This window comes from Bufo bufo, chromosome 2 (assembly GCF_905171765.1).
Source record: "Bufo bufo chromosome 2, aBufBuf1.1, whole genome shotgun sequence".
Taxonomy (NCBI): domain Eukaryota; kingdom Metazoa; phylum Chordata; class Amphibia; order Anura; family Bufonidae; genus Bufo; species Bufo bufo.
Window position 1 is genome coordinate 323,061,234 of NC_053390.1, and position 132,768 is coordinate 323,194,001.

General features: G+C 44.9%; 1 protein-coding gene across 8 annotated transcripts; it reads left to right on the forward strand.

The window, feature by feature from the left end:
- The first annotated feature begins 3,528 nt into the window (after nucleotides 1-3,528).
- On the forward strand, nucleotides 3,529-85,058 carry CDC14B (cell division cycle 14B). 8 transcript variants are annotated; one of them, XM_040416972.1, is made up of 15 exons: nucleotides 3,529-3,820; nucleotides 52,720-52,810; nucleotides 54,883-54,958; nucleotides 59,468-59,560; nucleotides 60,300-60,376; nucleotides 62,041-62,107; nucleotides 63,119-63,181; nucleotides 63,302-63,389; nucleotides 66,617-66,847; nucleotides 67,601-67,739; nucleotides 69,762-69,924; nucleotides 72,678-72,778; nucleotides 81,132-81,239; nucleotides 82,903-82,962; nucleotides 83,301-85,056. In XM_040416972.1, the coding sequence occupies exons 1-15, from the start codon at nucleotides 3,673-3,675 to the stop codon at nucleotides 83,335-83,337; spliced, it is 1,542 nt and encodes a 513-aa protein (XP_040272906.1). In that variant the 5' UTR covers nucleotides 3,529-3,672; the 3' UTR covers nucleotides 83,338-85,056. The 8 variants fall into 8 exon arrangements, with proteins under 8 accessions (XP_040272906.1, XP_040272908.1, XP_040272907.1 ...); XM_040416976.1 differs by lacking the exon at nucleotides 3,529-3,820 and adding an exon at nucleotides 42,979-43,332; XM_040416974.1 differs by lacking the exons at nucleotides 81,132-81,239; nucleotides 82,903-82,962 and adding an exon at nucleotides 78,523-78,664 and having other exon boundaries at nucleotides 83,301-85,058.
- Nucleotides 85,059-132,768: the final 47,710 nt, after the last annotated feature.

A 132,768-nucleotide genomic window follows, 5' to 3' on the forward strand; every position in this document is an offset into this window, starting at 1 on the left:
TGTTTAGACCGCAGAGACTGCTCCTCAGAAACGACGTGTTCACAGTACCATTATTTCCTGGAACTCTTTCCCGAGTTCACCTTGTACAGCATTGCCAGATCGTGTGAAAGAGGCCTCAGGCTGGCTGAGGGACTGGGAGGATCATCTAGGACCATGTGTGACTGCTGTCCATACTACTGACTGTAAATAGCAGACTAAGGCCCCTTTCACACGGGCGAGTATTCCGCGCGGATGCGATGCGTGAGGTGAACACATTGCACCCGCTCTGAATCCTGACCCATTCACTTCAATGGGGCTGTGCACATGAGCGGTGATTTTCATGCATCACTTGTGCGTTGCGTGAAAATCGCAGCATGTTCTATATTTTGCGTTTTTCATACAACGCAGGCCCCATAGAAGTGAATGGTGATGCGTGAAAATCGCAAGCATCCGCAAGCAAGTGCAGACGCGGTGCGATTATCACGCATGGTTGCTAGGAGATGATAGAAATGAGCATTAAATAAATTTACTGTATTATTTTCCCTTATAACATGGTTATAAAAGAAAATAGCATTCTTAATACAGAATGCATAGTTCGCGCAGCCGGCATGGTCTTCTTTCAGGACCTTTGATGATGAAATCTCACTCACCATGTGGTGAGCATGGTGACGTCAGCGCAGGTCCAGATAGAAGAGCCTATCTTCATTCAGTAGGACCTGCGCTGATGTCACCAGGTTCACCACGTGGTGAGCGCGATTATGTCAAAGGTCCTTTTGCAGGTCCTGAAAGAAGAAGAAAGACGATGCCGGCTGCGCGAACAAGTGGATGAGGTGAGTTCATTTTTATTTATTTTTTTAACCCCTCAAGGCACATTTTACTAAGCATTCTGTACTGAGAATGCTATTATTTTCCTTTATAACCATGTTATAAGAGAAAATAATAAAATCTACAGAACCCCAAACCCGAACTTCAGTGAAGAAGTCCGGGTTCGGGTCTGGGTACCCCATTCAGTTTTTTTTATCGCGCGCGCGGGTTTCCCGCAATGCACACGCAACGCTTTCAGAGCAAATCCGGGACGCCTGTGTAAGAGGCCTAAGGCCTCATGCACACAACCGTTGTTCTAGTCCACATCTGAGCTGCAGTTTTGGCGGCTCAGATGCGGAACCATTCACTTCAACGCATCCGTTGCTCCGTTCCGTGGCCCCGCAAAAAAAAATAACATGTCCTATTCTTGTCCGTTTTGCAGACAAGAATAGGCAGCTATATTAATGGCTGTCCTTGCCGTTCCACAAATTGTGGAACGCACACGGACGCTCTCAGTGTTTTGCGGATCCGCAATTTGCAGACCGCAAAACACACACCGGTCGTGTGCATGTAGCCTAAGGGGAGATTTATCAAGATTGGTGCTTTCTATGCTTGATATCTGCACTGCTGTAGGATGTGCCTAATTTTATTACGAGGTGCCGGCCTGATCATAAATTAGGTGCATCCACCTGCAGGAGATGTGGGCCACAACACCAAGCCAGCCCTACCTTCAGCATGCTGCCTGGACTTTCTATGATAATGACCCCTATAGTTCCCCCAGTAGTATGTACCCAGCCGGTGGCAGTTACTGGAACAATTCCCTGTAGGGTTTTTGGCCAGTCTGTCTCTGGATTTCGGTCTTTTCTTGCACCTGGTGTAAATGACGATAGATTTGTATCTGCTGATGACTGCGCCCCTTTTCCACTCTTGTCATGCTCCCTTTTGGAAAAGTGGTGGGTGCAGAGTAAAAAGAGGCACATGGGACATTTTTTTCAGTAGGTCACTTTTCTGGCGCAAAGGAGATGATAAATCCCCCTTAAAGAGGACCTTTCACCGATTCTTACCCCATGAACTAACTATACAGACATGTGGAGCGGCGCCCGGGGATCTCACTGCACTTACTATTATCCCCGGGCGCCGCTCCGTTCTCCTGCTATGCCCTCCGGTATCTCCGTTCCCTAAGTTATGGTAGGCGGAGTCTGCCCTAGCGCTGGCCAATCGCATTGCAGAGCTCACAGCCTGGGAGAAAATAACCTCCCAGGCTGTGAGCTCTGCGCTGCGATTGGCCAGCGCTAGGGCAGACTCCGCCTACCATAACTTAGGGACTGGTATCTCCGCCTACTATAACTTAGTGAGCGGAGATACCGGAGGGCATAGCGGCAGAACGGAGCGGCGCCCGGGGATAATAGTAAGTGCAGTGAGATCCCCGGGCGCCGCTCTACATATCTGTATAGTTAGTTCATAGGGTAAGAATCGGTGAAAGGTCCTCTTTAAGGCTACTTTCACACTAGCGGTTTTCTTTTCCGGCACTGAGTTCCATCCTAGGGGCTCAATACCGGAAAAGAACTGATCAGTTTTATCCCCATGCATTCTGAATGGAGAGCAATCTGTTCAGGATGCATCAGGGTGTCTTCAGTTCAGTCATTTTGACTTTTCAGGACGGAGATAATACCGCAGTATGCTACGGTTTTATCTCCTGCCAAAAAACTGAACACTTGCCTGAATGCCAGAGCCGGCATTTTTTTCCATAGGAATGTATTAGTGCCGGATCCGGCATTCAAAATACCGCAATGCAGGACCCGTCCTTCCGGTCTGCGCAAACAGAAAAAAAAAGGTTAAAAAAAATAAATGCCGGATCCGTTTTTTCCGGATGACACCGGAAAGACGGATCTGGCATTTCAATGCATTTGTAAGACGGATCCTGATCCGTGTGACAAATGCCATCAGTTGGCATACGTTTTGCCGGATCCGTCAGGCAGTTCCGACGACGGAACTGCCTGCCGGATTCCTCTGCCGCAAGTGTGAAAGTAGTTATCAACTAATTGAGTCGCTTAATGAGAAACACTTTGATATTGTACAGTGCACAATACAGTTCTGTTCTGCAAGCTGGATGGTGTGCTAAAATGCACACGTTCCTGCAAGTAAGGACTCATGCACACGGCCATTCCGTGCAGCGGGCCGGACCCATTCAACTTGAATGGGTCCGTGTTCTGTCCACACCGCAAAAAAATATGACGTCATATTTATTGGCTGTGCGGAACAACGGAAAGAAACACCATGGAAGCACTCCGTAGTGCTTCTGGTGTTCCGTATCGCCGGAACTGCGGACCCATTCAAGTGAAAGGGTCCGCATCCGAGGGGTACACGGCCGGTGGCCGTGCATTGCAGACCCGCCGTCTGCGGGCCACCCAACAGCCGTGTGCATGGGGCCTAATACCGCTAGTGGGCCCCCAACATCAATTCCACTGGTGGGCCCTAGGCACACCAGTCCGACCCTGGAGGTATGTAATACATTTTAGCAGACGCCACGATTGTTATTCCCACTGATAAGCAATGAGATAAAGTCTTTAGAAGTGGAGTAAAGGGAGCACACATGGAGGATGACACACACAACAAAGTGACCACGCTGCCTGTGACGTCACCGCGCGGCATCCAATCAGCGCGCAGCGTGTCAACCGTCTCTCCTCCTGCCCTGGCCCGCCCCTTACCGTCACAGGGGCGTGTCTGTGTGCGCGGTCCACCGGCCGCTTCCATGTACAGCAACCTCAGCAAAATAACAGGCCAGCGAGGGGAGGAGGCAGAGCGGAGCTGCTGAGGCCAGTCACCCGGGAGGGGAGCAGTCAGTGCCTACTGGCTGCCCACTATGTGCCAGCTGTGCAGCCCGGTGCCATGAAGAGGAGAACCGATAAGAGCTCAGGCGGAACCAGGAGGAGGAACCTGGGCTGGCGGAAGAAAGCCAGAGATGAGCTGTGGGAAGAAGATGAAGCCATGGAGGATGGGGAGTACATGGACGATGACATCTTCATCAATGTGACAGGTAAGAGGGTGGCCCTGTCTGCTGTGGTGGGGGCAGATGAAATGGCCTCAGTGACCAATCACAGTGCAGCTTTCAGCTTCTAGAGGTGCCGTGAAAACTAAGAGCCCTAATCTGATTGGTTGCCATTAACAGCCGTGTGACCATAGACTGTAAGATAACATTAAAGGACTTGTCTATGTTTCTACAAAACTACACAAGGTGGTCTCAGCGATGCCCCACGGAGACCACTGATTGGCTGCAAAGGACATCATCACAGCGGCCAGGTCCAGGCTGATGGGGATTACTGGAGCGGCGGTGCTGGATCTTACAGGTGAGTAATGCGGCTTCATTGCCCTGTTTCTAGGGGGATCTGGTGGATTGCCCAGTCACTGGCGGGGGTCGAGAGGTTTGGCCTCATGACTTTTAGCCATACATTGCTGATAGGTTTCCAGCAGAAGAATCATGTGATGAGCAGGGTCTGAGGGGGTTTGCGAAGAACATGCCCAACATTTTACATCTTGTACCACCAGCTCAGTGGTTAAGTCTCCTGACCATGGCTGCCACTTATGGCCAGAGCAAGAGCTGAAGAGTCACAACAACACCTCATCTGTGTTGGTCCAATGTTCAGATGTGCCCACATTGCTAAGAAAAATGTGTCCCTAAGAGCAACACGGGCATTGCCAATATACCTGGAGGCTCTGCTGTCTCTGCACTATGGTTGACAGGACCAGGCAGTCAAAACGTCATCACACCTGGCCCTGTCAAAGTGCAGAGAGAGCAGAGCCTCCAGGCGTAACGGCAACGCCCCTTCATTTCTCTCAGCAATGCGGGCACATATAAACATGGGACCAACACAGATGCCTTCAGCTGCCAAGCACATATGTAACAGGTCAGCCAGTGTCATAGGTACAAATCTGCTGACAGATGCATTATAAAGTGTAACTGCAGTTTTCGGTTTAATAGTCCTCTATCCGAGTGTTACCAATGAGTCTGTCTTTAGCCTTCAGCGTTTGTAAGAAGTCAGATAGCCAGAGTGATTGGCAGTGATATTTAGGCCACATGGCCATAGCAGGGGCCCAGTGTCACGATCAGTGTGGGGGAAAAACTCCAGGGGAACAGTAACTCGGCCTGCAGAATAGGGAAGGAACAGGTCACCTCCTAAACATCCCTAATCCGGGCCGTAACTACCTATCAATATGAATAGACCTTGAAGGTAGGAATATTTATATGCTGGATATCGCTATCATGCCCTGGAATGAGATTAGGACCAGAGACAACCCATTCCTCCCCAGATGGAGAAATGGAAGTCTCTGTCTCAGGCCCAGATCCAAACAACAGGGAATATAACAAACACAAAACAATAAGAAAAGACAAAGACTTATCTGAAAGTAGAAAACTGGCAACTCCAGAAGCATCACAGAGTACAACCGACCAACTAGTTAGAAGGCGGGAAGCAAATCTATAAACCGCACCTCCAAGAGTGAGAAGCCGCTACTTATGGGAAAGGTAGTTTACCAACAAGCAACACCTGAAGCAAGGGGTGTGGCATTCACCTGATGTACTGGTACTTAAGGACACAGGGCGCACCTTGGCTAAATGCGAGGGGGTCCCGTGACCCCCCTGTGTTGGCGATCGCAACAAACCGCAGGTCAATTCAGACCTGCGGTTTGCGGCTTTTCAGGTTGCGTGCTGCGGTGCCATCGGGTCCCCGTGGTGCTGTAGGGTGGACCCGATGGCATGGAAGGCAGCGCAATGCCTTCCTGTGACGTGCCTGTGAGATCCAGCCCCCTGGATCTCACAGGCAGGAAGCTATATGAGTAATACAGACAGTATTACTTATACAGCCAATGCATTCCAATACAGAAGTATTGGAATGCATTGTAAAGGGGATTAGACCCCCAAAAGTTCAAGTCCCAAAGTGGGACAAAAAATAAAGTGAAAAAAAAAAGTTGAAAAAATAAAGTTTCCCCCCAAAAAAATTACAAGTTTAACGTAAAAATAAACAAAAACGTCATTTTCCCCAAATAAAGTTAAAAAAATTGGTAAAAAATAAGTAGACATATTAGGTATCGCCGTGTCCGTATCGACCGGCTCTATAAACATATTACATGACCTAACCCCTCTGATGAACACCGTAAAAAATAAAAACTGTGCTAAATAAACCATTTTTTTGTCACCTTACATCACAAAAAGTACAACAGCAAGCGATCAAAAATAGTACCAATCTAACCGTCACCTCATCCCGCAAAAAATGAGCCCCTACCTGAGACAATCGCCCAAAAAATAAAAAAAACTATGGCTCAGAATATGGAGACACTAAGCTGTTATTGTGTAAAACTTACATAAATAAAAAATAAAAGTATACATATTAGGTATCGCCGCATCCGTATTGACCGGCTCTATAAAAATATCACATGACCTAACCCTTTAGATGAACACCGTAAAAGAATAAAAATAAAAACCGTGTAAAAAAAGCAATTTTTTGTCATCTTACATCACAAAAAGTGTAATAGCAAGCGATCAAAAAGTCACATGCACCCCAAAATAGCGCCAATCAAACCATCATCTCATCCCGCAAAAAATGAGACCCTACCTAAGATAATCGGCCAAAAACTGAAAAAACTATGGCTCTCAGACTATGGAGACACTAAAACATGATTTTTTTTTGTTTCAAAAATGAAATCATTGTGTAAAACTTACATAAATAAAAAAATTGTATACATATTAGGTATCGCCGCGTCCGTGACAACCTGTTCTATAAAAATACCACATGTTCCCACCTCATGTGATATGAAGTAATATTACGTGTGAAACATTCAATTTTCTGTATGTTATATTGAAATTTCTTTAAAAATTCTAATAAAAAAATTATTTTGTTCTAAAAATATCACATGATCTAACCTGTCAGATGAATGTTGTAAATAACAAAAAAAACTGTCCCAAAACAGCTATTTCTTGTTATCTTGCCTCACAAAAAGTGTAATATAGAGCAACCAAAAATCATATGTACCCTAAACTAGTACCAACAATACTGCCACCCTATCCCGTAGTTTCTAAAATGGGGTCACTTTTTTGGAGTTTCCACTGTTACAGGGGGGGATCTGTGGCTGGCACTGTTATATATGTGCCATTCACAGACCACCCAGCCCATAACAGTGCCATCCACAGATGTTCCCCATAAAACTGTCATCCACAGATCCCCTTCCCCGCCGCTCCAGTGCTGCAGTATACAAATATAAAATGTCTCATTCAATTAAAAGTGATTACAACCCAGGCAGGCAGGCCGGGCGGCAGGGAGTTATGTTGCTGCCGCCCGCCCGGCCTGACTGCCTGCATTCTACAGAAGCTGTTAGGATGTACGGTAATATTAGGAGTAGGGGGGCATGTGTAATCACTTTTTTAATTGAATAAGACATTTTATATTTGTATAGTGCAGCACTGGAGCGGCGGGGTCGGACTACAGGGACTGCACCGCCCCGCCGCAATTGCCAGCCCCAGCTCCTCCTCCCAGTCCCTCCCCGCTCTTGCATACATCGCAGCCTGCGATGTAAAAATGTCAGCATTCGCCCCATAAGACGCAGGGGCATTTTTCCCCCATTTTGGGGGGGGGGGGGGAGTGCGTCTTATGGGGCGAAAAATACGGCATTATAGAAGTAGAGAAATTGGTATTTTTTAATAAATAAAAATGATTTTTTTTTACTCCATTTTACCAGTGTCATGAAGTACAATGTGACGAAAAAACTGTCTCTGAATGGTCTGGATAAGTCAAAGCGTTTTAAAGTTATCACCACATAAAGTGACACTGGTCAGATTTGCAAAAAATGGCCTGGTCCTGAAGGTGAAAATGAGCCCGGTCCCTAAGGGGTTAAGAAAATTAAAGGGAATCTATCAGTTCCCTAAATTAGCATAATCAGTGTATAGTGCAAGTGATGCCGAGTCCGATTATGTCATTTTTATTCTCATACTTGCATCCTGACGCTGTGCTCCAATAAACCAGCAGTAAAATGTACTGAGAGGACTCAGGGAGGAGTCCTTTCAATTCCTTTCATTGCTGGTTTATTGGAGCACAGCGTCAGGATGCAAGTATGAGAATAAAAATGACATAATCGGACTCAGCATCACTTGCACTATACACCGCTTACTCTGGTTTGGGGGGTGTTTCGTCTAAGGCTACTTTCACACTAGCGTTTTTCTTTTCCGGCGCTGAGTTCCGTCCTAGGGGAAAGAACTGATCAGTTTTATCCCCATGCATTCTGAATGGAGAGCAATCCGTTCAGGATGCATCAGGATGTCTTCAGTTCAGTCTTTTTGACTGATCAGGCTTTTCAGAAAACCGTAGCATGTTGTATTTTTACCTCCGCCAAAAATCCTGAACACTTTGACCAAATGCCGGATCCGGTCTTTTTCCCATTGACTTGCATTAACGCCGGATCCGGTGCCGTGTGTTCCGTCAAACCGGATCCGGCTTTTGCATGTTAAACCCGAAATATTTGAAAAAAAAGTTAAAGTACATAAATGGCGGATCCGTTTTTTCCAATGCATTTTTTCATTGTGATCAAAATCCTGATCAGGATTCAAATGTAATCAGTTTTCACACGTTTTTCCGGATCCGGCGGGCAGTTCCGGTGTCGGAATTGAACACCGGATTTAAACAACGCTAGTGTGAAAGTAGCCTAAGGCTACTTTCACATTAGCATTTTTCTTTTCCGTCCTAGGGGCTCTATACCGGAAAATAACTGATCAGGCATATCCCCATGCATTCTGAATAGAGAGTAATCCGTTCAGGATGCATCAGGATGTCTTCAGTTCAGTCATTTTGACTTATCAGGCAAAAGAGAAAACCGTAGTTTTATCTCCGGCGAAAAAAAACTGAAGACTTGCCTGACCTTTAAAAATTAGAAAAAAATAAATACCGGATCTGTTTTGCCTGATGACACCGGAAAAACGGATCCAGTATTGCAATGCATTTTTTTCTGACTGATCGGGCATTTTTCAGACTGATCAGGATCCCCAAATGGTTCTCAGATCAGACCCCCAATGTTAATCAAACCCCAGCTCAGACTCCCAATCAGACTTCAGATCAGACCCCCAGTCAAATCCTCACTGTTAGGCCGAATGCACACGGCCGTGTTCCGCGGCCGTGAACGGTCCGCGGTATGCCGGCCTGGATTCCTGCTGAAAGCAGGAGCGCACGGTGTCATTGGTTTCTATGACGCCGTGCGCTTCATGCCGCCGCTGCACTACAGTAATACACTCGTATGATCTATACGAGTGTATTACTGCAGTGCAGCGGCGGCATGAAGCGCACGGCATCATAGCAACCAATGACACCGTGCGCTCCTGCTGTCAGCAGAAATCCAGGCCGGCATACCGCGGAACACGGCCGTGTGCATTCGGCCTTAATCAGACCTCCAATCTGCCCCCTAGTTTTAATTGGACTCCAAATCGGACGACAGATTAGACCCCCAGTCAGACCTCAGATCAGACCCCTGATCAGACCCTCAATGTTAATAAGAACCCCAATCAGACCTCAGCTCAGATCCCCAATGAGACCACAGATCAGACCCCCAGTCAGACCTCAGATAAGACTCCCAATGTTTATTAGACCCCAGCTCAGATCTCCATGTTAATCAGACCTCAAATGAGACGAAAAAAAATATCAACTCGCCTCTCCTGTTCTGGACACCACCGCCACTCCTGAGATCCAGCGGTCTTCCTGCTGCGCTGTGACCTGACGTCACACAGTGTGAGGTCAAACCACGCCTACGTCCTCACGCTGTGCACAGGTCTCAGCACAGCTTGCGTCGCTGGCTGGAAAAGACCAGGAAGGGGGGGAGTATAGATCCAGCGCAGCAAGGGCTGCATTCACCGCTCCCTGGTCCTACTGTACTAATGAGCATTTCCATAATGGAAGTGCTCTTTAGTATTCACCCTATAAGATGCACTGCCATTTTCCCCCACTTTGGGGGCGAAAAATAAAGTTATCGTATAAGAACACATAAATGCTAACATAGCCCCCATGTATTAGATGTTCCCATACCATCACAGTATTTACTGTAGACATATTCACTTATTGCTGGTCAGTAGTGATGAACAACATAACAAGGAGCAAAGCATGGCAGCACAATAGGGGAGATTTATTATCTCCCAGCACCACTTTTCTGGCTTAAAAAAATTGCGAACCTCATGTTTGCGACTTTTAAAACGCCAAGTAGCATTTTTGATGCAAGTGGTGTTTCTGCACTGCCCTTGACACTTTCCGAAAAGGTGGCGGGAACATGAGATTAGCCTTAGGCTACTTTCACACTAGCGTTCGGGGTTCCGCTTGTGAGCTCCGTTTGAAGGGGCTCACAAGCGGCCCCAAACGCATCCGTACTGCCCTAATGCATTCTGAGTGGATGCGGATCCGCTCAGAATGCATCAGTCTGGCAGCATTCAGCCTCCCCTCAGCAAGCGGACACCCGAACGCTGCTTGCAGCATTCGGGTGTCCGCCTGGCCGTGCGGAGGCAAACGGATCCGTCCAGACTTACAATGTAAGTCAATGGGGACGGATCCGTTTGAATTTGACACTATATGGCTCAATTTTCAAACGGATCCGTCCCCCATTGACTTTCAATGTAAAGTCTGGACGGATCCGTCTGAAGCTACTTTCACACTTAGAATTTTTTCTACAATATAATGCAGACGGATCCGTTCTGAACGGATCCCAAGTCTGCATTATATGAGCGGATCCGTCTGGGCAGACCCCAGACAGATCCGCTCTGAACGCTAGTGTGAAAGTAGCCTTATCTGTACTATTCTAACAGCTCATAAACACCAGCATAGCTGAATTCCTATCAGTTTCATGATTTTCAATATACTTTATTTATTGAATTTGGATTTTTTTAATGAAAAAACTGACCCTGAATTTGACTTTTGGCAGTGAGCTGCCTATCTTCACTGTTCAGCACAGTTCTCAATAGTAGGAGGGAAGGGATGCAAATGAGCTCCTAATGTTCAGCTCTTAAAATAAGCCTTGAGACTTGACTTGGATATTAAATAAGCCAGCACCTCATCTGCAGACAGCTCTTTCGGGGTGATTGCCCCTCATCAGTGCAGAGCAGAGTGTACTGGCTTAACTGGGTGAGAGGCCTGTGTCCGGGTCAGGGAGGAACTAGCTTTCCTTAGTTAAGCCAGTACTCTCTGCTCTGCACTGATGAGGGGCAATCACCCCGAAACAGCTGTCTGCAGATGAGGTGCTGGCTTATTTAATATCCAAGTCAAGTCTCAAGGCTTATTTTAAGAGCTGAACATTGACTTATAGGATAGCTGCCTTACATCTAGTGGCATTAGAGGCAGAGCTTGTTAAGAGCTCATTTGCATCCCTTCCCTCCCAGAATTCCAGAGGAGCATGTATGGCCTATAAGTCTCCTCACACTGATTAAGGTGCTCTCTCCCTAAGGAGAGTTAGTTCTCAATAGTAAAAATGTTCCTCACTCACTATGCTGACCTGCCCTCACTGCCTCTCTCATATATTCCATAAAGCTGACCCCATAAATACTATATATAACAAAAAAAGCTGTTTAAATGAATGTGTATGAGCTGTCAAGAGTTCAGAGATAAGGGCTCGTCAGAGCAGATCCCTGACTGATTCACGGTGAAGCAGAAAGCAACAGTCTACAGATGTACAGAAACTGAAAGGAAAAACGGTTGAATCTTTTTTTTATAAAGACCAAATGAAAAACAGATTTTTGGCCCAAAATAAGTATAATACAATGATTAAAAACAGATTACCCCAGAGGTGTCCAGAACTTTTAACCCCTTAGTGACCAGCCTGTTTTGGGCCTTACTGACCAAGCGTTTTCTTCCTTTTTTTACATCGTTGTGTTCCAAAAGCTATAACCTTTTTATTTTTCCGTCTACCTTATTTTTCGCCCTATAAGACGCACCTAGGTTTTTGAGGAGGAAAATAAGAAAAAAAAATTTTTTAACCAAAAGGTGTGCTTTTGGTGGGTTTTGAATTAATAGTGGCCTGCGCATGACACTATTATGGGGGATCTGTGGATGACGCACTGTCATGTGGGGGACCTGTGGATGGCACTGTTATGGGGGATCTGTGGATGGCACTGTTATGGGGCATCTGTGGATGGGACTGCTATGGGGTGGGGGATCTGTGGATGGCACTGTTATGGGGTGGGGGATCTGTGGATGGCACTGTTATGGGGGGGATCTGTGGATGACACTGCTATATGTCATCCACAGATCCCCCTCATAACAGTGTCCCCCAATACACCGGCCCTCTGCTCACCGCGGTATTTATAAGCATTAATCCTTATCCTGTTAATAAGTTTAACTAAAGCTGCGCTCTCCCCTTTTCCCCTGTATCAGTACAGCACTTACGAACAAGCTTCCATAGCAGGCAGAGCGGACGGCAGCAGTAATGTCACTCATTGACGTCGCGCGCCTGCTCCACCTGCTTCATTCATAAAGTGGGAGGAGCAGGCACTCAACGTCAGTGAGTGACGTTACTGCTGTCGTCCGCTCTGCCTGCTATGGAAGCGTGTTTGTAAGTGCTGTACGGATACAGGGGAACAGGGGAGAGCGCAGCGTTAGTTAAAGTTAATAACAGGATAAGGATTAATGTTTATAAATACTGCGGTGAGCGGCGGGGCCCGGTGTAAGAGTACAGTGACTGCACCGGGCCCCACCCCTAGTTCCGGACTCCAGCCCCTCCTCTCTCCTGGCTCATGTATCGCAGACTGCGATGTAAAATGAAAGCATTCGCCCCATAAGACGCAGGGGCATTTCCCCCCCCCCCCTCTTTTGGGGGGAAAAAAGTGCGTCTTATGGGAGGGAGATGGGAAAAACAGCAATACTGCCACTGCGTTTTTTTATGTTATAAATTTTACAGCGTTAATTTTTCGGTATAAATAAGATAATATCTTTATTCGCGGGGTCAGTACAATTAAAGTGATATCAAATACATATAGTTTTTTTTACGTTTTACAGCTTTTTTGCAATAAAACCCCTTTTTTTTTTTTAAAGAAAAAAATGTTTTTGCATTGCCACTTCCCAAGACCCATAACTTTTTTATTTCTCTTTCTATGGAGTTGTGTCAGGGCGTGATTTTTGAGGGAAGACTTGTATTTTTCATTGGTATCATTTTGGAGTAAAAGGCGCTTTTTGATTGCTTGTTATTAAGTTTTTTCTGTGGCAACTAAGAATAAATTAGCAATTCTGTCTTTTAAAAAAAAAAAATTTGCAATTTTTTTCATTGAAAAGCGTATTTTCAATGGGAAAAAAAGCGCAATTTTTTTTATTCAATAAATGATATTATTATTATTTATTTTATTTTTTTTGCTTTTTTACCATTTAATAGTCCCACAAGGGGACTATAACAGACAGCTTTTTGATTGCTTTTAAAATGCAATGCACTATCCCTATAGTGCATTGGATTTCAATGGCAATGCTATTCTGACATTGACCAGCAGGCTGCGCCAGAGAGGCGCAGCCTGCTGGAAATTACTCAAGGCTGGTCTGGGGCCTACATCAGACCCCAGCAGCCTTCACACACATCGGCACCCCACGATTGTGTAAGCCGTGTACCGGGGTGGGCTCCCCAGGATACAGTGAAGTCATGAACGAGGAAAGCAACCCTAACACCAGCTTTTGCCAAAACAGAATTTTACTTAAATGTGGCAATAAGCACAACCACACATGCTGAGAACATACAATAAATTTACATACACCCAGCCCGAAGGCTGAGACCCTTGTGCTGCACAGCACGGCGCCCTCCGATGGATGGAGGAAAGTGGAGTAATTTACCTACTGGCGGGCACAACTAAACTGCCACACCTTACCTATTACCCTAAAAACAAGAATCACTGTATGGGTGTGTGGTAAGGGTTAGCCTGCGGTGCAGCACAACAGCTTACAATCTTACCAAGTTCTACAGTATTCCCCCTCCCATAACTGGTCCTGTAGCACGTGCCTGAGTATTCCTCTTGAGCAAAAAAACGCCAGTCTGGATTGAGTTTGTGAGAATTTTATCAGCTCTCCAATGTGTAATGTCACTTTAAGTTATGGAGTCCTTGAAATGAATAGTAGTAACACTTGTGGTCTGACACAAACAGAAACCCTAACTAACTAACTACAGGCCTGGTCTCAGTCTCTAGGCTCCAAAACTATGATGAGGTTCGTGCACGATCTTACCGACCCGGGTCTGCTTTGGATCTGCTGGTGACTCTGAACAGAACAAATGTCTCTCTAACAAGCATGCGGTACCTCAGGTTATGTTGCTTTGTTCCTCTGCTCTCATCAGCGTTCCTGGCAGCAATCCTCCTTCCTCTGGACAGGATCAGGGTCTTGGACACAATCAGCTTCGCTTAGCTGCAGCTCTGGTCACTGAGGGATGCTCTCACACCTGGATGTTGTCAGATTCTCTGCTCACAAAGTTCCTTAGTTTCACCTCCCTTTAAGATGGCCGCTCTCTCCTTCTCTTCTCTCTAGACTCTACTTAAACCCCACCTCTCTCATGAATATGGAGATATATTTGCAGTCTGTAGCTGTGTTTAGGAAACAGCGGGATCTTGTGGCCAAACAGCAGAATGTCCAGAACAGTCAATTAACTCTACACAAACAGTGTTAAAGGGGTATTCCCATCTTGCTACTTCATCCTCAATTGCTGCCAGCTATGCTGTTCACTTTCTGGTTTCCTGCAGCTAAGGCTGGGCGGGCTTAGGCAGTTTGAGTGAAGGGCGGCCACGCCCCCTTATGACCTCACACTGAGAACTCAGTCCTTGCCTGCTAGTTCATGTGAAGAGTTTGACTCATCAGTCTGGCAGCCTGCAGTGTCTGTGAGGCCCCTCCCCCTGCTGGGGAATCATCAGAGAGCCATGTGAAGTGAGCTCAGTGTACAGTAACACGTGGCTGTTCTGCACAGTTTTACACACAAAATCTCTGTCTGATCTTTTACAAACCCATTCTGTGCATCAAAAACTATAATTCCGAGACTTCCGGTTCCGGCGCGCACATGTAAGGACGTGCGGTGGAGGTGCTCCGTACACCCTGCTATATATCGGGGGTTTGCTGTGACCGGAGACGGGACTGTGGCCACCTACCTTGTACCGGGTGGCTCATGGACAGATACCTGGTCCGCAGCGGCCCCCCACTGACGACCTCTTCACTCCCGCAGCTAGATTCAGTGCTGACGCGATCCGGCAAGATGGCGGAGGGTAAGCGGAGAGCAACCCGCTCCTCTTCACAGCCCCCCCTACCCCACGAGGCAGAAGAATCATCTAATGGGGAAATGCCACCGCAATCGCAGCAGTCGCTGCAGCTTCAGGATCTGGAGCTCCCTAGCAAGGAAATTGCATTGGCGGTGGCGCAAATACTAGCCCCGGATATTAAGGCCACGTTGGAGTCCACTATTGCTGAGACTATGAAACAGTTGCAGCTGGACATTGCGCAAAACTCTTCCCATATCAGGGAATTAGAGCAGAGGACAGGGACCCTGGAGGACGAACTTTGCAAAACTCAGTCTCAGGTAAGAGACATAGTCCGTATTAACCAGACCCTGCAAGATAAAGTGGAAGACCTGGAGAATCGCTCCCGCAGGAGCAATATTCGGATAGTGGGTCTACCTGAAGATATACCAGCACATCATTTGGCGCGTTTCTGCTCCTCTGAGCTCCCACAAGCGCTGGGATTTGAGTCGCCGCTTACTGTAGAGAGGGCCCACAGAATTGGCCCCCCCAGAGAACCACGCGTTGATAACCAGCCATCCAGACCGAGACCGGTCATTGTTAAATTTCTCAACTATGCCGACAAGGAGGCCGTCCTGGGGAAATACAGACGTCTGATTCAACCTCTCAGAGTTAAAGGGGCTAAGCTCCTTTTATTTGGAGATTATTCTATGGAAGTAGCTAAGAGAAGGAGAGCGTTTTCCCAGATATGCACACAGCTGGTCCAGAGGAAAATCCGCTTTGCCCTCATTTATCCGGCTGTATTGCGTGTATTTAAACAAAATGGAGGAACCGACACCTACTTAACGCCGAGGGATGCAACAGAGGCCTTAGAAGACGGTGACTTCTCGGACGGCACGAGGCCCAGATCATCACCCAGGGGTCGTACTTCACCCAGGGGAAGACGCTCTGGGGATCAATTATCACAGAGACCTGGTGACATGTCTCAGAATAGGCCCGGCGAAGCCTTTAGCCAGAGATCCCGATCAGACTGGGATTGATATCTGCTGTGACAAACAGCTATGGTGGAAAGATGAATATGCATAATTTGTGAGTTATTAACCTGATAGTGTCGGGACTATATTCTTTTTCACATGCCGCTACCTTCAAGATGGTCGTTTAGATGTATATCTTCAAGTGAAAGCAGAAGGGAGGAGGGAGAGAAGAACAGAGTGGAGGGTCTTGTGGGTTATTCATCTACGGGTTGTGGAGTTATATATAAAATGTATTTTCATAGAAGGGAATCTGGCGGGACAGAGTCCGAATGTACTCGCCAGTTCAGTGCGAAAAAAGTGAAGTCTAAAGTGCCCTATGGCGGATTTATGCGGGTTGTACTCACTCAAGGGTTTTCTGTTAATGTTGTTATTTACAGGTTGGGGGAAATGTTTTTTGCCATTTTTACGGTCATGCTCCAAGGATGTTCTACACTGTCTTTATTTAGCTTAAGCGGCTGGGGGAGGCCTCCACCAGGTGTTACCCTTTACAAACCCTTTATTAGGAACAAATTATGAAAATAGTCACCTGGAACGTAAAGGGCCTCAAGGCCCCGCAGAAAAGAATGATGGTTCTCAAACACCTTAAGAAATTGAAAGCGGATATTGCATTACTGCAGGAAACGCACCTGGGGGAGGCTGATCTATGGCGCATGAAACGTCTTTGGGTAGGACATGTCATGGGATCCCCATCATGTGGTAGGAAAGCGGGGGTGATAATTCTTATACACAAGCGAGTAAGCCATAATGTTATCGTTACTGAATGTGATGGAGAGGGCAGGATTATACATCTTAAACTGTCCACAGACGCAGGTCCTATAGACCTATTCAATGTATATGGACCTAACACTGGTCAGGCCCCCTTTTTTAAGGCCTTGGAAAGACAAATTTTACAGGAGGTAGGAAATCAGATTTTAGTTATGGGAGATCTAAACGCAGTCCATAATCTAGAGGAAGATAGGAAACAGACGCAGTCTCCGCTCCAAGGTATGCAACCTATCAGGGGTGGAAGATATTCTTTAGAACCTTTTATTAAATCCACAGGTCTGATAGATATTTGGAGATTCCTGAACCCAGTAGAAAGGGAATTTACCCATTTTTCGCATGTTCACCGGTCGTGGTCCAGGATTGATTATGCCTTGACCTCGCCACAACTTTCGAAAAAAGTCCTTCAGGCTGAGATCACAGACATGGTGATATCTGACCACGCCCCGGTATGCATCACTATTACAGAAAGCACCCCCAGAGGCACTGATAGAGTTTGGCGTTTGCCTAGCTACCTTATGTCTGATGAGGATTTTTTAGATAGATTGAAAGGATGGTGGTGGGAATTCCTGGACAACAATTCAGGCCATCGGGATAATCCTTGCCTCCTGTGGGACACGGCTAAAGCAGTCATTCGCGGAAATATCATTTCATATACAGCAGCGAAAAAAAGGAAAATATGGCTAGGGCTCCAGCATGCCACAGATGAGGTCCGCTCTGCTTACACTTCATACTTAGCGAGTCCAACCGACATAAATAGGACTAAGTGGGTGACAGCAAAACACAATTACGACTACAATCTAGAGCAGCAAGTCAAGCTTCATATGGATTACCACTCGGCCAAGCTGTTTAAATATGGCAACAAGGCAGGTAGAATGCTAGCTAATTTAATTAACACACAACGCTATAACCCTGCCATTAAATCAATTTTAGATGAAAAAGGGAAAAAGCTCACTAATCCGAAAGACATAATTGAATGTTTTAGAAAATATTATGAAGCACTCTATTCCCAAGACGAGTTTGACCAGACACGAGCGGAGGAACTTCTAGCTAATACCTCTCTCCCCAAACTTTCAGAGGATATGCTAAATAGCCTTAATAAGCCAATTACAGTAGAGGAGGTCCAGGGTACCATTAAATCACTTGGTAATGGGAAAGCCCCGGGTCCGGATGGATTCCCGGCGGAGTTCTTCAAGGCCCTAGCGGCAGAAGTCTCACCAGTTCTACAGGAGCTTTTTGATTCATGTCTACATGGGGGGGACATTATGTCTACAGGTAAGCTGGCCCATATCAAATTGATTCCTAAACCAGGTAAAGATATTGCTCAGATGGGATCTTACCGTCCAATATCGCTAATTAACCAGGACCTTAAAATCATGACCAAGCTAATGACCAATAGACTAGCGGATCTCATGCCATCCCTGATAGGACCACACCAGGTCGGGTTCACAAAGGGGAGAGCAGCAGTCACCAATATCAGAACAGTCTTAACGATACAAGATCACCTTTTTTATAATCAGAGTCCAGATGGCTGCCCTGCTCTGCTGTCTGTGGACGCGGAAAAAGCTTTCGACAATGTTAATTGGAATTGGCTTGGGAAAACACTGGAGGCCTTTGGCTTTACAGGACCTTTCCGGACGTTCCTAGATAAATTGTATGCAGGTCCAATGGCCCAGGTCCATTTACCTGTTTTTTTGTCGACGCCTTTCCGCCTCCATAGAGGCACGAGGCAGGGTTGTCCCCTGTCCCCGCTCCTCTTTAACCTAGCCCTGGAACCTTTAGTTAGATTCCTGATACATTCTGATGTGTATCAAGGGATAAAGGTGGGAACTAAAGAAACTAAACTTATATGTTTCGCAGATGACATACTTATTTTCCTAAACTCTCCAGAAACAGATCTTAATAAAGTGTTAGATTCCCTACAATATTTTGGGGAGGTGACAGGCTATCGAGTAAACGTGAGTAAAAGTCAATTGTTATATTTAAAGGGGTTTACCAGAGATCGCACTGCACCAATTATGCTCCAGGAGGTGGAGGTAGTCCCCCAGTATTTGACCTATTTGGGGATTAAAATAGGTAGAAGTGCGCTGTCCCTTTATAAATTAAACTATAGTCCACTAATCAAAAAAATAGAGGAAGAACTTGAAAAGTGGATGAATTTGCCATTGTCTTTATTCGGGAGAGCCCATCTAGTGAAGATGGTCAGCTTTGCTAGATTACTTTATCCTATGCAAACAATTCCTCTCCTGATAACACATACAGATGTTGCCAGGATCCAAAGGGCTTTCTCACGCTTTTTATGGCGAGGCAGGAGGCCGAGGATCGCATATGCAAAGTTATGTCTTTTGAAGTGGGAGGGGGGCATACAGATGCCAAATATTAGGAATTATAACCTAGCCTCCATCTGGAGACATATTAAAGATTGGTTATCTGGTTCCTCAAACTTTTCTAATACCCCCTTGGAGAAGGAATTAGCCGCTCCATGGGAATTGAGTGCTATTCTACACACCAGAATCCGAGACATTCCTCTGGCTTTGAGGAAATATACGCTTCTGAAAGACACTTTGGCTACGTGGAGAGGGATTCGTAAACTTTACCGATTACCAATGTATCTATCCCCATACATGCCACTATGGACCCTCCCAGCCTTCCCAGCAGGGAGACAATCAGTAATGTTTACACTCTGGAAAGAGAAGGGAATTACTACCCTGAAACAGTTGCTTAACCCTATGGGAAGTGAGTTATTGTCGTGGCAGAATATCAGGTCCCAGTTCAGGTTGCCTCCCTCGCACTTTCTCTCATATAGCCAAGTGAATTCTTATTGCCGGTCTCAGGCACTAGACATGGGTGACCAGGAAAGGAGAATCTGGTTTGATGCTCTAATGGGAACTCAGAATAAGTCTCTTTCAGATCTATATCGGAAAATTCAAAATACCCATTCGATTCCTATAGAAGCAAAAGTTTTTCAGAAATGGGAAGTTGAGCTGGAAGAAGATGGTTTGACCCCAAAGTTAAGGGAAGGCTTGGAACGTGTGAGGCAGGCGACAGGAAATGAGACATGGAGGGAAATGCATTTCAGGATTTTGCACAAGGCAACATATGCGTTTGACTTGTCTTATAGGGATGCTCCAGCACACTACCTTAGATGGTGCCCAAAATGTCAACTCCAGAAGGCCAATCTGTTACATGGGTTGTGGAACTGCCCGTCTTTAACTCCCCTGTGGAGGGGTGCGCTAGAACTCATGAAACAGATTTGGGGTGTGGAAGTACAATTGAATCCGCTGCATTGTATTTTTCATTATATACCTTGGGACACTAAGGGGGAAATAACTCACTCCACACATGTCAAAGGTATTCATCTGTTTTTATTAGCAGTAAAAAAAACTATATTGAGACATTGGATATTTCCCACCATTCCAACTTTAGATGAAACAGTGGGCATCATGAATCGTATTCTTTATATGGATAGGCTGGAGGCTGAGAACAATAAAGATAAGTCCACAAAACCCTTTTTCAGCAAGTGGAGGAAATTTATCAGCCATGTTCTAACTCCAATGGAAATTCAGGAGGTTATGAAACCCTTTCGCCACACTAAATGGTATCTGGAAGAACAGATAAAGGGGACGCTAGGTGTACTGGAGATAGATACCCCGTGATGGTAGCTCTCGATAATTAGAGGTGTAGTCATGATTCTTTCAAGATATAGATATAGAGGCCTGCAAGCGAAAGTGAGGCAGATATCTTTGATGGAGAGTTCTTGTACTTGACCGAAAGTTGGGGCACATAGTTGGGATGATTAAAGTTTATGGGAGGGGGGAGGGGGGTGGGAGAAAATGAAAAATTGGAAGATATTGTTACCTTATGCAATATATGACACTATTGTACGTGTATCTGGAAATGACATATGTATCGCTAAGTGTCCTTCTTACCATATTTGTCTGCTGTCAATTAATGTTTTCCTAAATAAAAATATTTTGAAAAAAAAAAACTATAATTCCATATTATACATTAGCTCAAAAGCTTGACCAACCCCCACCCACCAGCACTGATGCAGATTTGTTTCCATTACAGCTGTACTCCAGTTGTGTATAAACCTTACACTATGTATCTTTATAGATGCATATACAGCTCAGCTACATGTGTCTTATCCAGTCCCCTAACATCACTTTGGCTGAATGGCTTCCTATACAGCCCTGCTACATCTTTATTCTAGTCCCCCACTAGCACGATGTCTGAAAAGCTTGATATTCAGCTCTGCTACATCTGTTTCTCTCTTCCACCAGCATTGATGCTGACCCGCCACATATACAGCTCTGCTCCATCTGTATATTCCCTTCCCCATTAGAACAGCAGCGTATTCAGCTCTGCTACATCAGTTTCTCTCTTCCACCAGCATTGATGCTGACCCGCCACATATACAGCTCTGCTACATCTGTTTCTCTCTTCCACCAACATTGATGCTGACCCGCCACATATACAGCTCTGCTACATCTGTCTATTCCCTTCCCCATTAGAACTATGGATGAACAGCAGCATATTCAGCTCTGCTACATCCATCAGCCCCCCCATATGCCTCCATCAGCCCCCCATATGCCTCCATCAGCCCCCCAAGTGCCTCCATCAGCCCCCCCAAGTGCCTCCATCAGCCCCCAATCATTGGTGGAATTGGTGGTGCACATAGAAATAATACTCACCCACCGCTTATGTCCTCCGACGCTGTCCGCACTGTCTTTTCCCTGCACGAACTGTTCGGTCGGCCGCGCATGCGCAGAACTATATTAGACGCGGCTCAAAAGAATATGGATCCGCGCATTGCAAGGGAAACCACTGCGCAAGCGCGGCCCATGGATGCGAGCGGTGGCCGTATACATGGGCAGCGAAAATAAACAATGGATATTGACAATTCTATTTGAAAGAGAACAGTTTGATTTTTTTTTTTAATCATATATATTTAGAAAAAAGTTCACTGGGGGATAAATAATTTAATCAAATATGATTAAGAAGATGGGAATACCCCTTTAAGACAAGGAGAGCTGTTTCCCCATCTCACAATTGCATTTGCAGGGTGCCGATGGGAGACAGAGGGAGTCCGCTCCCTCTGTCAGCACTTTACATGCGGCGGCGCCATTGCCCGCAGCATGTAAAGCGTTAAACAGCCAGGATCGGCACTCCTGCTGGTCCAGGCAGTAAGAGCAGGGCCGCTGCTCTCATGTGAGGACCCGTGCAGCGCTTAGACTGGGCCGCCATAAAAAAGCGTTTTTAAACAGTAGGCACCCAGGACTAATGTCTGCGACCGGCAGTAACGCCGATCGCGGACTTTTAACCCTTTTTTTAACCCTGGCATCTGAGGGAGCATCGGGGGAGCCAGATGCATTGTGCGGCAGCTTCTGTCCTCTTGAATGAACAGAGGCTGCCTGTGACAGGGCTCCATAGGAACATAGGGGGTTATTTACAAACTTTTTGGCATATATGTGTCGCAGATTGTGGTTCAAAGGTTACTTACAACTTTTTCCCCTTTTCCGCTGCTCACGCCAGGTCTAAAAAAAAGGGGCGTGGCATGGGCGGGGAAAAGGGTGGCCCAGCAGGCCTGTCTCATTTATCATTTTCTACACCTGTTTTAGGCGTAGAAAATGGTCTAAATCTACTCCAGCAAGGGAGCTGGCGCGTAGATTTAGCCAAGTGTATAGTCCGCCTAAGTTATGTAGAGGCCGGCCCCTGTACATAACTTAGGCGGATGAACCGCTAGCACAGGAGGGACGAAGACTGGCACCTAAATCTCCGGTCTTCATAAATGTCCCCCATAGTGTATTTCTCATATACTCTAATGCTAATACATTGGAGTGTATGAGAGAAGCAATCGTGCTTGTTATAGTTCCCAATGGGAACTATAAAAAAAAGTGTGTGGGGGGAAAAAAAAAGGTTTTTAAAAATTTTAAAAAATATAAAAATTCTAATCACCCCCTTTTCAATAAAATGTAAATAAAAATGTAAACAATAAAAAAAATACCCACCACGGCATGCGAAAACTCCATAATATTAAAAATGGCCGATTCGCAGTTTTTTTGGTTGCTTCACCTCCCACTAAATTATTTTTTTTAAAAGTGATCAAAAAGTCTTACAGAACCCAAAATGATAGCAGTAGAAACAGGTCCATTTTACCTTATAGGGAAAGCTGTAAAAAGAATACCCATAAAATAATTCCAATTTTAACCCGTTTGGAACTTTCTTTCCAGCTCCCCAGTACATGGTATTCAATACTAAATGGTGGAATTAGAAAGGCAGGGTGTGTAAAATGGAAAAACCTTCAGGGGCTGAAAGGGTTAGATGAGTAATGTAAAAAAAAAAAAAAAAAAAAAAAAAAAAAAAAAAAAGGCTGCAGCACTAGGGTTCTCACATATCCTAACAAAAAAAAAATACCCACCAATTTAAGCCACACCCAAAAGGGGTGTGGTCATGGGGCTCCCAGTATTAATAATGCCCCCAGAAATATTAATGCCTCCATTAGTGCCCCCAGAATTAGTAATGCCCTTATTAGTGCCCCCAGAATTAATAATGCACCCATTAATGACCCCCAGTAATATTAATGCTACAAATAATGCCCCGCAGAATTAATAATTTCCCCATCAGAACCCCCAGTATTAATATGAAAACCGACCAAAAGGAGTGGGTCAATAAAGTACAAAAACACTTATAATACTGAGGTAGTCAAAAAATAACATCATTTTATTAGAAAATCACAACAAGACATGATTGACACAAATCACAAAAGACATTTAATGCAGGTCACAATACATAAACGTATTAAAAACCAAGAGGACCGATGGTGGACTGCTGGTATATATTAATAAAGTGCAAGTGCAGTAATCCTGATTGGTCATCAGTACAAAGGTGTATTACACCTAACCACTATGGCTCCAAACTACATATACGACCCATATGCATATATTGTACAACAGATACCAAAGTTTGGGGGTGAAAATACACACCACAAAGGCTAACTGAGGCAATAAGATAACTAAAAATATAATAGGCACATAGAAAATACTGACCAACCAACTTTAGTATACCACACAGGAACACCACCGGTCCGCTCCCCAACGCACGTTTCGCGTTTAGCTTATTCAAAGGGTACTGGATAATGTGGTGAGGATGGTCTCTTAAATAGGTGGAACAGCTATGCCATATTTGCTGATAGGTTAACTTGCTAGTGTCATTGGCTAGCCTGTCATCCATCTGTTTTAACCCACCTGGATTGTATCAAGTGGTGAGTGCTCGTTATATGGCGCCCGACACTCTGCCATGGACGCCGCGCTCAAAGCCACGCCCAGCCAGTCCGGAGGAGGAGAGTCACGCAATTACTGCGTGACGATCGTCATCCAGGAGCGGAGGGCGGAGCCCCAGCCTGGCGCATGCGCAGACCACCATATTAGGTGAGGGCATCTGGATCGGCCGCTGTTCTGATTGTATACCACGGGATTGTATTACCAATACCCGAACTCAATACAATTAAAACACAGATTGACATCTTATATATATATATATATATATATATATATATGTAATAACACCATTAAGCATGTTTCAAATGCAATTTTAGATGTGTGGATGCAGCACCTACAGAACATAAATAAAACACACTAGAAAGTTGTTATGGGGAGAAGGACGCACAAAAAGCAAGAGTAACATTTTACTTGTCCTATCTAAGGTACAATAATATATTTTGATATTTTTGGAGGGGAGGCACCAATATAATGCATGAGTGCATAACGTGATTACGCTATGTACACACCATGTAACATATATTGGAATGAGGGGAATTGGGTCAGCACAACCTGTATGTGGTGCACATCACTATGGCGAAATACATATACAAGTGAAAAATACAAATGTGATAGCACTCTACATCCAGCAATTTGCCTCCATGCTGGATGAGGCATTGGTGTACATTTTGGCCAAAGCGTAGTAAGCCACTCACCACGTCAAGGTCGCCTCTATTTGAGTGGTCTCTAACACTAGTTCCTACCTGTTCATGGGCCATGACAGCCACACATTCCCTGGATTTTGTGTGGCTGTCATGGCCCATGAACAGGTAGGAACTAGAGTTAGGGACCACTCAAATAGAGGCGACCTTGACGTGGTGAGTGGCTTACTACGCTTTGGCCAAAATGTACACCAATGCCTCATCCAGCATGGAGGCAAATTGCTGGATGTAGAGTGCTATCACATTTGTATATATTGGAATGACCATTGTCTATGTGGTAATGCCAAATGATTTAGTGTCTGTTAGTTACTATATCAGTTGTCCCCAGAAAAAAGAGGGGAGCTAAAATCAAAAAGAGAATTGTTGTAGCGTGCGCAAGAGAATATATATATTAATAGCCCCCCCCCCCCCTAGTAATATTAATGCTACAAATAATGGCCCCCAGAATTAATAATTTCCCCATCAGAACCCCCAGTATTAATAGTGACCCCCCCCCAGTAATATTAATGCTACAAATAATGCCCCGCAGAATTAATAATTTCCCCATCAGAACCCCCCAGTATTAATAGTGCCCCCCCCCCAGTGATATTAATGCTCCCTTCTCTGCTTGTGCAAAAAAGGAAAAAGAACTCGCCTCATCCATTTGCTTGCACCGCTGTGAACACTTGCTGCTGACTGGAAGCTCAGAACAGGACCTGCACTCCATCGTGATGACGTATCACAGGTCCTGCTGTTTCCAGTCAGCGCTGTGAAATGTCATCACAATGGAGCGCAGGTCCTGACCTCGGTGCCATTAAATGGATGAGGGTAGGTTTTTTTTTTTTGTTTTTTTTTTTACTTAATACAAATGTATGTGTGTGTGTGTGTGGGGGGGGGGGGAGCGCAGGAGTTAAAGGCTGTACTAATGAGTTCTCCACAATGGTAGTAACAGTCCATACCGGCTTGGCCGCACTTGTAAGAGAGTGCACACCAGAAGTACACAGTTTAAAAAGGCCACTGTGCCGTGTGGCAACCCCAGTATGTTCCTACATGGCAGACGTTTAAGGAGGTCGCCCACAAAAACCAAATCGAAATAAAACAACGTAGGCAAAGTGCCTTCGGTTAATCTGGCTGATGGTCATTTTATTTTTATTTTTTTTAGATTAATCGCCCAGCCCTAAGTCATGCCTTCTGCTTATTAGCTCTGTATTACTTCTGGATGGCCAGGTGCCCTGCCTAGCTGTGGTGCAGTCTGATTGTGCCCAGGGGTCTGCATATCCTGTATAGGATGGGGCACAACTGTTAGTTTTCTGTTTCTCTGGTAGTGGAGATTTAAAGGGATTATCCCACCTTCTGTTTTGCGTGCCGTGGCTGCTCTCTCCTCTTGGCAAACTGCTCAGTCAGGGGGCGTTGACCTTCCTATTGCGTGACAGCCGAATCAGCGCTCTGCTGACATAATCCCCCTGCCGCATGTTATGTGTGTGCGTGCTCACGTCTGAGCCGGGAGTGGCAGAGGCGCACGATACAGAGAGACCGCGCATGCTCTGACTTTACAGCTGAAGAAATGACGGGATGAACGGGGTTGACCGTGCATACGCAGTCATGCGAGAGGAATAAACATACGAAGGGAGGCAAGAGATTGACCACGCATGCGCGATCCCGTGAAGCTGGCCACCCAGCCTACAAGAAAACAGAGGAGGACACCGCGCAAGCACGGCCACCGCGGCAGTGGCCGTAAACCATTGCCAGCCACATGTACACAACTCAGAGGAAGAAATGCAAATAGAGAGGAAAGGAGGAGGAATCGATTAAAACATGTATTTAGTAAGTTGCATGTGGTGGGATAAACAACACAACAATTGAAACGACATTACATGGGATAACCCCTTTAAGGCCTCATTCACATTTATTTGTGTTTGACGTCCATGGAAAGCCATCCGCGTTTCATCCAGACTTCAGTGGGCGTGTTTGGTCCACATCACAGACCAACATGGGGCATGTCTTCGTGATTTTTCCATCAACCCACGATCACTGGAAAAACCACTGCTGTGCGAACAAAGACATTAAAATCAATGGTTACATGTGCTGTCTGATTCACTCAAGTGTGAACGAGGCTTATAGCAGGCTGTCATTACACATGTGAGGGAGAAATGACAGATCTGCAGGCTACACCGTGCCCAGTGTGCCACTAAGTAGCACTGCACAACCCCTTTAACTAAAAAAAAGTCAAAGACTTACCACAGGGGTCCCCCAAGATCACAATGACAAAGAGCCCCCTCAGAAATCTCCATGATGGATATATAAAATGTGCAGGAAATGGCACAGACTCTTGAGAACTGTAATGAATGGCATCAAGGAGCGGTAACAGAAGCCAACGTACAACAAAATGTACCCTAGTATGGGTAATGACAGCGGCATCAACCAGCGTCCAGACAGGACCAGGTGGTTGTCTATACACTTACATGTTTAGTGGCACACTGGGCACGGTGTAGTCTGCAGTGCCTGGCAGATCTGTGATTCAGGTTAGATTGCCGTGTTGGCATCTTGCGATAAATAAAAAGGATTTTGGGTTGCATTTTGGGCACTCGGTCTCTGAAAGGTTCACCATCACTGCCCTAGGGGACAAGAGGTTTGAACCAAGTACACCCAAGGAAGTGAACAGTGATAAATGGTAATAAAATGCGGCTATTCTCACTCCGCTGTCGTAGGATCTGTTCTAAACCTTCAGATTTGACAGAGAAAATGACACCACGTTAGGACCCATGGCGGATGACTAAGGCCTCTTTCACACGAACTATACAAATTGCATCCGGATGCGTTCAGTGAAACTCGCAACATTTTGCAAACAAGTTCAGTCAGTCTTGTCTGCGATTGCATTCAGTTGCTCGTTTTTTTTCCGCGCGGGTGCAATACGTTTTGATGCGTTTTTTACGCGCACGATAAAAAACTGAAGGTTTGCAAACAACATATCCTAACAACCATTAGTGAAAAACGTATTGCTTCCGGATGCAATGCGTTTTTTTACTAATGCCCCGATAGTTCGCTTCTATCGGGCCAGGGCTGCGTGAAAAACGCAGAATATAGAACATGCGGTGATTTTCACGCAATGCAGAACTGATGCGTGAAATGAATGGGTCAGGATAGAGTGCGGGTGCTATGCGTTCACATCACGCATCGCACCCGCGCGGAATACTTACTCGTGTGAAAGGGGCCTATTACATTTTGCATTACATTCTGCTCGACCAAACATACAGGAGAATATAGCACTACATACCTCTTACATCCAGTAACCTCTCCGATATAGATGTTCTCTTTCTATATGGACCAGACCACCATGATGCCTTCCATCATTCATGTCTTATCTCTGCACTTCCATCATCCTCATCACCTTCTCAACGCCCCATCCTGCCACCCCCAATACTGTGCCTGCTGTGTACTGCAGAAACAAATGAAAATAAGAAGACCACACAGATGACAGATACCCCTTTTCGATAATTATGCGCACACAGTACCCTCAAAATAATTGTGCCCCAGTAAGAATTGACCCAGATCAGCAGGCACCACCTCCTAACATAGAACAGCATTGGGGAAGGAGAGGGCTCCCTAGATCTCACAGGATTGTAAAAAGCATCCCCAAGCCCCGCCGACCACTGATTGTGTCACAGTGTAAGATGGGAAGGGGGGATTTAGTAAGACTGGTGTTTGTCTACAGTGCCAGAACCATGGACTCTAGCATCATGTCACATCAGAGTGATCTACCTTGTTAAAATTCAGACGTTGACCTCGATCTCAAGGTGGAGCATGCAGAAGATGTTGGCTTATGTTCTACCCCATTCAGCAATGTAATACAGCATCAGGAGCGCACATGCAGATCTGCCACAGCGCCACCTGCTGGTTACCAAGTGTCATTCTTTGAGAATCAGGAATAAACAATAAAATAATAGAGAGATGGGTGTAAGCGATTTCTGTGGAGGGGTGTAACATTTGTCACTTTTATTAGCAGTGTAATTTGGAGGCAAACACAAAAAGGTGAGATGAGAATACCCCGACATAGACCATTACTATTCGTGCTCACAGGGCTACTCTGGAGGTGCATGTGGACACTGTATACATCACTCCAGCGTTACATTGAATGTCATGTCTAGAGTTATTCTCACCTAGAAACACTGGGGGAGACTTATCAAACTGGTGGAAAGTAGAACTGGTTTAGTTGCCCATAGCAACCAATCAGGATCCACCTTTTATTTTTCACAGCTCCTTTGGAAAATGAAAGGTGGAATCTGATTGGTTGCTGTGGGCAACTAAACCAGTTCTACTTTCCACCAGTTTGATAAATCTCCCCCATTGTGTTTTTTGGTAGCCTCTGCGCGCACACATGGTTGGAATTTGCTTTGCCTAGCTTTGATCTGGCTAAAGGGGTTGTCCGGGTTCAGCTCTAAACCTGGACATACCCACATTTTCACCCAGGCAGGCCCTCTGAGCTTCCCCCTAGCAGAGAGCCTGGTGACGTCACCAGCAATGATGGGGGAACTTTAGCACTGCTCTAACCTTTTTACAGGATAGGGCAGCGCTAAATCCCCGCCCATTAGTGCCGGTGACATCACCAGGCTCACTGCGAGGCGCCTAGCTTTATCCATGGAGAGCCCGGTACGTCACTGGATCTTCAGAAAAAGCCTTTGGGCAAGGGAGAGCATTGGAGTATGAAATGTCAGAGGGGCTGTCTGGGTGAAAAAAGGGGTATGTCTGAACCGGGACAACCCCTTAATTCATGGAACAGATTTGAGTATTGGCTCATTTCTAGTTACAGCCTTTGTTGCCACTAGGTGGAGCCATTCCCCTGAAGACACTGGCATGGTGTCAATCTGCAGTCATGGATTTCCCTTTTTTAGAACGCTGACAGTCCGGAGACATTATCAATTTGGAAATTAGAATTGCTTAGAAGAAAATGTATCAGTTTGGAAATTTGTATAATTACTGAGAAGAAAATTCCATGTTATAACAGTGCTGAAGCCTGGGAACACACACTCACACAATGCTCAGTCCTCATGTGAATGAATATATTAGCCGTATCATCTCATATAAAGAAACACCCATGCAAAAAAAAATAATTAAGTATTCGACCGATTAATCAAACAGTTAATTGAGTACTCTAATAAGAAAAAACAAATTAAGAGAACGTTTTCTATAAAAACTCATCAGCCCCCCATGCCATCAGTCCCCTCCGCCCCTGCCAACAGTTCTCAGCACCATCAGTCACCCCCCCCCTATCAGTTCCTCCCCCATGCCACCAGCTCCCCCACTGCCATGAACTACCTCATGTCATCAGCTCCCCCCACTGCCATGAACTCCCCCATGTCATCAGCTCCCCCCACTGCCATGAACTACCTCATGTCATCAGCTCCCCCCACTGCCATGAACTCCCCCATGTCATCAGCTCCCCCCACTGCTATGAACTACCTCATGTCATCAGCTCCCCTCACTGCCATGAACTACCTCATGTCATCAGCTTCCCCCACTGCCATGAACTCCCCCATGTCATCAGCTCCCCCCACTGCCATGAACTCCCCCATGTCATCAGCTCCCCCCACTGCTATGAACTACCTCATGTCATCAGCTCCCCTCACTGCCATGAACTCCCCCATGCCATCAGCTCCCCCCACTGCTATGAACTCCCCCATGCCATCAGCTCCCCCCACTGCTATGAACTCCCCCATGTCATCAGCTCCCCCCACTGCCATGAACTCCCCCATGTCATCAGCTCCCCCCACTGCCATGAACTACCTCATGTCATCAGCTTCCCCCACTGCCATGAACTACCTCATGTCATCAGCTTCCCCCACTGCCATGAACTCCCCCATGTCCTCAGCTCCCCCCACTGCCATGAACTACCTCATGTCATCAGCTCCCCCCACTGCCATGAACTCCCCCATGTCATCAGCTCCCCCCACTGCCATGAACTACCTCATGTCATCAGCTCCCCCCACTGCCATGAACTACCTCATGTCATCAGCTCACCCCACTGCTATGAACTACCTCATGTCATCAGCTCCCCCCCCCTGCCATGAACTACCTCATGTCATCAGCTCCCCCCACTGCCATGAACTCCCCCATGTCATCAGCTCCCCCCACTGCTATGAACTCCCCCATGTCATCAGCTCCCCCCACTGCCATGAACTACCTCATGTCATCAGCTCCCCCCACTGCCATGAACTCCCCCATGTCATCAGCTCCCCCCACTGCCATGAACTACCTCATGTCATCAGCTCCCCCCACTGCCATGAACTACCTCATGTCATCAGCTCACCCCACTGCTATGAACTACCTGAACTCCCCCATGCCATCAGCTCCCCCACTGCCATGAACTCCCCCATGCCATCAGCTCCCCCCACTGCCATGAACTCCCCCCACTGCCATGAACTCCCCCATGCCATCAGCTCCCCCCACTGCCACGAACATCCCCATGCTATCAGCTCCCCCTCCAAGCCATCAGTGCCCAACCGCAGCGCCAGTGAAATCAAATACTTACCTTTCCTGCTAGGTAAAAAATTAGCATCAAGGCTGTCCTGAAATAAAGACTGCTGCAGCCGTCCACTTGACATATCCTTGAGCGGCATGTGACCATGGACGGGACGTCATCACTTCCAGTCCAACACTTCCTGGTGGTCAGTCATTTTTTTTTGGGTGGGTTGGACAACCTCTTGTACACAGTAAACTAGTGTGGGTGCAGTAGAGGAAGCTGAAAGACGTGTATGGGCACATACCACCTTATGGATGGGACAGCCGCCTGGACAGGACTGAGGACTGGCTGAATAAAGGGGCACAACTTCAAAAATGAATGTACTTGCATCTTTAAAACACGTTCACATTAGCTATAAAATGGTCGACGCCTTTAATAATTGTCCATCCATCATCAGTCATGCTGAACTTTGGAGATTTCTGATGCGGGGGGAAGTGAATCTACTAAATATCGCACCTTCCAATGCTAGCATGTGACATTTCACCCTTTTTTATAGGGTGTGACAGGTTTGATGGCATGCTGCATATTGTACATACTGTATAAGTCAGGCATGTACCCATTTGTCAGAAGGAAGGAATGATATCTGAATGATGTATACATATGGCAGAGATGTACAGATGTTTGTTCAATTATATATTAGAGTAATGGGGATCTATTTCCCCCATGCTTTTCCCTGGTCTAGGATCCACTTCTAGTTTTGGCGCAGAAAAGAAATGCAATAAACTTTTCTTTATGGAAATTGTGAAAGGACCTACAGTAACTTATCTATAAAAATGAATTTTTTTTTTTTACTGCTGTACCTCTCGGTAGCAAGTAAAGCAGTATCTGTGTTTTTTCAGCATATCCGTATGTAGAGATTGTAGGTAACAGAGATATAATGGTAACTGTGTCTGCAAATGATGCAAGACTGACGTCCACCATAATCCAAACTTCTCACTCCCATCTCCAAGACTTCTCCCGAGCTGCACCAGTTCTCTGGAATGCCCTACCCCAAGAAATTAGGTTAAATCACAATATACACAGTTTTAAGGGCTCCCTAAAAGGACATCTTTTTAGGGTGGTCTAACACATCCCGTGATCTAACTCCTCTCCATATATAGCCCATTTATCATCAGTTCCTGAACCTGGTCCTCCACCAAACTCTTCACCGCACCCATGCACTCTCAAGCACTACAGATATCGTCTGGTGACTGGCTCATGCAGCTCCCCTATTTTGTTTAGATGGCCGGACCATTGTATAAAACGAGCACTTTTACCTTTTGGGTCACCCCTTTCTCCTCATAGATTGTAAGCTCTTGTGATCAGGGCCCTCATTCCTCTTATGACTTGTCTGTTGCTATGTTATTTATGACTGTTTGTACATGAACCCATGAATTGTAAAGCGCTGCGGAATATGTTGGCGCTATAGAAATAAAGATTATTATAATTAAAACACTTAATAAATGTAGTACAAAGCATGTACTGCAGTCTTTTTGGAGCAGATTTTGATTAGTAATTTTCTCCAGTGTCTTCTCAGCGGTTCTCATAAGATGTCCTTGGAAGCATTTTTAAAGCCATACCGCTGCAGGAAATATTTTTTTTTAATGTTAAGCCAAGCTTCTCACCCCTGCCAATCCCTGTACATACGTGCCAAGTCCCGCTCAAGTTAACTTTGTGCCAACAATAATCATGCCCTAAAACTTTCTGTGCCCTTTGTGTGGCACAGTAAGTATGCCACCTTAGTATCTCCCCAAACATTAATGGTGCCCCCAGACAGTAATGATGCCTCTTAATGCCTCCTCACAGTAAAGATAACCCATTAGTGCCTTCCACACAGTAAAGATGCCCCCTTGTACCTCCAACACAGTAAAAAGATTCCCTTAGTGTTCCCACGCACTACAGATGCCCCCATAGTGCTCCCACGCACTACAGATGCCCCCATAGTGCTCCCACGCACTACAGATGCCCCCATAGTGCTCCCACGCACTACAGATGCCCCCAAAGTGCTCCCACACACTACAGATGCCCCCATAGTGCTCCCACGCACTACAGATGCCCCCATAGTGCTCCCACACACATTAAATATGCTACAGTACCCCTAGTGATGCCCTTTTAGTGCCTCTAAGATGAATACTTGCCTAACCCACTGCCACAATGCGGTTAGCGGATCACTCCGTGTAGGACTGCTGCGGTCTGTGCTGTGGCTGTGACAGCGGGGGTGACAGGGTGAATGGTGGAGCACAACAGAGCCCTGTGTGTGGAGCTGCACAACTTCCATGCACAGGCTTCATTAAGCACAATATAGAAATCCCCCCCCCCCCCCTAGAAACAATGCTGAGGAAGAATACCTCTGCACACGTAACATCTGATGCAGCATGCCATGATTTTAAATTATGGCGGTACAGTAGAGGCCTCATGGACCTCTCTGACTGATAGTTCTATTTTGGCTCCGTACAAAAAAGGATCCATTATGTGGCCGTGTACATGAGCCCTTAAATTTCAGTAATGCCATACACTGGTGTATGATACCATAAAAATCTGATAAATTTCCTCCAGACTTCCCTTAGTCTGCACAGATGGGTAGCAATGAAAGAAGAGCGGACGGCCATAGCCTTTCCAAGATGGCGCTTCTGTCTTTTACTGCGCAGGTGCAGCTAGAGAACATGCAGGGCAGTGAGGTCCACAATGTCTCCTAATCTGGCATTCCTCAGGCCCCATTGGTATGAACAGAATGACATTATGTTATTAGTGCTGGTTATTGACTCTTCATGACTTCTAACCAGTTTATCCAGGGTATGATGATAGGACACATGTTCCTGCAGCATTAGATCACTATCTGAAGATCTGCAAAGCTCACGTGTATCTCTTCACCGTGAATAAATCTGGTTATGTAACTAGACTTATCAGGTTGTCATTATCTGAATGCATGTAATTGCCACTACTATGATTAGGAACTTTCATTACCTGTGTTGTAATCCACTGATAATAGTACATACTGTACACTGAGAGGCAAAGGAATGCAGATAGTATTTTGTAATAAAATACACCGTGTTAGGTGGCACTGACAATTAGCAGATATGATGTGGATTTTCCGTCTGGATTTGTGGGTGAAAACCCCCACAGCATAATAGCAGACAAATGGATGAGAACCAACCTCCACAGAATAGGTGATGGTGGTCTGACTTCTGGGCCCTCCACGATCACAAGTCCCGGAGTCTCCTGAGTGAATGGAACAGCGATCGTGCATGCTTGCTGTCGTTCCATTCAACTACATAGGACTGCTGAAGAGAGTACCGGTGAACCATTCACGCTGGGGACTCCAGGACCATTTTCTCATGATCATAAGGAACCACCACCGATCACCTGGGGATAGGTGATAAGTTCTTATGTCAAAGGGGTTTTCTGAGACTTTACAACTGATGACCTATCCTCTGGATTGGTCATCAGTATTCAATCGGTGGGGGTCTGACACCAGAACCCGCAAATCAGATGTTTGAGAAGGCCACCTCCTTCTCTCAGCTTTTCCTAGGCCAATGACGACATGTTCATCGGTCACATGGCTTAAGCGCAGCTCAGCCCCATAGAAGTGATTGGGACTGAGCTGCGATACCAATCACAGCCGCTATACTATGTACGACGCTGTGCTTGGTGAGCACAGAGAAGGCCGTGGCCCTTACAGGAGCTGATTGGCAGGTGTCTGAGCCCCAACAATCAGATACTGATCACCCAGAGGATAGGTCATCAGTTATAAGGTCTTGGTGGACCCATTTAAGACAACCCCTTTAAAAGGGCTGTCCGGGTTCAGAGCTGGACATATCCCCATTTTCGCCCCTCTGACATGAGCATTTCATGCTCTGATGCTCTCCCTTGCCCTGCGAAGGATTGTGCAGGGCAAGGGATTTTTTCTTTATATTATTTCACTGCTAGGCCAAGGCTTCACTGAGCAAAGGAGAGCATCAGAGCATGAAATGCACCGATGGTCATATCAGGGGGCCGGAGGGGTGAAGATGGGGATATGTCTGGGTTCAGCCTTTTAAGGGTAATGGGCTTATAAAGAGGAAAATGATCAATTAGGACATTCAAGTCTGCTGGGAAGAAGAAGCAGACAGAGAGAGTACACTTTTGACAAAGCCCTCCCTCCAATTCTTCGACACATCCCACCCCGGGGCAAAGGCTGAAACTTTATTAACCAAATAAAGCTGGGTTAACATGTTGCTGTAACAGTGTGGTTTTTGATGCCATTTTCTAAAATCGCAGAACATGTACAAAAAATGTACTGCAGCCGCAGTGTGTTAGTCCAGCCTCATGGTTAAGTCTCCTCTTAACCAGCTGTTATTGCATGTAGATGCTTCCCTGGTCCCCCAAAAATCTCTGGATTATTTGAACATTTGAAAATATCAAAATTACAGACTTGTAGTGTGTGTTATTTTTAAGATGCCAGCTTTCTGCCCCTACACTGCCGGAGGATACGCCTAATTTATGACAGGGCTCAGGCATCCTTTTGTCTATCTTTATACCATCTATGTGTTGGCTTACTTTGCGGCAACATTTTGTGCCGAAGTTTTGGCCCAGAATGTTGCATCTTAGGCCACACCCTTTGGTCGGTAAACCATGCTCCCTCAGTGGGTGGCAGTGGGTTCTTCTAAAACTAGATGCACCAAATTGCTCCAAAAATGCTCCACATAGCACCAAATGTTGTCACATTTACAATTATATTAGCAAATATAGGCCAATATTAATGTTATTACTGGAAACGGCACAGACCTCGCATGTGCTTAAGCTAGGTTCAGATAGGAGCAAAAAAGGAGACAATACTGGTATTCATGCCGGAATCCATCTGGTGCTGACCGTGTCAGGCATATTTCAGATCCGGCAATTCTGTTGTTCTCAGGGGCGGACTGGGAACTTTAAGTGGCCCTAAAAAAAAAGATAAAACTAAGTGGCCCCATGTTTCAGGCAAATACAATCTGTCAGAAGTAGTCGGGCCAGCAATACATTTAGAGCTCAGCAGAACCAGATACCATAGCGCAGCACAAAATACTGCCACTCACGCCATAGCATTCAAGTACATCACCTTCTTGAGCATGGCGATACAGTTGAATTCAAGAGGGCACCTGAGGCGGTCAGACAGGTGCATATGTTCCTGGTTCTCCTAGTATTAAGCGCATCAGATCATTATGTACCTGGCTGGCAGCCATGAGGAGGGCTCAGGTGGCCCCCAGAACAGAATCTAGCCGCAGGCGTGAACCTAGTCTTAAATGTCCTCAAAATTATCAGTCATCCTGCTGCTTGCCACCGGAATATCTTCTAATGGCGGGTTTACACGGCCTGATAGTCGGGCAGATTATCAGGAACAAACGTTTTTCTGGGCAGCAGCTCTTGCTCTCTAAACAGTGATCTGCTGCCGTATGAGGACGAGCGATCTCAGTAGCCATCAGTTGTCCTCATACTGGATGTGATAGCTTCATGTAAATGTAGAGCTTCACCCCCACTGAACGAGCAGCCCACTGTCGGAAAATTGGCTGCTCCTTGGCACATTGTAAATTCACCTTTTGGAGAGTAGATTGAAAGGCAGGATCTCCAAAAGTCACAGGTATTTCTCTTTTTCTTGTACTTTGATATTCTTTGCATAAAAAAATACAAAAAAAAACTTGGACAGCTGCAATATGTGCCTTTGGGGCTGTTGGATTGGGAGATGGAACAATAGACAATGATTCATTTACAGTGGTAGGTGAACCCATGTACGTCTTTATAGTCTGCAAATTATTGGTGTGAAAAACAAGTGGAGCTGGTCTGTCGAGTTTTTTCAGGTCTCATACAGTAAACAGGCCTCTGGAATTGTGGAAATACAGTAGTTGGATAGAAAAGCTGTTTTGCATTGATTTCTTTATTGATATGTAATGAGTTAGGATTTCTGAAAAGCTTCTTTTTGGCGTTTTGCAAAAATAATTCTGCTTCAGATGTGTGCTGAAAAGTCTATGGGAATTACCACATTTCTTGGTTTATAAGGCACAGCTGATAAGATGCACCTCCTAGGTTTTAGAGGAAAATTTTATTTTTCATCAGACCTCAGATCAGACCCCCATATGAAACCTTAAGAACCCCCATATCAAATCCCTCAGATCAGACCCCCATATCAAACCACAGATGAGACACCCGTGTCTGACCCCCATCAGAGATAAAATAAATTAACTTACCTCTCCTGCTCCGTTGCTACTCTGCAGGTCTAGTGGTCCCTCCTGCACTTACCGCTCCCCTTTCTTCTCTGGGCCCACGCTGCACGTGTCCTAACTGCGTACAGTGTCAGGTCATAGTGTGCGCACTACGTCCTGTACGCTGTAATCAGTCAGTGGCGTTTTTGTCCCATATATATCCATTGTTTCTTGGCCCTGCTTGATAAAACACAAAATTCGGAACCAAACCCGAGTTCGGTAAAAGTTTTTTTTACTGTAGAAATTAATTTCTGATATTATTGCCCGTAGTCTTGCCAGACTTCGCAAAATAATAACTTCGGCTCATAGGAGCCAAGCTCCGTACAGTATTGGAACAAAGTTTTATGCGAATCGACTTTGAAAGTTTCATCCGAAGTCGATTCGCTCATCCCTAGTCTAGATCATAGATGGAAAAAAGTAAAGCTAGCATCTGTTCTCAGCAGGCTCCCAAGACCTCTTCTCCGGGCCAAATTACTTTGAATTCACCTGGTAGAATCCATCTTCACATCAAGGATGCTTTCCACTTCAAACTCCTCTTCTGGACCAAGTGGAGGAGGAGCAGAGACTGGAGACCTGGAATAGTGGTTGAGAACCAGCAGTCTGAGATGTAAAACATGGAAAGAATTGGGTATACAAAGAATAGGTGGAAGGAGTAACTTGTATTATACAGGATGGATCTGTTTCAAAACTTGAGAAGGGCAACCTTGTAGGAGAGGATATTTTTGGAGGATAGCCAGACTTTTTCTCCTGGACCGAAGTGTGGTGGTAGCCTGCATCTCTGATAAGCAGTTCTCTTTATTTGAACAATAGCTTGGACCAGGGAAAATAGAATCAGCGGCTGGCACCTCAAAGAAAGCAATGGAATCAGCAGATTGTCCATATACAATGTAGAATTGGGAGTAGTTGTTATAAGCAGAGGTCTCAATAACACCTGCACGGGCAATTTTACTCTCTGCAAAAAGTCTCATGCGCATTTCAACGCATGAGACATACTTTGTTAAGGAACACTGTGTTTGTGCACCTTGTCTAGTCTGTTCAGTCCCTGGCACCCACACTATTAATCTTGGCGTGGGTGACAGGAACTGAACAGGCCTCACAGATTGTGCTGATACAGTGCTCTAGATAATCAGGGAAGCCCTGACTGATGCCAGGCTCCCTTTGTAACAGCCGGCATTGGAGATAACTCTGATGCCACTGTCAATAGCGATCACAGCATCTAGGCAGTTAGAGAGACAAGGGAGACAAGGGAGGCATGAGAAGTGAAAATATGGAAAGGATACAGGATCGGGTCTCTCAGACCTGTAATTGCCCTGCATCCACCTCATAAACAGCCCCCTCAATCTCTCCCTCAGACTGTCCCGAAATACGGCGCCAAGGTTTGCTGCCTGATCATTCGCCCATAGCAAAGAAATGGACAGAAAGCTTTCGACCACGTCTGTATGTAATTTGTGGTGTCCCTGCAACAACTTGCTGATGTCTGGGTCCATTTTAAGAATATCCCAATGTTTGCCCAGCACCTGTCTCACTTCGTTCACTGCTATATCATACTTGCCTATTAGTCGAATTAGGCCTGGTGTAGTCTCTCTGCGTTTTGGGTGCGCCCTATGATACGCTACACGAAGTGTAGAGTCTGGATAGCCTTTTTCCAGAAAACGTCTGTTCCTGGAATACTGTGTCATTGGAGCAATTTCTTCTCATTCTAAGGTATTGGCCTGTTGGAATGCCCTTTTTCAATGACAAAGGATGATGGCTATTCCAGTTCAGAAGTGAGTTAGTGGAAGTTGGTTTCCTAAAAGGTTTAGTTTCTAATGGACCTATACCATTTCTGGTGATTTCAACATCTAATGGAAGGACATCCCTCCTAAATTCAAACGTTAAGCGCATGCCAATGTTGTTACAATTCAATTCTTGCACAAACCTCTCAAAGTTGCATTTCTCACCACGCCAAATCAGGAAAATGTCATCAATAAATCTATTCCAACTAATGACACTTTCTGTCAGTATTTTGGGGGAGTCACAGAACACCAGGGTCCTCTCCCACCAGCTCAGGAACAAGTTAGCATACGACGGGGCACAAGAACTGCCCATCGCGGTGCCCCTGAGCTGGTGGTAGTAGGACCCTCCAAACACAAAGAAGTTGGAAGTCAAGGTAAAGTTAAGTAGTTCCAGCACAAATTTGTTATGTGCTCGATATTGTCAGCCTTTGGTGGCCAAAAAGTTACTGACCGCTTCCAGGCCCAAGTGATGGGGAATAGAGGAATAAAGAGCCTCAACATCTATGGAAGCTAAAGCCATATCCTCATCCAGCGAAACCCCCTCTAGCTGTGCCAGCAGATCACTCGTATCTCTCACGTATGAGGGTAAGGCTTTAACAAAGGATGCCAAAATCTGATCCACATAGATGCCTACATTGCCAGTTAAACTGTTGATACCAGCCACGATTGGACGTCCCTTTAGGGGCGTAACCCCTTTATGAATCTTAGGAAGACTGTAGAAAGTTGCCACAGTGGGACGTCGGTTAAAGAAAAATCTAAACTCCTCCTCAGATAAGTTCATCCTTGGCTGTATTCAAAACTTCTAACAGTTCCTTTTGATACCTCGCAGTAGGGTCTAATTTCAATCTTTCATATGTGTTACGATCTCGAAGGAGATCAAGGCACATGTTCTAATAATCAGTAGTCTTCATAATCACTATATTGCCCCCCTTGTCGGAGGGCTTAATAGTGACTTGTTGATCTTTTTCAATGGAACACAAGGCATCGAATTCAGCTTTGGAACAATTGAACACAGGTTTCCTCACTGTTAGTTCTTCCAGAGCGCGTGAGACTCGCGCAACAAACACCTCTATACAAGTGGGGTCACCCTGGGGGGGCATCAAGGTACTCTTAGGTTTCAAAGTAGAGAAGGGGCCCTTTCCCTCATGTGGTGAACGCATTGCACCCACACTGAATCCAGACCCATTTATTGCTATGGGGCTGTGCACATGAGCGGTGATTTTCACACATCACTTGTGCGTTGCGTGAAAATCGCAGCATGCTCTACTTTGTGCGTTTTTCACGCAACGCAGGCCCCATAGAAATGAATAGGGCTGCGTGAAAATCGCAAGCAAGTGCGGATGCGGTGCGATTTTCACGCACGGTTGCTAGGAGATGATTGGGATGGGGACCCAATCATTATATTATTTTCCCTTATAACATGGTTATACGGGAAAATAATAGCATTCTTAATACAGAATGCTTAGTAAAATAGGGCTGGAGGGGTTAAAAAAAAAAATTCAAATAATTTAACTCACCTTAATCCACTGAGATCCGCGGTGGAAATCCACAACCTAAACTGACATGCGGCCGATTTAAAATCTGCACTGCAGCGTGGGGATGACAGCTTTGCTGGTACTGTAATATGCTGTGGATTGTAAGCAAAAACCCCTCGGCTCTTTGTAGGCTCTGCTCCTGGTTTTGACTTCATCACTGATCAAACACTGACTGTCCTTAAAGGGTTTCTACCACCAGAAATACTGTTATGTAGCTGACTGACATAGCGATGCACTAATGTCAGCGCTACATAACAGTATGTTTTTTACCTTTCTCCCTGCAGCCGTTTTGCTAAAATTCACACTTTTACAATATGCTAATGAGCCTTTAGGTGCTATGTGGGCGTAGATTCAGCACCTAGAGCCTCCGTCTACTCACCCTTTATCCCGCCAAGGTCCTCCGTTCTGCCCGCCCTGCTCCTCTTGATTGATGTCCAAGTTCCATGTGTCGTTGAGGAAATCCCGCGCCTGCGCCCTTCACTTCTGTATTCGGCGCAGGCGCAGTGAATGAAGGCCGCGATCCTGGTGCCGGCTTCCTCACTGTAACGTAGTCGGCGCTGAATCTACGCCCACATAGCACCTAGAGGCTCATTAGCATATTGTAAAAGTGTGTTTTTTAGCAGAACGGCTGCAGGGAGAAATGTAAAAAACATACTGTTATGTAGTGCTGACATTAGTACATCGCTCATGTCAGTCAGCTACATAACAGTATTTCTGGTGGTAGAAGCCCTTTATGGACAACCAAAATCTAACTTATGTGTCTTTGGTCATAAAATATAACAATTGCAGACCATGAAAAATAAACTCGAACAGCAGCTCATTGTTCTCTCAGGCGGCAACTATGTATTCTACCCCCTTTGATGCTAGTGCACGTGAGCTAGTTTAGGTTTATTGTGTAGATAAAGTTAAAATAGAAGGCACTTACTCCTGTATTGTGATTGTCCATATTGCCTCCTTTGCTGGCTAGATTCATTTTCCCATCACAAAGGAAGCAATATGGACAATCACAATACATTAGTAAGTGCTTTGTAGTAACTTTCTCTACATGATGAATGCCATTGGCTGAAGTGAGACAGCCCCTTTATGGAGGTGGTTGCTGGGTTTAGTCTGTATACTTTCTGTCCGCACAGTGCTCAGGGCCATTTTGATGGAGATCCTCTTTGTGGCCCCTTTCACACAGTAAGTATGTGTAAGGCTAGTTTCACATCTGCAGAAGCTATCCTGGGAGAGAACAGTATGCAGGAAATTGCCGGCTGCAACCAGAATGCCCGTCGGTCTCAATTACTGTAATGGTCCGGTAAAGATCCGGCCGCAAAACGGCAAAAATGCCGAGGATTGGACGGACAGAATCCGCCGCACGCTGTGGCTTGTGTCCAGCGGGTTCCCAGCACTGGCAGCTGGATCACAATGATCCAGATGTGAAAGTAGCCAAACCCAGGAGCTACAGATAAAACAGTATGCTGCTGATATCTGGTGTTGACGGCCTCTGACATGTCCCGTCTTAGGAGAGGGTCACACAAGGCTGAAAGAAGACATCCCACCATCTAGTTCGGCCTATTATCCTGCAAGTTGATACAGAGGAAGGCAAAAAATATATATCCTTGTGGATTTTTTGCGCAAACAGCCTTTCATACAGCTCAGGGGGAGGTTGTGCTGAGGATTAAAGCCGTGACTACGCCAAAAAGGGACATATTCCTTCCTGGCACCATTGTGGCTATGAGCTGGCCCTCCCTGATCCTCAGACCTTCCGCCTATTGAGATGTATGGACGGCAGAAACTGGAGGAGGCCACCGGTGGGTTTTCAGCTTTTGGGGGGTGGGGGGCTGTCCACTACAAAATAACGCTGTGAAAGCCATTGTGTGAACTATGTGATATATACACAGTTCTATGGACAGCAGTGTGGACGCCCATTGGCAACGATGGGATCCAGAATCCGCATGGAAATCTGTGCACAAACTTTTTAGCGGACATCTCTGAACTGTGCAGTGTGTGGAGGTGGTGAGGGTCGGCAGTGTACACTGACAGATCAGTAGGTAGAGGATGCTGGTGTGCACGTGGACGAGCTGGCTGCGGTCACAGGAATGCGCGGGCACCGGCGCCGCCTCTTCTCAGGGCATTTAAACTTCTGGCCGCTCACTATTGGCTGCGAGCCGCATTCCTGGGAACAACGGCTGGCGCGATGTCCAATCAGCGGGCAAGGATCGGACTGTGGGCGGGGTTAGCGAGTAGCCCCGTCCTCCGTCCACCTACTCCTCTGCCAGATTCGGATCCACAACAAACTGGACTGGGGCTCCCGGGATGTGCAGGTACCGCTGCGGTTCTGAGCCGCTGCACAGTGCCTGAGGAAAGTCGCACTCAAGGCGCTGCGTGCCCCGAGCTATTGGCGCCGGGGGAGCGGCTCGGCGCAAAGGTCACTGGTGAGCTCTAGGAGGAGCCCATGGCTGGGCAGGCTTCTGTGCCACCCTGTCACCCTTAATCTGGAGCATCAGCATTCGGGACACGCCACCCTGAACCTAACTTCTCAGCATGGGCGACGAGCACGACCTCCCTCCCGGTGCGGTGGACGTCTTCGATGGTAAGCGCTGCCGTCTATGCGATATCGATGCGATTATATGTAGATTGATACGCCTGTGGGGGATGGGTGTTCGGCTTGACCCTTTGTGATAACTCTGAAGATAAATGTGGGAAGCCCAGCCATACATGGGGGCTCCAACCAATGAGATGCCTTCTTTAGTTCTCCAGCCTGCGGTGAAGCCATGAAAGCTGCGCTGGGATTGGTTGCTGGGACTCTTGTGACCTGCTGCTGTTGCTCTCCCTCCCTCGTAGTAAAGGTCACCTGTACATGGCCTGTGGGGCTCCGGCCACCATGTTTTGTTACTATGAGGTGGTTTTTATGGGTGACAGGAGGGAGTGTCTGCAGTTTGGCTTGTAAATCCCGGATTCCTTCACACTCCTCCATGCAAGGCAACAAACCTGACGCCATGTGGCAGTATTATATTTGTGTGGAGGGCGGCATGCCTTCTTCACACACACCTTTTCCATAGAGAGTCCGTGTGTCATCCATAGTCCTCTGGCACTGCTAGTCTCCTACCAATGGTCAGTGAAAACCACTCACAGTACTGTCGTGTCCGTGGTTTTCTTGGACTATAATGTGCGTGAGGGATCCGTAATCATGGACAAAAATAGGGCATGCTTCCGTGGTGTCATAACAGAACCCCGATCAGTGGAAAACCACCGATGTGTGAGTGGTCTGTGGGGACGCGTCCTCGATTTGCTGTGTGGGTATGTCCACTGTGGAGCAATCATACCAGCAAAGTGTAAATTGACAATTGCATAAAGTGTAAATTGACAATTGCATAAAGTGTAAATTGACAATTAAAGTGTAAATTGACAATCCCTTTTTTTTTTTTTTTTTTTTTTTTTTTTTTTTAGTTAAAGGGGTTTTCCTGGTATTTAATATTAATGTCCTGTCCTCCGAATAGGTCATCAATATTAGATTGGCAGGGGTCCAAATCCCAGCACCCCCGACGATCAGCTGTTTGAAGAGGCTGCGGCCTGGCAGGTCGCTGTACTTGGTATTGCAGCTCAGGCCTATTTACTTGAATGAGATGGCGCACCACCTAGGCCGTGTCACCGGCGTTCTGCTGCTATTTTGTATCATCAGTATTGGACCAAATCCTGACGACCTCTGCAGGTATATTCCCACACAGCAGACCTGTCTGAATGGGGTTCAAGCTCATGTTGTAGAAACATCCGCCTTCAGGTGAATGGAGCTTACATTCTGGCTCAAAACTTTCTGCTGATGTCTCCACGCCGTACGCGCCCTTTTGTAGTGGTGACAGCGTGGCTTTTTCCACTCGGGAAGGGGGGGGAGGTTGTGTACACATAGTCAATGAATGGTGACATTGTTTTCCCCACTTCTAATTTTAGTCTGTTTCCACGGTGACCGCGTTGTTTGCTCAGAACGATTTTCCGAGCAGAGTTAAAGGCGAGTCAAAGTTTAACTTTCCTGCCTGTGGACAAATGGATTGAACTCCTAATCCCATTAATACGGCCCCCTTTGCAGCTTAAACAGCTTCCTCTTCTGGGAAGGCTTACTTCAGGATTTTGGAGTTTTTACCCGCTCACCCAGAGGAGCATTTGTGCGGTCAGACACTGAGGTTGGATGAGGGGGCCTGGTTCACAGTTTTATTTCTGATGTGGTTGGGGGTCATCTGCTCCACTGCAGCCAATGACTGGCTTCAGCGGTGATGTGTCTCTTGTGGATGCCTATTTACTTGCCGGAATTTAGAAAATGTTTGGAATTTCAGAAATAGTATTCCAACAAATATGGTTTAAGTAACCTAACTACTTACATGATAGTAAGAAAAAATGTAGTAAATAGTACTATGTTACTGACGGTTTATCGAGTCGGAGTGTGGTAAAATGCTGGAATCGAAGCCACAGCTTTGGCTTACCCACTCCACAGCCCTGGTTGGGGTTCGAATTGTAACAATTATCTGCTTGCCCAAATGCGCCTTAAGAGGCAACCCCATAGCGTTATCCCTCTTCTGCCAAACCTTACAGTTGGCACAAAGTCAGGCAGGTAATGCTCTCCTGCCAAACCCAGACTCCTCCATCAGACCGCCAGATAGAGAAGCGATTTGTCACTCCAGAGTCCAGTGGCAGTGTGCTTTTATACCACTCCATCCACCACTTGGCATTATGTTTGGTGATGTAAACCCCCATTCACACGTCAGTGATTTCCATCAGTGATTGGGAGCCAAAACCAGGATTGGGGCCTCCACAGACATAAGCTATAAGGGAAAGATCTGATCCTGTTCTGTGTATAGAGGCGCACCTGGTTTTGGATCACAATCGCTGACCAAACACTGTTGTGTGAATGAGGCGTAAGGCTTGCCTGCTGCTCAGCCATAGAAGCCCCGCGGTCATGAAGCTCCCGGCATACGTTTTTTGTACTGAGAAGGTTTGAGTTAGCAGATGGTTGGTGACTTTGCTGTAGATCCTAATCATATCACTCACAGTTGAGGGTAGAAATGTAATGACTTGTTAGTGTTGGTACCCTATTAAGGTGCCACACTCCAATTCAGTGAGCTTAGAATGAGCCATTCTTTCACACATGTATGTAGGCAGACTATCAAATATCTGAATGAGACATGTCCCAATATTTTTGTTCATACAGTGTACATCTTGGGCTACTTTGACACTGGCGTTTTGGCTTTCCGTTTGGGAGATCCGTTCAGGGCTCTCACAAGCGGTCCAAAATGGATCAGAATGCATTCTGAATGGATAAGTTTGCCTCCGTTAGCAGCGTTTTGGTGTCCGTCTGACGAAAACTGAGCCAAATGGATCCATCCTGGCACACAATGTAAGTCAATGGGGACGGATCCGTTTTCTATGACCCAATCTGGCACAATAGAAAACGGATCCGTCCTCCATTTGACTTTCAATGGTGTTCAAGACGGATCCGTCTTTGCTATGTTAAAGATAATACAAACTGATCCGTTCTGAACGGATCCGTCTGTGCAGATCCATGACGGATCCGCACCAAACGCGAGTGTGAAAGTAGCCTTACAGTTGGATCTACTCCTGGTTTTGGCTTCCAGAGACCACTGTCACACGGTCAGTATTTTGCATCAGAATTTATGAGCCAAAACCTGGAGTAGAACGTACAGAAAGAAAAATGGAAAGGTTTGTACCTCTTCCATGTTCTCAAACCACTTTTGGCTTTGAAATTACTGACCAAATACAGACCATGTGAAAATAAGGATAGGTATTAAAAACCTGGAAAAGCCCTTTAAACGGCCTGGATCTGCGGTTCAGCTAATCGCTGAGCACCCGCTCTTCCTGGCATGGAAGACTATGTAACACTTAGACCCCTTGCAGACGAGAGCGTATCCGCAACACAGCTCCCGTCCAGAACTCCAAGCACTACCGTGGTCACATAGCATTATATTGATGTAACCCTTAGGCCCCTTTCACACGGGCGTTGCGGGAAAATGTGCTGGTGCGTTACAAGAACACCCGCGATTTTTCCGCACGAGTGCAAAACATTGTAATGTGTTTTGCACTCGCGTGAGAAAAATCGCACATGTTTGGTACCCAAACCCGAACTTCTTAACAGAAGTTTGTATTATTTTCCCTTATAATATGGTTATAAGGGAAAATAATAGCATTCTGAATACAGAACGCATAGTAAAACAGCGCTGGAGGGGTTAAAAAAAAAAAAAATCATTTAACTCACCTTAATCCACTTGATCGCGATGCCGTTATCTCCTTCTGTCCCCTTTTACTGAATAGGACCTGTGGTGAGCATTAATTATAGTTCAAGGACCTTTGATGACGTCACTCCGGTCATCACATGGTACGTCACATGATCTTTTACCATGGTGATTCACCATGGTAAAAGATCATGTGACGTACCATGTGATGACCGGAGTGACGTCATCAAAGGTCCTTGACCTATAATTAATGCTCACCACAGGTCCTATTCAGTAAAGGGGACAGAAGGAGATAATGGCATCGCGATCAAGTGGATTAAGGTGAGTTAAATGATTTTTTATTTTATTTTTTTAACCCCTCCAGCGCTGTTTTACTATGCGTTCTGTATTCAGAATGCTATTATTTTCCCTTATAACCATGTTATAAGGGAAAATAATAATGATCGGGTCTCCATCCCGATCGTCTCCTAGCAACCATGCGTGAAAATCGCACCGCATCCGCGCTTGCTTGCGGATGCTTGCGATTTTCACGCAACCCCATTCATTTCTATGGGGCTTGCGTTACGTGAAAAACGCACAAAGAGGAGCATGCTGCGATTTTCATGTGAACAGCCCCATAGAAATGAATGGGTCAGGATTCCGTGTGGATGCAATGCGTTCACCTCCCGCAACGTATCCGCGCGGAAAACTCGCTCGTGTGAAAGGGGCCTTACAGTTCTGGAATGTATTGGATAACGCTGGCAGCATTGTCAGTGTCATCTAATACATTTCAGACCTCTAAGGCCCCTTTCACATGGGCAAGTTTTCCGCGCGGGTGCAATGCGTGAGGGGAACGCATTGCACCCGCACTAAATTCGGACCCATTCATTTCTATGGGGCTGTGCACACGAGCGGTGATTTTCACGCATCACTTGTGCGTTGCGTGAAAATCGCAGCATGCTCCTCTTTGTGCGTTTTTCATGTCACGCAGGCCCCATAGAAATGAATGGGGTTGCGTGAAAATCGCAAGCAAGTGCAGATGCGGTGTAATTTTCACGCACTGTTCCTAGGAGACGTTCGGGATGGGGACCCGATCATTATTATTTCCCCTAGGGGTGCACCGAAATGAAAATTCTGGTCCGAAACCGAAAATTCAGGATGCCCTTGACCGAAAACCGAAACTGTAAATTATATTTATTTACATTTGAGTCTGAGTGCTAGTCAGACTCATGGCACTATTTTTGGAAACAACAAAATGTCGGATGGGCGTGAAAATTGTGACAGTCAGCTTTATCTTCCTGGAGGCCAAGACACAATTAGCCTCCTGTACATCAGGGCAATCATCATTTTAATATATATCTAGGTGGATGGCTTCCCACAGGATTGGGGATTCTTACTGAATCTATGTACCGTATTTTTCGCCCTATAAGACGCACCGGCCCATAAGACGCACCTAGGTTTTTGAGGAGGAAAATAAGAAAAAATATATTTTGAACCAAAAGGTGTGCTTTTGGTGGGTTTTGAACTAATTGTGGTCTGTGGATGACGTACTGTTATGGGGGATCTGTGGATGACGTACTGTTATGGGGGATCTGTGGGTGACGTACTGTTATGGGGGATCTGTGGGTGACACTTATGGGGGATCTGTGGGTGACGCTTATGGGGGATCTGTGGGTGACGCTTATGGGGGATCTGTGGGTGACGCTTATGGGGGATCTGTGGGTGACGCTTATGGGGGATCTGTGGGTGACGCTTATGGGGGATCTGTGGGTGACGCTTATGGGGGATCTGTGGGTGACGCTTATGGGGGATCTGTGGGTGACGCTTATGGGGGATCTGTGGGTGACGCTTATGGGGGATCTGTGGGTGACGCTTATGGGGGATCTGTGGGTGACGCTTATGGGGGATCTGTGGGTGGCTCTTATTGGGGGTCTCTGGATGGCACTGTTATGAGGATCTGTGTATGACACATATATAGCATCTTATGCTATTGGTCATCCACAGATCCCCTCCATAAGTGTCCCTGTAGTGAATGACCCTCAATACACGCTGGGGGCCGGCATCTGCTTTTATAATGACAGCGGGGCCCGTGCAGTGACTGTATTCTACTACACAGGCCCCGCTCACTGTATAATCGTATGTCTAATAGTTAATTGTAATTGTATGTAATCACGTAAGGAGCGCTGTGTATTACCGGTACTTACAACTACAAGCGCTCGCCGCTCGGTAGGTAGCAGAGAGGAGGGAGGAGGCAGGCCGGGAGGACGGACGCTGGCAGTGTGAGTCATACGTCATGCGCCGCCCACTTTATGAATGAAGCAGGCGGCGTGGGCGCATGACGTATGACTCACACTGCCAGCGTCCGTCCTCCCGGCCTGCCTCCTCCCTCCTCTCTGCTACCTACCGAGCGGCGAGCGCTTGTAGTTGTAAGTACCGGTAATACACAGCGCTCCTTATGTGATTACATACAATTACAATTAACTATTAGACATACGATTATACAGTGAGCGGGGCCCGTGTAGTAGAATACAGTCACTGCACGGGCCCCACTGTCATTATAAAAGCAGATGCCGGCCCCCAATCCCTCCTCCCTCACAGCTGATACACCCGCCGCTACTTGGTGGGTGACAAATCCCAAACCCCATATTTTCTGCCGATATGTACCAATATCGGCCGAAATGGATTAGGCCCATTTTCGGCCGCCGGAATTTCGGTGCACCCCTAATTTCCCCTTATAACATGATTATAAGGGAAAATAATAACCTTCTGAATACAGAATGCATAGTACAACAGCGCTGGAGGGGTTAAAATCCACTTGTTCGCGCAGCTGGCATCTCTTCTGTCTTCATCTGTGCTGTGAGCAATAGGACCTTTTGATGACGTCACTACGCTCATCACATGATCCATCACCATGGTGATGGATCATGTGATGAACGTAGTGACGTCATCAAAGGTCCTATTGCTCACAGATGAAGACAGAAGAGATGCCAGCTGCGCGAACAAGTGGATTAAGGGGAGTTAAATTATTTTTTAACCCCTCCAGCCCTATTGTACTATGCATTCTGTATTCAGAATGCTATTATTTTCCCTTTATAACCATTAGGGATCGACCGATATAGATTTTTTTTTTTTAGGGCCGATACCGATAATTTGTGAACTTTCAGGCCGATAGCCGATAATTTATACCGATATTCTGGGAATTTTCATTTTTGAGAAAAAAAACATTTCCTACACAAATCAGCTGAAAATTTATTGTTAATGTGTATTTTATTTTATTTTTTTGTTTATTGTTAATGTGTGTTTTTTTTTTTAAATCTTTTTCATTTATACTTAATATATATATATATATATATATATATTTTTTTTTTACTAACTTTTAACCCCCTTAGGGACTAGAACCCTTGTCCTATTCCCCCTGATAGATCTCTATCAGGGTGAATAGGAGCTCACACTGTCCCTGCTGCTCTGTGCATAGTGCACACAGCAGCATGGAGCTTACCATGGCAGCCAGGGCTTCAATAGCGTCCTGGCTACCATGGTAACCGATCGGAGCCCCAGGATTACACTGCTGGGGCTCCGATCGGAGGAGCATGGGAGAGGGGATCCTGTGGCCACTGCCACCAATGAGTAATACTGGGGGGGGGGGGGGGGGCGCACTGCGCCACCAATGTTTTTACTATTGGGATGGGGGTGGGGGGCGCACTGCGCCACCAATGATTAATACTGGGGGGCTTGGGGGGGCGCACTGCGCCACCAATGATTAATACTGGGGGGCTTGGGGGGGCGCACTGCGCCACCAATGAAGATAAGTCTCTCAATCATTCATATACAGGAGGCGGGAGCTGGCTGCAGAATCACATAGCCGGCTCCCGACCTCCATGAGCGGTAGCTGCGATCCGCGGCACCTGAGGAGTTAACTACCGCGGATCGCGGCTACCGCTCATAGAGGTCGGGAGCCGGCCGGCGGCTATGTGATTCTGCAGCCAGCTCCCGCCTCCTGTATATGAATGAATGAAAGGCTTATCTTCATTGGTAGCGCAGTGGCCACAGCCCCTCCCCTCCTCTTCCCATCTGTCTCTTCATTGGCAGCAGCAGCATCACAGGGGGAGGGAGACACTGCTTCCTTCTCCCCTGTGCTGATGAGGGAACACAGAGCGCTGTCAGCAGCGCGATCTGTGTTCCCAATATGTTATCGGAATATCGGCAAAATAGATACCGATAACGTTCAAAATCCTCAATATCGGCCAAACCGATAATCGGTCGATCCCTAATAACCATGTTATAAGGGTAAATAATACAATCAACACTACAACTAACCCAAACCTGAACTTCTGTAAAGAAGTTCGGGTCTGGGTACCACAGTCTGTTTTTTTTATCACACGCGTGCAAAACACATTGCACCCGCCCGATAAAAAAAATGAACATCGGAACGCAATCACAGTTAAAACTTACTGGACACTGTAAAAAGGTGTATTGGTGGTCACTAAGGCGTTAGAAATGTGTATTAAAGGGAGTCTGTCACCACATTTCAGCATATTAGACTGATCAAATAGCGTTATATGTGCCACCCAGAACTTAAAAACTGTACCTTTGTTGTATCTAATGGAGTTTTCTTTCAGCCAAAAATGAACTTTTAAGATTCTGTAAATGCGCCCTCTCAAGTGCCCAGGGCGGCGTCTCAATCGTCCTAGCCCCAGGCAGCACCTCCTCAACGGCTCATAACCCCGCCCTTCGTGTGCCTCTGCCCGCCCGTTTACTCCCCTCCCCTGTCCTTTTCCACTGCGCTACGATTTGGACCGCACAGCCGCAGTGGAAAAGGAGAGAGGAGGAGAGTAAACGGGCGGGCAGAGGCACACGGAGGGCGGGGTTATGAGCCGTTTTTAGGTTCTGGGTGGCACATATAACGCTATTTGATCAGTCTAATATGCTCAAATGTGGTGACAGACTCCCTTTAATGTAATAACAATTCTGGAGCATCTATTATGTCTGTATGTTGTGCCATTCCTTTATTTCTACTAGAAGTTATGAATGAATGTCTAGCAGTCTGCAGTAAGGGTACAGAGGGGTGTTACCAGTTGGGGAGGTGTACCTGCACAGACACGCTCTATCCAATCAGAGCTGCCATTTTCAGACTCTGCAGGGGACCCCCCAACTTGTTACCACCCCTCTGTACCCTTACTGCAGACTGCTAGCAATTCATTCACATCCAGCTTGACACAGGAGAGAGATTCCAGTGATGCGTTGGCCTATTACACTGTGGCATCCAGTATACTGTGCCCACACAGGAAGCGCTAACCTATGTCAGGCACACACGTGTGTGTATAGAGAATTTTTTTTTTTTTTAGCAGGACAACTCAATTAGCTGTCCCTTTTCAAAATGTAACAGCAGGACCCCCGGTGATTCTATTGATAGACTCACCAAACATGTGAGGTCCCCCGTGCATTGCAGGGTGAGTGCTGGTGGAGTCCTCCTGAAATGGGCCGTGTGAACCATCTCTAGTGTCTTGCCTCTTCATGCTGCATTGTTTTACAGCTGAGTGCATCTTGTACCATTTGTGGAATTTGGGAGTGTGGTTAGGTGTGTCATGGCCGTGCTATACTTAGCATATCCGCATGCACAATGTTCTGTGACTGGTTCATGGAGTAAGTGTGATGCATTGTTGTAGTGGTATTTGTAGGGTGTGTTGTCCTCCCCCTGGAGCATGGGGGGGGGGACACTGTATGATGCCAAGTAACCCTTATTTCCCTCTGCTACTTTTCAGAGCGTCTCTACTTCGCCATCCTCTGCGGCAAACCAAAGACCACTCCAAGTACACATTATTTCTCCATCGACGACGAGCTCCTTTATGAAAAGTAAGAAAACCAAGGGATGATTGTAAAGTGTCAGACTCCAACAAGAGCAACGTAAACTTGTATGTTAAAGCAGGCGCACGGGAATTTAACATATCAGTATGTGATCAGCGAGGGTCCAACTCCCTGCCTCTTCCATGGCCAGCGACCGTGTCCCGTTCAAGAGGCAGGGTATAATGGGAGTACTAACATGGCAGCCTAAGGGTCTCTACAGGGCTCCCATCTACCATGTCAACCGTTCAACACCCTGCAATTGCATCTCTGACTGTTATATCTATAGGGGTTAAACAGCTGGAAATGGAGTTACCCCAAATTCTGGCCACTGTGAGCAGCTGTCACCCACTGTGTATGGAGTGGGCGCCACCTGAGCCTGCTCCATACAGTACCCTCATTCCTGTGACAGAATCCACGCCGGTGACGTATGTCAGAGTACGCAAAGGGGGAAATTTCCCCCAGGTGCCCTACCACTCCATTCAAAGCCCACTGGAGATAGCCGTGCACCCTACTCGCATAGAGATGAATAGAACAGCACTGCGCATGCTCGAGCTGCCGCGCTATTTGCACAGGAATCTGCAGGAGGTCTCAGTGGTTGGACCGCCACAGATCTAACAGCCCCTATCGAGGGGCTAACCTTTTCTAAACGGAATACCCTTTATTATAAAGCAACCTAAAGATCTCAAAAGTAAAAACAAAATCTTCTCCCGCTGTGTCATTATGTGAAGCAGAACGTCTGGGATAGGTTCACACTGCTTTCTTGTTGCCTGGGAGGCAGGTTGCTGCACCCTTCAGCTGAGGGCTGAGCGAGGGCATTTCAGTGGTAATCTCTTTAAAGGGGTTGTCTCATCTCCCTGTTACAAAGATGAGATGGGACTAGGCCCCGACCACCGGGTGGATCGGAGACAGTGGGGTGGGCCGACTCTGCTGTTTCGGTAGCTCCCATTGTAGGTCTATGCTGTTACTATGAACTGCAGCTACTGAAACAGTAGAGTGCTGACCCGCTTATGTTTCCCGGCCACCTGGTTGTTGGCGCTTAGTCTTATCTTGCCTTGGTAATGTTGAGATGAGACATCTTTTAAAGGGGATCTGTCACTTCCCCAAACTTCTGTTTTTGCATGCTTCCCCATACAATAATAATTCTGCAGCTTTTCATATAACTCTGCCATTCCTCTATTGTTAATACTAGAAGTTTATGAATGAATTGCTAACTGGTTGTTACCAGTTGGGAGTGTGGCCCTGCACAACCTGACACTCTGAGCACTAATTGGATAGTGTAAGGCTACTTTCACACTTGTGTTCAGAGCGGATCCGTCTGGTGTCTGCACAGACGGATCCGCTCCTATAATGCAGACGTTTGGATCCGTTCAGAACGGATCCGTCTGCATTATAGTTTAAAAAAAATTCTAAGTGTGAAAAGTTATTCAGACGGATCCGTCCAGACTTTACATTGAAAGTCAATGGGGGACGGATCAGTTTGAAATTGCACTATATTGTGTCAACTTCAAACAGATCCGTCCCCATTGACTTACATTGTAAGTCTGGACGGATCCGTTTGGCTCCGCACGGCCAGGCGGACACCCGAACGCTGCAAGCTGCGTTCGGGTGTCCGCCTTCTGAGCGGAACGGAGGCCAAGCAGAGCCATACTGAGGCATTCTGAGCGGATCTGCGTCCACTCAGAATGCATTGGGGCTCTACAGATCCGTTCGGGGGCCGCTTGTGAGAGCCTTCAAACAGAGCTCACAAGCGGAACCCCCGAACGCAAATATGTGAAAGTAGCCTAACGCTGTGCAGGGACACCACCATCGTCGTCGTCCCCCCCCCACTGGTAACACTGTGCAGGGACCCTCCCCTCCCACTGGTAACACTCTGATGAACTTTCATTGCAGACTGCTAGCCAGTCATTCATAAACGTTTAGTAGGAATAATAGAAGAATGGCACAATGTAGTTCTACGAGAAGATTCTCCAGAATTATTACTACATGAGGAAAGCAGACCTGTCAGGAGAGGAGACTGGTCCTCTTTGCCTGCGTATTAGAATCATACGTTCACTTATAAATGGCTGTATTTTGTCTTTTAGCTTCTATGCTGACTTTGGGCCTCTTAACCTGGCCATGCTGTACAAATACTGCTGCAAGCTAAATAAAAAAATGAAGGTGAGTTCTGAAAGTGGGAGGATGGCTACAGTATTGTATTCAGCTGCACATCTTTTCTTAAAAATACATTGTTGTTCCTTTATTATTCCTCCTATAAATTTATGATTAAAGGGGTTATCCAATGTCTAAAACATACCCTCTTATGTACAGTTGAAACCAGAAGTTTACATACACTAGGGTTGTTGCGGGTATCGAAATTTCGATACCCAATCGATACTTTTGTCCCGGTATCGATACGATACCGGGATTTCCGTTTTTTCGATACTGGGCTGCGCTTCTGCGCAGTCTAGTATCTCTGAACATGAGCGCGCTGCTATCGGCGCGCTCATGTTCTCTCTCAGCAGCACGGGGAGAAGGAAGCTGTCCTCCCTCCCCCTGTGCTGCTGCCGCTGCCACCAATGAGAAGAGAGGGGCGGAGGAGGGGCGGCAATGAGAAGAGAGGGGCGGAGGAGGGGCGGCAATGAGAAGAGAGGGGGTGGAGGAGGGGCGGCAATGAGAAGAGAGGGGCGGGCGCACTGCGCCACCAATGATAGGATTACTATCGGAGCGATGGGAGGAGACATCAGCTTCACTAGTGGGCGTTCCTTTTCCCTGCGCTGCGATTGGACAGCGCTACAGCCAGGGAGAAGGAACGCCCACTAGTGAAGCTGATGTCTCCTCCCATCGCTCCGATAGTAATCAGCAGCATGTGGAGCAGGAGAGGAGACAGTAATGGGGCACTGCGGGCGAACGGAGCGGCGCCCAGGACTAAATGGTGAGTGCTGAGACATCGCTGGGCGCCGCTCTGTGTGGCCTGATAGTGAAAGTCTGGACTCATATACAGTAGTCAGTCTTTAACACATACAGGAGGCGGGTGCCGGCAGCAGAATCGCATTGCCGGCACCCTGCCCCTGACAGGGAGCTGCGATCAGCGGCAGTTAACTGCCGCTGATCTGCTAGTACCCGCCTCCTGTATAAAGGGGTAAAATCATTGGTGGTGCAGTGTGCCCCCCCCCCCCCTCAATCCCCCCATCCCATTAAAATCATTGGTGGCACAGTGCGCCGGCCCCTCTCAACCCTCCAGTATTAAAATCATTGGTGGCAGTGGCCACAGGGACCTCTCCACTCCCCCTCATTGGTGGTGCAGTGGCAGCTTCTGATCGGAGCCCCAGCTGTGTAAGCCTGGGGCTCCGATCGGTTACCATGGCAGCCAGGACGCTACAGAAGCCCTGGTTGCCATGGTAACATCCCTGATGCTGTGTGCACAAAGCACAGAGCAGCAGGGACAGTGTGGAGTCCTATTCACCCTGATAGAGATCTATCAGGGTGAATAGGAAAAGGGATGAAAGATCCCAGGTTCTAGCCCCTAAGGGGGGAAATAGTTATTAAATAAAAAGTGAAAAAAAAAAAAAAACACTAAAATATGAAGTATAAATCACCCCCCTTTTCCCAATTTCACATATAAAATATATAAATAAACATATTACATCGCCACGTCAGAAAAGTCCAAACTATTAAAATATTAAAAAAAAATCTAGGTGGTGAATGCCGGAACAGAAAAAATAAAATAAAAACTGCGCGATTCGCCATTTTTAAAAATGAGGAATGCACGTGGCTTTTTTTGTTTATTTTTTTCGCGTGGTATCGAATGGTATCGAGTATCGCAATACTTTTTCATGGTATCGAAACCGAATCAAAAATTTGGTATCGCAACAACTCTAACATACACTATATAAAAAGACACATACGCATGTTTTTCTCAATATCTGACATGAAATCAGAATAAACCTTTCCTGTTTTTGGTCAATTAGGATTACCATAATTCTTAACCCCTTCAACCCCGGGCCTGTTTTCACCTTCCTGCCCAGGCCATTTTTTGCAAATCTGACATGTCACTTTATGTGGTAATAACTTTGGAACACTTTTACTTATCCAAGCCATTCTGAGATTTTCTCGTGACACATTGTACTTCATGATAGTCATAAACTTGAGTCAATATATTTCACTTTTATTTGTGAAAAAATCCTAAATTTACCAAAAATTTTCACCCACATGTAATCGTAAACTGCTGCACTGGCACACGGCAGGGCGCAGTAGGAAAGGAACGCCATATGGTTTTTGGAAGGCAAATTTAGCTGAACTGGTTTTTAGATGCCATGTCCCATTTGAAGCCCCCATGATGCACCCCTAACAGTAGAAACTCAAAAAGTGACCACATTTTGGAAACTACGGGATAAGGTGCCAGTTTTATTGGTACTATTTTGGGGTAAATATGTTTTTTTTTTTTATTATTATTGCTCTATATTACGTTTTTTGTGAGGCAAGGTAACAAAAAATGGATGTTTTGGCACTGTTTTTATTTTTAACATTCATTTGACAGGTTAGATCATGCGCTATTTTAGGCTACTTTGACACTAGCGTTCGGGGCTCCGCTTGTGAGCTCCGTTTGAAGGGGCTCACAAGCGGCCCCGAACGCATCCGTACTGCCCTAATGCATTCTGAGTGGACGCGGATCCGCTCAGATTGCATCAGTCTGGCAGCGTTCATCCTCCGCTCAGCAAGCGGACACCTGAACGCTGCTTGCAGCGTTCGGGTGTCCGCCTGGCCGTGCGGAGGCAAGCGGATCCATCCAGACTTGCAATGTAAGTCAATGGGGACGGATCCGTTTGAAGTTGACACAGTATGGCTCAATTTTAAAACTGATCCGTCCCCCATTGACTTTCAATGTAAAGTCTGGATGGATCCGTCTGAAGCTACTTTCACACTTAGAATTTTTTCTACAATATAATGCAGACGGATCCGTTCTGAACGGATCCCAAGTCTGCATTATATGAGCGGATCCGTCTGGGCAGACATCAGACGGACCCGCTCTGAACGGTAGTGTGAAAGTAGCCTTAATAGAGCAGGTTGTTACGGACGCAATGATATCAAATATGTCTACTTTCTCTGATGTTTGTTTTACATAATAAAGCATTTTTGAAAACAAAAATTAAGTTTTTGTATCTCCATTTTCTGAACGCCCTATTGTTATTTTTTTATTCTGCCGATCGTCTTGTGCAGGGGCTTGTTTTTTGCAGGAAGAGTTAACGTTTTTATTGGTACCATTTTTGGGTACATATGATTTTTTTGATCATTCATTATTACACTTTATGGGGCAAGGGGACCGAAAAATTATCGGGGTCGGTCCTCTGATCTGTCACATATTTTGTGCTTTAGGTGAGTAAAAGATTAATGCTCACATCTCAGATAGTGAAAGGCCTAAATTGCCACATGATTCAGGAAGCCATAGTTAAAAAAAAAAAGTAATACACCAAGTCTGCTTGAATCTTCAGCTGTAATGAAATTCAACAGAAAGGGAAGAGGAATCAATTGTCAACACTGATGAATCAATGGGACAGATTCATGACTCTAATATGTTGGTTCACCTCTGTAGTGAAGAGTACAGCTCAATACCGCTGCACAGCGCCCACTTAGTACCCCAGTTCAATACTTCTTTCCACCCTACAAACACCCTTTTTATATAGTGTCCAATTAAAGGGTTTGTCTGAGTTACCGTAATTAAAGCTTGCCGATAGCTACTAAGGGGGTCATTTATTAAACAGAAATACACCTAAATTAGACGTATTTCTGGTGCAGATTGCGCCACAATCTGCAACTTCTCCCCGCTCACGCCAGGTCTAAAAAAGTATGTGGGCGGGAAAGGGGACGGATTTGCAGGCCTGTCTCACTTACCATTTTCTACGACTGTTTTAGGTGTAGAAAATAGTCTTAATGTAAGACGGCAAGGAAGTTGGCTTACATTTAGACTGGCGCTGGATTCGTTGAAGTTATGGAGAAGCCTAAGCCTCTTCATAACTGCGGCGGGTCCAATGCAGGGTTTTATTAAGACCGGCGTCTAAAACGCCGGTCTTAATAAATGTGCCCCTAAATGTCCAGCTAAACGTGACCACTACAGCCAATCGCTGTCCTTAGCAGTCTAAAGTTAAGGTCATTGGTTGCATCAGTCAAGTGCCGTAATCAATTTGTAAATGAGCAGTGGCAGGAGGACCAGACCAGCGCCGCAGAGAATGACTCTGGGGAAAGGATTAAAAAAAAATTCATTTTAGGTTATCCCAGATTTTTAGGTAATGTTGTCTGGATCCGGCAGTGCTGGACACTTCCGGATACCCGCTCGCCCTATTAACTATAATGGGGACCAGTGGAGATCCAGCTACAACCCGGTAAATATGCAGAGACACGGCCAGCATGCAGCTGTTTTCATCTGACTGCCATATTTGTCAGGTTGCAGCCGGATCTCTGGTGGTCCCCATTATAGTTAATAGGGCCGGACGGCAATGCGGTAGATTCCGGGAATGCAAAGAGATCCGGCAGGCTGTCCCCTGCAGGATCGAAAAGCGCTAGTGTGAAGCTAGCCTTAGCGATGACTGCTTTTAGATTCTGTAGTATACAGTTTCATTTTTCACCTTTTGTAGTTTTTGCTGGTCTTGATTAGCAGTGAAAATAAATGCTTTATTTACTATTTTGTTGTAGTCCTTCTCTCTGACAAAGAAGAAAATCATCCATTACACCAGCAGTGACAAGAAGAAACAAGCCAACGCTGCCTTTTTAATAGGAAGTTATGCTGTAAGTACACGTGCTCAGTCACGTCCATTGTAATGACCTGATGATAGTGGAAGTCACTGTTTGCGTTGCACATAGTCATTCTCGTTATAAGAAAACGTGTAAATCCTGAGCCTTTAGATAACAGAGCAGCTAGTAGAAGTGAATATAACCCCTTCCTAATTTAAAGGGAACCTGTCGCGTGCTCTTTGCCCCTCCCAAACTGGAACCCAGTACCCGATGGAGGTCTTGTGGTCAACATGTTGTTGCTGATCCTTGATTTGTTCATTCCTTTAGCCTTTATAACTTGTGTAAATAAGCTGATCTAAGTCAAGCTCTTTACGACTGCTATTTCCAGCCGCTGTGGCTTGGCTGATGTACCAAAGTGGTGGGAATGTCAGTACAGGCCCATACTAAATCTTGCGCATGCGCCATTACACCTTGATACTCTGGTACATGCATTGTACACATCTGAAGTGCAAGTTTATTAGGGGGTGGTGCGCACATACCAGAGTTGATGAGTAACTGTGCATGAGCAAGATTTTGTACAGGTTGTACTGATGTTGACACCACTAGCGGCCAGCTCTCCACCCCCCCTGACTTGAATCAGCTCACTTACATATAAGATCAAGGTCTTTTTACATGAATGAGATAGAAGTAGACCATAAGACAGCATCCAGAGCTTTATTCGTTACCAGGAGCCGTTTTTTGTGCTTTCTACAATGCACTTTGTGACACGTCTTTCTGTAATTTAATTGCGTAGATAATCTACTTGAAGAGGCTCCCAGAAGAAATGCACAAAATTTTGCAGATGGGAAACGTGACTTACCTTCCTTTCAGGTAACCTTAATGTTGAAATTAATTGACTTTGCAAACCTGTCAGATCTTCTAAAGATCCATTCACATCTGTCCGCCTGGCCGTGCGGAGCCAAACGCATCCGTCCTGACTTACAATGTAAGTCAATGGGGACAGATCCGTTTTCATTATGGTGCAATTGAAAACTGATCCGTCCCCCATTGACTTTCAGTGTAAGTCAAGACTTTTTTTTTTTTATGAATAATGCAAACGGATCCTTTCTGAACGGATACAAGCGTTTGCATTATCGGTGCAGATACAAGACGGATCCGCACCGAACGCACGTGTGAAAGTACCCTAATAATGATCAAAAAACATTATATCAATAAAAACGTCAACTCTTACTGCAAAAAATGAGCCCCTGCACAAGACGATTGGCAGAAAAATATAAAAAATATGGCGTTCAGAAAATGGAGACTCAAACATAATTTTTTTTATTTTTCAAAAATGCTTTATGATGTAAAACTGAAACAAAGAAAGTAGACCTATTTGATATCATTGCGTCCACCACAACCTATAAAAATAGCACATGATCTACCCTCTCAGATGAATGTTGTAAAAAATAGTGCCTAAACAGCCATTTTTTGGTTACCTTGCCTTGCAAAAAACATAATATAGAGCAATTAAAAATCATATGTACCCCAAAATAGTACAAATAAAACTGGCACCTTATCCCCTAGTTTCCAAAATGGGGTCACTTTTTGGGAGTTTCTACTGTAAGGGTGCATCAGGGGGGCTTCAAATGGGACATGGTGTCAGAAAACCAGTCCAACCTTCCAAAAACCACCTGGCGCTCATTTTCTTCTGGGCCCTGCCGCGTGCCCTTACAGCAGTTTACGGCCACATATGGGGTGTTTCTGTAAACCGCAGAGTCAGGGTAATAAATATTGAGTTTTGTTTGGCTGTTAACCATTGATGTGTTAAAGAAAAAAATGGATTAAAATTGAAAATCTGCCAAAAAAGTGAAATTTAGAAAATGTCCTCTCCATTTTCCTTTAATTCTTGTGGAACACCTAAAGGGTTAACAAAGTTTGTAAAATCAGTTTTGAGTAACTTGAGGGGTGTAGTTTCTACAATGGGGTCATTTATGGGGGGTTTCCACTATGTAAGCCCCACAGACTTCAGAACTGAACTGGTCCTTTAAAGTCAACTTTGGAAATTTTCTTAAAACTTAAAAAAATTGCTTTAAAAATTCTAAACCTTCTAACGGCCTAAAAAGATTTAAAAAAATTGACATTACAAAAATGATGCCCACATAAAGTAGACATATGGGGAATGTTAATTAATGAAACTTTTGAGGCATCACTATCTGTCTTAAAAGCAGAGAGATTCAAATTTAGAAAGTGAAATAAATTTTTATATATATATATATATATATATATATATATATATATATATATATATATAATAATTTTTTTAAATAAAGATAAAACATATTGACTCATTTACCATTAACATGAAGTGCAATGTGTCATGAGAAAACCATCTCTGAATGGCTTGAATACTTCAAAGCGTTCCAAAGTTATTACCACATAAAGTGACATATGAGATTTGCAAAATTAGGCCCGGTCAGGAAGTGGTTAAATTGGTTTCTCTAGCTTACAGTATTTAGTCTCTGTGCCTAACGCAGGATTGCTTTGTGTTACAGGGACGCCTCGTTTGGTACCTGTAGTTTCCATCTAACACTACTGGACTGTTTCCATGCTGTACACAAGGTTAGTTGTCAGAGCTATTGTACTGTGTTAAGAAAAAGACACTGTTTTTAACTCATAAAGAGTTGGCTCCTACAAAAATAAGTCTAAATATAATAATAAAAAAAGGTACAAAAAATGTAAGAAGGTCTTTGCACAGAGCTTGCCTCTTATATCTAACTCTCCTATGGACATGGCACATGCATCCTTTCAGGCTGCTCCTGTCATGCTTGGCATCACCGACTTCACGTTCCTATCAACCCTGGCAGCATAGACTGAAACCTGTATGTACCTGCATCTGTGATTAAAGGACAAGTCATCAATATCAGTTGAATAGGAAGGAGCGTGCTCATTGAAGTGAATGAGATGGAGGAACTGTAATTACACTGCTCACCACTGGTAGTGACAGTGAGCAGGTAAACGATGAAGAGAAGGCAGTGCTCATACCAGAGCTGCTTTCTCTTCAAACAGCTGATTGGTGGGGGTGCTGGGAGTTGGACCCCCACTGATCTGGTCGGTATAAAAATAGCAGACAACCCTTTTATAAGGAGTGCTGCCGCTGATGTGCGCTTTGTAAAAGAACTTAAACTGTGATATACTGTGAGGAATTACACTTTATCATTTAAAGAGGTCCTGTCACCAGCACAAAAAAGGGAAACCTATATTCTAGTTGGCCATGCCTCGGAGCATGGAATACTTTACATATGAATCGGTGACCACCCAACCCCCCCTCCTCCTCTTTCCCGTTCTGCAGTAATGTCCCCTAAGATTTCTGGCACCGCACATCAGTCTGAAGTGACAGAACCGAGAACATAGGAGACTTCATTATAGCGAACAGTTACTGATCTGTTCATACAACACTGCAGAGATTGAAATGACAAATGTATGAAATATTTTAAAACTGATTTGTAATATATTAGGATTTATTTGTGTGGAAAGAGTAGTTTAGGAGTCCTTAGAAGGCATGATGAAATGCAGATGTCGTCACGTTTTCCCTGTATTATACTTTGTTATATTTCATGTGTTTTATTGTAGGCTTTGCAGTATGAATTCTTTGATTTTAGAACTTTTGATCTGGAGGAATACCAGCACTATGAGGTGAGGTTTAATGAAGCACTATCACAGAACCGTCATTTGCCCGCACAAGGATTTTAAAGAAAACGCTTTATTTCTTGTTAACTCACGGTCTAACTTATTTGTTTATTTTTTTTCTTCAAGAGAGCTGAAAATGGAGATTTCAACTGGATAATTCCACAGAAATTTCTAGCTTTCAGTGGCCCCCATCAAAAAAGTAAAATGGAAAATGGTATGTATTTGTTTCTGTAGTGGCTTGATTGTAAGTAGGGCTCATATTTCCTGAGAAATGCACAGCATTGGGTGTAGTTTGTGTGAATTTAAGCCATCCTGCAATTAAAAAGGATCCTGGACTCTGTCTGAGATAGACCCTAGAGCAGGGATGGCCAACCTGAGGCTCTCCAGCTGTTGCAAAACTACAACTCCCATCATGCCCAGACACTCTACAGCTATCAGCGTACAGCAGGGCATGGTGGGAGTTGTAGTTTTCCAACAGATGGAGAGCTGCATTTTGGCCATGCCTTCACTAGAGCGTATTCACTAGTACTTGTGCACAGCCAGTCAGTACATTCATTTTCCATCACAGCACAAGGTCTCGCCTCTTTGGTAGCTTACGGCAGTATTTTCATATAAATCTCAACTCTGTACAAGTGTTAGAGAAAAGAGATTAGGGGTCTGTAAAGTTGTGCTGAAAAAAAGTCCTGTGGCAGTCATATGTGCATGTGACAAGATATCAGAAGCCATTATGTGGTATGCCTGAGTGTAGCTCCAGCCTCATAGGGACCAGCAGACCTGTGCAAATGCCTGATATTCAGTGCACCTTTAAAATCTGCTACTGGAACTTGGTAGTTTTTGGTTGCCAGTTGATATCTATGGGAAATAATAGGCTTGGCTACAAAAATAAAGTCTAAAGTAATGTGGTGACCCCCTGGATTCAGGCCCCATTTAGTGTGAGGGGTCTGTAAGACCTGGAGTATCTTCTTGTTAAGTATTGGACATTCTGGAGCCACATGGTGCTTTAGGGCTCTTTCACACTTGCGTTGTCCGGATCCGGCGTGTACTCCATTTGCCGGAATTACACGCCGGATCCGGAAAAACGCAAGTGAACTGAAAGCATTTGAAGACGGATCCGTCTTCAAAATGCGTTCAGTGTTACTATGGCACCCAGGACGCTATTAAAGTCCTGGTTGCCATAGTAGTAGTGGGGAGCAGTATACTTACAGTCCGTGCGGCTCCCGGGGCGCTCCAGAATGACGTCAGAGCGCCCCATGCGCATGGATAACGTGTCCATGCGATCACGTCATCCATGCGCGTGGGGCGCACTGACGTCACTCTGGAGTGCCCGGGGAGCCGCACGGACGGTAAGTATACTGCTCCCCACTACACTTTACCATGGCTGCCAGGACTTTAGCGTCCTGGCAGCCATGGTAACCATTCAGAAAAAGCTAAACGTCGGATTCGGCAATGCGCCGAAACGACGTTTAGCTTAATGCCTCTCAATGGGCATTAATACCGGATTCGGCCTTGCGGCAAGTGTTCAGGATTTTTGGCCGGAGCAAAAAGCGCAGCATGCTGCTGTATTTTCTCCGGCCAAAAAACTTTCCGGTCCGGAACTGAAGACATCCTGATGCATCCTGAACGGATTTCTCTCCATTCAGAATGCATTGGGATAAAACTGATCAGGATTCTTCCGGCATAGAGCCCCGACGATGGAACTCTATGGCGGAACAGAACAACGCAAGTGTGAAAGAGCCCCTAAAAGGACACTGACAGGCCCAATAAGCATATTTAGGTATATATATGACAGTATGACAGTACAGGTCTTATAAAGTGTATTAGATATATACCTAAATATGCTTATTGGGCCTGTCAGTGTCCCTTTTAAGGTGTCTGCTTTTTAATGGTTGATTCTATGATGGGAGCCCAAATATAAGTCAGTGGGGTTAGTCACTTGTAGTTTGGATCCATTGTATGTGGCACAATGACGTGACATCTTTTATAAATGGGTGGTGCTTGTCTGAACGTAGCCTTAGGCCCCTTTTCACACGGGAGAGTATTCCGCGCAGGTGCAATGCGTGACGTGAATGCATTGCACCCGCACTGAATCCTGACCCATTCAGTTCAATGGGGCTGTGTACATGAGCGTTGTTTTTCACGCAACACAGGCCCCATAGAAATTAATGGTGCAAATCACATAGCATCCGCAAGCAAGTGCGGATGCGGTGAGATTTTCATGCATGGTTGCTAGGAGATGATGTTAGTAAATGGGGATGAGCAACCCTGGACCCCATTTAAAATCAATTCACTGTATTATTTTGCCTTCTAACATGGTTATAAAGGAAAATAATAGCATTCTTTATACAGAATGCTTACTAAAATGTCCATTGAGGGGTTAAAAAATAACTCGCCTCATCCACTTAATCGCACAGCCGGTATCGTTCTTTCTTCCTCCTGCAGGACCTGTCAGCGCAAGTCCTGCTGAATGAAGATAGAAGGTTCTTCTATCTTCATTCAGCAGGACCTTCGCTGACGTCGCCACACTCACCACGTGGTGAGCGCAATGACGTCATCGAAGGTCCTTCTGTAGGTCCTGCAGGAAGAGGAAAGAAGACTATACCGGCTGCGCGATCAAGTGGATGAGGTGAGAGGGACATTTTAGTAAGCATTCTGTATGAAGAATGCTATTCTTTTCCATTATAACCATGTTAGAAGGGAAAATAATAAAATTAATAGAACACCGATCCCAAACCCGAACTTCAGTGAAGAAGTTCGGGTCTTGGTACCACATTCAGTTTTTTTATCACGCACATGCAAAACGCATTGCACTCACGCGGAAAAAACTGAACAACGGAACACAATCGCAGACAAAACTGACTGAAATTGCGTATCTACTCGCGTGGGTTTGCCACAATGCACCCGCAACGCATCCAGACAAAAACCGTGACGCCCGTGTGAAAGGGACCTTTGTGAAAGCATTTCTCTGTATTTTTTTATAAACTGGGATAAATGATGACTGATCACGCAGCTCTACTAGCTCCTGCTTTATCTGGCACCAGTATTGGCTGTAGGCCAGCTGGAAACCCGGCACTTATGCCGGAAGGTGGCCGGATCACCACTGGACCTCATTATAGTCGGTGAGGATCCGGCATTGAACTGTAGAATCTGGCAAGGCCTGATCCGGTGGAATCCAGCAGATCTGATGACGCAGATGTGAAAAAACCCTTATACATACAGAGGGAAGGTAGAGGAGACCTGCCAAAAAGAGAAATGAAGAGATCGCCAAGTGTGCAAAGGAAAATATCTTCTGTGCAGTTAGCTGGCCTGTGGCAGCATACAGCTCTGAACGGTTCCTATAGATTTAGTTCCCACTCTGGTCTGTTTCAGTAAGAAATTGCATTCAGAATAAATATACTGTGTGGTTATGACTATAAAACCTTCTCATGCGCTCTACTTATCTAGGATACCCTCATCATGCTCCAGAAGCATACTTCCCGTACTTCAGAGAACACCACGTTTCTACAATTGTGCGCCTGAATAAAAAGATGTACGAAGCAAAGCGGTTTACAGATGCCGGTTTTGAACATCATGATCTATTCTTTATTGATGGAAGTACCCCAAGTGACCCCATAGTGAAGAAGTTCCTGAACATCTGTGAAAATGCAGAAGGCGCCATAGCTGTACATTGCAAAGGTAAGTCGTAGTGCGCCAAGTTCTAGGCTTCCTCTTACGATATGTACATTCTGAGCTGATATTTCCATTGCATTTTGCTTTTCTATGTTTCCTCGTTGAGATGAGGACTGCCTTATTATTATTATTATTATTATTTTTTTTTTTTCTGCTTCCTTCACTGGTTTGTTTATAATGCACATAAAAAGTATCGCTTGTAGTGCGTTTTCATATTTCCTTATTTTCCAAACTTTCAGCTAAAATCTGGCTGTAAAAAAAGTGCAGTTTTTCTTAAAGGGAACCAGTCACCAGGATTTTGTGTATAGAGCTGAGGACATGGGCTGCTAGATGGCCGCTAGCACATCCGCAATACCCAGTCCCCATAGCGCTGTGTGCTTTTATTGTGTAAAAAAACCGATTTGATACATATGCAAATTAACCTGAGATGAGTCAGAGCTTGAAAATATGACTTCTCTGGTCACACAAGTAAGAGAAGACTTATGTTAATTTGCATATGTATCAAATCGGTTTTTTTACACAATAAAAGCACACAGGGCTATGGGGACTCGGTATTGCGGATGTGCTAGCGGCCATCTAGCAACCCATGTCCTCAGCTCTATACACAAAATCCCAGTGCCAGGTTCCCTTTAGGAATCCTACATGTGAAACCACCCTTACTGTGATCCAGGTTTATTTATACCAGTGCCGTCAGTTTAGATAATTTGTAGAGTCCTCTCTTTGATCGTTTTGGTACATAAGTGTTTGCTGTGTTTTCAGCTGGTCTGGGGAGAACAGGTACGCTGATAGCTTGTTACATGATGAAGCATTATAGAATGACTGCTGCAGAAACCATTGCCTGGATCCGAATATGTAGACCTGGTTCTGTGATTGGACCTCAGCAACAATTCCTGGTTGAGTAAGTTTTGCCAGTGGAAGAATTCATACTGTTTTATATAGGTAATGTGTATAGTTGAGTATGTTGTGAGATGCAGCATGAAAAACTGCCGCAGCAGGAAGCAATGTTCCATTCAGTCCCTTAAAGGATAACTGTCACACTTAGACCCTAATTTCAATTTTCATATATGTAGTTACTAATAACATGATATTCCAGAATCAGTTACTATTAGATTGACTTTCCCCATATTTAATAAGATTCTGCCCTTAGCAACCAGTCTGCATAAAACTGCAATTTCACTGTTCAGTTAAGATGGCCGCCACTGCCCTCACCCTGAGGCTAATCCCGCCTGCCCTCACTAGCCAGTAACAATAGCCCCCCAAAAGTGTCAGTAACCAGAGCCCTCCCCCCTAAAGGGTTAATCTCCTGCAGCACAAAGGGGTCCTCTTACCACATGTTGCTTTCATTTATACACTGAGCAGTTGGCAGATCTCCCTTCCCTGGTCTGCGCTGCTTCAACTATGCATTCTCCAGCTCTCCTTCTCTCCTGAGTGAGGGAGCGTCTACCAAGCGCAGGGACAGGGAGAAGTGCACACAGCCCAGTCACTGTTATCAGCTGCTGGGGAGGACCTGGCTTTAATCATTTACTTACAGTCCCTGGCTGTCTGTAATCTGACCTTGCACGCAGCGTGCTTCGGACCATGCCTAGCAACCCTATTTTAAGCACAGGTAAAAGTAGGCAGTACAGGGAACAAAAATGTGGAATTAAGGGGTAATTGAATACACAGTGAAAAGTTGAAATGGGGACACCAAGGAGATATTAATCACCACAATCCAATACTCCAAAAAAATAAAATACAACAGTTATACTTTAAGCATGTAGTGGCTGATGAGATCAATCAAATCAATATTTAATGCTAAATTATTGAGTCTTTTATTGCAAGTCCGTGTGATTAGCATGCAGCAAATTTTTTTTTTTTCTTTTCATTTTTGCTGTGGTCGCAACCATAGGCCTCATGCACGTGACCGTTTTGCGGTCCATAAGTTGCGGCTCTACAAAGCTAGGATACCAGCCATTTTCCTGTTCTGCACGTCCCATCCTATGTTAAAAATGCCTATTCTTGGCCACACAACGGACAGCCCCTTTAAAGAAACCATCCCCTTTAAAGATGCATTCCCACAAACATTTTTATTCCTTGACCGGTTAGACAGGTGTAATGATGTGTGATGATGTAATCTTCTTACCAGTGACTGTATTTGGGAGTTATAACCTCCCTTCTGATCTTCAGCTGTGACAAACACTCCAACTGTCAGGACAGGAAGTCAGTTGCTTCTCTAGTCATTCCTGAGACTTGCATTGAAGCTCCCATAGGAATACATAGATACTGGCTTCAAATACCACAGCATATATGAGTGGACATGGAGTGTTGGTTACATGGCACAGCTGGGGATGAGAAGGGAGGTTATAACTCAAATACATCAGCTGGTAAGATTACATTCACTACAGTTTACATCATGTACCTTTTCTAAGGCTACTTTCACACTCGCATTTGGTGCGGATCCATCATGGATCTGCACAAACGCATCCGTTCAGAACACCATTGAAAGTTAATGGGGGACGGATCCGTTTTCTATTGTGCCAGATTATTGTCATAGAAAACGGATCCGTCCCAATTGACTTACATTGTGTGTCAGAATGGATCCGTTTGGCTCAGTTTCGTCAGATGGACACCAAAACACTGCAAGCAGCGTTTTGGTGTCCACTTCCAAAGCGGAATGCAGACAGAACGGAGGCAAACTAATGCATTCTGAGCGGATCCTTTTCCATTCAGAATGCATTAGGGCAAAACTGATCCGTTTTGGACCGCTTGTGAGATCCCTGAACAGATCTCGCAAACGGAAAGCCAAAACGCCAATGTGAAAGTAGCCTAACATGGTATTGTAAAGTTTGCAAAAAATCTGACCTCTGCCATATGTGTTTCGCACAAGTTCTCCATTTTAGATAAAGGTGAGATAATCCATAAGGTGTTATATATTTTACAGCAAGCAAATGAGTCTCTGGAACGAAGGCGACATTTATCGCAAAAAGAGGAAAGAGCAGGAAAATGGCAACAAAGTAGCGGTAACCTTTATTCTGTCTGGGGTGGATGACATTTCACTTCATGACGATCTGGACAAAGCCTCTGGCAAAGAAGACATTGAACTGGTAAGTCTGTGGAGAGCATGCACACGTCCAGCTTCATTTCATCCTCTGCACCTCTGTATACACACAGTAAGGCTGCGTTCACACGGGCGAGATTTCCGCGCAGGTGCAATGCGGTAGGTGAACGTATTGCACCCGCACTGAATCCCGACCCATTCATTTCAATGGGGCTGTTCAGATGAGCGGTGATTTTCACGCATCACTTGTGCGTTGCGTGAAAATCTCAGCATGCTCTATATTCAGCGTTTTTTACGCAACGCAGGTCCCATAGAAGTGAATGGGGTTCCGTGAAAATCGCAAGCAAGTGCGGATGCGGTGCGATTTTCACGCATGGTTGCTAGGTGACAGTCTATTCACTGTATTATTTCCCCTTCTAACATGGTTATAAGGGAAAATAATAGCATTCTGAAAACAGAATGCTTAGTAGGTGATCAATTGAGGGTTAAAAAAAATAATAATTAACTCGCCTTCTCCTCTTGATCGCGTAGTTGCCGGTCTTTTCTTTACTTCTTTAATGATGAGCTGTGGGCTAAAGGACCTGTGGTGACGTCAGATCACATGCTCCATCACCACTGTGATGGACCATGTGATCTGACGTCACCACAGGTCCTTTAGCCCACAGCTCATCGTTAAAGAAGAGACCGGCAACTACGCGATCAAGAGGAGAAGGTGAGTTATTTTTTTTAACCCTCAATTGATCACCTACTAAGCATTCTGTTTTCAGAATGCTATTATTTTCCCTTATAATCATGTTATAAGGGGAAATCATACAATCTACACTACAACTAACCCAAACCTGAACTTCTGTGAAGAAGTTCCGGTCTGGGTACCACAGTCGGTTTTTTTATCACGCGGGTGCAAAACGCATTGCACCCGCCCGATAAAAACTGAACATCGGAACGCAATCGCAGTCAAAACTGACTGCAATTGCGTTCCTACTCGTGTGGGTTTGCTGCAATACACCGGGACGCATCCGGACCTAATCCAGACACGCTCGTGTGAACCCAGCCTAATGGGATTTGTGTTAGATACTATCGCCTTAAGGCTACGTCTACACAACGACATTTGTTGCGCGACAATTAGGGCACAACTACACCGCAACATTTTGTTGCACTAATGTCGCCCGACAATTTTTATAATGGCAGTTTATGGTGTCGCACTGCAACATGCAACAGTCGCAGAAAATCCATTTGAGATGGATTCTTCTGCTACTGTTGCGTCGCAGTCGCAGCATGTTGCAGTGCGACACCATAGACTGCCATTATAAAAAATTGTCGTGCGACATTAGTGCAACAAAATGTCGCGCGACAAATGTCGTCGTGTAGACGTTGCCTTAGGCATTTTTCAAGCTTCTGACATCGTGCAGAAGGTAGTGAGTTAAGACCTCCATTTGTCACTTGTGAAAAGACGTGACAACTGAGCACCTTTCAGTTATTTTAATTAAAACAGGCAAAAACACTGTTTGTAATTGGATTAATACAAAGAGTTAGGCCTCTTTCACACGACAGTGTTTTGTTTTTTTCCGCCGTTTACGGGCCGTTTTTTGCGTTCCATATACGGTCCATATATACAATGCATCTGTATGTCTTCCATATCCGTTCCGTTTTTGTGGAACCGTCTATTAAAAATTTTATGCCCAGCCCAATTTTTTTCTATGTAATTACTGTATATGCCATACTGAAAAACGGAACGGAAACACTACTGGAAAAAAAAAGGAAAAACGGGCTGCAAAACACTGACAGACATACGGTCGTGTGAACGAGTCCTAAACTTGTTTTTGTCAAGGTTTATGCTGCTTTGACTTATCTGAAGGCAGCATAGACTAACGAAGACCCTGGTTGAAATGCAGGACTTAAATGCTGGAGTCCTGATGTAAATAAGTTACTCCTCTCCCCCCCTGCTCTTCCACAAATGATTGACAGATTTCATCCTATACTGTATATAAGGAGAAGGCAGTCTATCAGCATTGGAGGCAAGGCATCTGGGAGCTCATGATTGAGGATTCCAGAGAGCGTGCATTAAAGGGGTTATCTGGGTATACATGTTTCACTTTCCCTTCCCCTGCCAGGCCCTGCAACGTCTACTAATGTACTACATTTTATGTCTCTCTCCGGAGATCAGGAGTTTGATCACATGATGTTGAGACTGTATTTCCTCTGACATCACGACAATGCCTCTCATGATCCCCTCTGTCAGAATCCCCACCCGAATGGTCGTGATGTCAGACCCATGTGATCTTGGAATGGGCTGGTCGAAGCTCTCAATCCACAAGCAGGGTGGGTGAATTCCACTGCTTGTCGTATCAAATCTGTGTGGGAGGAGGATGATGGCGGGTGTAGTGGGCAGAGTTTTTGGCCCAGGGAAGGGTGTAATAGGCTTTTACATTTCTGTCTGATCTTACAGCACTATGGGAAGTGTTGTGACTGCAGCTCATCTACGCCCACAACCTGGGAGTTCAGGTTGTACACAATGGAGCGCAGCAGGACATGGAGATTGAAGTGAAGATTAGGAAAAGTTGGCAGGTACACTATGCTCTGTAGGAGACTAGATGAGGTGTACACAATTGCATGACATTTTTTAGGATTGTGCACAATCCCTTTAAATTGAGCAGACTCCAGCAATCTGGTCCCATGGATCTGCTGTACAGTGATTTTTGAGAAAATGATGGCACAATAAAACGTATGTGACCCTGCATTGGAATCCAGGTCGCCAAATTGTTGATTAGCTAATAGCCACTTAAATTTTTTCCTAAACAGTACAGTGATGACGATGAGTCCATTAGCGTGACACAGGGGGATAAACTACGTGTCTTGAAAAGTAAGAGACAGACGAGGACATCATCTGCTGCTCCACTGTCGTAAGTAAACCTTTGTTGAATTGCTGTGGTTAGGATTTTAGCCCTCTGCCCGGTGGAAGGTGGGGCATAAGAGGAGCTTCTCATAACTTAAAATTCTGATGCTTTCTAGTCATCGGATGTGAATTTAAAATGGATTTTAGGAATAAAGTACTTTCAGCGTTTCAGCTCCCTGTTTGGTAATCCAGTTTCTTTGCTTACAGAGATACTAGCATTTTTATGTTCTCCTATTTTCTGAAGCTGTTTTTGCCAAAGTGACAATAATAATATTAGTAAACTTGTTAGAAAGATTTTAGAAGGAAAATTATTTTTAACACTCAGCCCTTAACGGCTAGAACTTTAGGGCAATTCCAGCTATTTTCAGGATTTTTTTTTTTTTTTTTTCTGTATGTATTCTGTGACATTGGATTGTCGTAATACACCTTTCTTTCTAAGCAAAGCACAGACATTCATTTGCTTTGGAGGTAACCGTATACTTTGCTGAGAGTTGTACTTTTCTGTCTTTTGACCGTTGTCATGTAATATCTGGCACTAAGGGTACTTTCACACTTGCGTTGTTTGATTCCGGCAGGCAGTTCCGTTGCCTGAACTGCCTGCCTGATCAGGCAAACTGTATGCAAACGCATGTCATTTTTTCTGACTGATCAGGATCCTGATCAGTCAGAAAAATGCATTCTCACTTTTAAAGGTCTGTGCATGCGCAGTCCGGAAGGACTGATCCTGCATTCCGGTATTTTGAATGCCAGATCCGGCACGAATACATTCCTATGGAAAAAAAATGCCGGATCCGGCATTCGGGCAAGTCTTCAGTTTTTTTTCGCCCAAGATAAAAACGTAGCATGCTGCGGTTTTCTCTTTTGCCTGATCAGTCAAAATGACTGAACTGAAGACATCCTGATGCATCCTGAACGGATTGTTCTCCATTCAGAATCCATGGGGATATGCCTGATCAGTTATTTTCCTGTATAGAGCCCCTTTGACGGAACTCTATGCCGGAAAAGAAAAACGCTAATGTGAAAGTAGCCTAAGCGGATATGATATAATCCGAAATGTTATGGTTCTCATGAATATCAGCTGGCATGTATGAGATGGTTCGTGCGGACATTATATTAACGTTTGCCATATACAAGTGTTACGTTCTCACTGAATTGCTGTTTGGCTATTTTATTATATACGTACGTGAGCGTTTTTGTTGTCGTGGACTGCAACAATAAAAAAAAACACCCACAGCTGCTCATTCTTGCGAATGTCACAGAGCATATCGGATAGCTCCGAGAGCAGGCGATGATCAGAAACAAATGTTCTTATGAACGATCATTCCTGATAATTGCCCCCACAGTCGCTGAATTTACATTTAGCAGTGATCAAAGTATTATGGAGCTGAACGATTGTAACAATGTCCCCATACAGTTTCCTTGTGTGTCGGCAGCACATCCCCTCTTTACACAGTACAATGTGCTGCTGACGAACGAGGATTTTGTGGCTTATAAAATTTGCAAACGCCCAGCAAATGAGTGGTGATTGACGTCACATACAAACATTTGTCCCCTATAATCGCACCAATCCTCAGCACTTCCAAAGAGTCTTTAGATGTCTTCACTAATTGGTTTTACAAAATGTGCACAAATTTGTGCCATTTGCTTTCACCCCAATGTCTATGGACATCTTTAGCAACTTGGACAATCCTTACAATTGAAGGGTTTGCTTGATACATTAGGATATATAGGTATGTAATGAAGTCCGAAGAACTCTAAGCTCTGTGGCTCATGTTTGTTTGCCCATTTTCAGACAAGTGTATTCAGTCCGGGAAACGCTCTGTGTGGGAGCTGTATTTCTTGGACTGAATACTGCTCTGAACTGAACTCGCATCATCATGATTTATAATGCTGTGAATTCCCCTCTGACCTCAGGTCTACTAAACTGTAGTCATGGCTTTATGTGACTACAGTTCAGCAGACACTGAATTGTAGTTTCCTGGACTGAATGCACTTAAACCAGCCTTAGGCTGAGTTCACACGGGCGGTGCGGGAAAATGTGCGGGTGCTTTGCGGGAACACGCGCAATTTTTCCGCGTGAGTGCAAAACATTGTAATGCGTTTTGCACTCTCGTGAGAAAAATCGCGCATGTTTGGTACCAAAACCCGAACTTCTTCACAAAAGTTTGGGCTTGGGATCGGTGTTCTGTAGATTGTATTATTTTCCCTTATAACCATGTTATAAGGGAAAATAATAATGATCGGGTCTCCATCACCATAGTCTCCTAGCAACCGTGCGTGAAAATCGCACCGCATCCGCACTTGCTTGCGGATGCTTGCGATTTTCACGCAACCCCATTCACTGCTATGGGGTCTGCGATTTTCACGCAACGCACAAGTGATGCGTGAAAATCACCGCTCATATCAACAGCCCCATAGAAATGAATGGGTCCAGATTCAGTGCGGGTGCAATGCGTTCACCTCCCGCATTGCACCCACGTGGAATACTCTCCCGTGTGAACTCAGCCTTAAGCTTCTTGGCAGTCTTAAATTGCTCATTGCTTGTCTTTGTGGCTTAAATATTTTTTGAATCTTGTAGAAGGTATAAAAACACTTAAACTACCAATAAGGCCTCATGCACAAGGCCTTCGGGCGGCCGTGGCCGTATTGCGGCCTGCAAATGGCGGGTCGGCACCACGCATCACGGATGCTGACCCATTCACTTGAATGGGTCCGCAATTCCGGAGATGCGGAAGGGAGTCACAAAACAACCCTTGGAGCTATGTGGTCCTTCTGGACCTAGTTCCTACGTTATTCTATAGGCAGAATTTCTTTACCCTACCGCTGGAACCATGCGTCCTACAGCGTAAGCGGAATCCTGGCACTACCGCTGGATACCGCACTCCCTGTAGCTTACCCTCTTTCTATAGGCGGAGTAGTTACACTACCACTGAATTCTGTGATTCCTTAGGCGGAATATGTGCGCTTACCATTGGACCCTGTACATTCTGTAGCATACCCTCCTTCCATAGGCATAAGCGGAGTAATTGCCCTTGCACTGGGATGCCATACAGCCTGTAGCATTTCCCTCCTGCCATAGGCGGAGTACTGTACAGCTCATTGCATTATCCTCCTTCCATAGGCAGCATAATGGCATACCACTGGATACTGTACAGCCCGTGGCATTGCCCTCCTTCCTTAGGCAGAGTAATTGCACTTCCACTGGGTACTGTACAGCCCGTAGCATTATCCTCTTTCCATGGGCAGAGTAATCTTTTATCGGCGTAGTGTTTACATCCCATTGATTCCTATACGTCCTGTAGCATTGCCCTCTTTCCGTGGGGGGAATATTTACACCACCACTGGATACCATACATCCGGTAGCGTTAGCCACCTTCCAGAGGCGACGTAGTTGCACTACCACTGGATCCTATGCTTCCAGTAGCATTACCCTCCTTCCGTAATGGGAGTATTTGCACTTACTCTGGGTACTGTACATTCTGTAGCATTACGCTCCTTCTATAGAGAAATTGCACTACCACTGGATTCTATACAGACTATCGCATTACCCTTCTTCCTTAGACGGAGTAATTGCACTTCCACCGGATACTATACGTCCTGTTGCATTGCTCCCTACACAGGTGGAGTGATTGCACTAATGCTGGATATCATCTGTCCTGTCGGTTTTCCCCCTTATATAGGTGGTTTAGTTGCACCACAGTCGCATACTGTAGATTCTGTAGCCTTATCCTCCTTCTATAGAGTAATTGCACTATCGCTGGATCCTGGACAGACTGTCGCATTACTCTCCTTCCTTAGGCGGAGTATTGCACTTCCACCGGATACCATACGTCCTGTTGCTTTAACCCCTCCGCAGGCAGAGTAATTACACTCATACTGGATATCATCTGTCCTGTCGGCTTTCCCCCTTCTATTGGGGGATTAGTTGCTACAGGATCTATAGCACGCAATTGTGGTGCATTACCTTCCCCCCCCCCCCTTTGGGCATCCCTACTTCTTCCCCATGGGGGCAAGTTTTGTCACGTCTGCAGTTCTTTGGCCTTTTGATATCCAGACACCATTTTCAGTTATTCTTCTTCTAATCAGTATTCCATTAAGGGTGTTTTTTTTTTTTTTCTTCTGGGGTTTTGATCCATGGGCATCACTCCCTTTAGCAGTCTTTTCGATCCCAGTCTATGTATTTCTCTCCTGTATCTTCCACAATTGCTCCGTTGCTTCTGGTGACTGACTTGTCTTCATTCTTGTCCGTCTTGAGGATATTCTGTGTGCTCTCCACTTCTTCTGAAGTCTCCTAAGGCTACTTTCACACTAGCGGCACGGACCTTGGCAGGCTCTTCTGTCAGGTGGACAGCCTGCCGGATCCGTCCTGACGCTAGTGACCGTGTGCCCCCGGACTGCCGCACCGTCCCCATTGACTATAATGGGGGTGGGGGCGGAGCTCCGGCGAGGCACGGCCGGAATAAAACTACGACATGTCTGACATTTTATTCCGGCAGCCTCTCTCTGTGCACTGCCGTGCTTAGCTGGAACTCCGCCCCCGACCCCATTATAGACAATGGGGACGGAGCGGCAGTCCGGGGGCACACTGTCACTAGTGGCAGGACGGATCCGGCAGGCTGTTCACCCAACGGAATAGCCTGCCGGAGGTCCGTGCCGCTAGTGTGAAAGTAGCCTTAGACGTGACTTGTATTCCCTGGGCTGTTCTTTCTTCTGCCCAGCCGGAGCATCTGCGTATTCAGGCGCTCTCTGACTGGCCTTCCGGAGAATGGGTCTTCCTGTCCCTTTTCAGGGTTCCTGGTGTGTCTTTCCCCCCGCATTTCTGTGCGGGGCCTTATGACCGGGCTTGGATTCGTTCTGTTCTTGTTCCCTCCCCATGGTATGGCTCTTTTTTAACGTCCCATGGTCTTCTGTGTCCCCCAATGATACGAGCGAGTAATAAGATATTTTTTTATTTTTTGTGCTTACCTGTAAAATCCTTTTCTCGCTGAGTTCTTTGGGGGGCACAGAAGACCATGGGTATAGCTGCTGCCACTAGGAGGAGACACTAAGCAAAAAAAAAGTGTTAGCGCCTCCCCTCCTGCAAACACTGAGCTAATCAGTTAGTACAAAAGCAGTAGGAGCAGCCAGAAGTCAACAGAAAATAAAAAGGAAGAAAACTGGAGATGGGTCATCAAGAACCAGAAGGACCCATCTAGGAGAACCAGAAATGTACATACAGGGTGGGAGCTGTGTCCCCCAATGAACTCGGCGAGAAAAGGACTTTACAGGTAAGCACAAAAAATCCTATTTTTTTTTTTTCACACTGTCCACAAACTCTGGCACATAGTCATAACAGCTCTGTTCTCAAGGTATTACTAATACAACATTCACCCAACTAAACTGCCCAATGATAGGGGTCCTGACAGGTCCTCTCTAAATCCTCAGTATAGTTGTAGCTGTCGCATGGATTATTTAGTCTTACAAGATATGGGTTTCCTGGTGGGGTGCAGGTGTTCATATTCAGCTTGGACTTGCGTTTACATAAGGGTGTATAAATTAGGATTTCTTGTTCAGCCTCTCTGCCCAGGGTTGGGCCCTACTTTACTGCACAGTATTGCAGTTGCCTTTTTGTATTCCCTTGCGCATGGTCCAGTGGAAGAGGATGCATGACCTCTGGAGCCTGTGATCCGTCATATGACACTGCCGTCGCCTGTGTGCTGTCATCCTGCTTCTCCATTTGCTTTTTTTGTTCATCTTCTCCCCTTCTTTTAGATGGGCCCTAGCTATGCTGTTCTCTGCATTGTGTGCCATTGTCACCTGGTGGATTGTATGTGGCTCCCCTCTACCCTTCGTGCTAATCTGTCTTGATGGTTTAAGAGCATACTAGCCTTCAGGACCATGGCCCTTGGCCAGTGTAAGTGTCTTGTCATATTCTGTGTTTTGTGTGGAAGTGCATGGGCTGTGTCTGCTGCCCCCCCCCCCCCCCTCCCTGGTTTGCTGTGTTCTGGAGCCAAATTTATATTTTCTGTTGAAAATCTCCCCAATGATAAAAAAAATAAAATAAAATCTCAGCATTTTTCCTTGTCTTAAAGAAGCACTTGGTGTTGCGTTTTGTTTTTTGTTTTTTTTGCAATGCTTCACATTGTAAACTCAGTATGAACTTCTGTAATTCTTTGTTCCTCCTGTCTTTTTCGCATCTTCTATTTCCATCCATTAAATCTCATGACATTTGGTTTGGCTACCTGCCCATAACAGCAGTCACTGTATTAACCAGAGATTTGGTAACTGGCTGCCAACATGAGGCAGAGTTTTCAGGCAGTGGGAGCCGCTTTTGCCGTTGCGCTGAGGAAGAAGACATTAAAAATGTGGAGTAAAAGTGGCAGTCGATATTTAGCACCAGTTTATTCTGCTTTTAATATTGAAAGAAGAAACTCCAGAGTGCTTCTTTTAAGCATGAATTGCCAAGTGCAGTGTGAGAAAATTGTAGTAATGCAACTGGTCCGGCTATAGCGCTGTACACTCTTGATATATTATATTATATTAAAAAATATTATATATATAATATATATAATTTTGGACACACCTTCTCATTCAAAGAGTTTTCTTTATTTTCATGACTATGAAAATTGTAGATTCACACTGAAGGCATCAAAACTATGAATTAACACATGTGGAATTATATATATATAACAAACAAGTGTGAAACAACTGAAAATGTGTCATATTCTAGGTTCTTCAAAGTAGCCACCTTTTGCTTTGATTACTGCTTTGCACACTCTTGGCATTCTCTTGATGAGCTTCAAGAGGTAGTCCCCTGAAATGGTTTTCACTTCACAGGTGTGCCCTGTCAGGTTTAATAAGTGGGATTTCTTGCCTTATAAATGGGGTTGAGACCATCAGTGGCGTTGAGGAGAAGTCGGGTGGATACACAGCTGATAGTCCTACTGAATAGACTGTTAGAATTTGTATTATGGCAAGAAAAAAGCTGCTAAGTAAAGAAAAACGAGTGGCCATCATTACTTTAAGAAATGAAGGTCAGTCAGCCGAAAAATTGGGAAAACTTTGAAAGTAAGGGCTATTTGACCATGAAGGAGAGTGATGGGGTGCTGCGCCAGATGACCTGGCCTCCACAGTCACCGGACCTGAACCCAATCGAGATGGTTTGGGGTGAGCTGGACCGCAGAGTGAAGGCAAAAGGGCCAACAAGTGCTAAGCATCTCTGGGAACCCCTTCAAGACTGTTGGAAGACCATTTCAGGGGACTACCTCTTGAAGCTCATCAAGAGAATGCCAAGAGTGTGCAAAGCAGTAATCAAAGCAAAAGGTGGCTACTTTGAAGAACCTAGAATATGACATATTTTCAGTTGTTTCACACTTGTTTGTTATGTATATAATTCCACATGTGTTAATTCATAGTTTTGATGCCTTCATAGTCATGAAAATAAAGAAAACTCTTTGAATGAAAAGGTGTGTCCAAACTTTTGGTCTGTACTGTATATATAATATATTTCTGTATAATCCAGCTTCCCCCAATATTTTAATATTTTATTTTCTTTCTTCACCTAATCCTACCTCTGGCTGGTCCTCATTCCCAAACTGCTCTTTTTATCTTTCTCCTCTGTTTCTCCGATAAGGCTGTGGAGTAAACTCTGTTACTTACCTTGGCCACCAGAGGGAGCTGCTCTTGCACATGAATTCATACAACTAGTATTGAGTTCCATAAGAGGTGACGTAGCTCTGTATATAGTGGTTCCCCTTAGTGGTAAATGGGTGGTTTTATGGTGTAAGTGTAAACAGAAATGGACTGTCCAATGTCACATTCTCCTGCACAGACCTAAAGACCGAGGCGGAGGTGCGGGGCACAGGTTTAATGAGGAGAGCCTCAGCGCTTGCTAGGCTTCGGACCACTCGCTGGGCATTTGCAAACTCATTTGGATTCAAACTTCATTTTCACAGCGATTGGACCTCTACCCAGGCACAAAGACATGTTTACTAGGCCGACACCACTGTCTAAATTTAAGACCGTTTTAATAAATCTCCCCTTTGTCCCCCATCGTATGCATCTTTGCCACTTTTAATGTATGTGACATTGTTTGCCTTGGCAGCAGCTGCCTGACACTGGTTCCAACATGTATTTTCAGAAATGGAGAACATAGAACAGTTTAGGTCAATGAATACATGTAATGTTTCCTTACCATTGAGAGCAAGGAAAAAGATCATCCTAGATATTGTTGCTTGTGTATTGGCTATATGCAGAAATCGACCAGTGTGGAATCTGTCATCGGTTGCCATCAGACCTCTGTTAGGATGACATGTGATGTTTGTATTTGGTCATTGCCTTCTGATGTGTGTATAATGCAGACCACATCAATCTTTTTTCAGAGTAATTCTGCAGTCCAGTTTGCAGAATCCCAGGTCAGATTTATCTGAGAGTTCATGCAATACAAAAAGGACAACCAGGTCTTCTACAGGAGGCAGCACACTGAGAGGGTAAGCTTGTACCTCCATATCCAGTATACATCGTTTGTTACAATAAAGACCTAGTTCATGTCCTGGAATTATATATAATATAGCCATTAAGGTAGGATAAGGTGCGTTTGCATATATTCTGCTTTGTTTGAGCAAATCTGCACCCCGCCAATGCAATCATGGGGTGCAGAGTAGTTGGCATGACAGCAGGGGGCCTTCTGAAGGCCCCCAGACCTGTTGTGTCCTGACCATTATTACATCCCACCTCTGGTAGGATGTAACATACTGCCTCAAACAATCGCAGGTACATGTCCCCTAAATGTAAAAAAAAAAAATATAAATTCTCATCTATTAAAAAAATGAACATAATTGGTATCACCACTCTACAGCAACCTGATCTATTAACCCCTAAGGACGGCCAGGTTTAAACATGGTGCCACTGCACTGTGCTCGAAGGGCATGCACATCTGCCTCAGGCCCTTTTTGAAAGATCAAAGAACTTCCAAAGTTATGTTCCCAGGGAGCCCTGCTTGTGCCGAGTTGTCTCGCATAGGCTACAATGGAAAGTTATTGTAGTGTATGGAAGAAGTGCTCAAATGATCACAAATTTAGATCACCCCCATTTCTCCTTATTAAAAATAAGCAATAAAAATAAAGATCACAGGCATCGCCGTGTCCCAAAATGCCTAGACTATTAAACTTTTTAAACATATTTTATGCATATCAGCTGTGCATTAAACAAGCCCTCATATGGTTATATCAATGAAAAAAAAAATTCTGGCTTTTGAAATGTGGAGATTAAGAAACCCAAAATGCAATCAGTGTGTTCTGTAGCAGGAGGAGCTGAGCAGATGGCTAAATGAGCAGTGCAGGGGGCTAGATCTTTACTGTGCTGTTGGTGCTTTTGAAGGCAGTGGCAGGGGATTTGATATCCCGGTAGTTGTAAATTTGATGAGAAGTGGATTACTATTCATCCATTTACCAAATATAATCTTTAAAGGAAACCTACCAGCAGAAATCTGTTAGGCACACTAGTGAACATTAGAATGCAGAGCATGCTTTATAATATCTATGCTCAGATATAATCAAACTTGTAGCCTAATAGCTGTTGAAAGAAACGGGGATAACCTTATGGAATCTGTAGCCCATCTATATGTGAATATTGATCCGTTTGACTTTGAATCCAGGTCTTCATGGCAATGCTGTACCTCACAGAAATGATTAAAAAAAAAATCATTAGAATCTTTACATAGAGAGAAAATATTAGAAAAACATTCTTAATGTATACTAAAGGGTCTTTGGGGCAGGCCTTCTTTAGGGTGCGGCGACCACAGCCGTGATCACAGGGGCATCCAAGTGTAGCAGCGATCCCTTAGAAATGAATGGGATTGCATTTGTGCCGCGAGACATGTGCGCCTCGTGCTGCAACCCCATTCATTTCTATGGGATCACTGCCACGCTGCGATGCCCCTGCAATCCTGGCCACAACAGCATCTCCATATGGCCGTATCCTTAAAGTGTTCCCAGAGCAGAGTAAGAAATGTGCAGGGAATAGAAGCGTTGGTTACTGGGTAGGATTGTGCCTCTTGTCTTTACCTTTTAATCATTCCTCTTCCTGTTCCTCTAACATGCGGCCTCTTGCTTGTTTCATTACTTGTTACCATTCTCTCTACTTTCCCCACAGCGTGATTCCTGAGCGGAAGAAAAGGATTGCTTTGCACCAAATGCGCTTAATGAAATTATGGTACTCTCCGGGCTCTGCTGCTCTTTGCCTGCAAGCTGTGCTTGACCAGCTCTTTCATTCTTATTAAAGCAAGCTGTCCGTATCGCTTTACCGCTAATCTAGCACTCCTTGATTGATTAGATCCATGGCTTGGCTGCTTTCATTTGATCTTTGTTTGCTTCACCAGTGTGTTGGTTTGGGGTGTGTGTGGTTTTACTTATCTGTTTCCTTTGTGTATGTGAAGTCACAGATACTTTTAGTTTTTTTGTTATTAGTTTTTTTTCATGTGTGCATATAATTGCCAGCCTTTGAGTTTAAACAGTTCTGATTTTTATTAGTATTTTATTATCATTTAACAGCCACACAGTGCCGCGGGCTCGGACGGTGTTGCGGTAAATAAATCGTCATTGGCTGGAACAGAAGATTGCCTTTTCAGAAGGATATAAAGAAATATGGAGAAGAATATGGACTTCTCGAAGAAAATGAAACCACAATCTGCCTTCCAAAAAAAAAAAAGAGAAAAAGAAACCAGATCTTAAATTATGTTCTTCCATTTTGCCTCCTCATCATCCGGAGAAGGAAGAAACCAGATTAGTGGTTTAAGACACTGTAAATTTACATCTGGTACCCGTTTTCTGTGGCAGTCCCATGCATGCAGCAGATGATGTGGCATGTACACCGTGATGGCAATCATTTCATGAGAACTGAGCACTTCCAGGTGCTGTAGGACATCTCAGTAAGAATTTGTGCAGCACATTCCATTGTCTTGTCAGCCAACCAATGATGAATCTCCTTGTTTTAAAAGGAGACTTTCCATATCTGTTATCTGTTTTGTGTGTATGTGTATATATCTGATGTGTAACCGAATACTTTATAACTCGCAATACCAAAGGGTTTCTCAGAATCGCTGTGGAAGACAGAAGATGGCTGGGCCAGGTCTCCTTACAAGAATTCCAATTAACTGGAAACTTTTAGTTCATGTACAGTTTGAAATTCTGAGCTAGTCTTCAAAGAATGAGGATCTTTTTAAAGAGAGACAGAAGTTTTTATTCTTCCAGACGGATGTTTTTTGTTTTTTCCAGCCAGCTTTACCTTTTATGGAAAAGTAATGTCCAAAATTAAGTTTCAAAGGTTTTTGAACTGCAAATTGTAAAATATGTTAATGTGTTGTTGTTTTTTTTTGTTTTTTTGGATTTATTTATACATTATGACTTTTACTTCTGTGGCATGAGTCTAAGACAACTATGCTTCAGATATGTGAGCTTTTAAAACGAATTACACTGTATGGATTCCAGTGAGTGTTGTCCCTTTATATCTAATCAGAAGGTCTGATCACATTAACATTTTGTTCAGTCTCGTACAACTTTCCAAACTTGCACAAATACAAAATTCCATCCCCGAGAACGCTATCATTAGATGGGCAGTCCCTATTATTCAGATGCAGTTTTGCATCCATATTGCAGAGGCAACATCAGGATCTGGGTGTTGAACTAACCATATGGATACAGTAATGACCATGTAGAACAGGGCTGTCAAACAGCCTACAGGTCCTATCTCCTGCACTGCCGGAGGGTACAACTAATTTATGATGAGGCACAGGCTGTAGATTTCGGTCTTAATTTGCACCTGAACATAGGCGCAAATGGCGGACTCGCTGGCCGTGCCGACTCCCCACCCTCTCCATATCCCCTTTTTCAGAAAGTGGCAAAGAGCCGCGCAGAAACGCCACTTGCATCAAAATTTGTCACCAGTGGCATTTATAAAGTCGCAAACACAAATTCTATGCCAAAAAGGCATAGGGATATGAGAAGTCTCACCCTCTGTGTTCAAAAAGATAAGCGCTAAGGGTGAGATTTATCATCTTCCTGGCGCCTGAAAAGTTGCAAACGTGTCATAAATTAAGCGCATCCTCCAGCATCACAGGGGATATCCAGAGCGGTACAGAAAGCGCTGGCCTTGCCCCTTGATGATAAATCCATAGAACTTCTTTAATACCAAGGGCTCTTTCACATGAGCGGATGGCGTGCGTGGAATCCACAGCGTGAAAGAGATCCAAGCCCCGTTCCGGACAGCAGAGACACAGAGCAGTAACATGACTGATAATCCTCTGTGCCTCTCTGTGATCTTTTTACTACACAATCACAGTGAGATAAAGTTGTCAGTGATTCTGTAGTAAAAAGATCAGAGGCACGGAGCGTTATCAGTCATGTTACTGCTCCGTGTCTCTGCTGTCCGGAGCGGGGCTTGGCTGTCATTCACGCTGCCGATTCCACGCACGGCATCCGCTCATATGAAAGAGCCCTAATTCTGCATTGAAAAAAGCATTTTATGTATAACTTCTTTTTTAGACAATGCCTAATAGTGACACACAGTCTTCCTATTCTCCTCTTGCGTTTTAGGGCTAATGCACACTAACATATATTTTTTCCACATCCGACCCACATTTTATGTGGGTCAGATGCAGACCCATTCACTTCAATTCACTGTGCTTTCCATTCTGCATTTTGATGCACTCCTATAGACTGTAATGTGTGTATTTAGAAACCATTACACACAAAACTCAGACATGCTGTGGATCTCAAATACTGACGTAAACTATACGCCCATGTGAAAAGCTCTATTCATTAACGTTAGCAGCGGAGTCTGGGCCATATACGGCTTGCAAATGTGCTCATGTCAAAGAGACATGTTCTTCCTGTAGAAACTCTTCAGCCTAACTCTCTAAAGATGTCCCTGTCACAACTAGCTATTTTGGCATTATGTAGTAAAAAAAAAGCTCCTTTATTACCGGAGTCGGGTGCAAGCACAAGCTAGACCACTGTCCTCAGTGTCATCTGCACAATGCGAATGTGACCAAAGCTGCCAGACTCCCCTCCTGGATGGCTTCTTTTACTACATAATGCTACAATGGCTGGTTTTGACAGGGGCATTTTTGAAAGCTAAACCTGAACTGTGTAGGGATATGCTGGTGGCTCCGTAGCCCCAAAACTAGTGATGAGGTCTCTTTAAGGGGAACCCATAATGTATCTGCAGGTTATAGAGCAGGAGCAGCTGAGTAGATTGATTATATATAGTTTTATGGGAAAAGATTCAGTATAACTTGTATTTTATTCACTTTAAATCTCTGCTCTTTCTATCCAGTGGGTGATTCTACTTAGTGACTGAACGCTATAGTAGTAGGCACCCTTATACAGCTGTCAATCACTGAAGTATAGAAAAAGCTGAGGTTTAAATGAATAAAATACAAGATGTGCTAAGTCTTCTCCCTATCAATCTGCTCAGCTTCTCCTGCTCTATAACTTGCTGCCTGCAGATTTTTTTTATGGGAGGTTGCCTTCAAGAGATAAGTAACGATATTTAATATAGTATACTTATTATTACATCGGTTCCCCTTTTCTGGCTCGCTTTACATTAACGTTTAATGTGTTGATAGAAGTATAAGCTCAGCTACTTTATTCAGCCCTACATCATGGTTAAAGGGGCATTACCATGTCAGTTATTTATGGCTTGTCTATAGCAGTGTTTCCCAACCAGTGTGCCTAAACTACAACTCCCAGCATGCCCGGACTGCATTTTCCTGTGCGGGCATGCTGGGAGGTGTAGTTTTGCAACAGCTGGAGGCACACTGGTTGGGAAACTCTGATCTATAGGATATGCCATAACTGTCTGATAGATGTGGTCCAGCCTCTGGAACCCCATCTAGAACCAGCGCTCTTGACCTTCTTCTGCCTGGATGTTGCAGCAAGAGATTATGGAAATGGGTTAGTAGGCATAGCTTGTACCCTTTCACTTGTGTTCCATAGTCCTGACCACCTCTGGCTGCTGTCTCCATGTAAGAAGAGGTCAGTGTGACCTGTCCTCAGATAGGAATACCCCAGTAAGTGTAATATTGGCAGTGTTACCAAGGAATCTGATCTAGCCAGAGGTTTAGAAGTGTCATTTACTGTTGTGTACGATGGTGTACATTTCCAGCATGGGCTTTGAGCATGTTGTAAACTAAAATAGCCAAAATAGTGCTGTAATGCTGATGAATGAATACCAGATCACTGCTTTTAGTTTTCATTGTTGGTTTATAATGCAAAATTAGCTAGGGCTGTATGACCTATGTGCATAACTATGACCGTAGAACATGTTCTCAAATGCAGTGGTACTAGAAAAGTAGTGTAGAATGCGGACCAGGAGCAAAGAAAATGTGTCCCATGCCACTTTAACACGAAGGAAAAGCCTTCAACCATGTGAGCACGTGTCATTAGAACCCACAAGCTTGATGGGATATCCCTTACATTGGCATCGTGTTCATCACGTTATAGGTGGCACCTTTACACGGGGGAATGCTCCTTCCTGATAACGGCCCAATCATCGACCCATGTAAAGGGGCTTATCTCAAATCAAAGAAGTTTCATACAAACTTTTTAGGACTCCTGAACAGGTAACGGTTAACGAAGCCCTCCCACAAAATGTGTTATTCTTACTACATGATGTAAATTGTAGTGAGGGTAATCTTTCAACCAGATGCTGTAGTGCAGGGGTCGGCAACCTTTTTCAGACTGAGTGCCAATAAAAGATCAAAGTTGAAGCGCTGATCGCACTAGGCAATACAGGAAATTCGTATAATACAAACTGTATGTGATATAAACCAAATTATCAGTTTAACTTACCATTCAGTGTGATCCCTGACTTAGATTTGGTTCACACAAGGAGACTTTGAGCTAGACACGGGCCTCTCTGCAGTAAGCCTGCTTAGTCAGGGGCAGAGGATGGCATTCATATGTGAGATCTGTTCACATAAATACGCCAACCTAAGGCTGGCATGCAAATGCAATCTAATTCAAACAGTCAGGTTTCTCTAGAAGTGATTTCTAACACATGAAAAGGGACTGTGGGGGAGAGTTATCAAAACTGGTGTAAAGGAAAACTGGCTTAGTTGCCCATAGCAACCAATCAGTTTTCAGAGCTCCTTTATAAAATGAAAGGAGGAATATGATTAGTTGCTATGGGCAACTAAGCCAGTTTTCCTTTTACACCAGTTTTGATGAATCTCTCCATGTATTTTCTTTGGATGTTTCAAGTGATGTATATAGCTTTTTCACTGCTCCTTTGAATCCACCTAAGGGACAATATATGGGGGACCCCTCCACCAACCATGCACTTACTGACAGTGGTTGGGAGTACAGCACTCACTCGGTCATTCACCACTGTCAGTAAGTGCATGGTTGGTGGAGTGGTTAACCATTCTTCCCCACCAATCATATGCAGACTAACCATCCTCCCCCACCACCCCAAAATAGTAAAAAAAAAAACTTGCACCCCATCTTTCCACATCGCTCAATAGCACATGCCATACTCTTCCCCCCCTCCCCCCCCTCCCCTCTTAAGTTGTCACAAGTTTTCTCCCCATTGTTCTACCATCCTCCCCTCACCCCCAAATTCGTCACCATGCTCATTTACCTTATCCCCCAAGCTCACCAGCTTCCTTTAATCCGCCTGCTCCACCCAAGGAGACAGATTCAGATAACAGCAGCAGCTCTGCTCAGCCAGCCATGAGGTAGCAGCAGAATGCATTTGGGTGGCTGGCACGGACAAAAGCGTGAGGGGCAGTCCTAGGAGACGTGCCCTGCATGGTGCGCCTCACATGTCTTCATTTATTAAAGGCACAGCGCGGTATATCGCTACACAGCCAGAATGTGAGGTAGCAGAGTCTACACGAAGGGCCTGGCGCGTCTGACATTAATTTGTATATTAAAGGGAGTCTGTCACCACAATTTGCCCTTCTAGACCACTTACATAGCACTGTAGCATAACTATAGATCAGTCAAATGGTACCTTTGTCTGGATGTTCCCCAGGGGCAAAAAAGTTTTATTCATATTGCTCGCAAGTGCCCAGGGGCAGCGTTAGAGGCTTACAGGGCGGGCCAAGCAACAGGCTGGGGATGGGTTATGTGAGAAGAAGGAAGAGCGGCCTGGGCACTTACATCCCGAACGCCACCCCTGGGCACTTGTGAGCCCTCATTTACATATGAATAAAACTCCGTTTTTGACCCTGGTGAACATCCAGACAAAAAGACAAAGGTACCATTTGACTGATCTATAGTTATGCTACAGTGCTATGTAAGTGGTCTATAAGGGCAAATTGTGGTGACAGACTCCATTTTAAAGGTGCAGCCACCACAAAGTGCCAGTAAAAAGTTGCCTGCATACCATCTTTGGCACGCATGCTGGGGGTTGCTGACCCCTGTTATAGTGAGTTATCCATTCCCTTCTGGTCCTCGGCTGTGTCATGTGCCTGAAACATGGACAGGAAGTCGGTTTCCCTATTTGTGCCTATGAGACCTATCCACGCATGATGTTTTCTCAGTTGGAGAGCACAGCTGAGGATCATGGTGGAAAGGATGACTGATGGCTTCAATAATGTAATTTAGCATGTTAAAGGGAGCCTGTCAGTGGTTTATAGGTGAAGGGGAAACCGCCATACACATGCATAGAAAGATGGCCATGCTGATTGCATGGCCTATTATTTTACTCACTTATTTTAATTAATAAGTAAAAATGATGTATCAGGATGCGTTCAGTGCAAAAAAGCTAATTATTGATTCCTCAGTCATATAATCTGCTTGACTATTACTCTGGGTAAGTCTACACTGTTATCCCGTCAGCTATATAGTGCTCTATATACAGCTGGATGAGGCTCAAAACTGCTGACAGTCTCCATTATCAAATAACTACATAGATTCCTCACCAGCATTTTCTGATCATGGGGCTGATTGTGCCCATGATACCAAAATGTAGTTAACATTGTGTCATAGGGTTTGAACTTTCATAAAACTATTTTCCCCTTTTTTTTTTTTTTTTTTTCTTAAAAAAAAACTGGACAATTTTCTCAGACATTTCTCTGTTTCCATTGGGTGAAAACTAATGGTTGTCGCCTAATGACTCAGTCCAACTGGCCCACACTCCAGTGTAAATTCATGGAGAAGCAAGTGGTGAAAGCAGTACTGATCTGTGAGGAGTTCCTCAGTTGATGAGGCTGTTGGATTAATAAGGAACTGTTTATCAAATTTTATATTTCTGTCTGTGTGCTATCATCACTTGCATTTCTGTTTCTATCAATTGCGGAGCAGAAGAAAATACAAACTGCGGACAAGTTTAGTTGAGTTCACATTAGGCCTCATGCAGAACACAGAGGCACGTGGAGTCACCATGTTACGGTACATCATCATATGGTGCTCCATACAGTGTATATATGGCACCTGATGGATTACAGCACGATATCTGACTGGGTTATACAACAAAAAATTACCTTTTGTATGAAATCTAAAGCGACCACATAGAAGTCTATAGACACTGTATTGTGGCTCTGTACAACTTGTGGGTGTCAGCTATTCATGACTGATATCAAAGTGCATGAAATGAGGATCTCAATGTAAAAAAAAAAAGTGAGCTTATCTGAATAGGACTGTGTCTTGTAACCGGTGGGAACTGACCGTGGAATAGCACCTCTAGGGCTCATGCACATGAACATATTCTGTTATCGTGTTTGTTACGTTTTTTGCGGCCCATATGCGGAACCATTCACTTCAATTGGGCTGCAAAAAACTGAAATAACTCTGTGTTCCGTCATCTATTTTTTTGGGATCTGTATTTTGCGGACCATAAAATACAAACTGTCGTGTGCATGAGCCCTTCATTGTATCCCTCCTTTATCACTGAGGTATAGTCAGTGTTTGTGCCTTTTTGTGTTGACTCGTCATTTCACAATGTTAAATCCGCTGTGTAAAACCTCTTGATTTTTAGAAAATGGTAAATTTGTAATCCTATTTTTTTAAACTGCACTAAGCTACTGAGAGGTTGATTATTTTGCAGAGGGAATTTTTATTGTAAAAAATGAAGCTGTTGCATAGTTCACTGTTTGATATGCTATGGTATGTATAAGGAACCCTGGGTCACATAAGTGTTTTTATACAATCCCTCGAATACTTGTAAATATATGATTCAGTAAAATAAACTAATTCATCCTTTCTAACCAGAAGTAGTATTGTATATAATTTATACTGTTGGTCCTATTCACCATAGACAAATAAAAATCTGGTTGTATTATACTGTATATGTTGGTAATGTGGGTCTCCCCCCCCCCCCCCCCCCCCGTTATTTTTATTGCAAGGGAGGGTCAACAGACTAAAATGTATTTGTTACAACAAGTAAGGGTATTCTAGAGTAATGAAGCTAACAATCAGAAAATATTTGGATTAGGCTACATGACCGTATGTGTTTTGCGGTCCGCTAATTGCAGATCTGCAAAAGAAAAAAACGTTGTTTTTTTTTTTTTTTTTGTTTTGTTTTTTTGCGGAGCCATTGTAACAATGCCTAAAACGGACAAGAATAGGACATGGTCAATATTTATTGCGGGGCTACGGAACAGACATACTGATGCGGACAGCACACGGTGTCTATCCAGAGACCCAAATACTCTCAAATTTTTTAATACAATTTGGTTTGAGATACACCCCCTTTCCAATCGAATCACTGTGTTCAGCCTAGCAACAAACTCTGCTATGGCTGGAGGAAGTGGCTGAATCCATTTCGCTGCTAAAGTTTTACGTGTCTGGTATAGCATTCTGTTAATACCTGTTGTTATAATCGGCGGTTGTAAACTATCCACTTCAAAGATACCAAGCAGACACATTTTGGTTTGGGATAAGGAGAAAAGTTTGCGCTCTATATCCTATTTATTAGTTGTACAACATCATGCCAGTATACTCTGACTGTCACAGTTCCACAGCATATGTAGTAAGTCAGCCCCTGCTGACTTACTACATATGCTGTAGAAAGTCAGGGTTTTATATACTCTGTAGTAACATAAACAGCTGTGATAGCCTAGCTGCTTCACTAGGAGATGAATTTGGGGTTGATGCAAGCATATCTTCCCACTGGGTGTCAGTAATCATTCCCACATCTTTTTCCCATTTGGCTTTTATCTGAATCGGGAATTTCTTCAAGTATTCATCATGCAATGAAAGATTTTGAGATGGCTCCTTTTACAGACCCTGTTGCCACCATAACATCGAGAGTCTGATTAGTCATGTATTGTGGTGAGGAAAGTTTGGATTGCGCATCCAATGCATGCCTCAGCTGCAAATATTCATAGAAGTGTGTGGAGGGGAGGCTAAACTCAGAGCACAGCTGCTGGAACTGCTTTAGAATACCCCGAGAGCACAACTGACCAATATTCCAAATCCCATTCCTCCCCCCCCCCCCCCCCCCCCATTGTGTGAACCCCTTTACTTGGGATAATTCAGATAGAAGAGGATTATTCCAGATGGGAGAAATATTCAATAATCCTGAGATACCCAAGATCTCTCTAGCTTTAGTCCACACCTTCCTCATAAGCCCCAAAATTGGAGCAGATTTAAACCTAGGGTCTACATCCCCCTCCAGGACTGCTAATGGCGAATAACAACCCGCTGCCCATGCAACTAGCCTACCTCCTCTGCCCACTCCCCCTGCCATATTCCATCCCTTAAAGCAGTGGTCCCCAACCTTTTTTGCACCAAGGACCGGTTTCATGCAAGACAATTTTCCCAGGGACCGGTTGGGGGGGGGGGAAAGGGGGCAGAGTTCTGGGGCGGGGCTTAGGGGGTGGGCGGGGTTGACTGATTCACGCGCATAACAAAACACAAAGGTGCATATTAAAATATATAACACTATATAATGACTATGGTCTCTGCTGCACTGTACCGTATTTTTCGCCCTATAAGATGCACCTAGGTTTTAGAGGAGAACAATAATAAAAAAATATTTTTCATTACACCTCAGGTCAGACCAGCAATCAGACCCCCAATGTTAATCAGACCTCAGATTAGACCCCCAATGGCTCAGATCAACCACCAAACCTTTAGCCATCTATCAGCCCCCAATGTCAGCCATACACATCCCCCCCCCCCCCCAATGTCAGCCATAAACCCCTCATGTCAGCCATAAGCCCCCATTAGCCCTTCATGTCAGCCATAAGCCCCCATTAGCCCTTCATGTCAGCCATAAGCCCCCCATTAGCCCTTCATGTCAGCCATAAGCCCCCCATTAGCCCCTCATGTCAGCCATAAGCCCCCCATTAGCCCCTCATGTCAGCCATAAGCCCCCCATTAGCCCTTCATGTCAGCCATAAGCCCCCCATTAGCCCTTCATGTCAGCCATAAGCCCCCCCATTAGCCCTTCATGTCAGCCATAAGCCCCCCCATTAGCCCTTCATGTCAGCCATAAGCCCCCCCCATTAGCCCTTCATGTCAGCCATAAGCCCCCCCCATTAGCCCTTCATGTCAGCCATAAGCCCCCCCCATTAGCCCTTCATGTCAGCCATAAGCCCCCCCCATTAGCCCTTCATGTCAGCCATAAGCCCCCCCATTAGCCCTTCATGTCAGCCATAAGCCCCCCATTAGCCCTTCATGTCAGCCATAAGCCCCCCCCATTAGCCCCTCATGTCAGCCATAAGCCCCCATTAGCCCTTCATGTCAGCCATAAGCCCCCCATTAGCCCCTCATGTCAGCCATAAGCCCCCATTAGCCCTTCATGTCAGCCATAAGCCCCCCATTAGCCCCTCATGTCAGCCATAAGCCCCCATTAGCCCTTCATGTCAGCCATAAGCCCCCATTAGCCCCCATTAGCCCTTCATGTCAGCCATAAGCCCCCATTAGCCCTTCATGTCAGCCATAAGCCCCCCATTAGCCCTTCATGTCAGCCATTAGCCCCACATGTCAGCCATAAGCCCCCCCATTAGCTCCCTATGTCAGCCAGCCCATAAGCCCCCCATGTCAGCCCCATGTCCCCCAGGTCAGCCATCAGTGCAAATAAAATAAAAAAAACACTTACCTCTCCTGCTCCTGGTCACCATCGCGATCCTCTTCATTCTGCTGTCAGCTGGCTGTGTATAGCGGCGCACAGCGTGAGGTCACAGAGAGACCTCACGCTGTGCGCAGACATGCACAGCCGATAGCCGAGCCGAGGACCAGGAAGCGGTGAGTACAGATCCTTCACCGCTCCCTGGTCCTTCTGTACTAATGAAGCGCTTCCATAATGGAAGCGCTTCATTAGTACAGAGTTAAAGACTGCCCTGATCGCCGCGGCCCGGCTAACAATCCTCCACGGCCCGGCGGTTGGGGACCGCTGCCTTAAAGTGTTGCAGCTGAGCTGAAAGAAAGTATAGTAAGAGGTTAGGCCACGCCAAACCACCCGCATCCTTGGCTCTCTGCAAATTTTCATACTTAATTCTACTTCTCTTATCCTTCCACAACAGGAAGCAGAATATTTGCTGTATTTTGTAAAAATGTGCAGGGATCCATACTGGAGAGTTTTGGAGCATATGCAAGAGTTGCGGCATCAGCACCATTTTAATCAGGTTACCCCTACCCACTAGCGATATGGGCAAATTATGCCACAATGCAGCCTTAGTTCTAAATTTAGTTAGTAGAGGCAGTATATTATCAGGTATGTAATTATGGGGATTTATGGAGATGTTTACTCGCAGATATTTGAATCAGGATACTACCCTAAGTTTAGTATGAGCAAGACAAAGACTTTCCGGGATCGGGGACAATGGGAGTATCACTGACTTATTCCAATTAATAAGCAAACCAGATTGCCTGCTAAATTCAAAGATGAGTGAGATAATGGGGTCTATGGAGGAGACCAGGTCACCTACATATACAGTCCTGATCAAAAGTTTAAGACCACTTGAAAAATGGCAAAAAATCATATTTTACATTGTTGGATCCTAACAAGGTTCCAAGTAGAGCTTCAACATGCAACAAGAAGAAATGAGAGTGAGACAAAACATTTTTTGAGCATTCAATTAATTGAAAATAAAGATTAAACTGAAACAGGCTGTTTTTCAGCTGATCCAAATTTTAGGACCACATGCCTTTAAAAGGCCAAATCTGTGCAAAGATGTGGATTCATTGTCATTTTCTGTCAGGTAGTCACACGTTGTGATGGCAAAGGCAAAAAAACTCTCCCTTTTTGAACGTGGTCGGGTTGTTGAACTGCATAAGCAGGGTCTCTCACAGCCTGCCATCGCTGCTGAGGTGGGACACAGTAAGATAGTCATTTGGAATTTTATAAATGATCCTGAGGGTTATGGAACAAAAAAGTCAAGTAGAAGACCCAAAAAAATGTCATTAGCACTGAGCCGGAGGCTCCAATTGGCTGTCCGTCAAGACACTGGATGATCCTCGACCCAAATGAAGGCCCTTACTGGTGCTGACTGCAAGCCCCATAACCATCAGACGGCATCTGAGACTGAAGGGCTTCAAAAACAAAAATGTCTTCAAAGACCTTGTCTCCTTGAACGCCACAGAACTGCTCGTTTGGACTTTGCAAGAGAGCACCAAACATGGGACATTCAAAGGTAGAAGAAAGTTTTATTCTCTGATGAGAAAAAATTTAACCTTGATGGTCCTGATGGTTTCCAACGTTACTGGCATGATAAGCAGATCCCACCTGAGATGTTTTCTATGCGGCACAGTGGAATGGTCTGGGGTGCTTTTTCCTTCAGTGGAACAATAGAGCTTCAGGAAGTGCAGGGGCGTCAAACGGCCGCTGGCTATGTCCAGATGTTGCAGAGAGCATTCCTCATAACTGAGGGCCCTTGTCTGTGTGGTAACGACTAAGTTTTTCAACAGGACAATGCTACAGTACACAATGCCCGCAGGACAAGCAACTTTTTCCAGGAGAATAACATCACTCTTTTGGCCCATCCTGCGTGTTCCTCTGATCTAAATCCAATTGAGAACCTTTTGGGGATGGATGGCAAGGAAAGTTTACAAAAATGGACAACAGTTCCAGACAGTAGATGGCCTTCGTGCGTCCATCTTAACCACTGGGAGAAATGTTCCCACTCACCTCATGGAAACGCTTGCATCAAGCATGCAAAGTGATGAACTCAGTAATGAGTAGCTCTGCCGTTGTTTATGTTTGGAAGTTGGATTTCTGTTTTGGGGGGGGTTTAGTTTTTTTTTGGAGGTGTGGTCCTAAACTTTTGATCAGCTGAAAAACAGCCTGTTTCAGTTTATTCGTTGTTTTCATTAAATTGAATGCTCAAAAAATGTTTTGTCTCACTCCCATTTCTTCTTGTTGCATGTTGAAGCTCTACTTTTTCCAGGCATGAAGCCAGATTGGTCTTCATGAATAATGGTACTAATAACATGTAATAATCTATTAACTAGAACCTTGGCGAATACTTTTCCGTCTACCGTTAACAGTGAAATAGGACGATAAGAGTCTACCTGTGTAGGATCCTTGCCTGGTTTTGGAAGCACTACCACAATCGCCTCTCATCGAACTAGGCAAAATACCTGCCCGATATGAGTCCATAAAAACATTACGCAGATGCGGAAGGAGAGGCCCCTGGTGCGCCTTGTAAAATTCTACCGGCAAGCCATCATTAGGAAAAGATCTCATCGCCAGCTCAAGTTCCTCCAGCCGGATATCGCCATCTAACATCTCCCTATGCTCCACAGATAAAATGAGCAAAGAAATATCCATCAGATACACATCTCTGTCTATCGGACCGACTGTGAGTCTTGACCGATAGACGTCGTTGAAGTGAGCATGGAATACCCCCAGAATATCTTTATCCCCGGTAATTAGGTTCCCATGCACATCCCTAATATGAGACTACACAAGAGGGACCAGATTGTGCTTTAATAACCGTGGCTAATAAATGACTAGCACTCTCACCTTCCTTAAAGTACCTCTGAATCCTAAAAAAATGTTCATTCCCGGCTGTTTCTGTTAGATGTTCCTTCAACAGCCCTTGCGCCTCTTTACAATTAAATGAATTTTCCTGCGTTGGATTTAATATACACTGCTCAAAAAAATAAAGGGAACACAAAAATAACACATCCTAGATCTGAGTTAATTAAATATTCTTCTGAAATACTTTGTTCTTTACATAGTTGAATGTGATGACAACAAAATCACACAAAAATAAAAAAAATGGAAATCAAATTTTTCAACCCATGGAGGTCTGGATTTGGAGTCACACTCTACATCAAAGTTGGATCAGCCTGTAGTGTGTTTTTCCACTTTAATTTTATGTCCTTAAAACAAGTCAAAATGAGGCTCAGTAGTGTGTGTGGCCTCCACGTGCCTGTATGACCTCCCTACAACGCCTGTGCATGCTCCTGATGAGGTGGCGCACGGTCTCCTGAGGGATCTCCTCCCAGACCTGGACTAAAGCATCTGCCAACTCCTGGACAGTCTGTGGTGCAACGTGACGTTGGTGGATAGAGCGAGACATGATGTCCCAGATGTGCTCAATTGGATTCAGGTCTGGGGAACGGGCGGGCCAGTCCATAGCATCAATGCCTTCGTCTTGCAGGAACTGCTGACACACTCCAGCCACATGAGGTCTAGCATTGTCTTGCATTAGGATAAACCCAGGGCCAACCCCACCAGCATATGGTCTCACAAGGGGTCTGAGGATCTCATCGCGGTACCTAATGGCAGTCAGGCTACCTCTGGCGAGCACATGGAGGGCTGTGCGGCCCTCCAAAGAAATGCCACCCCACACCATTACTGACCCAATGCCAAACCGGTCATGCTGGAGGATGTTGCAGGCAGCAAAACGTTCTCCACGGCGTCTCCAGACTCTGTCACATGTGCTCAGTGTGAACCTGCTTTCATCTGTGAAGAGCACAGGGCGCCAGTGGCGAATTTGCCAATCTTGGTGTTCTCTGGCAAATGCCAAACGTCCTGCACGGTGTTGGGCTGTAAGCACAACCCCCACCTGTGGACGTCGGGCCCTCATATCACCCTCATGGAGTCTGTTTCTGACCGTTTGAGCAGACACATGCACATTTGTGGCCTGCTGGAGGTCATTTTGCAGGGCTCTGGCAGTGCTCCTCCTGTTCCTCCTTGCACAAAGGCGGAGGTAGCGGTCCTGCTGCTGGGTTGTTGCCCTCCTACGGCCTCCTCCACGTCTCCTGATGTACTGGCCTGTCTCCTGGTAGCGCCTCCATGCTCTGGACACTACGCTGACAGACACAGCAAACCTTCTTGCCACAGCTCGCATTGATGTGCCATCCTGGATAAGCTGCACTACCTGAGCCACTTGTGTGGGTTGTAGACTCCGTCTCATGCTACCACTAGAGTGAAAGCACCGCCAGCATTCAAAAGTGACCAAAGCATCAGCCAGGAAGCATAGGAACTGAGAAGTGATCTGTGGTCACCACCTGCAGAACCACTCCTTTATTGGGGGTGTCTTGCTAATTGCCTATAATTTCCACCTGTTGTCTATCCCATTTGCACAACAGCATGTGAAATTGATTGTCACTCAGTGTTGCTTCCTAAGTGGACAGTTTGATTTCACAGAAGTGTGAGTTACATTGTGTTGTTTAAGTGTTCCCTTTATTTTTTTGAGCAGTGTATATTTGGATTCAGTGGCAAATACTCTATTAGATAACCCTACAGAGAGCCCTACTTTTGGTCTTGTGGGCGCTAATGCTTTTAATGTAAACACCTCTTATATATGCCTTCTTTGTATCCCATACTATTGGTATAGTGGCAGTTCCAATGTTGGTGTCAGAAAATTCCCCCAGTACATTAGGAATGGTACCGCCAGTATCCACTAGCTGAAGCCAGAATGGATTCAAACGCCAAATAGGTCTTGAATTTTGCCCCAAATCTCCTAACTTTAATTGCGCTGGGATGGGAGAGTGGTCAGATACACTCCAGGGAAGGTAAAAGATCTCTTAGACAAATTCCAATAAGGACAGGGAACCCAGCACCAGGTCAATTCTGGACAGGGAATTATGTGAAGAAGAGTAGCAAGAATATTGTCTGTCTTCCTGATGCTTGGCCCTCCAGAGATCACACATATCCACCTCTGATTTCAATCTAGCCAATGCTGAGGTGCTTAGTACATTATCATTTGGAGTGAACCTGTCCAAAGACTTGTCCATGTGTATATTAAAGTCACCCACCATTAGTACAGGGACACCAGGAAACTTGGCTGTAAACATTAGTATTTGTTGTCATAACCTCGCTGGAGTACGGTGGAGGAATGTATACTGCCACCAGAATAAACCTAAAATGAAAAATAGAGCAGTCTACACATATAAATCTTCCCTTCTTGTCAATGCACGTGTCCCTAGCTTCAAAGGGAACAGATCTATGTATTAGAATACTAACACCACGCACATGAGTGGAATAAGTAGAGTGAAATTCATGTGCCATCCATGCTATGTGTATCAGATGAGATTTGTCAGCAGTAATATGCATTTCAGATAGGCAAATAATTGCCAGCTGGTATATTTGCAGAGCATGGAAGATCGCATGACGTTTTGAAGTCTGGCCCATTCCCCTCACATTCCAGGCAATGATCCTATGGGTACCCATTATCAAACCAAATCCAGAAAATTAGGCGCCTGCTGCCACTCACCCCTGTGGGACCACCATATGGCTCAATAGTAAGCATATACTCTGTCTTGACCCCCCCCCCATAAACTAAAACACAGATTAGCCATATCCCTCTACAGCGAGGGAACTGGGGTACAAAAAAAATACCCGAACCCGTAATGTAAGAACAGACCATTAATATGAACAATGTAACTACCTCAGTAGAACTACTTGGCTATAAGCCCGGCCTCCCTAAGTATTTTAACCCGCTACAGTGCAGGACAACCCTAAATCATTCAAGATAAGAATTGAGGGGGAGCCCCCAGATTGGAGGACACCCCCCCTCCGCCCGCATATAACAAACTGAACTCAGCAACGATATATATTTTAAAGGAAGACTATAGGGCTCCACAGTCCTTAATGAATTGGACATCCTTCAGTTACTTATAAGGATACGCCATATTTTCAGGCGTTGCCACGTAGGTCTTTCTCATACGTATCCAGCCATTTGCACGCCGCCTCCGGAGTATCAAACATATGCATCTTTTCTTTCGCTACCACTCTCAGTCTGGCAAGATAGATCATTGAGTAGGGAAGTAGTAGAGCTCTCACTCTTTTCTTGACATCTAAGAAGTGTGCGCTCTTCTTTTGGACTTCTGCAGAGAAGTCAGGGAACAACAAGATTTCCATTTATAGTAAGATCCGCACAGTCTTTTGCTCCTTTTAAGATGGCATCACGATCTCTAAAATGCAAGACTTAAATCAGAATAGGCCTCGGCGGTCCCCCCGATGGCGATGGGCGGAATGGTACACGATTAGCCCGCTCAATAGCAAAAAGCGGAGATAGTTTATCTCTTCCAATTTTGTCAGCAAGCCATTTCTCAAAGAACGACACAGGATCCCCTCCTTCTGCATGTTCAGGCACACCAATTATACGGACATTCTTGCATCATAGCCTGTTTTCAAGGTCATTTGATTTAGAAATGAGCAGTGTGACATTATGTATTACATGCTGTAAATCCCTTTTTACTGGTGGCATTTGATCCTCCATAGCACTGACACGGCCCTCTATTTCGCCAACACGCTCCTTTATTTGTCTCATATCTTGTCGTGTGAGCAGAATGTCCTCTTTGAGGCCACCCATGTGAGTGTTTAATGAGGTGAGCGCCATGTTACTCTGCGCCACCGCTGCATATACATCTTTAATGGTGGGTAGAGTTGAGTAGACACCTGGATGTTCGAGTTCGACGGGTTCGGAAGAACTTCACAAAAAAGTTTGAGTTCAGGACCCGAACTTGACCCCAAACTTTGGAGCACTAAAATGGCTCTAAAAAAGTAATGGAAAGGGCTAGAGTGCTGCAAATGGCAGCAAAATGTGATTAAGAGCATGGCAAGTGCTCTGCAAACAAATGTGGATAGGGAAATGACTTCAAATAACATAAAATACGTAAAAATAAAAAATTATAATCGATCTAGGAGGAGGAGGTCCATATAGAGTAGGAGGTTGAGGAGGCGGTGTAGGTGGAAGCGGCAGTGGAGGAGGTAGCCAACACTGGTTTTTGTTTTTTATTTTATTATTTAATTTTTTTTGTTAAAATTTTGGTAGACCCCAAAACATTGGGAAATATAAAAAATAAAACAAAGAGAAAGTGCGCTGGAGTACAACAATGGCTGGGTGAGGCCTGTATACACGTCTATTCTGCACAAGGTACGGACAAGTCCGGTGGGATCCATGCCTGGTTAATTTTAATAAACGTGAGCTTGTCCACATTGGCTCTGGACAGGCGGCTGCGCTTCTCTTTGATAACCCCCCTCCTGCCGTGCTAAACAAACCTTCAGACAATACACTGGCTGCAGGGTAGGCCAGCACCTCCAAGGCGTAAAGGGCAAGCTCAGGCCATGTGCCTAATTTAGAGACCCAGAAGTTGAAGGGGGCAGACCCATCAGTCAATACATGTAGGCGATATTCTTTTCTGCGCCTACCATGGTGATCACGGGTAATGGGGAATCAGGGTTCCATGCCGGAGAGGGAGCCTGAGAAAGGGATACCACATATAAGGGAGGTCAATGGATGAAATTAAATGTGATCGAGCGGAAATGTGGGACAAATTATTGAAGCTTCCAAGTAACCCTTCCTTTACTTGGCAATTACCCACTCCCGACTCGGGGAGGTAGTGACGATAAATAACAATACAGGACTCTTAAGATGCCCTGTTATTGGAATGATTACTAAAAAAAAACAGGGAATGTCACTGGGGTATTTTGGATTTGGAAATGTTAGGGCTCTTTCACACCTGCGTTCTTGTCTTCCGGCATAGAGTTCCGTCGTCGGGGCTCTATGCCGGAAGAATCCTGATCAGGATTATCCTAATGCATTCTGAATGGAGAGTAATCCGTTCAGGATGCATCAGGATGTCTTCAGTTCCGGTACGGAACGTTTGTTGGCCGGAGAAAATACCGCAGCATGCTGCGCTTTTTGCTCCGGCCAAAAATCCGGAACACTTGCCGCAAGGCCGGATCCGGAATTAATGCCCATTGGAAGGCATTGATCCGGATCCGGCCTTAAGCTAAACGTCGTTTCGGCGCATTGCCGGAGCCGACATTTAGCTTTTTCAGAGTGGTTACCATGGCTGCCGGGACGCTAAAGTCCTGACAGCCATGGTAAGTGTAGTGGGGAGCGGGGGAGCAGTGTACTTACCGTCCGTGCGGCTCCCCGGGCGCTCCAGAGTGACGTCAGGGCGCCCCAAGCGCATGGATCACGTGATCGCATGGATCACGTCATCCATGCGCATGGGGCGCTCTGACGTCATTCTGGAGCGCCCCGGGAGCCGCACGGACTGTAAGTATACCGCTCCCCCGCTCCCCACTACTACTATGGCAACCAGGACCTTAATAGCGTCCTGGGTGCCATAGTAACACTGAAAGCATTTGGAAGACGGTTCCGTCTTCAAATGCTTTCAGTACACTTGCGTTTTTCCGGATCCGGCAGGCACCTCCGGCAACGGAAGTGCATGCCGGATCCCAACAACGCAAGTGTGAAAGAGGCCTTAGACAGGAGAGGCCCTGCTGCCGCTTTTTTGACTCTAGATAACTTCTGCCTGATCGCACGTCCCCGTGACGTCCACGATCCAATTGGATATCTTGTTTATCAACTTTCGATGTTCTTTTCTGCGCCTACCATGGTGATCACGGGTAGCGGGGAATCAGGGTTCCACGCCGGAGAGGTAGCGTGAGAAAGGGATACCACATCCGAGGGAGGTCAATGGCTGAAATGTGATTGAGCGGAAATGTGGCACAAGTTATTAAAACGGAAGGATCGAATGAAAGGAGGGGCTGCGCGTCAATTAAAGACTAATTTTAGAAATTTAAGTCCCTGTCACCTATGCAGAGCAGGGGTTATTAATCTGCAAAAATGGGTTAATGTCACCCACCAATGGAACAGACGATTTTTAAAAATGTCGGTCCCTGTCAACTATGCAGAGCAGGGGTTTATTCACTGCAAAACTGGGTTCATGTCACCCACCAATTGAACAGACGATTCTACAAAAATTAGTTCCCTGTCACCTATGCAGAGCAGGGGTTTGTATACGGCAAAAATGGTAAAATGTCACCTGAGAATGTAACAGACAATTTTTTTAAATTTAGGTCCCTGTCACCTATGCAGATCAGGGGTTTATTCACGGCAAAAATGGTAAAATGTCACCCAAGAATGTAACAGACGCTTTTGCACCCTGCTCCCTCTATTGCTGTGCTGGTGCCTCTGTGCGACCACCGCCTCTTCCTCCAAACTGCACACGTCACTCGCATGACCTTGATTCCATGTGGGGTCTAGTACCTCATCATCCTCCACATCATCTTCCACCCACTCTTTACCCCTGCCCTTCTTGTCAGTCTGCACACTGCAGAAAGCCACAGCAGTTGGCACCTGTGTTTCGTCATCATCCGAGACGTGCTGCAGTGGTCCTACCACATACTTATCCTGAAACATAAGTGGTTGGGCATCGGTGCACTCAATCTTTTCTACTTCTGGGGCAGGGCTATGTGGATGGCCCTGGGAAACCCTGCTAGCAGAGTCATCAAAAAGCAGAAGAGACTGCTTGCCTGATTTGCAAGTGGGGGAGGTGAAAGACTGATGGCTATGGGCTGCAGGTGCCAACTCTGATCTTTCAGCAGGAGACTGGGTGGGAGATGTTGTGGAAAAATTATTGTTCACCGTATGGTCGCCATCTATCCTATGGAGATGCGCAGATTCGTTCGCATCTGCGCATAGACTTACGCACGATGGTCTGGTCGTCCCTACCTGTAGCTGATTTGTGCCTGGCCTGGTATTACTGCAGGATACCAGTGTCATGGCACCGGCTGAGGCGGGAGGGATGGGGACCGTCGAACAAAGGTTACTTCATCCATGAGGATAAGCGAGGCAATGGAAAGGGCGCGAATAAGTGTGCGAACGCGCAAACATAAGTTTGCGCGATCATTCACATCTTCGCCAGCCAATCACTTCATACCATAACCTGTCTCCCTATTGGTCATGATTGTAAGACCGCCTCCCATCTTCTGGTATAAATAAACCACGCCTAGCTGTTAGAAGCAGGCACATTATTGGAACCTACTTAAGAACTTCTCTGTGATTTTATTTTGGAGGAATTGCGCACACATCGACGCACGTATTCATTTGAAGCCACACATACAGAGTGCCAGTCCACAATTTACAAGTAATTCCATGGTAAGAAAATGTTGCACTGCATCCACAAAACAAAATAGCTGTAGATTGCAGAGTTCACAAGTTCTGATAACAGATTATTTCCTATTCTCTCCCTCACAGCAGCAGCATCCTATCCCTACACTAATCAGAGAAGAGTGACGTGCAGCGCTGCATGACTCCAGCTTATATAGGGGCTGGGTCACATGCTGCACTGGCCAATCACAGCCATGCCATTAGTAGGCATGGCTGTGATGGTTTCTAAGGGCACAAGAGTTAAACGCTTGTTGATTGGCTGCTCTGCAGCCTCTCAAAAAGCGCCATTAAATCTCCAAACACCGAACTCGAACTTTTACTGAAAAGTTCGGGTTCCAAAAATCCTATAGTTCGGTACAAACCCGAACTTTACAGTTTGGGTTCGCTCAACCCTAATGGTGGGCTCTGCCTCCAGAATTATCCCTCCATCCTGTGCAGCACTAACCTCCCTTTTCACCTCTGACATCAGACCAGGAGCACTGGTTCCAGATGCGCCCAGGGAGTCCACCTCTTTAACCCCTTAGGGACACATGAAGTACCGGTACGGCATGTTTCCCGAGTCCTTAAGAACACATGACGTACCGGTACGTCATGTGTTCCGATCACCACCGCTGCCCGGCGGGCGGTGATCGGGACAAGGTGCCTGCTCAAATCATTGAGCAGGCACCTCGGCTAAATGTGCGGGTCGGCGATCGCCGCAAACCGCAGGAATTGACTTGCGGTTTGCGGCTTTTACCTGGTGCGGTGGTGCCATCAGGTCCCCATGGGGCTGTGGGGGGGGACCCGATGGCATGGAAGGCAGCGCGATGCCTTCCGGTGAAGAGCCTGTGAGATCCAGCCCCCTGGATCTCACAGGCCCCGGAAGCTGTATGAGTAATACACACAGTATTACTCATACAGCCAATGCATTCCAATACAGAAGTATTGTAATGCATTGTAAAGGATTAGACCCCCCCAAAGTAGGACAAAAAAAAAAGTTTAAAAAATAAAGTTTTCCCCCCAAAAAATTAAAAGTTTCAAGTAAAAATAAACAAACAAAAACGTCATTTTCCCCAAATAAAGTTTAAAAATAAATCGGTAAAAAATAGGGGGGGGGGAAGGGGAGTATACATATTAGTTATCGCCGCGTCCGTATCAACCGGCTCTATAAACATATCACATGACCTAACCCCTCAGATGAACACCGTAAAAAATAAAAAATAAAAACTGTGCTAAATAAACAATTTTTTTGTCACCTTACATCACAAAAAGTACAACAGCAAGCGATCAAAAAGGTGTTTGCCCACCAAAATAGTAATCAACCAATCTAACCGTCACCTCGTCCCGCAAAAAATGAGCCCCTACCTGAGACAATCGCCCAAAAAATATGGCTCAGAATATGGAGACACTAAAATATGATTTTTTGTTTGTTTCAAAAATTATATTATTGTGTAAATCTTACATAAATAAAAAAAAAGTATACATATTAGGTATCGCCGCGTCCGTATCGACCGGCTCTATAAAAATATCATATGACCTAACCCCTCAGATGAACACCGTAAAAAATGTAAAATAAAAACTGTGCTAAATAAACAATTTTTTTGTCACCTTACATCACAAAAAGTACAACAGCAAGCGATCAAAAAGGTGTTTGCCCACCAAAATAGTAATCAACCAATCTAACCGTCACCTCGTCCCGCAAAAAATGAACCCCTACCTGAGACAATCGCCCAAAAAATATGGCTCAGAATATGGAGACACTAAAATATGATTTTTTGTTTGTTTCAAAAATTATATTATTGTGTAAATCTTACATAAATAAAAAAAAAGTATACATATTAGGTATCGCCGCGTCCGTATCGACCGGCTCTATAAAAATATCACATGACCTAACCCCTCAGATGAACACCGTAAAAAATGTAAAATAAAAACTGTGCTAAATAAACCATTTTGTCACCTTACATCACAAAAAATTTAATAGCAAGCGATCAACAAGTCACACGCACCCAAAATAGTGCAAATAAAACCGTCATCTCATCCCGGAAAAATCATACCCTACCCAAGGTAATCGCCCAAAAACTAAAAAATTATGGCTCTCAGACTATGGAAACACTAAAACATGATTTTTTTTGCTTCAAAAATGAAATCATTGTGTAAAACTTACATAAATAAAAAAAAAAGTATACATATTAGGTATCGCCGCATCCGTGACAACCTGGTCTATAAAAATATCACATGATCTAACCTGTCAGATGAATGTTGTAAATAAAAACTAAAAACGGTGCCAAAACAGCTATTTCTTGTTATCTTGCCTCACAAAAAGTGTAATATAGAGCAACCAAAAATCATATGTACCTTAAACTAGTACCAACAATACTGCCACCCTATCCCATAGTTTCTAAAAAGGGGGCACTTTTTTGGAGTTTCTACTCTAGGGGTGCATCAGGGGGGCTTCAAATGGGACATGGTGTCAAAAAAAACAGTCCAGCAAAATCTGCCTTCCAAAAACCGTATGGCATTCCTTTCCTTCTGCGCCCTGCCGTGTGCCCGTACAGCTGTTTACAACCACATATGGGGTGTTTCTGTAAACTACAGAATCAGGGCCATAAATATTGAGTTTTTGTTTGGCTGTTAACCCTTGCTTTGTAACCGGAATTTTTTTTTAATGGAAAATCTTCCAAAAAAGTGCAATTTTGAAATTGGATCTCTATTTTCCATTAATTCTTGTGGAACACCTAAAGGGTTAACAAAGTTTGTAAAATCAGTTTTGAATACCTTGAGGGGTGTAGTTCATAGAATGGGGTCATTTTTGGGTGGTTTCTATTATGGAAGCCTCGCAAAGTGACTTCAGACCTGAACTGGTCCCTAAAAATTGGGTTTTTTAAAATTTCTGAAAAAATTCAAGATTTGCTTCTAAACTTCTAAGCCTTGTAACATCCCCAAAAAATAAAATATCATTCCCAAAATGATCCAAACATGAAGTAGACATATGGGGAATGTAAAGTAATAACTATTTTTGGAGGTATTACTATGTATTATAGAAGTAAAGAAATTGAAACTTGGAAATTTGCAATTTTTTTACAAATATTTGGTAAATTTGGTATTTTTTTATAAATAAAAAAGAATTTTTTTGACTTCATTTTACCAGTGTCATGAAGTACAATATGTGACGAAAAAACAATCTCAGAATGGCCTGGATAAGTCAAAGCGTTTTAAGGTTATCAGCACTTAAAGTGACACTGGTCAGATTTGCAAAAAATGGCCTGGTCCTTAAGGTGAAATAGGGCTGAGTCCTTAAGGGGTTAATAACCTCCGGCTCCAGTGTGTTTGCTTGTGGAGCCGACAAACTTTTCCAGCCACGCCGCTACATCTGAAAGCTTTGCAGCGTGCGCATTGCCATTTTGTTTTACTGGAGTAGCAGAGCCACACTCCTTCCCATCCTTCTCCCTTGGCCCTCTGGTGGGTCATATCGTTGCGAAAAGATGACGGATCGCAGGGGGAACACGTCCACTTGCCGGTAGCGCAAGGTGCCCGCTACTGCAGCAGTTAATTAGTATGAATGCAGATTTAACCGGGAGCTCTGAGGCGCACGTCCGCTCACATACCTGGTGAGGCCACGCCCCTCCACAGGCAATATACTTACCTGGCTCCCCTCCTGGTCCCTGCACACGGAAGAAAACCTCCGGTGTCGGGGGGGACCAGCCAATGGCAGGCGGGGACGATATGTTTTCATCTGTGTACAGAGAAAAGCGTCAGTGCAGGGACCATGAGCTGCACCTGAAGTGGGGTAAGTATATTACCTGTGAGGGGCCAGGCACATGGGGGGCTGTTGGAGACGTTGGATTACCCCTTTAATAGCATGTGCAAGAAACATTTGGACACCTTCAGCACTCTTGTGAAGTCCATGCCTCAACGAGGAGACCTATAAACTGATGCCTTTAATGAAGGTAACAATCAGGAATCTTGATTTGATCACTGTCACGGCCACGGTTATGGCCGTGACTCCTTGGGAGCCGCATACAGTTGCCCGCGGTTTTGGGTTGTAGTGTCAACCGTAGCTTGCGGCATAAGGTTGTTAGCCTCAAGTGTGGTTGCCGCGGACAACAGCTATGTGTGCGGTTCCCTCGGAGTTGTGTGCACGTTTGTAAGCACTTTTGTATGTCTGTGTGCACTTTGTTTATGTTTGGTGTGCACTGACATTTTCCCTGCACTGTGGCTGTCCGTGGCAACGTTTGGTGGTATGATGTACATGTGGTGGCAGTGTCCCGGCCTTCGGGCTGACTCCCAGGACACGCTTGCCACCCATGTCGTTGCCTGCGGCAACAGCCACAGTGTGTTTGTTGTTTGGACACTTCCCCTTTAAGTTATGTTTTCCCTTCTGTAGTTTTGGAAGGGTTAACTCCCTTTCAGTGTGTGTGAGTCACGGGGTGTGTCTGATTGTTGGGTGTGGCCTCTTGGCCCTATAAAGCCTCAGTTGTAGGCAGTAGCCAGAGAGGGTGTTTCAGCCATGCTGGCTGTAGACATCCTCCTGGTTGCTTACCAACTGCCAGTGGGGGCCAACCTTCTGGTCATAAGCTAAATATATGTCCTTTGGTGTCTGGAAGATGTGTTTGGTTTTATGCTGTTTTATTGCACCTATGGTCCTGGGTTCCCGTGTGTTGTGTGTTGAGTGCTCAGTCCTGTGTCTGTGGGCTGTATTTCCACATGGGTTCCAGGCTTGGTTGTCTGTGGCAGGTCAGTGTGATGTTTGTGGCAAGTACCTGCCATTGCCATAGGTTGCACTTGTTCTCCCTTCCTTGCTGCTTGGCCAGTGAGACTCCTGTTCCTCCGTATCCAGAAGGAACAGGATGTCTTACCCTGACTCCTAGCCCAGGGACCGGTCGGAGGGTAAGTCAGGGCTCCGAGGTTCCTGCGCATGGGTCCTCCTACCTTCAAGGTCGGCCCATGCAGGTAGGAGTTAGGGTCAGGTTAGGGACGCTGTAGGAGGTGACCTGCTCCCTAATCCTGTTTGTCCTGGTCAAGCAGCGACCACCATCCTTCGGCACACGGCTGAGGGTTTCCCCCATCCTCAGCCGTGACAGTATGACCAGAAGGTTGGCCCCCACTGGCAGTTGGTAAGCAACCAGGAGGATGTCTACAACCAGCATGGCTGAAACACCCTCTCTGGCTACTGCCTACAACTGAGGCTTTTTATAGGGCCAAGAGGCCACACCCAACAATCAGACACACCCCGTGACTCACACACACTGAAAGGGAGTTAACCCTTCCAAAACTACAGAAGGGAAAACATAACTTAAAGGGGAAGTGTCCAAACAACAAATGCACTGTGGCTGTTGCCGCAGGCAACGACATGGGTGGCAAGCGTGTCCTGGGAGTCAGCCCGAAGGCCGGGACACTGCCACCACATGTACATCATACCACCAAACGTTGCCACGGACAGCCACAGTGCAGGGAAAATGTCAGTGCACACCAAACATAAACAAAGTGCACACAGACATACAAAAGTGCTTACAAACGCGCACACAACTCCGAGGGAACCGCACACATAGCTGTTGTCCGCGGCAACCACACTTGAGGCTAACAACCTTATGCCGCAAGCTACGGTTGACACTACAACCCAAAACCGCGGGCAACTGTATGCGGCTCCCAAGGAGTCACGGCCATAACCGTGGCCGTGACAATCACCTTTGAATGTCTCCCTAATCATTTCAGTGTCCTGTTGTCTTCCCTTTCTGCGCTTATAGATTTCACTTCTGTATGTTTTTGGGCATTTTTTTATTTTTTTTTGGGTTACTATTATCAGTAATTTGTCTTCCCAGTATTTGACACTTTCTGCCTCGTTTGACAAGGCAGTGTGACTTTGTAGAAAGTGGGCGTGGCTTAAGATGCAAAAATACTGGCACAAAATTACCCAACTTCGTATAAACAGACTAGACAGTCTAGATTTATCATCCAACAGCAATTTGGGACATCTTTAGACTGGTCAGAGTTTGCACAAATCTTATATAGTATTAGGAGCTGTATATACAGTGGGGCAGATTCACTATGCAAGTCTACGTGTTTTCATTGTAACTACACCCAAACCCAGGCTGACAGTACAACCACACTCTTCTCTACTTCTTGCCAATGTATACTTGGTAGGTTAGTAGGAAGTAGAAGTACAGAAGGTTGAAAGCCTGGAAAAGGACATAATACTTTAGGATTTTGATTACATCTCTTGGATTATATACTTTGCAGCCTAAAGCCAGATCCATATAAGAATACTCATTCATGTTACCTCATGAACTATTCTCCCCAGGCAACAACGCATTTTAAACAGTAGCAGTAAACCTGGCTCAGCAGCATAAACTTAAGTCCATTTACACAAGTCGACTGAGCAGACAATTATTGAGAACCAACCATTTGTTCCTGATAATTGCATATAGGGATGAGCGAATCGACTTCTGATGAAACATCCAAAGATGCTTCACATAAAACTTTGTTCTAATACTGTACAGTATTAGAATGTATTGGCTTCGATGAGGCAAAGTTATTGCTTCACGAAGTCTCGCAAGACTTTGCATAATATAAGGTACCACTTGGAACCTAACCAGAGTTTGGGAAATGTTTTTTTTACAGTACAAATTTATGACGTTATTACACAAAGTCTCACGAGACTTCGCAAAGCAAAAACTTCGGCTCAGCGGAGCCAATACAGTCTAATACTGTATGGAGCTCCTGCTCCATACAGTATTAGAACAAAGTTTTATGCTAGTCGACTTCAGATGCTTCACCCAAAGTCGATTCGCTCATCCCCAATTGCATACTAAGGAGGTGCCTTAAGGCTCATGACTAGGCTTCCATAGTGAACTCCATTATGGTCCGTGATAGCAAACTTAAACACACATTTGCTCATCACTTTTTACGACCATATTTTCAGTCTGCATTCAAACCACTTTTTTTGTGGATCGCACATAGACCCATTCATTTCTATTGGGCCACAAAAAAGCAGACAGCACACAGATGTTATCCATGTGTTACCTGTATCTGTTTTGCTGTTCCACAAGTTATAGAACATGTCCTATTCTTCATTTTGCAGGCAAGAATAGGCATTTCTAGAATATCGCCAGCAGAACGTGCAGGATGCACACAGCCGGTATGCGTATCTAGCCATTCTCCACATTTCTACTTTGGGACTGTAGTGTGCCATAGCAGAGAACCGCATTGCAAAACTGCCAGTTTGCTGGCATTTTTTATGTCAAGTGAAGGTAAAGCACATTGATCACATGCTTCAAATTGTACTTCTTATGAAGCAGAGATAACCTGCCGCAGTTTTGCTGCGCAGTTCTTGGCCATTGCACACAAAAATCCTGAGGCTGCAACAGCAAACCTAGCCTTAGGCCACCTACACATGGGTGCACGTGACCACACAAGATCCACATGAATTTGTGCGTTTTTGCAGCATATCCGCACAAAAACCTGCAATGTCTGGTTTTTGGTGAAGAACTTACCCTTCTATTGAAGAGAGTGAACTCTACAGCTAAAACCGCAAACAAAATGAACATGCTATTTAATTTAAAATCAATGACAGCTCAACTCCCGCACAGAAAAAAAATATAAATAATCTGCAAGATGTACATATTAATGTAAACATACTTCGCAGGTACTGTAATGCACACATTTTTCCACATGAAAATCTATGCAGAAAAACCTCACATATTCCAGAATGTGTGTGGATCTCCTAAGGCTACTTTCCGGTATTGAGGTCAGAGGGTCTCAATCAATGGGGACAAAACGGAAGCGTTTTTTTCTGGTATTGTCAATGGGGACAAAACTTAACTGAACAGGATGCTCCAAAACACATTCCGTTCGGTTGTGTTCCCATACCGGAGAGTAAACCGCAGCATGCTGCGGTATGCTTTCCGTCCTGGGATGCGGAGCAAAACGGATCTGTCATTACCCACAATGCAAATCAACGGGGACGGATCTGTTTTTCCATACGCCTCCCCAACAGCACTGAGCAGGAGGATACCCCGCCTCCCAGGGACAGGAAACAACGTGGAGAACTAACCTTTAAAAGCCTCCTCCCCTTTACCTTCTCTAGTTGTTTCCTGTCCCTCGGGACGAAAGTGGAGAACGGAGCGGGATCCTTCCTGCTCTTCACTAAACATTGCGCGCAGCCTGGGCTCCTTCCGGGGACCTCTCTCCCTTAATCTCCCTAGCTGGTAGGTTAAGAGGGTTGCTGCGGGACGCAGGGTCACGGGGCAACGACAGAGGCCCTTCCGGCGTCCAGGTGTAAGTCCTGCGGCACCCCAGCCGTCAGGTTTTCCTTACAGAGCTGTGCGGAGGCAGTCGGCGTTGGCGAGACTTCCGGGGCCGAAGTCTCATAAGATGGGTCACGTGGGTGCGCGCGCTGATGTCGGTGTGCGCGCGGTACCACGTGACCCGGAAATGCATTCAAATTCGCTGGCGGGACATTGGAATGGCGTCCTCGGCATCTGGGTACTGCCAGCAGCATGTCCATTCCAGCGGAGACGTCCCTAGAGCCTCCAAAGGCACCCAGCCCGGTAAGCCTCCTCCTATGGGAGTCCTTTCTTCCTCTGCTGCACACTTTTGCCTTGCAGGTGTTCCCTGGGTCGCACTTACGGTAAATCCAGCAGGATTGGGGAACCTTCAGCTAAGAAGAAATGTGCCATATGTAAAAAGCAGTTAGCTGGCCACCACAAAAAGCCGCTTTGTCAGAAATGTACTGAAAAAGTAATGGCGGATGAGACACCATCCCTAGTGGACAGCCTGAAAAATATTATCAAAGAAGAAGTCAGCTCGGCCATTGAGTCTAAATGGGTGACTCGCCCTATAGCACCCTCCACCTCAAAGACAGTCACGGAGGTTTCTCAGGACGTAGAGCTGGACTTTGATGATGGCGAAATATCCTCGGATTCAGATTAGTCTTCCTCTGAGGATATTTCAGGCAAGCCCTTATGCTCTATTGAGGACACTTACTCCCTCCTCAAAACTATCAGGACAACCATGAGCATTGAACAGGCAAGGGAACCGCAGTACATCCAGGACCAATTGTTCAGGGGATTGGCCGACAAAAAAAAAAAAGAAGAGAGTGTTCCCAGTTCATGAGAATATTGAAAAATGTATTTCTGCTGAATGGAGGGACCCAGAAAAAAGATCTGGGGTGTCCAGGGTATTTAAAAGAAAATACCCCTTCAGTGAGACTGACTCTGCCCTCTGGGATAAGACCCCTCGGGTTGATGCGCCGGTGGCAAGAATATAAAAAAAATCTTCCCTCCTATTCGAAGATGTCGGCCTGCTTAGAGACCCAATGGACAAAAGATGCGAGTCAATTCTTAAGAAGTCATGGGACACCTGTACTTCCATGTTAAGGCCCAGCATCGCAGCAACCTGCACCGCCAGAACACTCACTCTCTGGCTATCCCAGCTTGAGGAACATTTGATAGCCGGTACCCCCTCCGAAGATATCCTGGCCTCTCTTCCAGTGTTGAAGCAAGCTACCAACTTTTTATCGGATGCATCTGCGGATCTAGTTAAGCTCTCAGCTAGATCAGCGGCCCTATCCAAGGCTGCTAGAAGATCCGTATGGCTGACATCCTGGTCGGGGGATAATACCTCAAAGAATAAACCCTGTAACATTCCTTGTGAAGGCGACAGATTATTCGGGTCTGTTCTGGACGATATATTGGACAAAGCGTCCGACCGAAAGAAAGGGTTCCCCTCAGAACCAAAATTCTTTCATAACCACCAGCCCTTTCGCTCCCAGAGAAAGAGTAGATCGGATCAAAGACGGAAAGAAGGATCAAGTTCCTGGCAAACATCTAGGGGCAGAGGGAGAGGTTTCTTGTTCAACCCCGATAAGTCTTCCAAACAACCTCCTCAATGACGCCAGGGGTTCTGTGGGGGGGGAAGACTTCAGGAATTCTATCCAGAATGGGGAAAAAATTACCAACTCTCCCTGGGTTCTAGATCTAATCCAGTCAGGGTACAGAATAGAGTTTCCTCTCCACCGCCAAAGAGGTTCCTGGTAAACAAGAAGTTGCCGAAATCCAATCAGTTGCTGATGGAATCCCAGATACGGTCTCTTCTGGCAAAACAAGCAGTCATCCCAGTTCCCCTGGACCATCTAGAGGAAGGCTTCTATTCTCCAGTATTCCTGGTGAAGAAACCCAACGGGTCCCACAGGGCGATCATAAAGAAAGAAATCTCCTCTTTGTCGCAAACACTATTCTCTGGGGTGGAAGCTGAACCTGGAAAAATCGGATGTGGTTCCTTCCCAGAGGAAGAAATTTCTAGGCATCCTCCTAGATTCAGGGTTAATGACATCCTTCCTTCCGGGCTCGAAGATCCAGGATCTGATTACCAAAATCCGTATGTTCAGACGCCTTCAGAAGGTATCCTTTAGACAAATTATGGTCATTCTAGGCCTTATGACTTCCACCATCCCAGCAGTAAAGTGGGCACAATTCCACAGCAGACCGCTCCAAAATTTTCTCCTGTCCTCCTGGAACAAAAGTCCCCTCTCCCTGGACAAAAAAGTATCCCTTCCCCTTCAGGTCAAATTGACCCTAGATTGGTGGCTAAAAAGAGAACATCTCAGTCAGGGAGTCCAGTGGAGACCATCAGATATAGTAGTGATCACAACCAATGCAAGCGGATTAGGATGGGGGGGCTCACAGCAGGGGCCAGATTGTTCAAGGCATGTGGGGAACCAATTTTCTTCCTCTATCCTCAAATGCAAAGCAGCTACAAGCAGTGTTTCTAGCGTTAAAAGCTTTTCAATCCTCTGTCCATCACAGGAACGTGAAACTCCTGACAGACAACCATACGACGGTGGCATATATAAACAAGCAGGGGGGCACGAGAAGCAAAATTCGAGGTCAAACAGCATCCCGGCTGTTCTCCTGTGCACAGAATCACATAATGTTTATATCAGCGGTCCACTTAAAGGGGAAAGAAAACCTCCTGGCGGATTACTTGAGCAGAAGTCCGCTAAAGTCAGGGGAATGGTCTCTGAACAAAATAATTTTTCAGGAATTAACCAAGAGATGGGGAGTCCCAATCCTGGACCTATTTGCGACAAAGGCAAACAGTCAAACGAAGCAATTATTTTCCCCATCATACCAGGACAATCCGCTGAGGGTGGACGCCTTCTCGGGTCCCTAGCCAGAGGGCCTTTTGTACGCGTTCCAGCCAATATCCCTGATCCCCAGGACGCTAGCAAAAATTTTAGAGGACAGATGCGATGTCATAATGATAGCGCCTTACTGGCCAAAAAGGACTTGGTTCCCTTTATTGTTGAAGACAGCAAAGGGGGACTTCTGGCAGCTTCCCCAAGTCTCGGATCTTCTGCTCCAAGGCCCGGTCCAGCACCCAAAGATCCATCAACTAAATCTGACAGCTTGGAGGCTGAACGCGTCATTCTAAAAGCCAAAGGCCTATCAGACGCGGTAATTCACACAATTCTAAGCAGTCGGAAACTGGTCACTTCAAAAATGTATCATAGTGTCTGGAATACCTTTCTTTGCTTTTCACAGGGCTCCTGGGATCCCTCGAGGAAACCAGACTTAAAAATAGTTCTGGAATTCCTGCAAAAAGGCCTGGAAAACGGTCTACAGGTCAGTACCCTTAAGGTTCAGGTGGCGGCACTCAGCACCTTTTTAGATCTAAAACTCTGAGAATTTTCCTTAATTAAGCGTTTCTTTAAAGGCGCAAATAGATTGACACCTACAGTTAGATCTACTGTCCCACCCTGGGACCTCAATTTAGTCCTCTCAGTTCTAGTAGACCCTCCTTTCGAGACCATTTCAGAAATCCCTCTTAGCCTGCTCTCTCTAAAAACAGCCTTTCTTATCGCGAACACCTCCACCAGGAGAGTGGGAGAAATCCAGGCTTTGTCTTGTCGACCACCCTATCTGACGATCCTGGAAGATAGAGTTGTCCTACGTCATGAACCTTCCTTTCTGCCCAAGGTATGTTCTAGGTTTCATTGTGATCAAGAAATATCACTACCTACATTCTGTCCACAGGCTAGATCAGATAAGGAAGCTAAGTTCCATAATCTCAACGTGAGGAGATGCATCCTCGCCTACTTGGAAGCCACAAAAGCTATAAGAAAGTCAAAGAGACTTTTGGAGCTAACAAGGGCCTGAGCGCATCAAAATTGACCATCTCACGTTGGATCAAAATGACTATTACTAGAGCGTATAAGGAAAGGGAATCCTCACCACCATTGCGATTAACTCAACTAGGGCAATTTCAACCACCTGGGAGGAATGTGCTGCTTCACTGAGCCAGATATGTCAATCCTAACACGTTCTTCAGGCATTACAGACTGGACGTTGCTTCCAACTGGGACCTTTCTTTTGGCCGAAAAGTGCTATCTGCTGTAGTCCCACCCTAAATGGCTAGTGATTTTTCTGCTAGTCCTCCTGCTCAGTGCCGTTGGGGAGGCGTATGGAAAAGATGATAATACTTACCGGTAATGGGATTTTCCATTTAGCCTCCACAACGGCACTGGGATTATTTTTTTCCCACCCTTCCTTGTTTTTTTTATGTCCTTTCTGACAGATTGTCTATATTTTTGTTTATCAGTTAAAATGTCATAGTGGCCATAGACTGTGCTCGCTTGATTTTTTTCTCTTGTTGATCAGGGTGCTACAATAAAGTAGTTTTTCAGCATCATCTTGAGTTCTCGGATACTTACTGGAGAAGGTAAAGGGGAGGAGGCTTTTAAAGGTGAGTTCTCCACGTTGTTTCCTGTCCCTGGGAGGCGGGGTATCCTCCTGCTCAGTGCCGTTGTGGAGGCTAAATGGAAAATCCAATTACCAGTAAGTAATTATCATCTTTCTCCAACAATCGAAAACGGATCTGTCCTCCATTGACTTTCAATGGAGTTCATGACGGATCTGTCTTGGCTATGTTAACCCCTTTAGGACACAGCCATATTTCACCTTAACCGCCTCCGGACCGCTTAACGCAGGATTGCGGTCGACTCAGGCACACTCACGCGCCGGCGCGCCATCTCGCGAGAAGCGAGATTTCCTGTGAACGCCCGCACGTTCACAGGAACTGCAGGTAATCGAGTGGATCTGCAGCCTGCCAGCGGCGATCATTCGCTGGCAGGCTGTAGATCCGATTTTTTTAACCCCTTAAAGGTATATTAGACGCTGTTTTGATAACAGCGTCTAATATACCTGCTACCTGGTCCTCTGGTGGTCCCTTTTGCTTGAATCGACCACCAGAGGACACAGGCAGCTCTGTAAAGTAGCACCAAACACCACTACACTACACCCCCCCTGTCACTTATTAACCCCTTATTAACCCCTGATCACCCCATATAGACTCCCTGATCACCCCCCTGTAAGGCTCCATTCAGACATCCGTATGTGTTTTGCGGATCCGCAAAACACATACGGACGTCTGAATAGAGCCTGACAGGGGGGTGATCAATGACAGGGGGGTGATCACCCCATATAGACTCCCTGATCACCCCCTGTCATTGATCACCCCCCTGTAAGGCTCCATTCAGACGTCCGTATGTGTTTTGCAGATCCACGGATCCGCAAAACACGGACACCGGCAATGTGCTTTCCGCATTTTGCGGATCCGCACACTGCCAGAACTATATAGAAAATGCCTTTTCTTATCCGCAATTGTGGACAAGAATAGGACATGTTCTATAGGCTCTACAAAAAACGCAGTGTTCGCCCGATCAGGCCTGATGTTGTGCGCACACTTGCGTTCAGTCTGCCCCACTGCAGTGACAGAAATTATTTTTTTCTGATCACTGCAAAAACACCGTAAAATCGCTGCGGCGCTATAAAAATATCACTTTTGAGGGGCATGGCGAGTTCATAGATTTTTTTTTTTCTCTCACAAGTTAGCGGAAATTGATTTTTTTTTGTTTTTTCTTACAAAGTCTCACAATCCACTAACTTGTGACAAAAAATAAAATCCCACATTAACTCACCCATACCCCTCACGGAATCCAAATGCGTAAAATTTTTTAGACATTTCGATTCCAGACTTCTTCTCATGCTTTAGGGCCCCTAAAATGCCAGGGCAGTATAAATACCCCACAAGTGAACCCATTTTGGAAAGTAGACACCCCAAGGTATTCGCTGAGGGGCATATTGAGTCCATGAAAGATTGAACTTTTTGTCACAAGTTAGCGGAAAGGGAGACTTTGTGAGAAAAAAACAAAAAAAAATCAATTTCCGCTAACTTGTGCCAAAAAAAAAACTTCGATGAACTCGCCATGCCCCTCACGGAATACCTTGGGATGTCTTCTTTCCAAAATGGGGTCACATGTGGGGTATTTATACTGCCCTGGCATTTTAGGGGCCCTAAAGCGTGAGAAGAAGTCTGGAATCCAAATGTCTAAAAATGCCCTCCTAAAAGGAATTTGGGCCCCTTTGCGCACCTAGGCTGCAAAAAAGTGTCACACATGTGGTATCGCCGTACTCAAGAGAAGTAGGGCAATGCGTTTTGGGGTGTCTTTTTACATATACCCATGCTGGGTAAGAGAAATATCTCTCTAAAATGACAACTTTGTATAAAAAAAATGGGAAAAGTTGTCTTTTAGAGAGATATTTCTCTCACCCAGCATGGGTATATGTAGAAAGACACCCCAAAACACATTGCCCTACTTCTCCTGAGTACGGCGATACCACATGTGTGACACTTTTTTGCAGCCTAGGTGGGCAAAGGGGCCCACATTCCAAAGAGCACCTTTCGGATTTCACAGGACATTTTTTACACATTTGAATTTCAAACTACTTCTCACGCATTAGGGCCCCTAAAATGCCAGGGCAGTATAACTACCCCACAAGTGACCCCATTTTGGAAAGAAGACACCCCAAGGTATTTCGTGATGGGCATAGTGAGTTCATGGAAGTTTTTATTTTTTTGTCACAAGTTAGTGGAATATGAGACTTTGTAAGAAAAATAAATAAATCATAATTTTCCACTAACTTGTGACAAAAAATAAAAAGTTCTATGAACTCACTATGCCCATCAGCGAATACCTTAGGGTGTCTACTTTCCGAAATGGGGTCATTTGTGGGGTTTTTCTACTGTCTGGGCATTGTAGAACCTCAGGAAACATGACAGGTGCTCAGAAAGTCAGAGCTGCTTCAAAATGCGGAAATTAAAATTTTTGTACCATAGTTTGTAAACGCTATAACTTTTACCCAAACCAAAAAATATACACTTATTGCATTTTTTTTATCAGACATGTAGAACAATAAATTTAGAGAAAAATGTATATAGAAATGTTTTTTTTTTTTTTAATTTTACAACTAAAAGTGAAAAATGTAATTTTTTTGCAAAAATGTAGGTAAATTTCGATTAATAACAAAAAAAGTAAAAATGTCAGCAGCAATGAAATACCACCAAATGAAAGCTCTATTAGTGAGAAGAAAAGGAGGTAAAATTCATTTGGGTGGTAAGTTATATGACCGAGCAATAAACCGTGAAAGTAGTGTAGTGCAGAATTGTAAAAAGTGGTCTGGTCATTAACGGGGTTTAAGCTAGGGGAGCTGAGGTGGTTAAGGACCAGGCCATTTTTTTGCAAATCTGACTAGTGTCACTTTGTGTGTGGATAACTTTAAAACGCTTTGACTTATCCAGGCCATTCTGAGATTGTTTTTTCGTCACATATTGTACTTCATGACACTGGTAAAATGGAGTAAAAAAATATTATCTTTTTATTTATAAAAAAAATACCAAATTTAGTAAAATTTCCCTACTTCTATAATACATAGTAATACCTACCAAAATACTTATTACTTTACATTCCCCATATGTTTACTTCATGTTTGGATCATTTTGGGAATGACATTTTATTTTTTGGGGATGTTACAAGGCTTAGAAGTTTAGAAGCAAATCTTGAAATTTTTCTTAAATTTTCAAAAACCCACTTTTCAAGAACCAATTCAGAACTGAAGTCACTTTGTGAGGCTTACATAATAGAAACCACCCAAAAATGACCCCATTCTAGAAACTACACCCCTCAAGGTATTTAAAACTGATTTTACAAACGTGGTTAACCCTTTAGGTGTTCCACAAGAATTAATGGAAAATGGATACAATTTCAAAATTTTACTTTTTTGGCAGATTTTCCATTTTAATATTTTTTTTCCAGTTACAAAGCAAGGGTTAACAGCCAAACAAAACTCAATATTTATAGCTCTGATTCTGTAGTTTACAGAAACACCCCATATGTGGTCGTAAACCGCTGTACGGGGACACGGCAGGGCGCAGAAGGAAAGGAATGCCATATGGTTTTTGGAAGGCAGATTTTGCTGGACTGTTTTTTTTGACACCATGTCCCATTTGAAGCCCCCCTGATGCACCCCTAGTGTAGAAACTCCAAAAAAGTGACCCCATTTTAGAAACTACAGGATAGGGTGGAATTTTTCTTGGTGCTATTTTAGGGTACATATGATTTTTGGTTGCTCTATATTACACTTTTTGTGAGGCAAGGTAACAAGAAATAGCTGTTTTGGTAGTTTTTATTTTTTGTTATTTACAACATTCATCTGACAGGTTAGATCATGTGGTATTTTTATAGACCAGGTTGTCACGGATGCGGCGATAACTAATATGTATACTTTTTTTATTTATGTAGGTTTTACACAATGATTTCATTTTTGAAGCAAAAAAAAAAATATCATGTTTTAGTGTTTCCATAGTCTGAGAGCCATAATTTTTTAGTTTTTAGGCGATTACCTTGGGTAGGGTATGATTTTTCCGGGATGAGATGATGGTTTTATTGGCACTATTTTGGGGTGCGTGTGACTTTTTGATCGCTTGCTATTACACTTTTTGTGATGTAAGGTGACAAAATGGTTTATTTAGCACAGTTTTTATTTTACATTTTTTACGGTGTTCATCTGAGGGGTTAGGTCATGTGATATTTTTATAGAGCCGGTCGATATGGACGCGGCGATACCCAATATGTATACTTTTTTTTATTTATGTAAGTTTTACACAATAACAGCTTTTTTCAAACAAAAAAAAAAAATGTTTTAGTGTCTCCATATTCTGAGCCATAGTTTTTTTTTTTTTTTTGGGCGATTGTCTCAGGTAGGGGCTCATTTTTTGCAGGATGAGGTGACGGTTAGATTGGTACTATTTTGGTGGGCAAACGCCTTTTTGATCGCTTTTTGTGATGTAAGGTGACAAAAAAATTGTTTATTTAGCACAGTTTTTATTTTTTACGGTGTTCATCTGAGGGGTTAAGTCATGTGATATGTTTATAGAGCCGGTCGATACGGACGCGGCAAAACCTAATATGTATACTTTTTTTTTTCCCCTATTTTTTACCAATTTTTTTTTACTTTATTTGGGGAAAATTAAGTATTTTTTTATTTTTACTTGAAACTTACATTTTTTTTTTGGGGATAACCATATTACTTACCGGTAATTTCCTTTTCATGAATCCTCCATGATGGCATACCATGAGAGATGACCCGCCTCCAACCAGGTAGGGACAGGAAGTATAAAATAGACCCTCCTCCAGCATCTCCTCAGTGTCTTCTGGACCGACAGCCTAGAGCCGTGATGGCGAACCTATGGCACGCGCGCCCTAGCCCATATGTAAAGAGGAGGATCGCGGTCCCGGACTCCAGCTGACTTACATTAATGTGCGCCGAACACAGAGGGGAGGGACTCGCATCAGTGCGCCGAACACAGAGGGGAGGGACTCGCATCAGCGCTGCGACGACAGAGGGGAGGGACTGGCATCAGCGCTGCAAAGACAGAGGGGAGGGACTGGCATCAGCGCTGCAAAGACAGAGGGGAGGGACTGGCATCAGCGCTGCAAAGACAGAGGGGAGGGACTGGCATCAGCGCTGCAAAGACAGAGGGGAGTGAGAGGGGATGGACTCACATCACTGCGCGCCTCCTGCAATCAAGAAGCAGAGAGGGTGCAACATGTGATATGGGAGGGGCGGAGGCAGAACCAGAGGACCGAACGGAACATTGCAGGGGAGCTCACTACCCTTCAGTATTCCGTCAGTGACTGCTTGTGGGTTTCAGGTAGAAACAAAACGCTGGTTGGCTGAGCTTCTGCCAATCAGCGTTATGCTTCTTCCTCTGCTGTGTCAGTACAACATCATCTTGCTCTGTGAGTGGTACAGCCTGGACCTACGAGCTGAACAAGCAGTGAGAGAATCATATCTGCCCTGGTATAATTTTTCTTTAATGTAAAAGTTCACACTGACTGAGGGGACTCAGGGAGCACCCCTGTTCCCCACTCATACACCTCCAGACTCCAGCCCAGTGTATGGGAGGTGGTAGAGGGGTCCTCCTCCCTAAGGGCCCATGCACACAACCAGTCTAAGGCTAGTGTCACAGCCTGTTGGATCAGTCCTGCCGCTAGTTCACGTGTGGCCCCGAACTGCTGCTCATCCCCATTGACTATAATGGGGGCGGAGTTCCAGCAGCAGCGCTCGGCGAGAGGCCCTTGGACTAAAACTACGACATGTCCGACATTTAGTACGGCAGCCTCTCACCAAGTGCTGCTGCTGGAACGCCGCCCCCATTATAGTCAATGGGGATGGGCAGCAGTCTGGGGCCACACGTGAACTAGCGGCAGGACGGATCCAACAGGGATCCATCCTGTCGCTAGTGTGAAACTAGCCTGAGTGGGCCATATGTCCCGGACTGGTATTGATCATGTGCAGGGGAGCACACAACATCATAAGATCTTATGATTGTGGGACATTAGTCCAACATGCTTAGCATCACAGTAACCTATGATGTTGTGTGCTCCCCTGTACAGAATCAATGCCAGTCCTGGATATCTGGTCCGCTCACGTTATTTTAATGAAAAAAAAAAAGGATCTCCGCCGGGCCCCAATTATAGCGAACAGGGCCAGATGAACTTCCGGCAGTGCACGTGGTAGTTACGGATCCGGCAGGCTGTTCCCCCACCGGAAAAGCCTGCTGGAGAAGGCTGCCGCTCATGTGAAAGTAGCCTAAGTTGGGAAGTGTTCAAGTTACCATTATTTTTCCATTCTGAATAAAGAAAGAAAAAAAAAGAATCCTGTAAAAAAAAAAATCCTGTGCATCAGTTGCACATTTAGCATTTATTTGATCCATTTCTGTGTGATCCTTTAGGCCTCATGCACACGACAGTGAATAATGGCCGTGACTGCCGTCTAAGTAACGTCCGTCACACAGCCATTTTTAGCACCAATGAAAGTCTATGGGGCTATTCACATGGCCGTTTTTTTAACAGCCAGTGAATAGCATCTGTCCAAAAATAGGACATATCCTATTTTTGTCCGTTTCCACAGCCATGCGGACCCCACTGAAATCAATAAGACCGTTTTTAACAGCCAATTGACGAGTACACTTTCATTAGGGGTTTAAAAAAGTGTCCCCCATGGTTTAAACAATGCCCCCATGGTGACCCACAGCAAAAAAAAAAAATAACTCACATCCACTTGCTCGCAGTGCGGCAGTCTCTTCTCTCTTCATTGAGCAGGACCTGCCGAATTACCTGCGATGTGTGTTGTGACGTAACCACGTGGGAGCGCACAGTGACGTCATCAAGCACATCGCAGGTCCTGTTCAGTGAAGATAGAAGAGACTGCTGCAGAGTGAGCAAGTGGATAAGGTGTGGGTTTTTTTTTCCGTGTAAAATCAAGAAAACAAACAACGGTGGACCATTATGGGGGCATTGTTTAAAGCATGGAGGAAATTAAGATGGGGCATTAAAAAAAAATTATTAATACCCTACGGGGGGCCATTATTTAAGATGGGGACCTACATTGGGGGCATTATTAAAGCTGAGGGTGCTATAAAAAAAAAAAAAAAAAAAAAAAAAAAAAAAACACACACACACACTATGGGGGACATTATTAAAGCTGGGGACAGTAAAAAAAAAATCCTACACTATGGGGGACATTATTAAAGCTGGGGTCCTACATGGGGGCATTATTAAAAAAAATATATTTACACTGTGGGAGACATTATTTTAACTGGGGACAAAATAGGGGGCATTATTAAAGCTCGGGGCAGTAAAAAAAAAAAAAATCCTACCATATGGGGGACATTATTTTACCAGGGGGCCTACATGGGAGCGTTATTAACGCTGGGGGCAGCAAAAGAAAAAAAAAAATTCTACACTATTGGGGACATTATTTTAGATGGGGGCCTACCATCCTGTGGGTGTTCTCAGAAGGGTGGGTCTAGAAATGGCTGCCAATCAAATTCGTCTGTTTTTAACGGACATGAAAAACTGATGCAAAATGGACATTAAAAATGGACACATGGCCAGAAAGTGGATGCACACACTGATGCAAAATGGCCATTAAAAACCGACTGTGTCCGTTTTTAATGGACGTTTTTTTTCCCCGTCATGTGCATGTAGCCTTAGGCTACTTACACACATGCGCTTTGCATTCTGGCAGGCTGTTCCCTCTGAGAACAGCCTGCCAGGATGAACTTGATTCAGCGCAGCCGGATGAAAATGCAATATCTTCCAGCCCCGTTGAAGTATAATGGGGTACAGATGACATTGCATTTACAATATGTTTCGCCCTATAAGAGACACCAGCCCATAAGACGCACCTAGGTTTTAAAGGAGGACAATAAGAAAAAAATATTTTTCATTAGACCTCAGATCAGACCACCAATCAAACCTCCAATTTTAATAAGAACCTCAATCAGACTTAGCTCAGACCCAAATGTGAATGTGCCCCAATCAGACCTCAGTTAAGAATTGCCTCTCATCAGTCCCCATGCGTCTCAGGTCATCCCCCATGCCTCTCATCAGCCCCAAGACACAGAGCATATAAAATAAAATACCTCTCCTGCTCTGGATGCCACTGCCATAATGGAAGCGCTCATTAGTATTCGCCCTATAAGACACTGGAGCATTTTCCTCCCACTTTTGGTGGAAAAAAATGTGTCTTATGGGGCGAAAAATACAAGTACAGTACAGTACATCTGGCTGACCCCTGAAGGATGGACAAAAACAGCAGAATGCTGCCATTTTTTGTCTGGATGATCTTCCACATGCATGCTGGAACATACTACCAGACATCTGCTAATGCACTAATGCAGATGTGAAGGTAGCCTTGTCCTGTATGCAGGATTTTTTTTGCCACCTGAAAAACATATCTGAGATAGAACTAAACATGCATAACTGATGCACACAATAGTTTTTTTTTTTTTAGCAGGATCCATTTCCATTGCTCTCTTGTGCTGGTGGTCAGCTAATTGAAATGGAACCCCAGCTAAGAATCACTGCTGTAGATTGTTGATTTAAATTAATATCCATTTCTTTAGTGTTAACTAATAGTATTAGCTATTTTTGGCATAGGGATAGATTTTATTGGGTGCTTCATTTTTCTTTTTAATGTTGTGTATTTGTAGACTCCAAGTCTTGAACACCCAAAAATGAGTGCAGCAAAAAAAGCAAAAACAGATAGTGGAAGATCATTCCAAGAGGCCTGGACAGAGTCATTTGGAGTGATTGAACGCAATGGGAAAGCGTTATGTATTCTGTGTAATGAAACTGTTGTGTGTCGCACATCAAGTGTCAGACGGCATTTGGACACCAACCACAAAAGTGTTGCCGCACTTGGTGAAACTGAAAGAAAAGAGTTTCTTGAAGGGAAATTAAGAAGCTATCATTCCCAGTACCGTAGTTTTTCCAACTACCTTTCTAAAACAAATCATCTGACAAATGCCAGTTTCAAATTTCACTATGCCTAGCAAAACATGGTAAGCCCCTCTCTGATAGGGATATTATAAAAATGGCCATGCTGTCTGGGAGTAATTCCCTTTTCCATGATTTCCCAAACAAGGATAAAATTATTCAGCGCATCTCTGAGATGCAGAAATACTGTTAAAGACAGAGTCCAGCGCATGGCCAGTGATGTTAGTCAGCAGCTCACCACTGACTTACAAAAGGCAGCCTGTTACTCCATGTGCTTAGACGAAAGCACAGATATAAATAATCATGCGAGGCTAGCAGTAATTTTGCGTTATGCTGCTGGTGACATCATGAGAGAAGAGCTGGTGAAACTAGTGTCTTTGCCTAAAAGAACACAAGGGATAGATATCTACAATGCTGTGGAGGAGTTTTTTTTTGTCACAAAACATAAGACCAGAAAAAGTGGTTTCAATTACTAGTGATGGTGCGCCTTCTATGGTGGGGGCAACATCTGGTTTCATACAGTTCTTTGTTAAAGAAACGAAACATGAAGTCATTCAGTTCCATTGTATTATACACCAAGAAGCAGTTTGTGCCAGGGAAAGCAGCAAAAAATTTGACGATGTCCTCCAAGATGTCACAAAAATTGTGAATTACATCATGGCTCGCGCTCTGAATTCGACAGTTTCAAGCCCTTCTTGAGGAGGTTCAGGCCCAGTATAATTGTTTACTTATGTACAATAATGTACGGTGGCTGAGCAGAGGACGAGTCCTGGAGAGATTTGTAGCCTGTTTGGATGAAATTAGGCTCTATGAATGAAAAAGAGCAGGAATACCCACAGCTCACTGATATGGCCTGGCTTACCAACCTCATGTTTTTTACAGATTTTACACTGCACTTCAATGTACTGAACAAACAACTGCAAGGTGTAGGGAAAACAGCAGAAAGGATGTTTTGCAATATCAAAACATTTGAGAAAACTACAGGTTTTTGAAAGACCTTGAAAGTGGGCAGCTAAAATATTTTCCAAATCTAAAAAAGCATTTAGAAAATGCTACAGCATTTGCAGACAATCCTACCAGCCACCAGGAAATCTACAAGGAATTTTCTAGCATCCTGGCAGCTGCGATGCTGAATTTTAGTAAAAGATTTTTACAATTCCGTAAATTAGAGACAACCCTGTGTTTTCTCACTCCTCCAGATAAAGCCAAATTTGAAGAACTTGATCTTTCCTGCTTCGATTTAGGAAGTCTGGAAATGGAGCTATTGAAATTTCAAGAAAGCTCTATCTGGAAAAATAAATTCTCTGACCTGCGTGAAACACTTGAGAAGATGGAAGGGATGACAAAGGACAGCACAGTTAGTTCTGAAAATGAGATCCTTAAAGTGTAGAATTCCCTGCCAAATAACTTTACGTCTATGAAAGCACTTGCGATTGCTTTATTTACTTTGTTTGGATCATCTTATGCTTGTGAGCAGCTGTTTTCAGCTTTGAATTATATCAAATCTGACATCAGAAACAGACTAACAGACGACCTCAGTGCTGCATGTGTTGCTCTCAAACTTACAAAGTATGAGCCAAGATTTGACAAATTGTCAGCATGCATACAACAGCAAAAATCACATTAATTGCAATCTTTTACCTTTCAATGAAAAGTTGTTTGTATCATTGAAAGGCCTGTTATTGTATTTTTCTTTTAAAGCAAAAGATGTGAATGTATGAGTTTTTCTAAAATAAAACCTCAACATTAAGGTTAAATTGCCATTGGCACTTTATGATAAGTAAGTTGGTTTTGGGTTGCGATTTGGGCACTCGGTCTTTAAAAGGTTCACCATCACTGGCCTAGAGAATCTATTCTTCCAATATAAACGTGTATATTATATATATACTTATTTTTTTTGCACCCACACACCTAAGATTTACTTCTTAATTACAAGGTTTTTTTTTTTTTGGGAGGGAAATCCCTGCCGTCAGAGGATTCATGAAAAGGAAATATTACCGGTAAGTAATATGGTTTTTCCCTTTCATCCTCCATGACGGCATACCATGAGATATATCAGATCTAATTATTCTAGGGAGGGACAATGGGTTCTAAAACTCTCCTACCAAAGGAAAGCTCCTGCTTTGACCGCGTGTCCACTCTATAAATGTTTTATAAAGGTATGAGGGTTGGACCATGTTGCTGCCCTACAGATCTGTTCTATTGACACATTAGCTCTTTCTGCCCATGAAGTAGAAATTAATCTTGTGGAGTGAGCTTTGAAATTCTTGGGTGGCGAAGCCCCCATAGCATTGTAAGTTTCTAGTATCGCCGACTTAATCCATCTGGCTAAAGAGTCTTTTGTGGCTCTATGGCCTTTAAATTTTCCGTGAAACTGTACAAACAGATAATCAGATTTCCTGAAAGCCTTTGTGGCCTCCAAATACACTGAGATGGCCCTGCACACATCTAGTTTGTGAAATCTTTCTTCACCTTCAGTTTTTGGATTAGGACAGAAGGAAGGAATCACAATCTCCTCTTGCCTATGAAAATTTGTGACCACCTTAGGAAGGAAGGAAGCCTCCAACCTAAACACCATTCTGTCTGGAAATACCAAGAGAAATGGCTCTACTATCTTCAGAGCCTGAATCTCACAAATTCTGCGAGCTGATGTGATGGCCACTAAAAACAAAGCCTTCATTGTGATGTATTTTAACGACACATCCGACAGTGGCTCAAAGGGTGTTATTATTAACCCTGAAAAGGATCAAAATAAGATCCCAAGGAGAGACATAAAGGTCTAAAAAAGGGTCTCAATCTATCTGCCCCTTTTAAAAACCTAATAATCCAAGGGTGGTCCGCGATTTTAGTATCAAAGACCGAGCTTAGTGCTGATACATGTACCCTTAAGGTATTAGGACGCAATCCTTTATCGAAACCGGATTGTAGGAACCCTAATACCGTCTGAATGGAAAAAAACTGGCAGGAATTTTTAGATTGAGAACACAAAGCACAAAATTTTGATCAAACTCTGGAATAAATTTTAGAAGTCACCACCTTCCTGCTAGCTGCCATTGTATTTATTATATCATCTGAAAGACCTTTGGATTTTAAGGTTAGCCTTTCAGATTCCAGGCAGCCAGGTGTAGTTTTTCTACTAGAGGGTGACAAATTGGACCCTGAACTAGAAGGTTCTCTGTCCAGGGGAGGATCCATGGACTCACTAATGACAGGGTTTTCAGAAGAGGGAACCATGATTTTTGCGGCCATAGTGGGGCTATCAGAATTACATGGGCCCTCTCTTGCCTGATCTTCCTCAATACTCTGGGAATTAATGCTAGGGGAGGAAATGCATATGCTAGGCGAAAATCCCACTTTTGTGCTAGCGCATCTACCCCTATATTTCCGTCGAATGGATTTAAAGAGAAGAACTTCGAGTTTTGTGCTGTGGCGAATAGGTCCACCTGCGGAATCCCCCACATTGAGGTTATACGGGAAAAGACCTTTTCCTCCAGACTCCACTCTGTGGATTTTAGAGGAACCCGACTTAAGAAGTCTGCTTTTACATTTAAGGATCCCTTGAGATGTACCGCTGAAATAGAATTTACATGATTTTCCACCCATGAAAAAATGTTTTCCGCTAATTGGCCCAGACTCTCGCTCCTTGTTCCTCCCTGATGATACAGGTAAGCTACTACCATAGTATTGTCGGATCTTACTTGTATATCCTTCCCTATTGTCTCCTGAGACAGAGCTTTTAATGCTTCCCAAACCGCCCAGAGTTCTCTCTGGTTTGAAGATTGACTCCTCTGATCCACAGAGGATCGTCCATGGCAGGTATGGGGAGAGCAGTAAGCTCCCCACAGACTTGCATCGGTGGTGATCGTCTGAATCTGATCGGGAAACCACTGTACTCCTTCTCAGATGATCTGGGTTTAACCACCACTGGAGGGAGTGTTTTTTTTACCCAAGGAGGAATAGGAATTATCAGATCTAAGGCCTCTTGCCTTCTGTCCCAACCTCCGAGAATCCACTGCTGCAAGGTGCGAGTGTGGAATTGGGCCCATTTCACTGCAGGGATGCACGATGTTAGGGAGCCTAATAGTCTCATACTTTCCCTTACAGAACAACTTTCCATCTCCGAGAACCTCGATACTCATTTCTTCCAGCCGAGAAGGTATCAGAAATAATAGTCTTTTGAAGTATGGAGTCCAGACATACTACTAAAAAAAACTAGTCTTTGTGAAGGAGAGAGTTTTGACTTCTCCCCGTTTACGATCCACCCTAATTGGGACAGGATCTGACAAGTTTTTAATATTTTTAACTCTAGGTCCTTTTCTGAGTTCCCTACCAAAAGAAGGTCGTCTAAGTAGGGTATTAAGATATTTCTTCTTCTTAGATGAGCCATGACTTCTGTCATCACTTTCGTGAACACTCTCGGTGCGGAGGTGATCCGGAAAGGGAGAACCTGAAACTGACAGTCTTTTCCCTAGGAATACTGCAAACCGCAGGTACTTCTGGGCCTCTATGCATATAGGTATATGGTAATATGAGTCTTAGATCTATGGACGCTAAAAAAAAATAATCACTTTTTTCAACAAGTTTGTGGTTGACCTTAGGGTTTCCATTTTGAACTTTTTGCCTCTTATGAATGTAAAAAATTTTTAGGTTTAGGATCAACCGGAACTTCCCGCTGGGTTTTTTCACCAAAAACACTGTTGAGTAGTAACCCTTTTCTTGTTGAGAATAGGGTACTGGAATAATGGCTCTTTGGGACAACAGATTTTGGACACCCTCTTCAAGAGATTCCTGAAGGAGGAGTTACCCTGAAAAGGTTTTCTGGGGGAAGAAGGAATGAGATATCTAAACCTTCTGCTATGATGTTTAACACCCATAAATTCTGGGTGATATTTTCCCAGTTTTCTAGAAAAAAAATTTAGTCTTCCCCCACTTGGATCTTGGAGTCATTGTTTAGAAGCTTCCGTATTTTTGGGGGCGAACATGAAACCTCGGTTTCCTTCCCATACTCTGATTTTTTTTTCCTTTCGACCACTGTCCTCTATCTGTTCTTTTAGACTGAAAGGGACCCCTTTTCTTTGCTTTAGAAAACAGAAATTCTCTTTGTTTCCTTCGGAAAGGATTTTTTCAAATCCGCGGCTTTCTCTAATATGGATTCTAAGTCCTGCCCAAACATTAAATTGCCATGAAAAGGTAAATTACATAATTTTACTTTAGAAGCCACATCCCCATTCCAGGATTTTAACCATAAGCCCCTTCTAGCTACTACTGCTAGACTAGAAGTTCTGGCAGCTATCCTAACTGACTCCGCAGTTGCATCCGATAAAAAGTCTACTGCTTTTAATAAAAGGGGGAAAGAATCCTCTATAGTATCATAGGGACTCCCTTCTTTAAGTAGGACCTCCAACTGCTGTAACCACTTTTTTAAAGGCCTTGACACTGAAGTTGCAGCTAAATTGGGTTTAAACACGGCCAAAGCAGCCTCCCAGACTTTTTTTTAAAGTGGAATCTTTCTTATCCATAGAATCTTTTAGTGATCCCATATCTTCAAAGGGAAGCGAATTGGATCCCTCAACTAATTTTGAAAGGGAAACGTCTACTTTAGGGCAAGAGGTTAACAGGGTTTCATCCGCCTCATTAAAGGGAAACCTACGCCTCATGGTTCTGGAAATATAGATTTTTCTATCAGGAGATTTCCATTCTCTTTTAATCATATTTAACATTTTTATGGACTGGAAAGACCCGTTTTTTTCTGTGCTCGAGTCCCCCATACATTTCATCCTGAACAGACCTACGAATTTTCTGTCCTGAGTTTGAGGAACCCGATTTGTAATTTTTACCCCACGACTTCGTTTTATGTACAGTTGTGTTAGGGTTAGATGTGGACTGTTCCGCAAACACTGACTGCATCTCCTCTCTAATCACATCTCTTAGTTCATCTCTAATGAATGGAACTAAATCTCTGGCCATGCAAGTTTTACAGAGCTTTTTAGACCCCTCTGTTAATTTTGTCAGATAACTAACATTTTTTGGTGTTGAGAGGATTTGGTTTTTTTAACCCCCCTCTTTTTCACTATCATACACACATGGAGAGGGGAAGGGATAGAGGGGGAGAGCGTAAGGGAGGAAGACATTAATAAGGTAACAAGGTCATAGTCTTCCCTCCCCTTGGAAGAGACTTACTGCGGCAGCACCCCCAGGAGTCTCCATCTGTCCTGTCGCTATGTCCAACATTTTGCTGCTCTGCATCCCCACTTTTCAATCTCTCCTTACCTTCAGACCTCAGATCAGTGGACGACCTCAGTCTTGATCTGCTGTGCCAAATTAGGCTCCGCCCCCAAACCGGAAGTTCCTCGTGGAACGCATCGCACTTCCGGTGACGTCATCACTAGGCGCCAGAGGAAGCGCTGTGATGAAGAGCGTCTTGCCGAGACCAGAGGAACTAAGTGTCCGGTCAGCACATGGCCCCTCCAAGCCGGCACAAGCAAGGAGCAGGATATTTCCAGCACCAATACAACTCCAATATAGGAGGTTGGTGGTGCCTGCCCCTCATGTGCAAAAAGATTTTCGCGAAACTCACCTGTAAAATCTCTCGACTTTTCCATTGGGGGACACAGACCATGGGTATAGCTTAGAGGTATTAGTAGGAGGGACACTAAGCAAATACAAAAGAGCTCCTCCTCGGGCCGATGAGAGCGGTCGGAATCCCTTCTGCCGCAACCTTGCGTAGACGCCTTCGGATCTCGTGCGCGAGTCAGGAAAACCGGGAGCTTGCTGTTGAGCCTGGAGGCTATCCAGTCTGCGTCCGGACGGCCCCATCTGTGGCGGACATCTTCGAAGACATCCAGATGCAGAGACCACTCGCCTGGATCCACCAAGTTGCGGCTTAAAAAGTCCACAGTCCAGTTGTCTATCCCTGGAATGAACACTGCCGACAATATCGGAACGCAAGACTCTGCCCACAGCAGAATTCTCGTCACCTTCTGCATCACAATCCGGCTGCGGGTCCCGCCTTGATTGTTGATGTAAGCCACGGCCGTGGCAT

Bases quoted from the DNA above. Each gene is read 5' to 3' on its own strand.
- CDC14B (XM_040416972.1), top strand. From the start codon at position 3,673: ATGAAGAGGAGAACCGATAAGAGCTCAGGCGGAACCAGGAGGAGGAAC. The intron at 3,821-52,719 runs GTAAGAGGGTGG...GCTACTTTTCAG, and splicing joins CATCTTCATCAATGTGACAG to AGCGTCTCTACTTCGCCATC. The intron at 72,779-81,131 runs GTAAGTAAACCT...ATCTTTTTTCAG, and splicing joins TCATCTGCTGCTCCACTGTC to AGTAATTCTGCAGTCCAGTT.